The sequence below is a fragment of the Tenrec ecaudatus genome, chromosome 4 (assembly GCF_050624435.1).
Source record: "Tenrec ecaudatus isolate mTenEca1 chromosome 4, mTenEca1.hap1, whole genome shotgun sequence".
In the NCBI taxonomy this organism is placed as follows: domain Eukaryota; kingdom Metazoa; phylum Chordata; class Mammalia; order Afrosoricida; family Tenrecidae; genus Tenrec; species Tenrec ecaudatus.
The window spans coordinates 78,941,518-79,085,696 of record NC_134533.1 but is presented as its reverse complement, the minus strand read 5'-3'; positions in this window follow the sequence as shown (position 1 = coordinate 79,085,696).

Here is a 144,179-nt window from a genome sequence, read left to right as displayed (position 1 = left end):
TCTGCCAGCAATTCCCACAGATGGAGCAGCATTCCCATGGCAGTCTGTCTTCTCAATCTCCGTTTTCCATGCAAGTAGGGGATACAAGCTGCTGTACGTGATCTCTTGATGGAACTATGCCACAATTGACAATCATTTAGTTATGATAAGTAAGCCATTGATAGAGTATTTGACATTTATACTTCATTGGACAATATATATTTAAACAAGTGGAAAAATTTTCCTAACTCTGAGAAGAGAGCCTGGTGGGTCTATCGTTAAATATGTACATATTGTATGTTGTTGACACTGTAGTTGTAAGGTGCTCTTGGTGTAGCTTCGGGATAATGGCCCTCGGTGTAACGGAACAGAAGACTGCCCAGCTCTCTGCCATCCTCCGACCATTGCTGGGGAGAGCCCATCGTTGGAGACACTGTGTCAATTACTTCCCCACACCATGTGAACTCCTTCCCACTCACCCTCTTCGTTATCAAACACGATGTCTCTTTCCATAGCTGGTTCATCTTGAAAATACATCCCAAGTCCCTGCAGTGAAGTCTTGCCCTCCCTGCTTACGTGGATCGTGTCTCCGTGCGGTGCGTGCAAGGCTGGGCTGGTCTTGCCCTGGGGTTTTCTGCCTCTAGTCCTCTGCACATTTCAGGACGATGCTTTCTCCTCTTCATGCATCCTTTCACATCTGTTCAGTTCTTTCACTTCATCAATTCTTTCATTCGCTTTAGAGACTCTCCAGAGCAGGTTTCAATCTCTTCTGACATTCATGTTGGTATTTTCTTCCTGTCATGCCGTTTAAGGAACTTTTGCACGTGGTAGGTGCACATGGTGGCTTTGCTTTGTCTCCGTGCTGACTCACAGTGACCCCATGTGGCTGCCTGAGAGTGTACCTGGTTTTGAGCGTGGAAAGCCCAGTGTTTCTCCCGCTGCTGGTGGTTTTGAGCTGGTGACCATGAGGAACACACCACAGGGCTCTTTACTTTGATAATTCTCTTGTGTATAGTGCACGGATCAAGAAGAAACATCATTGAATGCGACATGGCTGTTCCTTTCAGGTGCCTTCTGGTGAGTCCTGGCTCATAGCGAACTTAGGAAGCACAGAACAAACCACTGGCCAGGCCTGGACCTCAGTTCCGAGTATCATGTCAGAGACGTTGCAGCCACTGGGCCAACAGCCATCGCCTGGAGGGGCGTCCTCCTTTTGACTGACCCTCTGCTTTGCCAAGCACGAGGCTCCTCTTTAAGGACTGCTGTCTGGATATAGATCCCCAAAATGGGAGGGAAAAATTTGTCATCCTCATTTCTGAAAAACGTCTAGACGCTACTTCTTTCAAGACAGATGTGCTGCTGCTTCTCACAGCGCATGGCACTTTGAAAGTGATTCCCCACACCAAACTTCAGTGCATCCATTCTTCTCCATCTCCCTTCTTCACTGGCCGACTTTCATGTGCATGCAAGACGAGTGCAAACACCACGGCCTGGTCAGGCACACCATCCTCGAAGGGACATATTTCTTCTTTCTCATTTTTAGAAAGTCTTGTGCGTTAGGTTTTGCTGATGCAATACAGTTTCAATTTCTTAAGATGATACACCCACATTTCTGATAATACAGTTACTCAGCATTTTCTGACACAAAATGTCAGTTTCACATACACAATGACTGAGAATTCCACCTCTACTCCCTGCATAGGGTACGTGCTTACCAGTGATTCGTCAAATCTTTCTGAGATTGTCTTCAAACTTGGCAGCACCCAAAAGCATGTATTTAGCATGAGCTAAAAAGCTCCCATTATTTTTATGAAAATTAATAATAATACATTGTTATGATGATTAAAATTCATCTTACTTATTTTAGAATGAAATCTGTTTTAAAAATTAAAATCTCCAGTAACATCAATACTCTGAGATTACGTATTAATGTTTTTCAAATATAGTAACAGAGCATAGATCTATGCTCATCCCTCTTAATATGTTAATATAATGTGTCAAAATGCATCATATTGTTATTTAAGTTGTATTAATCTGGCACTAATCAAATTGAATATATATATGTATATATATATCTATATATATATCTATATATACATGTATATGTATATGTATATGTATCTATATATCTATATATATATATAGAGAGAGAGAGAGAGAGCATTCATATTTATTTTCTTACCTTAACCAATTTTTGTGATGGTCCTTACACATTTGTTTATTTTGTAATTTGAGATACTAGACCTTTTTAGCATCGCTTTTATCCTGTCTTTGGAAATGCATATATGTGTGTTTTTTTCCCATTGTTCTCCATCTCTAAGTCTTATTTATAGTTTGGCTCACAGAAGCTTGATATATATATATATTTTTAATTTATTGTATTTTTTACGATATATTTTTGTCCTCTGTATTGCTTTATTAACTGAGGCAATTTTCAAATCTATTTGTAATTTATTGTCTTATGATAGGAAGTAAGGACACAGTGTTTTAATATGAATAATAATAAACTTTCGTAGAATTATTTATTGAATAAATCATTCTGTTTTGGGAGAATTAAACTATTTCTTTTTTCTTATAATTCCTGGGTCATTTCCCTGGGAATCAGTTTGTAGAGGGTTCAAGTGAATGAATATCATTTAAAAAAAATTCACTGAGTTGTTCATCTGAATTAACTACTGTGTGTTTTCTCTAATTTCCCAAACATCTGAAGGCAAAACATGGTCGGTAAAGTACTTTTGGCAGTAGCTACTTTAAAAAATTCTGTGGTAAAAGCAAAATAAACTGTAACAATGCAAGGATTTCAGACAGAAGTCCATAGTAAGTTTTCTCTTTCTCTTTAAGAATAAAGATAACATTTAAAAAGTTAAATTTCATCTTTGCAGTTCAAATTAAGCTTAAATTTAGATTTGTAAATCCTGTAGAAAAACTAAAAGAGTGTAGTAGGTGTTTACAAGTCCCTATGTCCAAAACAATCCACTTTGAAATATATGCTAATGTATTACCATTTCAAAAGGTTTGAGGACTAAAAATTAATTACATGTCCTAACTAGATAGCAAAGAAATGACCTAATTATTGGAAATTTCGCAGTACATGCTGAAGCATGTTATGTGGTCATGAGACAGGTGAATGAGTATGCAGGATGCTATTTTCTAAGTTAAATATTAACTTTTCTCACACAGAAGCCACGTCTGCATGGAATTCCTAGAAGATTAACAAACCAGGAAGGAGGAAGTAATACTCAGACAATCATGAAGACTGGGCACATTGTTAAAGCTTTAACATTAGACAAAACTTTGAAGAAGTTGTTTATCCCATTATGCTTCAGTTTGTCCATGAAAAAGAGGATACTCCACCAGAAGTCGTATTAAATGAGTTCACACGTGCTAACCTTGCCCATGAAAGAACATATTGTGCACCCTACTATGCACCCCAGCAAGAGCGCTAACAGCTACTACGCCTACTGTGTACCCAACACTGGGATAAGCAACGGACATAAGATATAGGTCATTGATGTCATGGCGGTCTTGTTAGGAAAGTCCTGTAATTTCCCATTTCTTACATCCAGAGAGATGACACTGAAGCAGCAAGTCTAAGTTCTGGTTCCAACAGCCAGTGAAAAGGTGAGCCAAGCTTTGAACCATGGCAGTGAAGCACAAGCTATGCTTCACGTCTCATCTATTCTGACTGCTACTGAGAAGGCACCAGGTCAAATGTAATTAAGTCTGAGATGCCTTGTCCAAGATTTGTAACTGGCATTTGACCGAAAAGACCCCAGCCACGCCTATTTCAAGGCAGACTGAGTGCTCTGTGTAAGTACCAAACACTGAAAGATCACGGAGGCCACCTCCAGTTTGAGGTCTTGTCTATTATTTTTTTTATTATGAAATAGGCAGAGGTTCGCAGAACAGATCATCGGTTTTTATGTTGAACAATTTATACTCATTTTGTCTCAATTCATCCATTGCATTTTCCTAAGGACACAGTTCAGAGGGTTAAGAAAGAAGGAGAAATTGAAACAGAAAACAAAGCGAGCGGGATAAGTAAAAGTACATTAAGGGGAAAGCAATGGTTGTTGTCTTCCTAGATGAGCAGAAAGTTATGGAATTTGGGGGCCATTAAAAGTGATCATAAAACCAGCACCATAACTGTATTTAACATTTACACCCGAATGTGGAGAAGGCACGGGTCTGACTCTATCCGTCCATCATAGAGCTACTTGCAGAATTATGGGGACCCTGTGTAAGGACTGGTTCCACATTAGCAAAAGATTAGCATATCTTTATTTCATTGATGGCTCAATTATAGATACTTTTCAGAAATGGACAATAGAAATTTTCACTGTGGAGAATACAGGATTGCCGATTAGGAGACACACAGAGTCCAGTATTTGTTAGAGGCAAAAACTCAAGAACTTATTTTTTATTCTTTGAGCCTCCATTTTAAAAATACAATGCAAGTATTTTATACAATTTGTAAAATTGCTGTATATTATATGAAATGCACTACAGGGGAATTCCCCAGCATATGTTACATGTTTTTCAATGGGTAACATTGCAAAGAGCAACGTGCACATCAGTTTTTTAAATTGAGGCTCATTTAGGATTTTATGCTTCTAATGTGGCTGAAAGGTCAAGCAGTTTACTCTTTGTGATAACGTTTTGGATGTCTGATTGAAGACAAAGACCACTGAGTCATCAATTATTTCCTACCTCTGGCTAGAGAACAAACAATTCATTAAGCTCCAAAATATTTTGAGGTTGATTACTAGGTTTCATTGTCTGAGTTTAAATTATTAACTGAGTTCCCTGGGCTAGTTTCCCCCAGTAAGCTGTGATAGAAGAAGTGTTGTTCACGAATTGTCTGTGGTGTAAGTCAGGTAGCATTTGAAAAGATTCTAGCATAATGCATTGCTCAAAGCAAATAGTAGAATCTACCGTTTTTAATATTTTTGAGATTGAAAAACCTACTAAATTTTGAAATTTGTATTGCCATGAATTAATATTATAATAACAAAATAAAAAATATTAAGGTAGACGGGATCTTAAAATTATGCTCTTGCTTGTTAGATGAATTTTTATATTTTTATCAATATATTTAGAGAAAGCTTTGGGAATAGCACCAAGAACCATTAGACTCAGAATTTTTAATAGTGTTTTTTAAAATATGCAATTTAAGAAGTTTTCTTTCCAAATTTTAGTCCTGGGTTTGGTGATTTCATTGGTATCAGTATCTAAGCCAGGAGTGAATTCTAGTATCTGAGTGGAAATTGGATGGCTTCTCCCCTGGAAATGAAGGAGAGCTATGCTTGGGACTTATAGAGCATCAGGGGTCACAAAATCATGGCATACGAATAACTTTATACCAAAGAAGATGTGGAGCTGAGAAAATAATTGTTATCGACCAGGTATAACACTTATATTAACTGAATTCCGTTAGATTATAAGAAGAACAGAGAATAGTAGAGAATAGTAGAGAAAAGATCTATAATTACCAACCTGCTTCTTATGAGCAATGACAGAAGTGGGGACCATGTGATCATTGTTGTTAATTACCGTATCCTTGGCCCCAGCTCATGGGAATCCATGCACAACAGAGCTAAACACTACATGGTCTTGAGAAATCTCCTTGAACATTTGTAGAAAATACTGTTGGGATTTTACTAGCTCATTTTATGAATAGGATGTCAGGATTGGTTTCTTAGTCTGGCTTCCTCTAGGAGACTTGTGTAGAATCTTAACAAAACATCAGCCTCCACTGATGGTTTGGTGGTTGTCTGAGCTGCCTAGGAAGTACAATGGCCAAGCATTAAAAGCAGGGTCCCCCTAGTGGAAATTGAGATTCCTACCTCTGAATAACTAATGCCTCATTTCAGGAACCAGAGAGGCACATATTACCTTACGTTATTGTCCCCACCATCCCTCTGTTCCAACAAACACCTTATCTCATATGTTAAGAACATCTATCGCTTGTTTCTTACAGTTGGCTGTTCATTAGTAATTATCTTACCTGATCACATTGCAGGGATAAAGTGGCTGACAGCACCCTAGTGTGGAAACTTTTTTCCTATTTAATCTCATCTGAAAGAAGTACAAGAATAAATGTTACATAGTAAACGTAGTCCATTGATTCTTTTTTGCTATTCCTCCTCCATTCTTTATTATTCCGAAGATTTATTTATTTTTTTTTTGGCTCAAGTGGGGAGCAAGGATAGATCAGAAGTTAAGAGGGGAGAGGTGTAGTCTATTTATTCCATTTCCGCTCTGCCTGAGAGTGACTATCTTTGTCTGCCTCTGGACATGGTACCTACCCGATGGCCACGCTCACATTTCAGAAACAGTCTCCTTGTAGTGTCATTTTAATAAGCAGGTTGGGTAACCATGGCTAGTGCCTGAGTTCTTAACCATCCCTTGCTGATGCCTTTGTTTCTTTACATAGCTCCGTTCCGTCTTTAAAATGTCCCAGTTAATTCTTTGAGTGTATCAACTGCTTCTTTAAGGGTTCTAAATGGATACCACACAAAATAAAATTCATTGTTGTGGAGTTGATTCAATTAATGTTTGTCTTCATGAGAATACTGGTAGATGGTCCACTGTTATAATGGAATCAAAATTGACACTGAAGATAGCAAATGTAGTATATTGGTCAAGATCTGACTTAGGATCTTGGTTCTCAGGATGTATTCCTACATAGCCGTTTATCATATCACAAGAAAAAAGTTATATACAGATGCTCATTAGAGCCATTCGATTTTATGTCAACTTGCACCTGTGCGAAAGTGTCGGGGTGAAGTCCATTCTATTATTTAGGCCACAGCCTGATGATGCCTCCTTAGGGGCATAGCCTTTTATGTGAGAGAGTGAGACCATCTCTCTTTTCTGTGGTACTTCAGCTTCCTCCTTGTTGATACTCTGGATTTGCCTGAGCCTGACATCTGTCGCTCTGCGGTTTTCCCACCAACTTTGCTTCCACACGACTCTGCACCCACTGGCCTGTGATCTCGCTGCAGCCAGGTTCACCGTTCTCTGTCACTGGTTTTGTTTCTGTAGGCGACCCAGCTTAACCACTTATGCTGTTCCTAGTTGAAAAATTATCACTTTCCCCCACTTGCTGAAATCCATTATATGCCCACTTTTCTCTTTTGTCCAGTCACACGAGAAACTTTGCATATTGGGATGCGTCTCAGCGATGCAAGAGAAAGCCTGAGCACAGGTGGTTAAAAAGGAGGGAGCCATTTGAAGATCTTAGCAAAAGAAGGTGTAAGGAATGTGATGTTTTGGGAAAAATCAGATTTTTCTCACCTACAATAATTTTCACAAAGTACTTAGCGATGTCTATTTATGATAAAACATGTTTTTGTTAAAATGTTTAAAAGCAACATTTCAAAGTTTTAACTTACTAAGTAAGAGCATCTGCAATAACTACTCAGAAATGTCGTGTTTCACATAGAATATAACTTTTCGAAGAAAATCTTTTTTTAAAATCCTTTTATTGGGTGCTCATACAACTCTTATCATAATCCATACAGACATCAATTTTATAAAGCATATTTGGACGTTCGTTACCCTCATCATTCTCAAAATATTTGCTCTCCAAGTAAGCCCCTGGCATCAGCTCCTCATTTTCCCCCTCCCTCTCTGCTTCCCCCTCCCTCATGAACCCTTGATAATTTATAAATTGTTATTTTGTCATATCTTACACTGTCCAACATCTCCCTTCAACCACTTTTCTCTTGTCCATCCCCCAGGGAGGAGGTTATATGTAGATCTTTGTAATCAGTTCCCCTTTTCTACCTCACCCTCCCTCCACCCTCCCAGTATCGCCACTCTCAGCACTGGTCCTGAAGGGATCACCCACCCCTGGATTCCTTGTGTTTCCAGTTCCTATCTGTACCAGTGTACATCCTCTGGGCTAGCCAGATTTGTAAGGTAGAATTGGGAACATGATAGTGGGTGGGAAGGAAGCATTTAGGAAATGGAGGAAAGTTGTATATTTCATCGCTGCTACACTGCACCCTGAACAGGCTAGTCTCCTCCCCATGACACTTCCATAAGGGATGTCCAGGTGCCTACAGATGAGATTTGGGTCCTCACTGCACACCCCCCCTCATTCACAATGATAAGATATTTTGTTCCTTGATGCCTGATACCTCATCTCTTCGACACCTCGTGATCAGACAGGCTGGTATGCTTCTTTCTTGTATGCTTCGTTGCCTCTCAACTAGATAGCTGCTTCTTTACCTCAAGTCTTTAAGATCCCAGATGCTACATCTTTTGATAGCCGGGCTTCATCAGCTTTCTTCATCACATTTGCTTATGTACCCGCTTTGTCTTCAGCGATTGTGTCAGGAAGGTGAGCATCATGGAATACTAGTTTAATAGAACCAAGTATTCTGGTATTGAGGGTGTACTTGAGAGGAGGACCAATGTCCATCTGCTACCTTAATACTAAACCTATAAATATATCGACATAAATCTATTTCCCCATCCTCATATATAAGTATATTTACATATGTACATGCCTTTATTTAGACCTCTATAAATGCCCTTTGGAAAAAAATCTTATTTCCTATTCAGGTCTCTATTTTTAATCATAAATATGTATTTTCAGAATTCTCCAATAAACAAATAATATTAATACTTAATCACTTTGATCCTTTTTAAAAATGGAAAGTATATTTTATAATTTACCAAGACCAAAGCAGCTACTTAAAACTTGAGTTGTTTTTTTTATAATAAAACATGATGATGCTGCAGATACTATGTAGTACAGTGGGTAAACTTATGAACTGCTAACCTCGATGTAAGTAGTTGAGGCCCACCACCTGCTCCTGGGGGAAGAAAATGTCACCTGTTTCCATACAGGTTTAGCCTCAGAAGCTATATAGAGGGGCACTGTGAATCCTAATGGACTTCATTGAAGTGAGTTATTCCACCACTGTGTGTTCTTAATAATATTAAAATAAATATCTATGTAGCTACAATCCATTTAACGTCAAAAGTTCCCCAAGCCCTATCCAAAAAAAAAAAAAAAGTAAAGAAAAGACAGGGAGAGAGTAAAAATGTATTTAAACACAAAATCTTGATTTCTAAACATAAAACCCTACAAGACTACTTTGTTTATCTAATAACCTCATTTATTACAGAACAAAGAATAACATAGTTTTAAGAGATGACCTTTCATTTATACCATGACAGTCATTAGTGCAATTTACCTTAACATGTGTTCCTGATATTCATGGTTCTTTCTTCCCCCTTCAGAATACTAGGGCCTTAAATTACTGCTCAAGAGTTAGGAAGCAAGATGGGGCTATTAGATTTAGCATCATATATTTTCCCAAGCGGTATACACAGCACTTTTTAAATATGTATGCTGCCCGTTTTAGACTGTAATCTCTTTCCGTTATTTATACCGCTGACGGGCTTCAGATCCTTATTGCTGGCACTATAATTTAGTGCCACGACACGAGGTCCAGATTTACAGCTTCCCCTGCTGGCTCCGGAGCTCCATTCCACTCCTCTCTGATAAAGTGAATTCAGAAGGAAATTTCATCTGAAGGATTTTATTTTCATTTTCTTTATTTTGTTTTTTCTTTCCAATAGATTTTTGAACACCGACTGTTGATTTCCTTGCTTTTAGAGAGGCAGTCTGCCTTTGGTCTCGATACACACTTTGAAGACCTTTCTCTTCAAAGATTGACATTCCACTGTCTTTATCTACCCAAGGTCATTTGTCATTGAAAGTCTCTATAAAAACCTACTGCCTTCTGGTTGACTTTCAGCTTCCTAGTGGCTCCAGGACAGGGGAGCACTGCTCCTTAGGGCTTGTGAAACTCTATGAGAGCACTCTCCCTCATCTTTCTCCAGTGGGGCTGTTGCGTTTGGATTGCTAGTTTTCTTCTCAGCAGACCCGTGCCCATGCCACTACATTCCCAAGGTTTTTTGCGGGTTTTCACAGTCATTTAAAAATCACTGAACTGAAGTATGCTCCAATTTATGCATCTGCAAAATAGAGATACAGCACATATTTCATGTGGTTATTGTTAGGTTTAAATACATTTTTAAAACATTTTATTAGGGACTCATACAACTCCCATCACAATCCATACATACATCAATTGTATAAAGCACATCTGTACATTCACTGCCCTCATCATTTACAAAGCATTTGCTCTCCACTTAAGCCCTTGGCATCAGGTAAATACATTTTTATTTAAGGAGCATGTGTAACAGTGTCTAGCACAGCACACAATCCTGTAGAGCATAGTTTTTAAGTGTGGCTTCTGTGGTTAGAGACTATATAATTTACATCATTTATATAGTTCATAATGGGGATATGTTTTTTTTACTTTTTTAATTAAATACTTTTATTGGAGGCTCTTACATTTCTTATCACAGTCCACACATCCATCCATGGTCAAGTACATTTGTACATATGCTGCCATTACCATTTTCAAAGCCTTTAATATCTACTTGAGCCTTTGATATCAGCTCCTCATTTCCCCCGCCTTCCCCCGCTGACCCTCCCTCATGAACCCTTGATAAGTTATAGATTATTATTTTCATATTTTACACTGTTCACTGTTACTTTTCACTCACTTTTCTTTTGTTCATTCCCCTGGCAGGGGGTTATATGTTGATCCTGGTGATCGATTCTCCCTTTCCACCCCCATCTTCCCCTAAGCGTCCTGGTATCTCTATTTCTCATTGTTGGCCCTGAGGGGGTTATCTATCCTGGATTCCCTGTGTTGTGGGCTCTTATCTGTAGCAGTGTGCATGTTCTAGTCTAATCTAATTTGTAAGGCAGAATTGAGGTCATGAGAGTGTGGGGAAGGAAACATTAAAGAACTAGAGGAAAGTTGTGTGTTTCATCAGTGCTATACAGCACCCTGACTGAATCATCTCTTCCTTGTGACCCTTCTGTGAGGGGATGTCCAATTGTCTAGAGGTGGACTTTGGGTGTCCACTGTGTCTGGCTTTGTTTTGGCTTTTAGATGCTTGATACCTTATCCCATTGTCACCTCATGATCACACAGGCTGGTGTGCTTCTTCCCTGTGGACTCTGTTGCTTCTCAGCTAGATGGCTACTTGTTTATCTTCAAGCCTTCAAGACACCAGATGCTATATCTTTTGATAGCTGACCATCATCAGCTTTCTACACCTCATCTGGTTATGCACTTGTTTTGTCTTCAGTAATCTTGTTGGAAAGGTAAGCATATGTTTTAAGAAATCACTCAAAGTGATATTTCTAAGAATTTGTCCAAAAATACACATGTGTATAATGTTTTTAAAATAAATGTGTGTGTGTATATTTGCAACCGAGTAAATAAATTATATTGCATATGTACGATGGTATACTTATTCTGCAGCTCTTGTAAAAGAGTGCAGAATTATCTGTATTTACAGAAAAACTCCATAATAATCAACAAAACCAATTTACAGAGGTATATATTCAACAAGTTTAAATGTTTTAATGTACAGTAAGTACACAGGGAGCCCTGGGGGATAGTGGGGCTATCATTTGGGCCAATTACCTATAAGGTCATCAGATTGAATTCATCAGCTGCTCCGAGGCAGAAAGATGAGGCTTTCTGCTCTTGTAGAGACTTGCAGCTTTGGGGACCTTGGAAGCAGGTCTAGTCTGTCCTTTGGGGCTAATGTGAGTCAGCATCTAGCAAAGGCAGTGGAGGGTGGTAATGAAAGCACATAGGAAATGTTGACTATTGTCAGGAATCTATTAACCGGTCATTATATCTAGATAATTCTTTTTGTTGTTGGGTGACGGCAAGTGGGTTCCAGTGCCTTGCAGCCTTACATACAACAGAGCGAAACACTGTCCATTCGGCTGCCCTCCTCACAAATGCTCTTCAGGTTGAGTCTATCGTCCATGGTTAACTGGATCATAGGATTCCATAAAACTTTACTTTCTATGTGTCATCTTTTACAACTTTTTAAGACGGTACATTCTTTATATACCAAAGTGTTAATATATTTCTACTCAAAAATTATAAACTGTAACATGTTACCGACAGGATAAGCTTAAGACCTTCATAAATGGTTCACTTGCCTGCCTATCAAATATCATCTTGCACAGCTTGCCAAGTTAGAGAGAATGGTCACAGTTTCTGTTAATCATAGAGGGATGACTGTGTGTTACCGTTCATGCTACTTTTTCTGCCTGCAATATTGGAGGGCCACTTCGGAGACCCCCGAATTGCGTTGGGTGGAGTGGAGCTTTCACAGGATGCATTTCCCCAGGAAGGCATAGAGCAACTCATCCGAGTTAGTTCATCTAATGGCATCGCCTGGCGAAGTTCTCTCTTACCACGGTGACTTTTTTTTTCCTTCTTTTTTTTTTCATTAAAGCCATTTCACTCAACCCTCGTTTTTTTGCAAAGGCTGATTTAAGACAGCAGCATGTGGCTGTGAAATTTTGTTTCCTACTCGGGAAAAGTCGAACACAAGTTTTAGAAGGACAGTGGTATGGGAAAAACGCAAGTGTACAAGTGGATTCTCATTTCAAAAGAGATGAAATGTCAATTGATGACAACCTCATTCTGGACATCTTGAACTTCCTGAATGGAGGAATATGTTGATTCGTAGTGTGTTTGGAGTTCACTCCACCAGATTGGACTGTTAATCAAGCTTTTTATTTAAAGTTTCTGAAAAGATTATATAACATCGTGACATAAAGGGGTCATAAAGTTCTGGCAGATTGGGTCTGGTTTTCGCCACTACGATAATGTACCTGCTCACACAGCCATCTCAGTGCCGCAAAGAAAACAACATGCCTCTCTTGCTCCACCTGCACACCTAACTCACCTGACCTCGCACTGTGCAACTTCTTTTTGTTTCAGCAAATGAAGAGTGACATGAAAGGACAGCACTCTGATGACATAGACGAGATGAAGAAAAAAAACAAGGGAGATGCTGGCAGCCATGCCAACAGATGAGTTTGAGAAATGTTTCCAAGGATGAAATAGCAGATTTGACAAATGTATTGAGTGTAATGAAGAGTAATTTGAAGTTTAAAAAGTTATTTTGTAAAAAAAACCTTAAATATATCATTTCAAAAAGAAATTCCCATTGTTTTGCATCCCCCTCCTACATATTATGACAGACTTGATTGCAGTTGCCTATTTGTGTATTAATTTTTATTTTCATCTGTTGAGCTACTTGAGAAAAAGACAAGTAGAGCCACTTTAAATAATAATCATGTAAAAAATACTAATTAAAGTAGAATGAATTACACTGGAATTTTAGGATTTGACAAGCGAATTGAGCTCATAAATAGCTCCGGAGTAGTATTGTTTTATATACTAAAATGTTACGAATGCCATTAACATTGAGAGAATAATAGTTGCAAAAAGTCCGAGCCGATGTTGTATGTTTTCCAATACAAGTTCTTTGATCATTTATTTGGGGGCGATAACTATTATCATTGCATGTTAAACACACACACAGAGCATGAATGAGCATGAGTTGTCACATAAACATAAAAATGATTGCGTGAAGGGACTTTGGAGAGAAGGCTGGACACAAGGGAGGCAGCAAGAGTCGGCAAGCTGCATAAACAATATTGGGAATGAATTGAACAGTTACTATGTAAATTTCAAGGAAGAAGATACAGGAATGATGCACGATGGCTTTTGGGATTGCTGAAGTGAGACAATACAGAGGATGTATTATAGGCTGTTCTTGGAGGGTGTTAATTAAAATACCAACAGAAGTTTTTAATGTTACCGCCTCATCTCTTTAAGTGGAGCTCTTTAAATGGATGCTGTATTATTTGGGACTACATTGAATAGTTATGACAAAGCAATCTTATCTTCTTTTAGTAATACATTTACTTTTTGGCTCAAAAGATAAACAATATCAAAGAGAGTATCCCTTAATTCCAGTTACAAATTAGCGGGAAGGGCCAATTTGCCTAGGCTAGACAAAATGCCAAGTTGTGGTTCATTCAGCTGGAACACTGAGGCTCAGATTTTAGAACACGTATTTCAAGAATCTATGGCTTTCTGTCTGAAGTGTAAATTAGTTACTGTTCACAGAAATACAACAATGTGGGTATCACAAAATTTAACTGGTGCTCACTAATAAACCCAGGAAAGGGTAAATAAAGCTGTCTTTCCCTTTAGTATTCATTTATGTATCCATCCTTTTCTATTCACTTATTCATCCATCTATTTCTGAACCCATAATTTCAAATTAAATTTGAGGGCTGCCAGCATTTATGAATCTATAATTATTAAGACATAGTAATAGCCTTTTTAGAAACTGACAGTCTCATAGGGGGTATTGACATACACATTTTGACACAAGTTAGTAAGTACTACAACAGTTTCATATTAGAAGCCTTTGACCTATGAACTCACACAGGACAACTGATTATCTTTGTCCAAGAAAATTCATATTGGTTAGTTGCTCTTGAGTCAGACCCATCTCATGGCACTTAAGATAGAAAAAAACAAACCCAAACCAAACAAACAAAAATTACTTTGGCTGCATCCTTTTCATGATCAAGAAGTTATATATATATATAAAATATATAATTATATATATTCTATAGGTAAAAACATAGCATATGAAATGTTGTGAAATAAATAAAGGAATTATTTAGTTTAAAAATTAGATAAAAACCAAAGATGATGAGTGTAGAGGTGTGGTAGAGACAAAGGTGTTAGTTAATTCCAAGTTTGGCAGGCCTTAGTGTAAAATTATCAGAAGTGGGCACTTATCAAGAAGTTCAAATGCAGGGGGAACATTTGATTAATATTTTAAAAGATTAATATATTAGAAAATTAATCTGCTAGTATTGAAAGTAGACAGTAGTTGGGTGCAATGAAAGTTGAGAGACAAAATTAGTGTGTTTCTTATTTTTTACAAAAGCTTAATTGAAAGATATAAGCCTGAGCTAAAGACATTCTAGTTGTTTCCTTTTTTTAATAGTTAAGTTTTTCAAATAAAATAAAAAAATGAATGTGGAATGCAGTAAAGTTTAGTGACTGATGAGGAGTTTATCTACAACTGTAGTCTAATGAATTAATTGTTCACAGATACTTAATTAAATACTTCTGTGCATCTTTGTAAAGGATGCGGAACAGCCAATTAAAATTTTCATTGTGGCCTTTCAAAATTAATTAACCATTAAATGCCACAGACTAACCTATATCACAGATATTTAGGTCCAAGGAGCAAAATAATATCTGAATGGGTGCGAATCATGGTCTCTAACTTACAAGCATGTTTCAGAGAGAAAACAAAAGGTAGTTTCAAACACACTCTATGTCAGTGTTGACCCGCAGAACTTTCTGAGAGAGCAGAAGAGCTCTATACCACTGCTGTCCAATCCACCTCTAACCACATCTGCCTATTGAATACGGAAACGTGTCCAGTGCACGTGAAAAACAAAATTCCTCTAATTTTACTTTTTTATTTCATCCCAATTTAAATTCCAATATAAAGAATCAGATGCAGCTAGAGCTACATGTGGAGAGCACAATTACAATATGTGAGAAATGTGGCAATTGAGTTGCCCAGCCTGAAATGTGCAGCCAATACAGAAGGCACTACGTGACCAGAGAGAGGGGGTAAGGTCTGCGTTCAATATTCATTAGCCGCCGAAGCTGGGTGTGGAATTTTGTTTTTAAACAACTAATTAATGGGCTGTGAAAGCTCGGAGAAGTAAATATATGCATAGACATTAGTTTCCTCACATGTAATAGGAAACAGTTGGCCCAGATAACCATTATTGTCCTCTTAAACTTCTAATTCTATAGAAATAAAAACATTTTGTCACATTTCATTTAAATTCCTAAATGAGATAACATTGCAAAAATGGGTTATTCCCTCATGGTGTCATTGATTCTGAGGAGAAATCATTCTGGTTCGGAATCTGAGATCAGAAAGTCAAGAAGGTATATTTGGAGTATCCAGACAATAAACCAAGTGTACACATTGAGCTTATTTTCAAACTAGTAATTTACGTATCTCACTGCACAATTACACTTCATTGTTTTACTTTATCCTTTGGTGAGAGCCTGGCTCCAAGATGACTTTCAGTGATTCTCATGATCTAGAATTCACACCCTTATTTTGTCTCCTGCGACCTAACCTAGAATAGCATTGATCTGCGTGAACTTGACATTATTATGGTGAGTCAGTTCTGAGGTCAGGTTAAAAAGGACTGGAGAATTCACGGCTCCATATGGGACTGTCTATGTGTCTCTTCACTGAGCCCCTTGGCGGGACCACTTGCCGAGTAATCCAGACTTCCAAGCGACAGCAAGTCCGACTGAAGGATTTAGGAGCACAGTGGTGTCAGTTAGCTAGCCTGGAAGCAAATTGTCCAACTCCAGCCCAGCCATCAGCTGCTGCAGTTTAATTACAGTCCTCTGAATCTGTGCCGGAAGCACTCATCTCAGCTGCTCCCCGGTTCATGCCCCTCACCAATGGAGAGGGAATAAAGGTCGGTTGTTTGAAATGACTAGATTTGGGGGTAATTAGTTAGATTATAGAAGTAAGGAACTAAGGCACTTTCTTATTTTCATCATTTCCTAATTGTTTTCAACCAGTAGCTGCTAGTCCTAAGCGGTTTTTTGTTGATAGGTGATCTCAAAGCGGCCCCATGTCGAGCAGCTCGGTGAGGTGGTCTGTAATTCAGATGAGCGCGGGTCTCCAGCTCTTTCTTCTGCAGAACCCCAGGAGCGGCCAAATTGCCTGCCCTTCATTTAGCAGTAAAAGGCCTCACTGCCTCAAAAGATATATTACTTTGAGCCCTCCATAGCTTTTAAAATGCTTCATTTGCTCATCCTTCCCCTTTCAATGGTCAAACATGTATTCTCTCTTTCAAACGCAACTGTTTCACTTTTCTCAATAATTCCATGACGTCACGAAGCTGAATTAAGCACCACTGTCATTAGTGTTTCCATAGAACCAGATGTTGATAACTAAATTCATTGTCATGTGGTATTATATCCAAGGTTTTTCTTCAGTCTCCAGATTGTGTAAGTAATTAAGATGGGGAACTTTGTCTTGCTGATTCCATGTCTTCAATTTTCATCTATTGAACATCATGAAAATCTTGTTTAAACACTATTGAACTAAAGATTAACATAGAGGATGGCCAAATCCCACTCAACACCTTAGTCTGGACTTGAAGAACTTGTTAATGAGATCAAGGATTGCAACTCAATGTAAAGAACATCAAGATCCTAACAAGGCGACCAGTAGGAAACATTGTGATAAACAGAGAGAAGATCAAAGTTGTTAGAGATTTCATCTTGCCTAGATCCCCAATCGATGTTTCTGGAAGCAGTAGTCAAGAAAGCATCTACTCTAATGCATGGAGTAGATCTGCTGCATAAGACCATCCTTAGGTATTGAAGAGAAAGGATATACTTTGCGACTAAGGTGGGCTTGTCCCATACCATGGTGTTTTAATTGCCTCGTATTCTTGTGTAAGTTGAACAGAGGGTAAGCAAGACTGAAGAAATGAAACATTTGAAATATGGGGTATTAAAAGTACCACAGATTGCCAGATGAACAAATAAATCTGTTTTGGACTAAGTATTACCAGGATGCCCCTTCTAAGGAAGACAGTGAGACTTGATATCATTTAGTTTTGAGATGTTCTTAAGAGAGGCCAGTCCTTGGATGACATATATAGTTTATATATCATACTTGGTAAAGTAGAAAGGCAGTCTATCCCCTAGCTGGGATAGACTGACACAGTGGCTGAAACCATGATCTAAAACATAGCAACTGTTGTGAGGCTGATGCAGGACCAAGTGGTATTTCATTCGGTGATATATCAATCAGGGCTCTCTGTAATGGAAGAGACTTGACTGTACCTAATGACATCATATTGAAACAATTGTTTATAAAATAGAAATTGCATATTCCTTAAATTATACACAAAATACTTTGAGTAGACTCCTACCCCCACATATACTATCGAATTCCCTCCCCCCCCCCACACACACATATACGCTCCTGAAACAGACAAACCAGTTCTGCTCTAGATTGTCCTCAACCACAGATTTAGGGAAGTTCTAAGTATGTCCACACCGAGTTAAGAAAGACCGTAGGGGTATCTCGATCGTTCTGGGCAGAAATACAGTGAACCGTTGTTGCTGCACGTTATCTTTTCAATCAGCTTTGGTGAGCTGATCTTTTCATTTCAGTGTCTGAGCTGTGTCTGAGGATTGTTCAGTGCCAAGTGTTATCAAATTGTGCTCCAACAAGTTCTACATATCTGGTGGAAAAAGTGTTACCCATACCCACTATGGCAAAATATACGTTTCCTGTGTACATTGTCTCTTAATATAATGATAGTGGAGGTATTTTATCTCAGAATTCAAGATCACAGAGAATGTGGGTGAAGGTTAAAAGCAAACAAAATGAAGTCAACTGGGGCCCAACAGTAAATCATGAAAGCGCATCCTTAAGTAAAGAGTGATAAAATACTGCACGCTCTTAAATACACTCCTGTTATTTTAATATTGAGAAATTACTTGAAATTACCTACCATTAGATTAAATTGGAGCTTCAGAAATACTTGTCATTTTTATCAGATAAATTTTCTATTTTGCACAATGTCACCAAAATACTATATATATATTTTCCTTCACCAGAAAAATACTTTTGTTTTAAAACTATCTTCTTGGTCCTCTATTCTACAAAGGCATTAATATTGATGAAATGTCTTGGGCCATCTGCAAGTTTATATCATATATATTTAAACTTTAACAGTAATATATCAAACTGCCATTGTGTTCATGGCTGAAACTCCAGTCCAAACCCATAAATTATTGGATAGAATATTTTGGGGGCAAGCCTGGAAAAAGTATGTGGTAAATTCTGTTCCTGATAAGTGAAATAAAATGGAGAGTGGTATTCAAAAAGAAGAAAAATGAAGTTAAACTTGGTAGAAACAAGCCCACTCGTAATAGAACTTTGCTTAGCTAAAAGCATTGATGATAGTGGATGTTGAAATAACGCACGATGGGATTATATCTGATTAGATCTAACCAAGAGGGAATATATATATATATATCAGTCTGTTTTCAGTGAGTGCTGGAACACTGCCAATTATTAGCAAAGTCTCTACTTGTCTGATTTCTTTCCCAGAATATAAGTATATATTTCTTGTTTGTAGAAGCTGGTTGGCATTCCATCATTCCTTGGCATATCTCATTTTTGCTATAATAATGTGATAATAATTTAACAGCACAGTGTACTTGAGAGATATAGTAGATACTCCCAGCTGAAAGCTTTACAAGGAGCCTTTTTTATTTTCTGCTCTAAAATATGTTTGTTACCTTGTTAAGAAAAATTACACACTCTTCAGCAGGAAAATGACGATATTTTAAAAATAGCATTTCAATGACGCCTGTCACTTCCATCTTCTTAATATTGTTGAGAAGAGGCACCTCGATTGGGATGGAAAGAACACTGCATTTGGTGCTAGAGGATCTGCGTTTAAGCAAGGACTGCTCCCTGTACAGTCTGGGCGATGTGAGGGATATAGCAGTTTAAACGTAGCCTTCTTCACACTTTAATTTTTTTTATAGGAGAGAAGGAAGCAAAGGAAACATAGCTACTGTTTAGGACTATTCGTTATCAGTACGACGTGTAGTAGGAGAGACATCGGATAAGACTGTGAAACGTAATAGATAGATTCAATGATCGAGGAATAAGCGATGAAGAGGTCCCGATGAAAATGAGGTAGAAAAGACAAGCAGGTGTGAAACAAAGGAGGAAGCACAGTGGCATCAGCATGTCCTGTGTGCACATATGAATGAAAATTGGGTTTTTTTGCTAGTGCTGCTCTGTAGCAGGGATGCATTTTCTCCGTTCTGGAGACTAGACATTTGAATTCTATGTGTGAGCATCGTGGGCAGTCTTTTCTGTTTCAGCTTTGGTTCCGTGGAGAGCTTCATGTGGTGTGTATCTTCCTTTGACAGGTTCTAGTTGCTTGTCTCCCTGCTTGTGATCCTCCGGATAACTCAGAAGTGATGATACTTAGGACATGCCCTAGGTAACTGTAGCTTCAGTAACCAAGAAAACGCGATTCCCAACCAGATTATAGGCATTCAGGCTGGGGTTCCAATACCTGTTTGGTAGTATGGGTAGGAAGTCAGGAACAATCCAATTCATTTACAAAAGTGTGCAGTTGCTATTTTTTATAATGCTAGCGTTGGTTGCAGTGTACAAAAGTGGAGTAAAGAGAGAAGATATATGTAGTCTGAAATAGAGGTTGTTGGAGTAGCTGTAGGGAAAGTGAATTAGATAGAGCCCATATTGGTGTCTGCAAAGGGTCTGAATTTTAATTTTGAAGTAAAGTAGCATTAGTATTTATTGAGTATTTTAAAGTGGGGAGAGGGAAAGAGTCCAGTTGTGTGGTTTGTGTATTTGGAAAACTTCTACCACCATTGTCTAAGGCCACCGAGGAAGATTACTGTGTGAATTTGGGTTAGGATTTATTTTGAAAATTTGAGGATAAACACAATGAAGCCATTAGTAGGAACTTAGAGCTCTAGAAAGAAGACTGGATTAGAGACAAAATTTCAGTGCAAGTAGAATATTTGTACTTTTGCATCTCAGCTCCAAAATATTATTATGCCTGATTTACACACACCCCTCCTCCAAGATACGAGATATATTGCGATGTACTCTAGCTATGATTTATAGTTATTTCTCCTAGTGCAGTCACAATACACCTCTAGAGGGTGTATACCACATCTGCATAGACAGCATGCATAAATTGAACTTCAAAAGATTCACATTAGCCTTGGAAGATGTTGCCAATCTCAATGTCCTGGTGTCTCAGACCTTGAGTCATGTATGTCACAGCGATGCATAAATATTATGATTTTCTATGTTTAGAAATATCAGAAAACATTTGGGAAACATTGGTAAAGCCTTTTTAGTGAGCAGCCCTTTGTTCTTTTTCATGTGTTGATGGTTTGGGACATAAACTAGCCAGGACCTGAATTCCTCAAGGAATTAATGAAAGGAAGGCCTCTTTGAGAGAACAAACCCAAGGGGAGTGAGGAGGAACAGCAATGAGAGAAGGAATGAAGCGCAACGGAGGCGGTGCAGCGCAGGGAGGACCTAGTGTCTCATCAGACGTACCTGGACTTCCTCAAACTGTTAGGACGTCCAAGATGTGAAGAAAATGGAAAGATTCATGACATTGACTAATAAGGCCCAATTTGGCGTCAGACTGTATGGAGGAAAATGATCACCTGCCTCCGATAGAGGCCTCTGAGCCCAAGCTCTGGGAAAGTAATGAAGTTTGATACAACTTGTAATAACTTGATAAAACATGAGTTTTGAACTTTCAGATTGTGGAATCAGAAGTTCACTCCAGTTAAACCTAAATCTGGGTAGAACATCTTCTCTTTCCTTTTTAAAAAATGACTTCGAAAAGTGTCTGAACTTCCCAATAGATGATACAGCCCCAAATTATTGAATCTTTCTTGTAACAAGACTTTTGTATCCCTGATGTTCCCAGGAATGCGGAGCTGTCTGAGTCAACGGTGTGTCTTCTCCAATTCCGAGTTTCTTATGAAAGCAAAGCCTTGCAGAGACATTTAAAAGTGTCCTGTTCAGCTTATCTCAGGCACACTCGAAGTGATATCTCAGAATTATCCTCAGAACTTCGTACAAGGTGTCTTTGCTTTGGGGGTGAGGTGTGACCATCTGAAAAGACAATTGTGTTAATACCTGCTTCCGGACTTCAAGCAACTCTCCAGGTCAAACATAAATATTCCTTAACAATTATAAATAACGAGGAAACTGGTCAACATCATTTGTTTTCTAATGAAACTACAAATCCAGTAAAAGTGTTTTCCCTTAATAAATATATTTTGTTCCTCCCTAGTGTGTAGAAGTCTCAGGCCTGGTTACCTGTGAATGTTAACCCTAAGCAAAAATGGCCTTTTCGCTGCGACCATTTTCCTTAAGGACCCAGGAGAAGAGGCATAGAGTGAGACAAAAATATGGGAAAGGTGATGGGATGATGGAGGTAGAAACGGATGTTATGTGGCCACAAACCAAGATGTGTGACCACCAGAAGCTACCAGAGGCCAGGGAGAATTCTTCCTTTAGAACCTTCTGAGAGAACGTGGCCCTGCTAAGAACCCTTGATATTAGATTTCTTATCAGCAGAATGGTGAGAAAATAACTTCCGTTTGCATTTCCATTCAGTTTGCAATACTTTGGAAACTAATACTATTTCTGAATTCTCAAGGGAAAATGAAAGAAACATACATTTAGGAAGGATTTTCTTAAATTTTTATTTAAATTTGCATTCAACATTAAATACTGCAACATTAAGTTTTTCAAAGTTTCCTATGACACGTTAAAAGTTACATACAAAGTCAATGTGTTAAAATTTAGAAATCCTTTTTTCATATGTCCTTTTAAGTGAGATGTCTCCTTTCTAAAACAGAAATAATATAAGCTGTTTAATTTCCATGACATGAAAATCTCTCGTTTTCTTATGGACTCTCACCATGTTTTAAATGATGACATTCTAAGACCTTGAAGCACCATCAGCATTTATTGATCTTCCCTCCCCCTTAATCTAATATCGTTTCAAGCCACCACGTGTTTGATCAACAGTATCTTGTGGCAACCTAGTCCGAGTGCTGGTTTGCTCAACGCAGACTGTCTGGAGCCTTGTTCCATCAAGCGGTAACTGTGCACTTAACACCTTAATGGGCTCAACTAAACGAGATAGGAAGAAATGGAGATCTTCTGAGGGGAAATAATTAAAGCCAGACGCAAAGGCCTGTGGGGCCAGCTTTGGTTACCTTACGGAGTAAAATTAAAGTAAACATTTTATCATCTCCCATTACCCAACTACTCTCCTGAGGACAATTGAGTTAAATGGATAGACGACACTTATTGGCAAAAAAACTTTCCTTAGCACTCCAGGAAAGCGGACAACTCATGAACCAAGGATGCCAGACCAGCTACAGTTCCTAGCTATTATACTGTTTTGCTAGCTGCTCTCCAGCTGATTCTGGCCCATGAGGAGTCCATGCACCTTTGAGGACCGTGCTCAGACCTTTCGGATGTTGACGGTCAAGTCTGTCTTCAGACAACTCTGGATGTATTCAAGGTCACCAACTTCTCAGCTACTAGCTGAGCCCTGAACCATTTGTAGTTAGGGACCCCACTGATGATGGACTCGATTCTCCACGCCTTCCCTCGTCAACCACAGACATCATTGCCACCCCTCCTCCTGTGAGTTATTATTCTGTTTTTTTAGCTTACATGGAGATAGCCAGGTTGAGCAAGAAGAAAATGGGTTTGAAGTCAGATAACACAAAGGCTTCCTCTTATAAAGTGATATTGAAATAACCATGTAAGTTCTCCAAGTTTGTTTCTTCATTTAAATAATAAGAAATATGAAAATATCTTATCAGTGGTGTCCCAATATGGTCACTTTTCTTATCTCTAATATTTTATCATAACGAGGAAGATTCATTTTATAATGATCATTATCAATTTATACCTCAATTAGCAAATATTTCTTCCCTCTCTCCCTCCCTCCCTCCTTCTTTCCTACCTTCCTTTTTCCATCTTTCTCTTCTACCTGCCTTATATCTGCCTAAGCCTCGTCTGTGATAATGCTAATAGAGTAGAATTGGCACTGACATAGCTTTCAGATAATGACATGTTCCTTCATCTGTTCAATGAAAGATGGAGTTGAACTTGGCGATCTTTGAAGTGTCTTTCACTTAAAGATCGCTATATTTATTTAATGGATTTCAAAAATACCATGTATTTTATAGCACATGGACCTTTTTAAAAGGTTATGATTTAACAATACTATACTTTGAGAGAATTTACAGGTTATTTGCCTTGTTAACTTGCCAGTCACCATACCTCTTTTTTGAATATTTTCAGAAGTAATACGATTTACATTTTAATTTTCTGACAGTTATAAAACATTTCTTACAGGGAACATAGCATAAATGCAATGGTCCTATGTGCATTTTTCCCATGTGAAGACTTCTCTGAGATTAGGACAATTTGGCCGTCATATGCTTGCAATATTCCCTTATCCAAAATTAAGTTGGTCTGATGTTAATTCTCTAATTCATCACACAACAGCTATGGAAAGAAAAGTGATCTAATTAAAATAATACACATAGACGCCTTATTTGAAACTGAGTCCCAAATAATGGTCATTTATTTTGGAGCTTATTATTTAGCATATGCAAGTGCTTAACTTAGTTCCTAGCAATAGTTACTGTTAATTCTTAGAGTCTCTAAGCACAACTAGTAGGGTTCCCATGGTGCAGAGGTTACACTTTGGGCTGTCATCTGTAAGGTAGGTAGTCCCCAAGCCCTAGCCACTCTAGAGCATGGGAGAAAGACCTGGTGTTCTACTCCCGTCGTCCACCCCTGTCCAGTAGGCTCATTATAAGTTGTCATCGACTTCACAGCAGTGAGCTCATACAAGCTTATTTGGAAAATAATTGTAAGAGAAACAAACCAGGAAGTAAAAAGGAATTTAATTGCTCAGAGAACAACTGGTAATTTCCACTAAATTCTTTGGGCCCAGGACTCACATCTAGGGCCCCTATCACACTATATTATTAGTGCTGCTCTTAAGCCACCTTGGTTTGTGACAACCTTGGTTATAGCAGGAAAAAGCATTTTCACGATGGTTTGTACGCTTGAGTCCCTGTTTCTCTTGTTTTCATCCACCCAAGGTTTCCAATCATGCCTGTGCTTTTCTTGCTGTATGAAATGTCACAATAACAAAATGGAAATCTTAGCTCCTAAGGGGAATGAGTAAGCCTTGCTATCTTTACATGGACCTTTTCTGCTTCGCTTTCACTAGAGTTTTGAGGGCATTATTTGTCATTGTGTCTATGGGACACACAGTATGCTCTTAATATTTTTTGCATACTGCAACATTATTAAAGATGTCATTGGGGCACCAGATTTCACGGAGACACCACAGACCAGAATGACACAATGCTGTCCATTCCTCTTCAGTTTGTATTCCTCTTCATGCAACGGTGAACTCCTTTGCATTTCCAATCACTCAAGCACTTTAGTTAAGAAAAAAAAAGAGCCATTCTTTCACAATGCTTGTCAATTGGGATGTAATATTTGGTTATATTTGGCATATGTCTCTTGCTGAAGTGACAGGAGAATCACAGGCTGTTTTTTTCAGCAAACTCAAGTCCCTACTCCCTCCTCTTTCTCACACATATATGCTCATACTCAAGTAAATACATACATTGGATTTCACTCTTAGAAATTTAGACATACTGAATTCTAGTCTCATTAGTGCTACATTTTAAAAATCTTGTTATTATGTCACTTGCATTGTACCAAGTCCTGGTTTTGAGATTACTTTAAATTGGATACAATTATATTTTTATGATACCTTGCAAATATTATACTTTAGAAGCAATTTGAGAGAGATGATGTGGTAATCAAACCAGTTTTCTGAGAAAAATTTAAAACTTATTTTGGCTTCTGAGCAATATATTTAAACAAGTTATTTTATATATTTTAATAACTCCCTGCTCTCAATTTTACCCCTTTTATTATCATCTACACTTTTTGCAAAGGGATAAGTCTAAGCTGAGATTTTAACATGTCTCTTGCTTTAAAAAATGTTTGATAAGTCAAACTTGAAAAAGTCTCAACAAGTGTAGGGCAAGAACCTTTAAGAAAAGAAAAACTCAATTCTTTTTTATCAAAATGATCAATAGAAAAGTGATAACATTGAACCCTGTCAATAGCAGAACACTTATGAGACCCCACAATATGTGTTAATCTCATCACAGGTTACTACAGTATTTCCATAATTGAGGTAGTTACCTTATTGTGCCAACCTGGCCAATAAACCTGGCCATATGTGGGGTTAATTGAAGGGCAGGGATAAATGGCTCAGTGATCCTTGCCTTTCTAGTTCTTGGGTCCCTTGCTTTCTGATGGTCAGACCAGGGTGCAACTGCCTTAGCCACTTCCCTGCTTCAGCTGGCAAGGCTCACTTCCTGCAAGACATTCCTGAGGAGAAGCCACATGGACCTACCCTGATGCAGCCCTGGGTGCTGGAGCAGCCGTGTGGAGACCCCTGCCAGCACTGAAATGCTTACATGTTCACTGACTCGGCTTTCCTCCTGCAGTCGGCATCATTGCATGTGTTTTGTGAGATGGAGGACTTTGTGGATTGGTGTTGGACATATAGGTTAATGGGTTCATGTTGGACTTGTGGGCTTGGGAAGCACTGGAATGTTTTCTTGATGTATACTTACCCTTTATATAAAACTCTCTCTTCTACATGAGTTTCTGTAGATTTGTTTATCTAAAGTACCTGAACTATTACACTATGGCATCTTGGGAGTGGGGGACTGGAGAAACAAATCATAAGACGGAGAGCAGATGTTTGTTTAACCTCTTCCTCATGGTAGTTTTTCTTGTCTAGCCAGAGGTCAGATGAAGCCACACTGTTTACTCAGTTGTTTTCTGGGAAAATATGGGAAGTATGAAAATAGAAAGTTTGTAAACTACTTGCTTTGAGCCATTAAAATTAGATTTTTAGATGGGTTTAGGCCATGCCTGCAAAGAAAGCTATGCAAGGAAAGATATGCCCCACCCAGTACTTTGGAGTACTCAGGAACCAATGGTTTTTGTCAGAAGCTGGAAAAACTCTGGAACCATGAAGAAAACTCCTCTCTGGGACTGAATGTTAAAGGGAGCCTGTAAGCAGGCTGAAATGCTTGCTAGGGGACCACCTGGATAAAGAGACAGGTTGAGTTGGCCACAGACACCTGTGGACTTGGTTTACAGGGAAAAAAAGTTGATTGGTCTAAGGTTCATGACCTAGCACGAGAGGGGTAGGCTCATTGGGTATTGGTTAGAGCCCATGATGTAAAGGCAAGGCGACCAACGGGCACCCTGAGGAGGCTGAGTGAGGCAGCCCACATTGAGTTGACCAGAACTTGACCAGATGGAGATTTTTGAGCCTGTGAACTGGTGCATATTGTTGCTGACATTCTGGATGACCTGTCCAGATTTGACTTTGTTTATGGATACAGACCTCACAAGGTTCCAACCGGAAGGAAGACTCTCTCTGTCGAAAAATATGATTGTCTTCTCAGAGAACCGCATCGATGTAAGTGGGCAGTATATAAACTGGATACTTAAAATTATGGGGGATAAAGGCGTGAAGTGGTTGGCTTACAAACTTTCATAGGTGGGGGAAGGTATTCACAGGATTATAGGATTAAGGTGTAGGTGTTACTTAATTGCAATTGTGAAGCTAAAGAATTAGGTATAGGTGCCAGGTTGGCAAGAGGTTGATTGAGGTGGTTAGTTTATTGTGCCAACCTGGCTGATAAACACATGTGGGTTAAATGAAGGGCAGAGGGTTAAATGGCTCAGTGAGCTTCGCCTTTCTAGTTCTTGGGTCTCTTATTTCTGATGGTTGGATCAGGGTGCCTTAGCCAGTTCCATGCTTTATCTAGCAAGGCTCACTTCCTACAAGACATCCCTGAGTAGAAGCCTCATGAAACCTGTAATGGAGTCTCATGACAGATGGAGACCTCTGTCAGCACTGAGATGTTTACACATTCACTGGCTCAGCTTTCCTCCTGCAGTCGGTGTCATTGCGTGTGTTTTGTGAGATGGCGGAGGACTTTGTGGATTGGCGTTGGACATATGGGTTAATGGGTTAATGTTGGGCTTGGGCAGCACTGAAATGTTTTCTTGATATGCACTTAACCTTTATATAAAACTCTCTCTTATACATGAGTTTCTGTGGATTTGTTTCTCTAAAGTACCCAGAATAACACAGTAATGTTTACAGTATTATGTTGAAATGACTTAAAATTAAAAATAAGATTTTAAGTACATAGTCACAACTGGCCCTTATTAAATTCCCATCATACACATTTTTTTCTTTCTGTCATTCATACATGCAACACACACACACACACACACACTCACTTTATCCTTTAATACCTCTCACAATTCTATAGCCCTATATGTATCTCTATACCTTTGATCTATCCCATGTATATAATTTTGCTTGATATCGTTTCTCCTACTACATGCTTCTGGCCTGAGAATTTTTTAATTTATTAAAAAATTCCCACTCTCCACTAGCTCTTTAGTTTAATCATGTCCATGTATTTTTGATAATAGTCCTCTTCTTGGCCCCTGACAGGGGAAGGTTAATTGCTGCACTTAGATGACCACTGGCAAACGTTTAAACCCACAGTCACTACTCATCACTGTAGGATGCGGAACATTGGCGTTGTGATTTGTTATGCTAATATTTCCTCATGCTCCCCATGACAATGGTCCTGAACCCTCCTCTCAAACTAAGTTAGGGCTAAGACATTTTCATTTTTTAGGAGTGATTTGGTTTATTACTCCAAGACAGATCTGTTCTTTCTTCTGGTAGTCCTCAGTACTTTAAATAATCTTCACTGGTCCGCATTCCAATGCATTAGCTCTGCAGTCTTCACTATCCACTGCTCACTAATGGATTTCCCTGTCTTTCCAATTCTGTTCATGTGAGCTGTCTGTACTTGGGTCTCCATTGAGTATGTGGATATGTTTGCTGTATTTTTCTTTATCCCTCATGTTGATTTTGTCTTGAAGTCTAATTTCACAGAAATCAATATTGTCATTCATGATCATATTTTGATTTTTTATATATTTTTTCTCTTTTGATTTTAAATATATTTGTATATTTCTATCTAAAGTGCACCTCTATATAGAGCATATTGATATTCTGCCACTCTTTCTCTTGACTGGTGCAGTTAATCTACCATATTTATAGTCAATTTAATTAATGATAGGTATGAATTTATTGCTGCCATTCTTTCGTGTTTTTTGTTATGCTGTTGAAGTTTTGGTTTACTATAGATGTCTGTGCTAAATTCATTTTGGTATCAGATTTTTTCCCATTTTTTTCCACTGTTGTTGATTTGGTATTTATTATGTTCTCTTAATTTTCTTCTTTCTAATATTTGTCAAGAGGTGTATTGACTTTTTTGTGGTCCCCCGTGTGAGTTAAATTGTGTGTCAATTTGGGGCAGTATTCTCAGTGGTTTGGCATTTAAGGCTTAATAATCCCACCTGTTGTTTTGTAACACAAAGTAATCCACCCCCATAGGGCACCTGCTGTGAGGGGCCAATCAGTCATAAAAAGATTAGGATGGGGTGCAGACTCCCCCCCCCCTTACTCAGGTCATTGCCTCCATGCAAGTAAAGTAAGTTTACTTGGGGGTGTGTTTTTGTTTCTTTTTCTGGATCTGGGTCCCACATCTGACTCATTGGAACTCCATCTCTTTGGACTTAAGGCCAGACTCTGTCATATTGTCTGCTGATTCTGGGAGCCATCTTATCTGCTATCTGACTGGAAGGCCTTGGATTAATTCACCTCCCTGGTTGCTAGCCTGATTTATTTACCGTGGATTCCTCGGCCCTGCAGCTTGGGGTGTTCTTGCCGATCCCGGGGTTATCAGCCTACTAAAGCATGCCAGTCACAAGAAACTTCCCATTTAACATCTAGCCCAAGAAATTAAAACTAGACTGGACTTAACCTGCTTTTATGACCTTTTTGGTTATAAATTTCTATATGTACGCACATCATTTTTGGCTAGTGTGGAGAGCCCAGCCCAGCACGTGCTGTGATTTGTATAGTCTTAAATTTTAAAACAGCTGCTCTATCTTGATATAATCCTTATTTCTTACCCATTTGAAAGGTAACTAATTAAACAATTTTTTTCCTTTTTTTCCCTTTGTAGTTGTCATCATTTACAAATTGACACCCCTGATTCTTTATATTCAGTCTTGTTAGCTTATCTTATTTTGGGTAATTCTTTAGGAGGGTTGACTTCTGGATAATATTGTCACATATCATAATCTGAAGGTGTAGTTTAATGTTGATGCTGTGTCCAAAGACCTCCCTTATTATTTTTTACAGTGTTTGTCTAGTGTTTTCAAATTGCCTTAATATCTGTTTATACAGAAATGCCTTTAATGTCAAGTTGATGGACAATTTTGCTGGATATATTATTAGTAGTTGGCAATTTCCGTTTTTATTTGGATGTTTTCTATGCCATTGATTGCCTTCTTGATTATATAATTTCTGTAAAGAAATTGCAGCTTGGGCTCATAGAATTCCATTTTTAAGTAACATTTTATTTTCTTTCTCTTTAGTTTTAAAGTTTGTTTATGATATGCCTTAGTAATCTTTCCATCTGCTCTGAATGGGGTTATGTAACTTTTGTGACTAATATATTTTTGCTATTTATGTTAGTAAAAACACTTTGGCTAGCATGTCTTCAAAATTTGTGGTCTCTTTTTCTTTCCTTTTCTCTTCATGTCCCAGAATTCTTTGTACGCATCCATTTTCCTTCTTGATCATATTCCACATAGTTCTTGTGTTGTTCGCTGCCATCGAGTCAGGTGAGTCTCATAGTAACCTTTTGTACAACAGAACAAATACTCCCGAGTCTGCACCATCCTTACCATCACTACTATGTTGAGCCTATTATGGCAGCCACTGCGTCAGACCATCTTGTCCAGGGCCTTCCTATTTTCCACTCTCCTTCACCTCACCCAGCATGATGCCCTTTCCTGATAACATGCCTAAAGCAAGTGAGACCAAACTTACCATCCTTGCTTCTAAGGAGCATTCTAGCTCAACTTCAGAGAGAATTGTTTGTACTTTGGCAGTCCATGGCATTATCGATATTCTTCGCCAACGCTATAATTCAAACATGCCAATTCTTCTCTGGCCTTCCTTATTCAATGTTCAACGTTCACATGTATATGAGGCAACTGAAAATGCCATAACTTGGGTCAGGTGCACTTTAGTTCTTAAAGTTATATGCTTGCTTTTCAGCACTTTGAAGAGTTCTTGTGCAGCAAAAGTCCCAAACAAAGATGTTTTGTTTAATCTTTGGATTGTTGCTCTATGAGCACTGATTGCAGATCCAAGTGAGATAAAATCCTTCACCATTTCAGTCTTTCCTCCATTGTGAGACTTTTGTTTTTGGGGCAGTTACATAATCTAGTGTCTACTGGATAAACAGAGTGAAGGAGTGACGTCTAGCTGTCAGTCAGGTCACAGCCTGTGATGACTTTTTTTGGCGGTGGCCCTCTCAGGATTCTGGGAACTTCCTCTCTTCCCTCCTGTTGAGTCTCGCAGGAGCTGGAGGAGCCATGTTGACATGCTTCCACCGCCACTGGATCAACAAGCCTTTCCACGAACTGGCTGTGATCTTCCTGCATTCAGCATCATTGCATGTGCCATGTGAATCTGGGAGAAATTTATGGACTTGTATCAGACATATGGACGGCAGTTTGCTGGGATGTTTTCTCAATATACAATTACTCTTTGATGTAAAGCTCTCTCTTACACGCATAAGGGTATCTCTGGATTTGGTTCTCTAGTCAACTTGTACCAATACAGTAGGGTACTAAGAGTGGTGTACTAGAGAACCAAATCATAAAGATGTAGCATGTACACTTATCTGACCTCACTTCATGGCAGTTTTTCTTCATTAGCCATCTGGGGGTTAGATACGTCCATGCAATTTACTGAGGTATTTTCTGGAAAGAACATGCAAATTTCCATTTTGATTCCTTTCCTTGGTGGTTGTCTTTGGATATTCTTGTTTAAAATGGCAAAAATGAATCTGATAAATGTAATTTTGAGCTAACAGGGCAAAATTGACCTTTTGACTTTATCTCTGAGACTGTGCTACTTAGAATGGCTGACTGATGATCAAAATGGCTGACAGAAAGCATGGCCCTGCGACCTCTTGTGAAAACCTGTACCAAACTGTTCAATGAAAGGGAGAAAACCTGCAATAAAGAAACAGGTTGAGTCATGCCACTGACACCGTAGACCTGGTTCACAGGGCCTAGAGGAGAAGACCAAAGGGGGTTGGCTGATCTGGAATTCATGACCTCTCACAAGGAGGCTAGGGTTTTTGAGAATTTATGGAAGGGCCCATGGTCAAAAAGCAAGACGGCCAATGGGCACCCTGGTGAGGCTAAATGAGGCTGTACACATTGAGTTGACCTAAAGGTGATCAGATGCAGAGGAGATTTTTGAGCCTGTGAATATTATTGTGTATATTATTTGTGTATATTATTGCTGACATTATGGATGGCCTGTCCTGGATTGACTTTGCTTATGGATGTGGATTCATGAGGTTGATATGAAATAAAGATTCTTCACATCAAAGGACATGTCTCCTCAGAGCACTAGGTGGACATAGTGGGCAGTATAGAAATTGGATACCCAAAATTGGAGGGGAAAAGGCATGAAGTGGCTGGCTTACAAATTTTCACAGTGGGGGAACATAGGATTATGGTACAGGTTTTCATATAATTGCAATAGTTAAGTATAAGATATATTTGTTTTGTTCACTTATAGAATATTGTATTTAATGAGTCTGACACATTTTATGTTCTATGCATTTGAGTTTTATTCTGTTAGGTACAGGTATGATTTCATTATTGTTCTGTGTAAAAATTATGTATTACTAACAAGTTGTGTAAAAGTGTCAAGTTGACAAGTCTCTGGTAGTTACATAATCTTGTCTCAACTGGAGAATATTCAGAGTGAAGGGGTGGAGCCTAGCCTGTCAATCAGGTCACAGCCTCATGATGCTTCCTTAGTGGGTGTGATCTTCTCCAGAGGATTCTGGGATATTTCTCTCTCCTGGGAGGCAGGCTACATAATATTTGTGTTTTACCCTCCTGTATTTCTTTTTAAAAGCCACCATTAAGTCTCTGTTATACCCAGGGAAACCTAAATTCTAAATAGTAAAGGGGAAATTCTCTTCTATTTCTCTGTTCTGATCCTCACTGCCACTGACCCAATGCTGACTCATCGCAAGCCCCTTGGGGGTTCTGAAACTGTCACTGTTGATTGGAGTACAAAGCTCAGTCTTTCTCTCATGAGTTTCTGGTGGTTTTGAACTGATTATTCAGATTATCATATTCTGAAATGAATTGATTATAATATTATTAAGTGTACAAATTTCTCTTTTTACTTTAGGCTTAAAACTGTTTCTTTCCTCTGTGTCTATTCAGGTTCATTAGAACATTGAGCTTTAGCCCACAGCGTAATAGCCAATCAAGCAGATTGAAGGACAGATCAAAGCTGCATAAAATATATAAACTGAATTCTACAATGTGCCCTTGCCCAGAGATAGAAAGCAGAGAAAGAGACCTAGAGAGAGATAGAGAAGTACAATCACAATATTTGTTGGAGGAGAGGGAGGGATGAACCGAAAAGCTATGGAAGATTTAAGTGTCAATAAACAGTTTTATATGCAATTTCCGCAAACATATTTCCATTTGCTATAAAACGGAAAAGGGTGTGGGATAAAATATATGCACAAAGAGAATAAAAGTCTTTCTTATATAAACACTGATTATATATGTATATATATCCATATCAAAATATGCTTATCTTGTGGTACTTCAAAATGCAATAAATCCCTCCTGTCATGCAGTTACTTGGTGTGGAGTCAAAATAAATACTTTATTTTTTTGTCCTAAGGAAGGTGTGATTTCAGTCTTTAAACATGGGGTTGTGTCTGCTCAGATACCGATCACTTTCCACATAATTCATATTGAACTTGACTAGTTAGAAATGTATTTGTGCTGAAAGAAATCTCATTAATGAAATTCCTTGAAAGTTAAGCAAGGATTTCTGAAGAAAAAGATATTAAAACTTAAAAATGGAAAGCTAATGTGATTTTCATTATAAGAAAAAAGAAATAATATTTCAATGGGAAAACTTACTTTGGGAGATAGTGAATTAAAATGGAACTGGATGATATATTGCATTTGAATGATCATCAATTGTATTAGACTTTCACTTTATGCCCCCAAACCCAAAGCTTTTTAGGCTAATGAGTCATCTCTGAGTGAAATCCAGTAAAATAGTAAATGATTATGTGCCACTTTATCATTTGAGATGCTTAGTAATTGTTAAACTGGGAAAATGATTTTCATATATATAATACAATTTAAGATGGCATGCTACTTAGAGAGATCTAGTGGTTGTTGATTTTGCTTGTAGAAATTAGAAAGAATGTAGCTATTATTCATTAATCTTTTATTGAATACCTTTTGTATAGCAGACAATGTTTTGCATACAAGGGATATGAAAATAGTGAAGCTAGTCCATAACTCTCTTTCTTGATGAACTTAACTACCTCACAAATAATTCATAGAGACAAGAAAGCAAGTACAATAGGCTTGCCATAAGTAAGGTTACAATATCCAATATTTCATACGTGTCTCACATTGTTTTATAGAAGATTAAAGGAAAGTAGAGAAATATTAAAATAATATGAGTTGAAAGTGAGAATATATGCACTTATGTTCACCACAAAATGTTACCAAAAATTATAGCAAAATAAGCCATTTTAAATACATAAGAAAAAGATTCATATGTTGCTTTTCTCTACACAGTTATGGAAATATTTATATTATAAAATTAAAAAGGCAGAACACCTTCATGTGAAGCTCTTTTAGAAAAAACCTGTACATTATATACAGGTATTTGGTATATAAATAAATACAGGTATTTGGTATATAAATAAATATATACACACATAATTTTTGTAATAAACATATACATATGTAGTATAAATATACATGAGAGAAAAAAAAGTTTATATATACTATTTCAGGGATTAACATGTATGGGAAAACCAAAAAACAAACTCACTGTCAGTGACTAAATTCAACTTAAAGCAATAATAATTACTAGCAGGTAGATAAATTACCTTTGGTGCAGAAAGAAAAAAAATTAAGAAATGGGATATAATAATGGTTGTATTACTTCAGCAATGCAGCCCATTTCCTGGAATTGTATATGTAGCAAGAGCTGATAAGGTGTATTTTTATGTGTTCTCAAAAATTAAAATGAATTAAATATGTTCAAATATCATCATGAATGCATGTTGGACAGAAAGAGGTCACAATTTAGCTCATGGAGTGATATAAAAATTGAAAGTCAAATTCTTTCTATGTTTTTTGAAATTGTCCTTTCTGGTGATTTTAAGAGTGGAGGCACATGCTGAGAACTTAAAAATAAGAGCAAATATTTCATGATCACCCCAATACCATATCTTATGCTGACCTGTTTTTTGTAGTTGTTTTATGTAAAGTTTCAGTTTTAATTTAAACTCAAGCAAAAATTTTGCTTTCTATTTTAAAATTGCAGACTTCAGATTTTTTATAGACAAAATATAGACAAACGTACTTCAGAATTCTGGATATTAGAATACATTTTATACAGAACTGTGCCTTTTTTACAGTCCAGACATCTTAGATTTGCACAGATAAACATAATTTTAGTTTACTTATGTGAAATAAATGTAGTTTATAATAATAATCATATTTGTGAGCTTTGGCAAAAATGTGTTCAGGCTATGGTTTTGTTTACACATATATAATTGTAGTAAGGGCAATGCTGACTTAGGATTGTTAATTCAATGAAAACTAGGTATATTAAATCATTCAATCATTTGATAACAATTTTATTCATTTAAATGCTTATAAAAACATTTTCAAGTATGTGTAATTTGTATAACAGAATTATTTTAACAAAATTTCAAATTTTACTTGGGTAATATACAAATATACACACACCAGCACAAACTCTATTATTTTCATTTTTCACATACATGTCTTGTCAAGTTACATGTGTTACTCCATTATTTAGGCAATAAAGTTTAATAGATATTATTTATAATGGACTTGCTACTTGATTAAATTTTTTGTGGATCACCTCCTTTATCCTATCATTATCCCACCGTTATCCTGGCACTATCCCAACCCACAGGCCGTTATTCTTGCCCGCACCTACATTCTCACAGAGAGGGATACTGAGTCAGGGCGCCCTAAGATAAGGGATGAAATCTAGGAATATGTGACTGCACAAGTTTGATATTGATTTATACAAATGTTTAGTGATTTCTTCGAACCAGATTTATATCAAGGTTATTCTATTACTCCTGAGATTTGTGAGCCTAAAACGTATTGAATTATTAAAATTATTATTAACAAATGTCAATTTTTCACAAAGTTGAGCGTTTGGGTCAGTTTCTTTCCCTCGTTCCTCAGGTTCACCAGCGTCGCTCATCTGATCCTGTCCTCTTCTTTCCCTAATGAAAAGAGTTGTTAAAAATTCTTGATGTGTACACGGAGTGTCACAATGCTAGACTTTCATGAAAGCATTCTAACCATCGACATATTTAACAGACTCAATATCAGTAGCGAAAATGAGACCAGGGGTCAACTGAAAAACAGATAATCATTTGCTCATACATAAGTTCAAGCAGAAATTGATGAAATTAAAGAAATGGGCAGAAAAATTCAAAGGAGGCTCTAAAAGATAAAATATTATAATGAAATAATGCAAAGACCTACCATTACAAAATGTAATTGGAAGAAAAAGATCAGCATGTCAGAAAAAATTAAATTAAATCTTCCAGCCTCAACTTGTTATATGGAAAGATTCTTGGGGGCGAAATATTGAATGTTGCAGGGAGCATTAAAAGAAGATGGAGAGAATACAACAGGGTCACCGTATCACAAAGAAGTAGTCGACATTCCACCGCTTTAGGAGGTAACATGAGCAAGAACCATGGTACAGAAGAAAGAAACACATGTTGTGTTGAAGTCACGAGCCAACAACCAGGTTCTAGGAATTGACACACTACCAACAGGTGTTTCAACAGGCTGAAGCACTGGAATCATTCACACATCTATACCAAGACCTCGGAAGACAGTTACTTGTGTAGCACACTGGACAAGATCTACTTTTGCATTAATTCTGAAGTAAGATGACCCACCAGAATATACAAATTATAAAACAGTATCATTGATATGAGTGTAGGAAAGATGGATATGAAGACCATTCAACACTGGTTACAGCAGTACATTGACGGGCTGTTAGTGGTTCCGTTGGACTCAGCAAAGCATATGGAACAAAGGATAGCAGAGCTGATATCAGATGGATCTTGCCTGAAAACAGAGAAAACTAGGGAGATGTTTACTTATGTTATCTTGACTATGCCAAAAATTTGATTGTGTGGATTGTAACCAACTACGGAATGCTTTGAGAAGAATGGGAATTATTCACATAAAACCTGTGCATGTGTTCAGAAGCAGTTCTTCAAAGGACAAGGGGACACACATGGTGGAAAACCAGGAAAGGTGGGATCCTCCCACCATACCTACTTAATCTGCAGCTATGCAAGTAAACATTGAAGCTAAATTATACGAAGAAGAATGTGGCATCTAGATAGGAAGAAGTCTTATTAGCAACCTGAAATATGCAGATAATATGGACTTATTTGTTGAAAGTGAGGAGGATTTGAAGCACTTGGTGATGAAGATCAAGGATTGCAGTCTTTGGCATGGAACACAACTCAATGTAAAGACCAGAGTCCTTAGAGCTGGTCCAACAGGCAAACACACGTGATAGACACTGGAACGATTTTGTCAAGGATTCCTTCTGCTTGGATCCACAAACGATGTTCATGGAGGAACAGTCAAGTCATCAGATGCACCATGGCATTGGGGAAATCTGCACCAGACCTCTTTGAAATTTTAAAAGCGAGGATTACTTTGAGGACTAAGGGTGTCTGATTTAAACCATGATATTTTACATCACTTCATATGCATGTGAAAGCTGAACACTGAATAAGGAAAACCAGAGAAGAATACATACATCTGAATGATGGTGCTGGGAAAGAGGGTTGTGCGTGTCATGGACTGCCAAATGAAAACAGAAATCTCTCATGGAAGAGGTACTGCCAGAATGCTCCATTAAACCAAGGAAGGCGAGGGCTTGTCTCACATACTTAGAAATCGTTACCCAGAGAGACCACTGCATGAAAAGGGACATCGTGATTGGTAAAGTAGAGGAGCAGTGAAAAGAGGAATGCCTTCGACAAGATGGATTGAACAGTGCCGGCAACAATGGGTTCAGACATCCGTGCTCCTGTGCTCGAACTAACTCCATGGCACCTAATAATATATATATAACTATATATGTATATATACAAACACATATTTACATGCACAGATATGTATTTACATATTTATGCATAATGAAATGTGTATCAATACTTGGCTCACACATTTGTAGCAGTAGGTAAATCCAGTCTAGGTCATGTTCATGTGTCAGAGGTCAAGCTGGAGGTTTTTCTTGAATAGCATAGCTGCTGGGACTGACAAACCAGTTGGCAGGTAGATGTCGTAAGAACACTATTCCTTGTGGATGCAAAGTCAGATGAACCCAATGTCACCTGCTTAGAGAGCAGACTCTTATGGCTCCCAGGTACCATGGGTAATATGAGGGACCATTGGCTCAAGCCCCCAAAACAGCAGTCCATGAGCCAGAATCCAGGCAAGCAAGAAATGACCTAGCTCCCCCATGACATCAATTTATATATGAAGTAGAACACACCTCCCGGGGACATAATCAGCACTGTGACCTGAGGAAGTCACTGCTCTCCACCCTAAACGTTCTGAAACGTCTTTGCTTCTTACCCGCAGATCCCATCAGGTGTTGATTACGTTACACTCGATAGCATCATGAGAAAGGCCTCACCTGTACAGCCCCTGAGAATCCTGGCCCAGGCAAGTTGGCACAACATCTAATTCTTGCATGCATCATTTTTTAATGTATAGGTTATTACTAATTTTTTATGTATAGGTTATTATATCGGTCATATAAGATAATTCATGCAGATCTTTGACATTCAGGTTAATTGATGTAAGACATTTTGTGATATGTTTTCTTTAAAATAATCTATAAGTATTTGAACACAAGTAAATTGTTCTAACTAGTTTTGCAGAATGGACCAAGCCAATTGATTCCTTTAAACAGTAGCTTGTATGCCTGGAAAATGAAGTAAATAATAATCAGTCCCTGAGGATTATTTGTGATGTGTAAATATGCAAACTGACACATAAGTCAATACGTTTTCTTTATAGATTCCAAAAGTATGTTCCTCTTCAAATGTAACCATAATTTCACTATTTTTAATTAATAAATCTTTATTGGGCTCATACAACTCTTATCACAATCCATACATACATCAGTTGAGCAAAGCACCCTTATACATTCGTTGTACTCGTCATTCTTAAAATTCACCTTCCACTTGGGTTCCTGGAATCAGCTTGGTTTCCCCCTCCCTCCCCTCTCCCCCCTTCCCCCTGATCCCTTGATAGTTTATAAATAATTATATCTTATCTTACACTCCCCGCATCTCCCCTCACCCACCTCCCCATTGCCCATCTCCCAGAGAGGAGATTACACATACATCTCCAAGATCGGTTCTCCCTTTCTACACCTACTTCCATCCTGGTGTCACCACTCCCACTGCGGGTGTTGAGGGGTTTGTCTGTCCTAGATTCCCTGTGTTTCCAGATCCCTACTGCACCGCTGTACATCCTCTGGTAATACCAGGTCCGCAAGGTAGAATTGGGGTCATGATAATTGGGAGGGGAGGAAGCGTTCAGGAACTAGAGGAAGGTTTTGAGTTTCATTGTTGCTACACTGAATCCTGAGTGACTCATCTCCTCACCACTACCCCTCTGGAAGGGATGTCCAGCTTTCTACAGATGGGCATTGGGTCCCCATCACACACTCCACCTCATACACGGTGATGTGATTCTCACCACCACCCCACCTTTGTTGTTTGAGACCTGGTCTCCTCTGCCTTCACGATAACCTCTGTTGGTGTGCTGCTTCCGTGTGGGCTTTGTTACTTCTGGGCTAGATGGCCACTTGTTTGCTTTCAAGTCTTTAAGTCCCCGGACACTATATCTCTCAGTAGCCGGGCACCATCAGCCTTCTTCCCCACACTTGCTTATACACACTTTCGTCTTCAGCGTTTATGTGATGAAGGTGATCACACAATGATGGTTTTTGTTCCTTGGTGTCTGCTACCTGGTCCATTCAACACCTTGTATTCGCTTAGGCTGTGTGCTTCTTTTCTGTGGGCTTTGTTGCTTCTGAGCTAGATGGCCACTTATTTGCCTTCAAGCCTTTAAGACTCCAAACACTATATCTTTTTGATATCTGGCAAAATAAAGTGTTTAATCTACATAAAGAGTATTGTTTAAACATAAAGACAGAAAGAAACTTGAATGAATTAAACTCCAAGAAGATATAGTCCTTCATCAGGAATAAAATGTTCATGGCTCTTATTACCCTTGGCTGAAGTTGAGGGAGGAGAAATAATCTGTCATAGATGAGCGTAAGGAGAATCCATCCTATCATTTGACGTTACACCAACTGAAGACATGTATGACAAGGTTAGCATCTGGAAGTGCAGAGACAGAGAGCTAAACTACACTTCCTCCCGAGATTGTTTCACCAGTGTTGTCAAAGTATTGGAGTTCAACCAACCCACACGAAGTTGCCATGTATTCTATTCTGACTCATACCACCCATGTAGGATGGAGCTGAACTGTTCCATAGAGTTTTTTAGAATATAGTATTTAACCAAAGAAGATCATCAAGTCTTTCTTACATGAAGTGACTGATGAGTTGAAATCATCAATTTTGCAATTTATAGCCAAATTGTTAACCAGTGTACCTCAGCTCCTAATTGAGTATAATACCTTGAAACTATCATTGTGTTATTGAATAGTGAAAAAATTCACTCATACTTTCAGGATTTAAGCTTAAAAAGAGAAAGAGAGAGAGAGAGAGAGAGAGAGAGAGAGAGAGAGAGAGAGAGAGAGAGAGAGAGAGAGTTACTAGTGGGAAAGTTGTGAAGCACTTTAGTATATCAGTAAGTTGAGGGAAAGAACAAATATCCTGTCCTTCTTTACCTTATTAAGCTATGAAGGCTTTCCATTCCTCATGGCTTTGATGGAAAGAACTGAGAGATTAACTGAGAGTTAATTGCTGCCTTCGCAGAATGTAGGGAAGTGGCATCCAAATACAGTCATTGAAAGCTTAAGGTAGGGATAGCTAGAAAAAAAATCATAAATTCAAAGAGACGGCATCCTGAATATAAAGCAAGCAGAGAATGCTAAGTTCTCTCACTCATGACCATCAACCAATTCAGACACAAAGTGACCTCGCCAGACTGAGAAGAACTGCTTCATAAAATTTCTGTGACTGTACATCTTTACTGAAGCAGAGTACCTCATCTTTCTCCCAAGAAGCTCCTGGTATATTTGAACCACCGACGTCTCAGTTAGCAGCCCATTGCTTAAGCCACGGCACCACAAAAGAGACAAAGCATGACCTTGAAGATATGCCCTTTAATTTAAAGACAATGTCGAGAATAGACTCTATGCCTTGCATGGTGAAGCCTAATCCCAAAGCCCAAATAAGCTGTGGGACGACATCAAGGAGATCACGCAGAAAGAAAGCAAAAGTCACTGAAAACAACCAACCAAACAAACAAACAAACTCAGAAAGAAATTAAAGACCAGGAGAGATGCCAGAAGGACTAAACTTGATCTCGAACATACAACAGATATAGAAGCCAAAAGTGGTGAATTAAAGACTGAACAGAAGATGTCAAAGGGTAGCTAGAAAAGACAATGCAATATGAAGAAATGCGCATAACACTGGAGTGAGCAAATCCAACAGGAGGAGCATGCTCAGCATTCTCAAGTTGAAAGAATTGAGGAAAAAACGTAATGCCCTGAGTTAGCATCTGGTCCAAAGATGGTGGTATTAAAGGAGGAAGTCTAAGTTGCACTAAAGAGATTTGCAACAATAAAAAAAAGAATACCAAAAGTGTTGGACTACCAAAATTAAATATTTCAATAAACTGAGGCAATGCTGAAAGTGCTCATTTATCTATGCCAAAAACGTGGTTTCTTAGTTGCCTGAACAACAACCTGATGAACTGACTGAAAGAGGTTTATTTTTGTGCCAATTCCAAAGAAAGCTGATTCAACTAATAGCAGAGCTTATCAAACAATATCGTCAATATCACATGCAAGTAAAATTTTATTGCAGAGATCATAAGGATTTCATAAGTACATCCATCAACATGGACCGTCCACACAGCCAAGGCAGATTAGGAAGAGGACGTGGAAAAAGGTGCTAGTGGGTAGATCTCGGCTGAAAGCTACCATGTTACCAACATACCTCAATTACTAAGGGCTCCTCTTCCAGAAATACCGGCCTTCAGTGACTCACTCGCACTTCCTGACGCAGCTAAACTACCTGCTCTAAGGGAAGCCCCATCTCTAAGGGAAGTTGGCCTCTCCCAGATAGCTGTGGGGAAGGTCCTTTTGTCTTTTCAACATCTGTGAGCAATTTGTTCTTTAGAAATGTACATGCATCTTGGTATCAACCTTTCATTGAGTAAAGGAGCTTCTCCGTGGAGGGATCCCCCTCTCCTGGCTCTTCTTCTTATAAACAAGTCTTTGACCCCAGTTCACTTGTTTAAACTCTTTTAGATCTCAAAAGAGACGAATTCAAGATGTATTCCAAGCCTATGGAATTCCAAGCCTATGTTAACATAACTGCTTCTAGTCTTGACTCATCAACATCAAGTTTAGTATTTACAGTAAGGATAATTATATGAGGTCACAAAGTGGAAGTAAAGGATATAATACTGACAATTATGTCCTCTTCAAGTTGACTCGTGGTTTTAAGGGATATAATTCATTATATGACAGATGCTTTCCTGTGTGTGTGTGTGTGTATTAGAATATTCTAAGACATTTCACCATGTGTAGCATAACAAATTAGGGTAACATAGCAAAGAATAGGACTTCCAGTTTCTTAATTGTGCTCAGGAGCAGCTGGTGGTCTCTAATTGCTGGTCTTGAGGCTAAGAGCCCAGACTTCATAACGCAATAAGAAGAGCCCAGGGAGGAAGAGTCCCTCCACTGAGAACCTCCTACATTCAAAGGAAGATTGATGCCAAGATGCATGGGCATTTCTAGGGAACAAATTACTCACACTGGGTCACCAGGGCAAAAATACAGCAGATTGAAAAAAAGAGTACAGATTCCATGAAAAAGTATAGCAAATTAAAAACAGAACTCACTGCCATGGAGTCAGTGATACAATAAAAACTGTAACAGAGTATCCAAATGAAATTGGCAAAGTAAAAACAAGTAGAATTTTCGTAGAAATTATGATGAAGGGAATACTATTAAGAGCAGTAGCAGTAGCAACGGTTACTGTTATGGTCTGAGTCAGTTCTGACCCATAGTGAGCATGTGTAAAACAGAATGAAACACTGACCCGTCTTGTGCCATCCTCACAATTGTTTGAGTCCACTGCCTGCTCTTTTCCAGCGCCTGCTCTCTTGATAACATGTCCCCCAAATACATGAGATTACCGTAAATTTTACCATCCTTGCTTTTAAGAACATTCTGGCTGCACTTCTTCCCAGACAGATCTGCTTGTTCTTTTGGCTGTCCATGGCAATTTCAATATGCCTTGAGAGCATCACAATTCAAAAGCATCAATTTTTCATTCATCTTTCTTATTCAATGTCCAACTTTCACATGTGTAGGAGAAGACAGAAAATACCAGCGCTTAGGTCAGGCACCCCCTAGTTCTCAAGTAACCTCTCTGCTTAGGGAATGCATTATTTGATATCATGACAGCTGCTTCCATGATCATTGATCGTGTATTCAAGTAATAGCTAAAAAAATAAACCTAATAAACCACTGGTTAGGTAGATGGCTATCAAGGGCTGTGGGGTGGTATGGAGATGGCCGTAGCCTGAGATAGAATCGAGAGACTGGAGAAAGAGAGGTATGAATCCTGCTCTTTACTTTCCTCCTCTGCTGCTTTTGGACTCCCAACACCTGTCTGCACAAACACTAACACTTCTGATGTGTTATGCTCAGGGTAAGACAAGGCCGGTGAAAAGGTCCTGCCGCGTTTGTTTCTTTTTTAAATAGGACAATGGATTGGGAAAGTGCTGATTGGTCAGTAAATGACTAATTTTACCCTGATTTCTCCAAACATATACCTAAGACTACTAGATATTTCTCTGGAGGAGTCAGAATCCTCCCAGGGATCCTCTCAGAGACAAACTAAACTGTGAGGTACCCATTTGAGGATTTCTTGCTATTTGTTTGCTAAAGTGGATTGATTTGTTTTGGTTTTGTGCTGTCTAGAGTTCTTTACCAGTTCCCTTTCATGAAGTTTTCATCATTTAAATAACAAGTATTGTGATGCTTAGAAAATGTAAAGAAGTGAAATGAATCACAAACCATATCACAAAGCCTGAGGGGAAAATAGTATATAGTTTTGTAGTTCATATATATGAAGTGTTATAAGGTAAATAATGAGAAAGTAAAGATGCATAAATAAATCCTAAAATACTAAAACAAAGAGCTAGGTTAAGTTCTGACTTCTCTTCTCCAGTGCAAAACACGAAGAAATAAAAGATGAAATATATACTAGGTGGAATTAATAATACATGAGATATTGAAGAAGAAAGGGATTTTTAACTTAGAAATATAATAGTAAAAACTATCTATAAATCATCAGAAAGAAAACAGAACCAAATAAATAAATAATTTATAGGACTCTATCAAGTGCCTGCTTGCTGCAAATAAGAGTCCCCAAAGAGGATTAGAGAACTGTGGGGCAGAAATGTATTTGGAGAAATAATGTGTGAAATTCCCGCTCTCGGTCAAAAAATGTAAGGCCAAACAAATCCCAAAAGATCAATTATCATCAAGCATAGGAAAAATTAAGAACCCTGACCAAAGAAAAATATATTCAAATTGCCTAAATATAGGGATAAAAAGAAAATATTTAAAGCAGATAAATCAGAAATGTCAAAGATAAAAGTAAACACAATTTTATATTGAAATAATGCAACCCTTAAATGAGTATAGTAGCAGTTATATTAAAAACAATCCTGAAAGTTATTTTAAAACAAACCATCAAAAAAGCTGTCAGCTAATAAAATTAGCACAAAAGGCTGAAAAAGTATGAGTACAAAAGATTATATAAAACTGTATAAGAAATTTCTTCAGATAAAAGGAAATTGCTACCATATGGGAATTCAGTTATATGCAAAGGAATAAAAAACATACAACATAATGAATGTGTAGATAAATTAGGAGATGTTTTAATTTTCAACTCACTTTAACATATGATTTCAGATGATGAAACTTCATTGTACAATTGACTACTGATTGATAATTTTTCCCACTATTCATTAAATCAATGACTTTGAAATGTTACAACATGATTTCTAAATGACTTTATTTACTTTGAAATATTTACATACAGGGGTGTACCCCCTTCAAAATCAGGAAAAGGGTACAACAAGGTTTAGTGGGAGAAAGGGAGAGAAAAAAAGAGGGGCTGATACCAAGGGCTCACTGAAAAGCAAATGTTTAGAAAATGATCATGTCAACATAGGTACAAATATACTTGATATCATTCATGTTATAGATTGTTATAAAAGCTGTAAGAACCCCCCATAAAATGATCTTTTAATTTTAAAAATGTGAACAAGCCCTGCTGGGCATTTTTTCTGGTTAGGCAAGCATATAGCAGCTCACTCTGAGGTAATGCACCCAGCGGCATCACCTGGGAAATTTCTCTCTGGTCACAGTAAATTTTTTTCATAAAAGTTTCGCTTGAACCTTGTTTAGTTTGTTTGTTTGTTTGTTTGTGATGGCTGATTTAAGAGAACAGTGTGCAGCCGTGAAATTTTATTTCCTTCTCGGAAAAATGCCACGGAAACTGTTGAGATGTTGAAGCTTACAAGGACAGTCCTCCGGAGAAAACTCAAGTATACGAATGGTTTTCTCATTTCAAAAATGATAAAATGTTGATTGATGACAAATCTCTTTCTGGATGTCTGCCAACTTCCTGAACAGAAGAAAATGTCGACAAGATTCATACCCTGTGCTCCAGGAGTGATTGTGAACCAAAGGATGGGGAATTAGCTGGACTATCTTGGAGTTCAGTTAAGTGAATTTTAACAGAGGAGGGAATGAGAAAAATCACTGCAACATTTGGGCCTTGGGTTCTGACTGATTAGGACAAAAAGAGTGAAGTGGAAATGTGCTGTGCTTGGAAATAACAGCTCCAAAATGACCCAGATGTGTTTTCCCAGGTGATTGCTGGTGAGGATGACCCTGAGGGCAAACATGAATCAAGCCAGTGGAGGACACTATAGTCATCTTGCCCAATCAAGATGAGGCTTACCATATGTGCTAGTGTATAAGCCGAGTTTTTCCGCACATTTTGTATGCAGTTTTTGTGGGAAAATTAGGGGCCTTGGCTGATATTTGGGTTGGCTTATACTCAAATATGTACAGTGTTGTTGTTGGTTTTTTTTTTATGTGAGGGGCATAGTGCAGTTGGAGTTCATTCCTCCATGTCAGACTGTTAATCAAGCTTTCTGTTTAGAGATTCTGAAAAGATTACATAACACTGTGTGACACACAAGTTCTGTTTTGTGGCATATGGGGACTGTTTTGCCACCACAAAAATGTCCCTGCTCACACAGTCATCTCAGTGCACAAGTTTTTGGCAAAAATCAGCCTGTCTCTCTTTTCCCAGGTACCTTACTCACCTGACCTTGCTATATGTGACTTCTTTTTGTTTCCATAAATGAAAAGGGACTTGAAAGGATAGCAATTTGATGAAGTGGAAGAGGTGAAGAAAAACAGGGAGGGATGTGTGTCAGCACCCCAAACAGATGAGCTTGAAAAATGTTTCCAAGAGTCCAATCTCAGATTTGGAAAATGTTTTAAAGTGTAATGGAGAATAATTTAAAGGTGATATTTTTTTTTGTAAAAAAATTACATAGGTTTTGAAAAATATATCCAGTTTTTTTTTATTTTAACAATTTATTGGGGCTGATACAATTCTTTTCACAGTTCATACATATACATACATCAATTGTATAAAGCACATCTGTACAGTCTTTGCACTAATCATTTTTTTCTCTTTTCTTCTTTTACATTTTATTAGGGACTCAAACAACTCTTACCACAATCCATACATATACATACATCAATTGTATAAAGCACATCCATACATTCCCTGCCCCAAACATTCTCAAGGCATTTGCTCTCCACTTAAGCCCCTTGCATCAGGTCCTCTTTTTTCCCCCCCCTCCCTCCCCATTCCCCCCTCCCTCATATGCCCTTGGTAATTTATACCTCGTTATTTTGTCATATCTTGCCCTATCCGGAGTCTCCCTTCCCCCCTTCTCTGCTGTCCCTCTCCCAGGGAAGAGGTCACATGTGGATCCTTGTAATCAGTTCCCCCTTTCCAACCCACTCACCCTCCACTCTCCCAGCATCGTCCCTCACACCCTTGGTCCTGAAGGTATCAGCCACCCTGGATTCCCTGTACCTCCAACCCTCATATGTACCAGTGTACAGCCTCTGTCCTATCCAGCCCTGCAAGGTAGAATTCGGATCATGGTAGTTGGGGGGAGGAAGCATCCAGGATCTGGAGGAAAGCTGTGTTCTTCATCGATACTACCTCACAACCTAATTAACCCATCTCCTCTCCTAAACCCCTCTATGAGGGGATCTCCATTGGCCGACACTTGGGCCTTGGGTCTCCACTCTGCACTTCCCCCTTTATTTAATATGATATATATATATATATATATACACATACATATATACATATACACATATATACACATACATACACACACTTATATCTTTTTTTTTTTTGCATGATGCCTTATACCTGGTCCCTTGGGCACCTCGTGATCGCACTGGCCAGTGTGCTTCTTCCATGTGGGCTTATTTGCTTCTGAGCTAGATGGCCGCTTGTTCACCTTCAAGCCTTTAAGACCCCAGACACAATCTCTTTTGATAGCCGGGCACCATCAGCTTTCTTCACCACATTTGCTTATGCACCCATTTGTCTTCAGCGATCCTATCATGGAGGTGTGCAGTCAGTGATATGATTTTTTGTTCTTTGATGCCTGGTAACTGATCCCTTTGGGACCACTCGATCACACAGGCTGGTGTGTTCTTCCATGTGGACTTTGTTGCTTCTGAGCTAGATGGCCGCTTGTTTATCTTCAAGCCTTTAAGATCCCAGTCACTATCTCTTTTGATAGCCGGGCACCATCAGCTTTCTTCACCACATTTACTTGTTCACCCACTTTGGCTCCAGCCGTTGTGTCGGGAGAGTGAGCATCATAGAGTTCCAATTTAATAAAAGAAGGTATTCATGCATTGAGGGAGTATTTGAGTAGAGGCCCAAGGTCCTTCCGCCACCTTAATACTTGACCTATAAATATAGACACATAGATCTATTTCCCCATCCTCCTATATATATTTGCATGTACATGTCTTTGTCTAGACCTCCATGGATGCCCTTTGACTCCTAGCTCTTTCCTCCATCTCCCTTGACCTTCCTCCTGCCCTACTACCATGCTTCATCGCCACCTGGGCTAGAGTATACCTCTTCTCTAAGCAACCTTACCCTTGATCATTTCCCACCAGGCCTGCCACTCCCCCTTCTCTACCATTTGGGGTCCCATGTTTTTCCCTTGTCCCTGGGTTTGTTAACACCACTTCCTTACCCCCCCTACCCCCCCACCCCAAGTCCCCCCGGAACTCTCGGTCCCGTTGTTTTTCATCCAGATAGTTCATCCAGCCTGTCCTATTCAGACAGACCTGTGGAGTCACTAACATGTACGAAAACTAGACAGAGGAACACAAAGCAACAGTATACAACCAGACAACAAAACAACCAAAACAAACCACTGAAAAAGAACAGAACAAAGCAGTTCACGAGAGAAAAGCTTGTAGTTGGTTCAGGGATCGTTTGCTGGCCCTTAGGAGTGTTTTCCAGTCCAGTCTGTTGGGGCACCACGCCCTGGCCCCAAAGTCCACTTTCAGCATTCCCTGGGGACCTTGCCACTCCATTCCCTTGCTGTTCCGCTGCACTCTCCCAGTGATTTGACTCGGTGTGGTGGGATCAGGTCGGGTGCAATTCCCACACTGTGTCTCCGGTGCTGTCCCCTGTATCGCCCTTAGTCACTGAGGGGCATCATGTCTCATAGTAGGGCCAGCCATGTTGTTCTCTCTGTGGACTGGCTGCTCTACTCAGGAACATCATCATCACGGCCTGGTGGGCCAGGCTGTGCTCCACTCTCTCCTCCTGCCCCTTCATCTGCTCCCGTGTGCTCTGATCAAATATGTCCATCTCCCATAGCTGCAGGGTCAATGTCGTCCTCTGGAACAAATTCTTTTCGGGGGAGGGGCAGGAATCCACTTAATTTATGGTGCTGGGGCCAGCCTCCCAGACCTCTCCACCGGTTCCCTCCTCCACACCGGGATATTGCATTCACACCTTGCGACACTGGGTTGAAGTCTGGTCCCGCTTTCCCTGTGGAGATATAAGCCATACCCTCCCCTTGGGTGGATTAATGCCCCATTTCTGTCATGCTGATTGTACTTACCTCAGGGGACTCACGTTGTACCTGTCCCTTTGGGTCTGGCTTACCTCGCTTAACATAATTCCTTCCAGCTCCTCCCATGAAATAACGTGTTTCATGTGCTCATCGGTGCTTTTCAGTGCTGCATAATACTCCATTGTGTGTATGTGCCAAAATTCGCTAATCCACTCGTCTATCGATGGAAACTTAGGCTGTTTCCAAGTCTTTGCTATTGTGAATTGTGCCGCAATAAACATTGGAGCGCATATGACTGGTCGTGTTTTATTTGCTGCTTCAACCGGGTATATGCCCAGTAGAGGGATGGCTGGGTCGTAAGGTAGATCAATTTCCATTTTCTTTAGGTATCGCCAGATTGCTTTCCACAGTGTCTGTACAATTCTGCACGACCACCAGCAGTGGAGGAGGGTTCCTACTTCACCACATCCCCTCCAACACTTGTTGCTCTCTGATTTACTGATCTGGGCTAGCCTCAGGGGTGTTAGGTGGTATCTCATGGTTGTTTTGATTTGCATTTCTCTTATGGCAAGGGACTTCGAGCACTTTCTCATATATTTATTGGCCATATTGATCTCCTCTCTAGTGAAAGTTCTTCTCATTTCTTTTGCCCACTTCCTTAGGGGGTTAACTGTTTTCCTCTTTTTGCAGGTCATGATGGTGTTGTAGATTTTCGTAATGAGCCCTTTGTCTGACATGTCATTACTAAAAATCTTCTCCCTGTCTGTGGGTTGCCTTGTCACCCTCTTGGCAAAGTCTTTCGAGGTGCACAGGTGTTTTATTCTTATTAGATCCCATTTGTTGATTTCCAGATCACCTGTGTGTGTCCCCTTCCCTGTTGCAGTGAGCCTATGTGCTCCCTAGGCCAGTGCTCTGAGATTAGTCCCGATTCCCTCCTTAATGGTCCTGATGGTTTGGGGTTTGACTTCTAGATCTGTGATCCACCTTGAGTGTATTCTTGTGCATGGGGTGAGGTAGACGTCTTGTTTCAACTTTCTACATGTGGATATCCATTGTTTCCAGCACCACTTATTAAAGAGGGCATCTGCTTCCCACTTGACGTTTTTGGGACCCTTGTCGAAGATCAGTTGTCTATATGCTGATGATTTTACTCCTGGGCTTTCTATTCTTTTCCATTGGTCTGACTGTCTATCATTGTGCCAGTACCATGCTGTTTTGACCACTGTAGCTGTGTAGTAGGCATTAAAATCAGGTAGGGCGAGTCCTCCAATTGTGTCCTTCTTCTTGAGGAGTTCTCTGCTAATTCTGGATTTCTTCCCTCTCCATATGAAGTTGGTGGTCAGTTTTTCCAATTCTTTGAAGAAGGTTGATGGTAATTGGATTGGTATAGCATTGAACTTGTAGAGTGCTTTAGGAAGAACTGTCATCTTTACTATGTTCAGCCTACCTAACCATGAGCAGGGGAGCTTCATCCATTTGTGAAGGTCACTTTTGGTTTCCTGTAATAGGGTTTTATAATTATGCTTATAAAGGTCTTTAGTATTTTTTGTTAAGTATATTCCTAGGTATTTCAGTTTGTTCTTGGCTACTGTGAAGGGTACTTCCCTCTTAATCGCCTCTTCCATGGCCCTGTCCGATGTGTATAGAAACCCTACCGACTTCTGTTTATTGATCTTGTATCCTGCTACTCTTCCGTATTCCTCTATTGCTGTAAGTATTCCAACTGTGGAGTTTTGGGGGTCTTCAATGTATAGGATCATGTCATCTGCAAATAACGATAGTTTCACCTCCTCCTCCCCCAACTGGATCCCTTTGATGTCCTTCCGCTGTCTTATGTTGTTAGCCAGAACCTCCAAAACGATATTGAATAGAAGAGGGGACAGGGGGCACCCTTGTCTTGTACCCTTTTTCAGTGGTATTGTTCTTGTCTTTTCTCCATTGACTAAGATGTTGGCTGTTGGTCTTTCATAGATAGCTTGTATGAGCTTGAGGAACTTACCTTCCAATCCTATCTTCATGAGTGTTTTGATTAGGAATGGATGCTGTCAAATGGTTTTTCTGCATCTATGGATATTATCATATGGTTTTTATCCTTTTTCTTCTCGATGTGGTGTATGATATTGATGGATTTTCGGATGTTAAACCATCCCTGCATCGCTGGGATGAATCCTACTTGGTCGTGGTGAATGATATGTTTGATGTTCCTTTGTATTCTATTGGCCAATATTTTGTTAAGGATTTTTACATCTATGTTCATTAGAGATATTGGTCTATAATTCTCTACACCTGTGGGGTCTTTTCCCTGTTTGGGCATCAAAGTAATGCTGGCTTCGTAAAATGAGTTTGGGAGCTTTCCGTTCTTTTCTATGTTATGGAATACTTTGTGGAGGATCAGTGTCAGCTCTTTCCTGAATGTTTGGTAAAATTCTGCTGTGTAGCCATCTGGCCCTGGGGCCTTTTTCCTTGGTAGGTTTTTGATGACACTCTCTATTTCTTCCTTCGCTATGGGTTTGTTGAGGTTCTTGATCTCTGCCTCAGATAATCTAGGGATAGATTGTTTTTCTAAATATTTATCCATGTCTTCCAGGTTTCTGAATTCATTAGAATACAAACCTTCATAGTACTTTGTGATTATCCTTTTTATCTCATTGGGGTCTGTTGTTATTGCCCCCGATTCATCCCTCATCCTGGCTATTGATGATTGCTCCTTTCTATCTTTGGTAAGCTTTGCCAGGGGAGTGTCAATTTTATTAATTCGTTCATAAAACCAGCTTCTAGTTGCGTTAATCCTTTGCATTGTTCTTTTGTCTTCCCACTGGTTTAACTCCGCCCTGATTTTTATTATATCTTTTCTCTTGCTATTGGAGGGGTAGTTCTGTTGACTCTGTTCTAGTTGTTGGAGGTTTTGTGTTAACATATCTGTCATACGCCTTTCTTCTTTTTTCATGTATGCATTCAGTGATATCAAGCTACCTCTGATAACTGTCTTTGCAGTGTCCCATAAGTTTTGATATGTTGTATGCTCATTCTCATTAGTTTCTAGAAATTTCCTGACATCCTCTCTGATCTGGACCTTAACCCATTCATGTCGCAGGAGATCGTTGTTTATTCTCCAATTGGTGGCCCTTGCTTTTCTGGGTGCCCTCCTATTAATCTCCAGCTTTATGGAATGGTGGTCTGAGAAAGACGTCTGGATAATATCTATGTGTTTGAATTTACTCAGGCTGGCCTTGTGCCCCAGCATGTGATCTATTCTTGAGAAAGATCCGTGTGGATTGGAGAAGAATGTGAAACCTTTTGCTTTTGGATGAAAGGCTCTATAGATGTCTATCAGGCCCTGTTGCCTAATTACATTGTTTAGCTCTCTGGCCTCTTTGCTGAGCTTCTTTCCCTGTGACCTGTCTTTCTCTGATAGTGGAGTGTTGAAGTCCCCCACTATTATTGTTGTTTCCGTGATTTCTTCTGTCATTTTTTTAATAGTTTGTTTGACGAAATTTGCCGCACCATTATTAGGTGCGTAAATATTCAGTATGCTTAGTGCTTCCTGGTTTACGGAGCCTTTGAGCATTATGTAATGCCCCTCTTTGTCTCTTTTTATGTTTTGGATCTTGAGATCCATTTTGTCGGAGATTAAGATAGCCACTCCTGCCTTCTTGGAGTTACCATTTGCTTGGTAAACTTTCTGCCAGCCCTTTATTCTCAGCATATGCTTGTCTGCTTGCTTAAGGTGTGTCTCTTGCAGGCAGCAGATTGATGGGTTATGTTTTCTAATCCATTCCTCCAGCCTCTTTCTTTTAACATATGAATTGAGCCCATTTGTATTCAGAGTGATTATTACAATCTCTGGCTTCATGGTTGCCATATTCTGTTTTGTGTTTTGGGTCTTTGCCTATCTTCCTTCATATCAGTGTACTGCGTTTGAGTGGAGGGTTTCTATCCTGTCCTCTTTTCCATCTGAGACTGTGTTGTCCTGGTACGTGTTGCTGGCATGTTGGCTTCTAGATGGAGATGGGCTATATGGTGGTCTCCTGGTGGTTCTAGTTGGAGCTTGATCTTCTGGCCATACTGAGTCAGTCAGTATGTTCTGCAGGGTCAGGTGACTTGCAGTATATTTTTTGAGTTCTTCCTTGTCCTGGAAGACCCTTATCTTACCCTCTATCTTAATGGATAACTTGGCAGGGTATAGGATTCTGTGGGAGGCATTTTTATCTTTCAGTTTTTGGAAGATGTTGCTCCATTCTCTCCTCCTCTTCATGGTTTCTGCTGATAAGTCTGAGCATATTCTTACCTACGCTCCTTTGTATGTGACTGTCTTCCTTTCTCTTGATGCTCGTAGAATTTTCTCTTTTTCCTCTAAGTTGGATAATTTTACAATTATATGTCTTGGCATGTTCCTCTTGGTGTTTAGCTTAGCCGGCGTCCTCTCTGCTTCCTGTATGAGAGTCGGATTCTCCTTTGTTAGGTTGGGGAAATTTTCTTCCAGGAATTCCTTTGCTATCTTGGCGGTCGATTTGTGTGTTATGTTGTGTTCCGGTAGACCGATTATTCGAATATTATTCCTTTTCATAGCATCTGTCATTGATCTCAGGCTGTCTTCTGTTTCTTTAATTTTCCTATCTGATTGTTTTTCTCACTTGCTTCGTTTGGTTTGAGCGTCCTCGAGTTCACTGATACGGTTCTCAGCCTCCTCAAGCCTAGATATAGCTTCTGTGACCTTTTGTGTGGCCTCTGCTACCTCCTCTGTTAGTTTCTGCAGTTCCTTTTGGTGGATAGTATTCATCCCCTCTATTGTGGACTTCATCCCCTCTATTGTGCATTTCATCCCTTCTATCGTTGCATCCTTATTTTGGTTTGCTTCTCTTAGCTCCTGTATTACTGCAAGCAGAGTTCTGAAGATTTCCTTTTGTGGCTGATCTATATCTGTTTCTTCTATGAGTGACGTTAGGTCTGTTAAAGTGCCTCGTTTCTCTGATTTTTTTGTTGGGAGTGATGTGGTCTGTTGATTTTTCCTTGATCCTTTAATAGGCCCCATGCTTCTGGGAGACAGGAGTAACCTTATTGTGTGGAGGCTCAGGCCACTATGCCATCTCCTGGGGTGGCTGGGGCGGGCTGCGGCAGGCTTAGGGCTGGCACTGGAGACCCAACAGGGCCCCAGGTGGTGAGAGCTGGCTGGAGCTCACTGACGGCTCCTCAGGGACTGCAAAGCCGAGACCCAGGCTCCACTGCAGGTGGAATGTTTGATCTGCCCGGGCTGTGAGCAGGCGTGGGGAGGCCCCTCGGACAGCTGCGCAGACAGCTGCGCGACACTGCAGGGAACAATGGTGTTTGCTCTCCTCCCTGCTCTGAGCTCAGAACCCCGCGGACCGTAGTGGCTTGGCGCGAAACCGCAGGGGGTAATGGCGCCGGCAAAGGAGGCTTGGCGCGAAACCGCAGGGGGCAATGGCGCCCTTCCTCCACTCAGGCTCAGAGTCGCCGCAGCCGGGGTCCCCGCAGCACCCTGGGGAGGGCACCTACTCTTGTGCCTTGCGCAGGGAGGGGCCCTTGGTGGGCAGACTCAGCAGCGCGGGGCGCGGCACTCAGTGGAAGCTCAGGATCCGGGACAGGCGCGGGTTGGGCTATGGCTCCCGTTGGCGGGAAGTGCTCAGCGCAGGGTCCCCGCCAAGAGTGGAGCTGGCGCTAGGCTGCCAGGGGATGGCGGGGGCGGGCGGGGGTGGGAGGCCGGCGCACGGAGGGCAGGTGGAGAGGTCCGCGGCTGCGGTGCGGGCGGATGGTCCCCCGTGGGGGTCGCCAGACAACCCGCGGGTCTGCTCCCCTGAGCTTGGATGAATGGAAGGAGGGACGTGGGCCCGAGGGCAGATCGCTGCCCTGCGGGGAGAGGGGAACTGCGGGAGAGGAAAGCTTCTCTCCCAGTGGGGATCTGCGAGTGGGCCGCTGGAGTAGGGGAGCGTGACCTGCTGTGCCTGTCTAGGCAGGGCAGGCAAGCGGCTCTGGGCTGGCATCCGGTTTGGGGATGGAGCCTAGGCCGGTCGCCAGTGAGCTCATGGCAGCTTAGTGGCCAGAGATGTCCCACTAGTCCGGTCCTCTTTTACCTAGACCCCTGCTCAGAACAAATACGTGGGGTAGGACTGGGGTGCTGTCCCAGGGGGATATTTCACTCACCAGACTCTTACTATTCAGCTACCTGGTCGCCAATCCCGCTTTGTTTGGAGGAGCTCTCAGAGTATGCCGGTGTCCCTGTCGGCCATCTTCCCCTGTCGCCTATATCCAGGTTTATTGTGGGTACCCCTCATACTAATATTAAATTTGGTGCTCAAATTACACCTATCACTTTTCAAAGTAGAAAAAGAAAAACATAGGCAAAAACTTTTTCCCATAGATAAAATTTTGTATAACTGTACATTTAAAGCAAAAATTAAAACACTATATTGTGATGTTTATAAGACATATGTAAGTAAAATGTTTTAAATAGCCAACAAGAAATATAAGGGGGAAATGAAGCTGTATTGTTTTGTGACTTATATATGTTGACTTTTATAGTATCAGCAGATAAATTTTAAAAAGCACATAAAATAAACTCTCAAACAGTAAAACAAAGAACTACAGCTAAGAAACAGACAGGGAGATAAAACGGGACACATAAGACCAATTCAAACAATTTTTAAATAAGGCAGAAAAGAGGAGTAATGAACAGAAACAGATGATAAATAGAAACAAAGAGAAAACAAATAGTAAGATGGTAGATTGAATCCCAACCATATTAAAAATGTCACAGCAAATGTAAATATTTGAAACGTATCAAAATTAAGAGGCACATATTGGTAGATTTTATTTAAAACCCCCAATTATTTTGTGAACTGAAGTGTAGGTACCATATATGCTCGTGTATAGGCAGCACATTTTTAACGCAGTTTTTGTGGTAAATTAGGTGCCTTGGCTGTTATTCGGGTCAGCTTATACTCGAGTATATATGGCACTTTGCTCTGGAACTTTGCCTCCAGTGTAACTCCTTCCAAGTCAGAGGAAGAAAGAGATTTATTTATAAGGCATACCAGCAAGGAGACCACAGCACTGCAGAATGGACTGTCTTTGTGGTGTCCTGTTTAAAGTCATAATGCATATAGAATATGCCCCTTTTGTCTTTGGAATTTATACTTTGGAGAGTCATGTATAGGTGTTTTCCTTAACTCAGGTTTTAGGATAACCATGAGAAACAATTCTTGACCCTGAACAAACATACAGAATATTAAGGTTCTTTAAAATCTTAAGCCATTTTCAGGAAGTCTTTGATGACTAACTAGATCGCAGGGCCTAGCTTTTAATCACGAACAATCAGGTAAATAAGAGAAGATACTCAGCATTATCTGGCTGCGATATCCACATCCTATCTATTTTTTGAACAATGTATCAAATTGTATCATTCCATAGAGGATGCATTAGTTAAAGTACCTTTGACTAAGGGAATTTTCAAGGGGATTTTGTCTAACTGCATGAGAAGGATGACATTGGTTGTAATATGGCAAAGAATAGTCAGAAATCACCTATCTGACAAGAGAATTATATCATGAATATTCAAACAACCTTTACAACTCAATATCAAAACCCCTCCTCTAATTTAAAGTAGAAAAAACATACCCGAGTAAGACATTTCTCAAAGAGATATTTATGAATTAACGTTAACAGGAAAAAAGGTTCAAGGTCTCAAGTTCATAGGAAAATGGAAATCATCAAAAGGTAACACACAAACCCTTAAATACCCCAAATTCAAACTAGAAGTATTAAAGTTCTTCAAAGATATTGAATAATCAGGATTCTTACACTTAAAAATTGGAGGAAGAAGAAAAATATCTAACCATTTTGGAAAAAAGAGTTTTGTCATTTTTTTTATAAAGCTGAGTATAAATCTACCGTATGTCCCAACAACTGCATTCCTCATCATTTACCCAAGAGAAAGAAACAACATTTGTCTCCAAAGAGATTGGCACAAAAATATCACAGCATTGATATTAATAATAGTCCCAACCTACAAACAGCTGACACATATACCAACAGGGAAAAAAGTAAAGGAAAAGCTGGCACCGTGCACAGCCAAGATGAATCACAGAAACATTATCTTGATAGAAAATTCTTACAGAAGTAAGAATAAGGAAGTAAGTAAGAAGTACATAATACGTGTACGTCATTCCTTCCACATCAAGCTCTAGAACAGGGGAAATAAACTGATGGTGAGAGAAATCAGATCAGTTATTGCTTCTTGGGGAGGCTGCCTGGAAAGCAATAGAAGAAATGTACTTGTGGCAAGGAGGTGTTCGTACTTGTCTAACCTAATAAAATTAAGTGCTTAAAATCACTTACATATAATCACTGTATGTAAATTTTAGGCAGGGATCGCAGAAAGGGATGTTGACCATGTAAATGTGTATCAATAGCACTTGTTGTCCATCCAACATTTCCAAGAAACTTCCCAATAGGTGAGGGGGAAAGACATACATCAGAAATGTGATACAACATGATATAAGACATCTCCTGCACTGGGAGAAGAAATCACTTATGTTACTTGTGGTGGGGGAAAAGGAAATTCTATATAGTCCATAATGGCATAAAACACTTCTCCAGCAATTTTTTAAAGAAAAAAATCAATTTTTATAGATGAATCTTTACCAAGTAGATTGTGCTCTTTCCAACATTTTTTGTCATGAAAATGCCACTGATGTTTTAGAAGAACTCCACTGTTGTAGCATCCTTTTGTTGTCAACTACCAGTCTCATGCTAAGCACATTTATAAACCGTATCTTCAGTCTTAACAACAACTGTAAGAGATCAAGCAAATCTACAAAACAATAGTACTGAGTCAATTCCAACTCATAGTGGCATGTAGGACAGAGTAGACCTGGCCCTGTGTGTTGTTGATGCTGTAGATCTATAAAGGAGTAGAACACCTCATCGTTCTTCAGCAGAGCCGTCGGTGGGTATGAAATTGCGATTGCAGTACGCAGCCCCATGTGTAACATAACAAGCCAACAGGGCTTCCCCTTAGTGCAGAGAGAAAGGTATTATCAATCTAGTTTTGAAGTTTCATAAAATGGGGCTCAGTATCAATTTAGGGAACTGTCATGACGTATTGAGTTACACACAGGGCTGATCAACACAAAAATCCACCAGCTGCTTAGGATGATAAGCCTTTCTACGCAGGTAAGCAGCTACAGGCACAGAAACTCAGGGGTTCAAGGAGTCACAATCGCCTATATGGCAGTTGGGATCATTGATGGAAGCTGGTGAATGGTTTCATATACGGACTTCCAAGGTGTGAACTTGAACTCTTTATAAATCTTCCACCATAACTATCACTGTAGTCCCAGATACTAATCTTCACCAGATTTTTTATTTTTTTAGGTCTGATAACTATGTGAGTGTTCTTCCTTGACCTCTGCCTTCTTCCACTAATTTCACATCTCTTTTAGGTGCTTGTTCAGTTTTCTTCTCTTGCCTCCTCAGAGCTGAATCTTCGTCCACACCCAGCCTGATGGTTTGGAATAGACCTCCTGCTAAGACATCTTGTTCTGTAGGACCTCACTGTTGGCTCAGACTTTCAGAGGAAGGCAGTCTGCTCTTATTGGGTATTCTGTGACCTTAGTAACATTCCTATCTCTTCATAGACCAATCTGTTGTAAGGTTAGACTTCATCCAATTTTCCTCTGGATCATAGAATGCAAATTTTAAGTGAAACATAATTTATCCAGCCAATAACGATGTTTATCTTTGTGCTTCTGCTCTTAAATAGAGATACCAGTTTACTAAGCAGAACTATTTCAAGTTTTATATTGAATGACAATGTACAGGTAAATTTCCTAGTGTAATGCTAGTAGATGTCTAATAAATAGTGAGTAGTGGGTCACACTGTTGGAGAAAGAAAAGGCTTCTTACTCTTGAAAGGGTTTACAGTCTCAAAAAACCAACAAGGGGCAGTTTTCCACGGTCCCATAGGGTTGCTATGAGTCAGCATGGGCACGATGAAGTTTGTTTTGGGTTTGGAGGATGGGTTATACATTGGCCTGGTAAGCACAAGATTAGCAGTCCAAAGCTACCTACCATTTGCTCCACTGGAGGACAATTCTTATAAAGATTTACCATCCTGGAAAATGGGTGTCTATTGGGTCACTCTGAGTCAGAATCTATTCAATAGCAGTGAGATTTCTTTTGTTTGTTTGTTCTTATCAATTTTACAATATAATATTCTTCATGTGGGGGTCCTATACTTGGCCAATATATTTTGACATCCTTTTTTTGAGATAAACCTAACTTTATTTGGTACATTCATTTAAAACATATTAATAACCCACAAAAACACAATGGAATTTGTTAGAATTTGTTTTCCAATTGTTCTTTTGAATATAAAATTCATGATGTAGACTAATCTTTCGCTATTTTACAGCAGCATTAGAATGAGCATAACGTATTATAGGTTATACTAGTGAGATATATCACTCAAATTCCAGAATGTTGGCTAATAATGAAACGACTAAAGCTAACATATACTAATAAACATAATTTAAATTTTAGAACATGCTAAGTTTCTGATATTTCAAAGTAGGTGTTACTGGAAGGTGGAAAGTCAAGTTTTATTATTTCTTCTGGGAAATTTAGTCCTGCTGGTAGTACTTAATCTATTGATATAGGGATATAAAATTTTGCTTAGCTCCAGAGTACAAAATAAAAACTATCAAAATTTCCTTTACAATATCATTATTAGTAAGCAGTCCAGGTTTTCCAAAATATAATTTAGACCCTACTTTTCTCTCACCACTGGTATATTTCCATTACATTTTTAAGTTTAACATAAAATAATATTTTGTCATCTGACCATTGCATCTTTACCTACAAGAAGTACCCAGTGACCCTTTATCTCAATCACTGTGAGAGTGTCATGATTTTTCTGAGACAATATATCTTTCCATAGAGGATCCCTGGTGGCAGAGTGGTTACATATTGGGCTGCTAACCTTAAGGCCAGCAGTTTGAAACCACCCACAGCTCTGCAAGTGAAAGACAGGGCTTTCTACTCTGGTAAGACTTATAGTCGCAGAAACTCAATGGGACAATTCTACCCTGTCCTATATGGTCACTACAAGTTGGCACAAACTTAGTGTTTTTATATCTTATAGAAATAGCTGGGGCTGTTTAAAAAGACTCTTTCCCTCATTATTGACCAGTTATGTGACTTTACTTCAAATTCTACTTCCATTAAAATCTTGATTACAGCTGAAATTATCAAGTATAATGCTTGGCATGTGGAAGAAGAGCCAGGTGCAGTAGCCAAGTATAAACTTTTATTTGGAAAATGAATGAACAAATTTAAATTAAAGATTTTACCCCTCCTATGTGTGTGTGTGTATAAAAAATGGCTTTCTCTCTTTTAGCCTCATTTTCCTATTCTTAAAAATGAGATGTGAGAATAACACGCAACTTAAACATTGTTGGGAGAGTTAAGTGAGAGAGACACATTATCACTGAGCAGCTGGATTACAAATGTTAAACCTACTCGTGTTATGCCTCTATATGTTAGTGTGATGTTGGCATACCTCGATTGCTTTAAGTACTGAAATTAAAAAAAAATAAAAATAGCACTAGTGATAGTTTATATAGAAGCAGGATGCACCCTGCTTGCAAGAGAGCTGTCAAAATGCTGACATGAACTCAATGCATGTGATGACCTTTTTGAAAGTATTTCCATGAACACAGAAACAAGGTAAGGAGGGAAAGCGGAAAGTAACCAGAAACACACTGTGCACTGTGTTTGTGACCAAACACGCTGTGCAGCCATATATCTTACTTTGATGTTTTCTGTGTGCTTGAAAAGCATGTGCGTCTGTTGTTGGGTGCATAATTCCAGTGCATCCTGCCATTAATTTGCAATCTTATATGAATTTGTCTTGCGTTTTTTTCAGAGTAATATCTTTCAGCTTCTGAGTATGATAGTTATGTTTTTTTTCAGTTTGGCCGGGCAAGGTTGGCAATTAACATCTAGTAATATCTCATGACCCTGACCTAATAAAATGTGATTACAGATACACAGTTGTACACAGATTAGGATGGGCTTAAAGTCTCCTACTACCCTTAGTCACACTTCAGGTCTGGAAATGAGATCACTTGGATGGCTCAAATTTTAGCCAACCAATGGAGAAGTCTATAAGGGGAATGACAGCAATAGCGAGGTCTATGCACCTTAGAAAAACTGACCCTTGGAGATTAAAAGGTTGGTACTTAACCTAGGACAAAATTCAGAAGAGTTAGGAAAGGAGGAATTAAAACAGGAAAATGGGGAGGAAATGGGATAAATTATATTTTATTGTGAAGATTGCAATCAATGAGATGGATCAAATTGTGTACGACTTGAGTGGTAAATGGATCTGTTCTATAAAACTTAATCTAATTTACAATAAAACCCTGAAAAATAGAGTCTTCCCCCTAAAGAGAAGCTACAGCTGAGGAAAAAATGACAAATATATATTGGACAAAAGACTTATCTTCAAAATTTACAGAAAACTTCAACCCCTCAACATCAATAAGACAAATAATCCAATTAAGAAACAGGAAGAGGACATTAATAAAAACTTAACTGAAGAAGACATTTATCAGGCAGGCAAATGAATAAATGTTTTCAATCATTAGCACTAGCAGAAGTAAACTGACACACTGAGATATCATCTCACACCTGCATTAATAGCAAAATACAGAAAAACTGAACAACAAATATTGGCAAGGGTATGGAGAGAGTTTAAAATCCAACTTAGGGAAGACTATTGGAAATTTAATCCAAAAGATTATCTTTTCTCATACTTTCAGTTATTCTGAGCTGTCTCAATTTAAACAAATCTACATCAGCTTAACTTTTTGTAGAACCACTCTCTATTCTATTAAATGTTACTAAAAGAATACATGCCTTTGAATTTTGAAGCCGATTATTTTGACTCTAACATGGACTCTTAGAAGAACAAAAGAATCTATCTTGAAAGAAGTACAGTCCAGAACAGCAAGGGAATGGAGTGGAGAGGTCCTCAGGGAATGCTGAAGGTGGACTTTGGGGCCAGGGAGTAGTGACCCAACAGACTGGACTGGAAAACACTCCTAAAGGCCAACAAACAATCCTTGAACTAATTACAAGCTTTTCTTTCTTGTTGTTATTTGGTTGTATATTGTTGCTTGGTTTTGCTCTGTCTTGTTTTTGTGCATGTTATTATCTCTGCAGGTCTGTCTAAATAAGATAGGCTGGATGAACAATCTGGAGGAGAAAATAACTGGATCGACAGTTCAGGGGGGACATGGGAGAGGGGGAGGTGGGGGGGAAAGATAGTGGTGTTAATAAACCCAGGGACAAGGGAACAACAAATGATCCAAATCGGTGGTGAGGAGGGTGTGGGAGGTCTAGTAGGGCATGATCAAGGGTAATATAATCAAGAGGAATTGCTGAAACCCTGGTGGGGACTGAGCATGATAGTGGGACAGGTGGAAAGTCAAAGGAAATAGATGAAAGAACTGGGAGGAAAAGGGAATTTATAGAGATCTAGATAAAGACATGTACATATGCAAATATATTGAATGAGGATGGGGAAATAGATCTATGTACATATATTTATAGGTTTAGTATTAAGGTAGCAGAAAGACATTGGGCCTCCAAGTACTCCCTCAATGCAAGAATATTTTCTTCTATTAAATTGGCATTCTGTGATGCTCACCTTCCTGACAAAACTGCCAAAGACAAAGTGGGTGAATAAGCAAATGTGGTGAAGAAAGCTGATGGTGCCCAGCTATCAAAAGATATAGCATCTGGAGTCTTAAAGGCTTGAAGGTGAACAGGCGGCCATCTAGCTCCGAACCAACAAAGGACACATGGAAGAAGCACGCCAGCCTGTGTGATCACAAGGTGCCAAAGGGATCAGTTATCAGGCATCAAAGAACAAAAAATTATTATCATTGTATGCTCACCTCCACGATAGGATCGCTGAAGACAAATGGGTGCATAAGCAAATGTGGCAAAGAAAGCTGATGGTGTCCGGCTATCAAAATATATAGCTTCTGGGGACTTAAAAGCTTGGAAGTAAATAGGCGGCCATCTAGCTCCGAACCAACAAAGCCCACATGGAAGAAGCACACCAGCCTGTGCGATCACAAGGTGTAGAAGGGATCAGGTATCAGGCATCATCGGAACAACAACAAAAAATCATATGGTGAATGAGGGGGTGGTGCGGAGTGGAGATCCAAAGCCCATTTGAGGCCACTGGACATCCCCTTACAAAAGGGTATCAGGGAGGAGATGAGCCAGTCAGGGTGTGATGTAGCAATGATGAAAATACAACTTTCTTCTATTTCCTAAAAGCTTCCCCCCACCCACCCCCACCCCTATCACGATCCCAATTCTGCATTGTAAGTCTGGCTAGACCAGAGGTGCACTGGTACAGAAAGGAACTGGAAACACAGGGAATTCAGGGCAGGTGATCACTTCAGGACCAGTGGTGTGAGTGGTGATACTGGGAACGAAGAGGGAGGGTGGGTTGGAAAGTGGGAAGCGATTACAAGGATCTACATGTGACTTCCTCCCTGGGGGGCAGACAACATAAAAGTGGGTGTAGGGAGATCTCAGATAGGGCAAGATATGACAAAATAATAATTTATAAATTATCAAGGGCTTATGAGGGAGTGGGTAGCAGGGAGGAAGGGGAAAATGAGGACCTGACACCAGGGGCTTTAGTGGAGAGCAAATGTTTTGAGAATGATGAGGGCAACTGATGTACAAATGTGTTTTTACAAAATTGATGTACGTATGGACTGTGATGAGTTATATGAGCCCCTAAAAGAAGTACAGTCAATTATGCTCCATAGAAATGAGAATATGAGACTTATCAAATACTTTGGACATGTTATCCTGACTGATTAGTCCTTGGAAAGGACATCACACTTGGTCAAGTGAAAAAGAGGAAGATCCTGGACAAGGTAGATCAACATAGAGACGGTAACAGTGAGCTTGAACATAACCTCTGTGCGGATGGGGCAGGACACGGCACTGCTTCCTTCTGTTGCACACAGGGTCCTTTTGAGTCAGGTCCAGCATGAGGCCACCCTACAAAACATTAGAAATATCTGCATGTTTTCATTTGCTGCAATATTACCAATTAGTGATACCCATTGTATTTACCATTAAACAAATTTTTTGAGGAAAGCATGCCTAGTGTACCAAGAAATTCGTCTTTTATCTCAATTATGTAATTAAAAATGACTTTAATATTTAGGTCCCCTGTTTCTGACCTGCTCAAAAACACATTTATAAAAATCAATTCTTATTTTTACATTATTTCAATGGAATCAGTATATTTTTCTTTCTTTCATTATCCTTATCTGTGATCTTTCATTTGTAATTAATTAAAGTAGTCTATTATGTTCTGCTGAAAACCACTCTAAATTCTATTTGGGGAAATTGTTCAAACAAAAGTAAAGATAATGTAACCAATAACTAAGTAATTTGTATGAGTAAATGGATTGCTGAATCTAAGTTAATTTTATGCATTTAATCCAAGGGTGACATCAAACTATAGGTCTTAGTGCTTATGTTAGATAGGGTTCTCTAGAGAAACAAAGCCAGGACAAATAAACAGCTAATTAGTCTGTAGACCAGTACGAATGGCTCAGTATAACCCACTTCCATGAGACAGCTAATACACTGGAAGTCCTTCAAGTCTTGAGAGCTGCTGGGGTAAGTCAAGGAAGCAGACAGCTGAGTCTTCTCTAGAACATGTCAGGCATTCTGGCCACAGGCAACCAACAGCAAGGCAGGTCACCAACAGTCATCCAGGTGACAGGGTCCGACAGTCCCCAGCTCAAACGATGTATGTATACTCCAGTAGCTTGGTGAAGCAGATCTTGAAGGCGCTTCAAACTATAGTGACACAGTCTACGGGTTGTGTGTCCCACAGGTAGTATAGCTCACAAGTAGAAGCAGAAAACCTGCTAAGGCAGCCACACACTGGTCTGATCATCAGAGCGCAAGGGTGAGGCCCGTCAATCCATTTATCTTTCCACCCTTTAATTAATCCCATATGTGTTGTTGGCCAGGTTTGCACAATAAACCTACCTATCATAGTATATATATATATATATATATATATATATATCACAAATTAAATGTTTTAAAATTTTGAGAACTGCTAAAATTAAATATCTATAAATTTACTATATCAGAGTATCAATAATCTACCATTAAATTTATATTTATTAACATCCTGATGTCTTCCACAAGTAATTTTCTTTTTTTTTAATTTGAGAAAAACTAACCCTCAAAATTTTAAATATCAAGACTATATTAAATTACAAATGAGAACCTGGCAGGGACACATCTAATACCACTTCTCTTCTAACTAAAGTCTAAGGAAGGTACCTCCTTAACAAAAACCACAGTGCTGAAAAAACAAACAAACAAAAACCCTTGAGAATGGCTTTGATTATTTTATATAACGTTGGAATAAATCTAGTATATCATATAACAATAAGGCCGATATCAAGAAAACATAAAAGGGCCATATGTTTGATTAAAAAAAGGTACAATGAATAGTTTGGATGTCCAAATAAAGGACTTTTTAAAACATCAGTGAGATTCTTTTTATTATAATATCCTTTGTCCTTTTTATAAAATGCATTGACAAATTTATCAAAATGAGAAAGTGTACCTGAGAATATAGTGATTCAAAACCAATCATCCTGTCTATAGTAGGGACTTTGGTGGGGAAACGGGATCAAGTGACATTCTTAAATGTGTGGTGCATTGCTGTAACATGAAGATTAATTAAAAAATACAGATTACATGGCCGTATTTCTGACCTGCTGCTGGAGATTCTGTTAGGAAAGGAAGATAGAAATCTATAACTCTTTTCATATGTTTTTTAAGGAAATTTATTAGATTAATTTGAAGCAGCTACTCAATAGACAATAACCACAAACTGAAGTATCTAAAAATATTGACTCTGATGGAACTATTGTGCTGTTATTTTTAAATTGGACTATGAGACCAGATCTTGAACTCTTTTCTGCTTCATAATATATTAGTATTTTCCTATACTATGGTATTTTTATAATAGCTTGTTATCCTTTGTATGACAGTATGTAGTCTTACTTCTTTAGGCAGACATAAAAAAGCACTGACTCACTGGTAATTAGTCTTTAGTATGGTGTACCAGAGGGTTTTATTTGTAGAGTACAAAGACTCACTTAAAATGATTGAAGGAAAAAAATTGGAAGGAAGAAGGGAAAGAATATATCAGAAATTTACTTCAAAATTACATGTAGTTTCTTTCCTTTTTTAATTGAAGGCCTAAAACACATTTTTTCCACAGATTCAGTGTATGAAAGAATTCAGAAATTGGAATTTTATGAAGAGCACTCAGTAAACTTCTAGGATTGGAAAGAAAAAGTAATTAGGCTGGAAACTAAGTTTTCCTTTAAAACTTCTCCTTATTCTAATGTACAAAAAAAATAAAAACGTCATTCACTCTCTTCAAATGAAATTGGACATGTTTAGTATAGAATATTATAAATAAAATTATATCCTAAAAAATAAAAATCTCATTAAACTAGTTTCTTAGCAACTCAGTGTTATAAACTTCAAAAATAATCACAATAGTTTATTGCTTCTATAATGAATAGATTTTTTTGGTGATAAAGCTTGGCCACAAAATACAATCAAAATGACCTTCTGAGCCTCAAGACACTTTGTAGTTTTTAATTTGTTGGCCTTGGACATTTTTCATTATGAAAAGAGCTCAAAGCTTTCTGTTAGATAATGGGAGACTCTTGGCCCAAACTTTGCTAAAAGCTACTATAGGCAGCCAGCCAAATATCAGGCACGTGAGTCAGGCCATCCAGGTCCAGCCAAATCACTGCTGATACACATAAAGACTAAAAAGAAATAGACCACATAGAATATGACTGAATAGTGAAATTACATTAAATGCTACTTAACGCTATCTCATCCAAAACATCCCTTTTCCACCTGACAGTTTATTCAAACTGTGTATTGAGTTTCTTTTCTGCTTCATGCCTCTGTGCCTTTATACATTGGCGTGCTAACTACAAGGTCAGCAGTTTGAAACCAGCAGCCTTTCCGCAGGACACGGGTGGAGCTTTCTACTCCCTTAGAGAATTACTGTCTCAAAAACCCACAAGAGCAGTTCTACTCTGTCCTGCCAGGTCGCTATGACCGCAATGGCAATGACTTTGGGGTTGGGTTTTAATTGGCACATGTATTTCTGTTCCAGTCCTACTTATTTAGTTCTGCAGGTCTTGTTCAAGACTCACATGACATAGTGTTTTATCTGGAAAACCATTCCTGAGGATTCTGTTTGTCATTTCTTGTCCCACTATCACTCCTAAGTAGAGTTGTTATGTGCATTTTATACTAAACTAGGGCAATTGTTTATATTTTATATGCCACGGTGAAGATTTACAACCTCTGAAGCCCAAAGGGCCATTTTCCTTTGTACTGACTGCATAAGAGTGCTGTGAGGTGGGATGGACTCAATGGCAGTGAGTCTGGTGGAAGGTTTTCTGGTACTGCCTAGAATAACTTCCTACAGGAACTACTCGGATTTAAATTTGAGTCCGGATTAGCTTGATGAAAAATCCACCAAAGACCATAGTCATTCAGTGACTATGTTTGTAGTAGAACAGATTATGGAAGGCTCATTAACAATCTTGCTCAAAGAACGGGCTTGATGTACCTACTTACTACAGTGAAGTGAAATTGTTCATTACGGCTCTTCTTTCCATATTCTTGCAACTTCCACCTAACAAATGAGTACATGAAACAAGGCCGAGAGGACACAAACGTGGGCATTGGTCCGTTCTACTAGTCCACTGGGTGTATCGGTGAACTGTCTCAGAAGTAAGTCGTAAGAGAGGGACTCCTATCAAGAAAGATCAAGACCATTGAGAAAGAAGAACCACCAGCAAAGCGTTTGCGCGATCCCGCATGCAACGGAAAAGGCAGCGGAGACACTGGAGGTCACGGTGCTGAGACCAGGAGACACAGTGAGAGATCACACTGAGACCCTGAGATAGGGCCAAAGATCAGCTCCTGCCTGTAAGGCAGAGTGCTGTGTCTGTCTGCTAGCACAAGGAACAAGCAGAGGACAAGGGATAACATGACCGAGAGGTTGAAGACTAGAGGGAAATGCCTGTCAGCAGGGCTGAGAAGAAGCATTGCAAACAAAAGAACTGTACCCTTAACTTGTTGTAATCTGTTTCTTTTCCTAATACCCTCCAGAATTTGATTATCCTCCATAAGTTCTTTATGGCCATGAAAACAAATGATCAAAGCCAGCAGAGAAGTAGAGTACCGCAGAAGGGCGGATCACTGCTGAACCCTGTCAGGTGGATATTGAACGAATACAGGTGTGGAGTTGGATTGTTTTTCTCCATTCTGTCCACAAAGGAGGTCAATGACTATAGATTCCATTATAAATTACATCTCATTAAAGAAGACAAAACAAGAGTCCTCTCAATTGGATCAATAAACAATATGGCACTAAAGAGAAACGTTTGTAGTTGTCAATTACATAGTACATTTGGAAAATCTGCTGCAATTGACCTCTCAAAAGTATTAAAGAGCACAGAGAACACTCTGAGGAGTAAGGTGTGCCTAATCCAAACCTTGGTGTTGCCAATCACCTCATATGCATGAGAAAACTGAGCAATGCAGAGGGGCATCCAGAGATCATGTAGTAATGCCACTGACAAAGGGCTTGGTGAAATTTTCTGAAAGTATCGTACATTGCCCAAAGAGGAGATCTGTTTGTGTAGTGGTTACACTTTGGTGCAGCTAACCACAGGCCAGCAGTTCAAAACTACCAGCTATTCCTCAGGAGAGCGACCAGGCTTTATATTCCTCATAGAGTTATAGTCTCAGAACTCCATAGGAAGTACCACCCTGTTCTATAGGCTCCTTATGGGTTGGAAGCAACTCAATGGCATTGGGTTTGGTTTGGTTTGGAGCCACGTACGTCAGTCTTGAATGAGTACAGCCAGAATGCTCCTTAGAAGCGAGAAGAGCAAACACTGTCTCACATATTTTGGATAGGTCGGGAGGGATCACTTCCTGGAGAGGGGGCATCATTCTTGGTAAGGTAGGGCGTCTGAGAAAAGAGGTAAACTTTAAGGACATGGATGGAGCAATAAGGGGTTCAAACATAACATTTGTGAGGATGACACAGCATTGGGCAATGTTTCATGCAGATGGGCATGTTCAGGTAAACGCTGGACTATAAATCACAAAGTCAGAGCCTGGTGGCACTGCCACGTGAGTCCTGGGTTGCAAACTGCAAGGTTGAAAGCACAAATCCACCAGCTGCTCCATGAGAAAAGGTAAGACTGCTCTCCTCCAGACTCACAGACTCAGGAAGCCTCAGTAGAGTTGCTCTGGGTCAGCATGGGTGGCCGTAGTTCTGACTTTGGGTTAATCACAGACATAGTGTGGTCTCCTGGTATTCTTGCATCCTTCATGTTTTCTGGAACATGAATAGTCAACACATTTGGTTTGGATTGTATTATTTGTGTTGTATTATTTTTCTGGACACAGACTTTTTGAAAATGTACTTTTTAAAGAAGTTTTGAAAATTACGTATCATTCTTTACCCCTTTTATCTTGTAAATTGAACAACTGGATCTAGAATCACTTTGTAAAAAAGTTCTTAAATCTTCGTAAGAAGGATTTTCTTGTGTATTTTCAGACAAATGATTTGTGCCTTTATTATTAAAAATGTCAACATTTTAATGTAATATATGTGTCTTTTCTCCAGGGTGGTGGCTGTTAGCCTTTCATTCAATGAATCACTCTATATGAGAATTACAATTATATCCATAGCCATGAAAAAAAATCCATATTCCAAAATGATGAAGAATTTGGGAAAAACTGAGATTTAATCCCTGTTTTTTCTCTTTGCTAAATACAATAAGATCCTCTATAATGCCCCTGGTATTCACTTTTCTCATTTATAAAAGAAAACCACAATAGTATCCACCAGTTGGTTTTATTATAAGAATTAAATGACATAATGTAAGTGAAATATGCAATAAACAATTTGTAACAGTTAACTGTAAAAACACAAAGACATCAGAAATGACCTCAGGCACAAGAAAATTATACCTAATAAGGAGAAAACCTAAGTATAAATTACTAGTACAAAATTTGAAGCAAAAAAAGCACAAGAGACTAAAATAACACTGGAAATGAGGAAATTTCCTGGAAAAATATATTAAGTCCATTAATTTATCTGTTAAATTTATCTTGAGGGATACTTAAAATGTGGACAGCTTGAGAAGCCTAAAATCATACTTATCTAGTTGAGTAATTCTCAAATTTTTGTAGTATGAAGTTATAAAATAACTTTTAAAACTTTATTAAGGAGTAATATTTTAAAGTTGAGATAGTTCACATAAAGGCACATTATAAAATGGTTGCCTGATGCACATGATAAAAAATATCAAAAAACAAAAAAGGAACTCACTGCCAAGGTTTTGTAGTAATGCCCCTGTGAGTGTCTGCGACTGGAACTTTTAAGGAGGTAGAAAGTCCAGTCTTTCTCCCACAGAACTGTGGACCATGTAGATCCACAGAGCTCCTGCACAACCCACCCTTCCTCCCCTACTGGTATCCACTACACCACCAGTGCTCCTTTAGGGCATTAAAATGTAACACATCTTCCTAGCAGGCATGACTATGACGGAATACTAAATAACATATAGAGAAAGCAAAATTTCTTTTATTACAATTGCTCAATTTCTGATAATTCCAGTTTCAACCTTTTACAACTGCAAGGCCCCTTACATGACTCTCCAACTGAAATGGAATAGCTATGCATGATTTCTTCAATTACTTTGGCTAGTTAGTGTTTGATATTATACATACCTGACAATAATTCAAGCCATAGCATTTTTCCTGCCTATAAATTTTAAAGGAGTTTTTAGAAGAAAATCACATCAGCCAATCAGCCACCCATTCATCTTGTAGCATGACAGCAATGAGAAAAAAAATCTTAGGAAGAAAAAAAAAGGTGAAATCTCCCAGGGACTATATTTCTAGTTAAATATCTTTTCTTATATTCTTTAAATGCCTTTCACTGGGACATTTTCTAACTGTCTCATATTGTTAGGGAAGGCATGCTGGGACTAGATTACAAAAAGACCAGACAGAAACTAATTACATCCTGAATTGGAGTGTTAACATAAATTAAAAAGAAAAAGGGAAATCAGAATGGAAAACTTTAATATTGTTTTACCTGTTATAAATCATTGAGGACTTTAATAGTCACTATCATAAAGTCTCTTTGATTGCTAGGTCTCCTTCAAGTCAGTTCCAACTCACAGTAACTTTGTGTACAACACAAGGAAAGACTGCCTGGCCCTGGAAATTGCTATGTTTGAGCCCATTGTTGCAGTTACTGTACCAAACTAATTCATTGAAGTTCTCCCTGTTTTTTGCTGATCTTCTTTACCAAACATCTGTAAAGTAAGGTATGTTAAATGTTAAGATTGCCATGTTCTACCAGCATGAAGCAGGGAACTGGCCCCAATCCCAACTATGTGGACAGCCACCCGCCCCCCCCCCCCAGAAGAATTCACTTCAAAGGACAGCACTGAAGCTACAGTTCGGGGAGAGGGACATGTCTGATCAGAGCACACAGGAGCAAATGAAGGGGGAGGAAGAGAGAGTGGAGCACATTCTGGCCCACCAAGCCCTGGGGACAATATTCCCACTCAGATCAGCCAGTGCACAGAGAGGACCACAGTGCTGGCTCCACCAGGAGACATGACATCTCTCACTGACCAATAGTGCTAAGGGGACAAAAGTGGAGAAACAGTGCAGGAGTTGAGCCTGATTTGGCCCTACCACACCAAAGCGAAACACTGAGGACGTGCAGCACAACAGCAAGGGCGCAGAGCAATGAAGTCCCTAGGGAGTACAAAAAATAGACTGTGGGACCAAGGCATGGTGCTAGACTGAAAAACACTTGTAAAGATCAACAAATGGACCTTGAACTATGAATAGGCTTTTATTTTTTTTGTCATTGGTTTGTTGTTGTTTTCATTTGTTGCTTTGATTTTCTCTGCCTTGTTTTTGTACATATTATTATCTCTGCTTGTCTATCTTGATAAGATAGGTGGGATAAACTATCTGAAGGAGAAAACAAAAGGACTGTTCCAGGTGGACATGGGAGTGGGGGAGATGGGGAGACTGGGGGCGGGGGGAGAGAAAGGAAGTGGGTGTTAACAAACCCAGGGACAAGGGAACAACAAGTGACCAAAAATTGATGGCAGGGAGGGTGTAGAAGGTCTGATAAAGGGCAATGTAACCGAGAGGAGTTACTCAAACCCAAATGAAGGCTGATCATGACAGTGGGACAAGAGGAAAGTAAAAGGAAGTAGAGGAAAGAGCTAGGAGGCAAAGGGCATTTATAAAGGTTTAAATACAGGCATGTACATATGTAAATATATTTATATATGATGGGGAAATAGATCTATGTACATATATTTATAGATTTAGTATTAAGGTAGCAGGTGGACATTGGGTCTCTACTCAAGTATTCCCTCAACGCAAGTAAACTTTGTTCTATTAGCTTGGCTTTCCATGATGCTCACCTTCCAGACATGAACTTTGAAGACAAAACTGTGCATAAGCAAATGTGGTAAAGAAAGCTGATGGTACCCAGCTAAGAGATAGCATCTGAGGTCTTAAAGGCTTGAAGATAAACAAGCAGCCATCTAGCTGAGAAGCAACAAAGCCCACACGGAAGACGCACACCATCTATGTGACCATGAGGTGTCCATAGGATCAGGTATCAAAGACCCAGAACAAAAAGTGATATCATTGTGAATGAGGGGCAGTGTGGAGTGGGGACCCAAAACCCCCCATCTGTAGACAACTGGACATCCCCTTACAGAAGGCCCGGGGGCGGGGGGAGGAGAGGAGTCTGTCGGGGTATAGTATAGCACCGATGAAACATACAACTTTCTCTAGTTCTTTAATGCTCCCTCCTCCCCACCCCACTATCATGACCCTTATTCTACCTTAAAAATCTGTCTATACCAGAGCATGTACATGGGTACAGATAAGATCTGGAAATATAGGGAATGCAGGACAGTTAGACCTCTCAGGACCAATATTGAGAGTATCCATACTCAGAGGTGGAAAGGGAAGGTGGGGGAAGAAAAGGAGACCCGATCACAATGATCTAACTATAACCCCCTCCCAGGGGGATGGGAAACAGAAAAGTGGGTAAAGGGAGACATCGGTCAGTGTAAGACATGAAAAAAAATAATATTTTATAAATTATCAAGGGTTCATGAGGAAGGAAAGGTGGAGGAGGGAGGGGAAAAATGAGAAGCTGATATCAAGGGATCAAGTAGAAAGCAAATGTTTTGGGAATGATGATGGCAACAAATGTAAAATTGTGCTTGACACAATGGATGTATGTGTGGATTATGATAAGAGTTATACGAGCCCCCAGTAGAATGGTTTTCAAAATTTTTCCATGTTCAAAATGAGGAAGATGAACTTAAAAAGCCCAAGCCTATGCATATTGACGGAACTGGAACCAACATAAATCTTTGTTTGGTTTATTGACAGGGTTAAAAATCCAGGTTGAGGGTTCTTTTTGGAATTCTTAGTGTGTCACCCAGTAATTGTTTGACTTAGAGCCGTTTCCTTAAGCTTGTCATATTTCATTATGAAGTATGTGAAATTGGAGCTGTCCTTATAAGTTGCAGTAAGGAAATCAAGTGACATATTGCACGGGGCTGTTCTGCTACAATTCCAAATCGAAATCCAAACTGGCTGCCTTGGAGTCTATTCTGGCTACGACCACCATGTAGCGGCGCGTAGAACTGCCTCTGTTGAGCAGACTCACTCTCGACTGGAGTAGAAAGCCTCATTTTAATCCCTCAGAACAGGTGGTGGCTTCAAATCGCTGAACTTGGGGTTAGCAGCCCAGCATGTAATCACTGTATGCCAGTGGTTCACTATGTTATAAAGCAACAATGTCACTTTGATAACTGTGGTGTGCTTGGCTGAAACTTGGGCTTTTCCATTAACCTCCAATATGCAAAAAGCAGACAATGAAAGACCGAAGCATTGACGCATTTCCATGTTGAGGTTGGCAAAGCATATTTTCATACTGACAGAACAAATACATCAGCCTTCGAGAAAATATAATGGCATGCTTCTTGGAAGCAGAGGCCATGGGATTTTAGTGTACTTAGTTTTGTGTGTGTCTTGTGGAAGGACCAATCACTAGAAAAGGATATCATGATTAGCAGAGTGACTGAAAATGAGAGAAATTCCTGTGAGATGTATTGACAGAAAGACTAAACATTGGTGTTTGGACATGGATTCTGACGAGATAGTTGGCTCTTGCATAGTTACCAGAGTGCAAGCTGAAGAGAACATTGAGACCACCCTGTGAGAATAAAGCATATAGTAAAAGTATCCAGTGCATAGCAAGCTATTTTAAAATAATGTTTTATTCATTTTATTTTTCCCTCTAAATCTATGATTTTTCAAATACACAGTTCTATCTACCTGTATGAACCTTGTGCTTATAAATCAATCTGACATACCTCTTCACTGAGATATGTCAATAAATAGATCTCTTGAAAAATATAAAAGAAAAAGAAACTCACCACTATTGATTTCACTTAGACTCCTAGCTACCCCATAGGATAGGGTAGAGCTGCCTCTGTAGGTTTCTGAGTGTAACTCTTTATGGGACAGAAAGCCTCATCTTTCTCCTGTGGAGCAGCTGCTGGGTTCGAACTGCCAACCTTTAAGTTAGCATCCCAATGACCAAGCTTCTTAAATATATCTATAGACACTCCAACGTGTGTCATTTGAGATACAGTACATGACAGCTACTTGGGGGACCTGAAAAAAAATGGGCAAAAAATTGAAACTGTTGTTCATCAATCCTCAACTACGCCCACCCCTGTCTTTTGAAATGGAAGTTATTAATGGAATTGAAACTTCTGAACTTAATAATGAGACACTTAAATATCTAACACTTCTATTTTTTTCATAATGAAAGACTAATAAATATCCATTAAAATCCCTAAGAAGCATTGTTAGAAATACATTGAGTTGAGGATTCAAACAGGAAAATCTTGAGCCATTATTGGTGCACATAAATGCTGATTGTGTTGATTAAACCCCGACACTGCATTAGACAAATCAATATGCGTGTCAATTTAAAGAAATAACATTTAAGACAGTGATCCAGTGACTGTAAACTCAACAGCCCACAGAGAAATGCAGGTGTTCTCAAACATGGGCACTTCTTCCACAGGAAGTGTAGCTTCTGTGCATATCTGGACAACAGAGATGAGATTTCCAAAGATATATCTTTGGAGCTGGTTTATTATTTGTTTATTGGATACTTAATTTTGTCACTATCTACCTTTCCTTCCAAGCGTAGATGGCTATTTCCCAGTTCACGAACTTCTTGTCAACAGAAACTATAACTTTTTACCCTGTGAATCATGAACTCTCAGATAGATTACCAACTAGTTCAGAATAATGGCTAGAGCATATAGTGATCCTTGAAGAGGTGAATAATGTTAGTAATAAACACAGGCAGAAACATCCACTTCCAGGCACTGCCGATCTCTTATTACAGCGGTGTTTCCTCTCCTCTAACAAGAGGCTTAACTTCTTTAAACTGACGAGTCCTTCTCATCGTTGGCATTCTTCCTTTCATAGACTGGATGTGTTACGGATACAGATTATTTCATCACATTAAAATTTGAATGTAAAATGTACTACACATACATGCATCGCCATGTTGCTCTATCTTTGGATCAGGCTGTTAAAATAATTCCAAGTAGGTTTTTGTATTTGTTTTGTTCGTTTGTTTGAAAAAAATTGCCTCTTCTCTCCTCTTCACAGCTTTCGGAGGCACATCTGTGAAGTTGGTAGTCCATAAATAAAGCTTTGTGTGTGGGAAGTACACATCTAAATGAAGGGATAAGATGAACAAGCAAGGAATACTTGAGAAGTCTGTTTTTACTTTCTATATTTAGTGGTTTTATTAATTTGCCTTAATATAGTGGTTTTTATTATTCAGAAGCTTAAGTAAATGATTTACAATTGTGTAAATATTTAACCTGAAGCTGATTTCTATTAAGCCTGAAGCATGGAAAACTTTTTAAAAATGTATAGGAGCGATGAGAATAAATGATGATCACTTTTTCTCCTCCCCTCCCCCAATTCTTTACCATTTTGTTTGATTTCTGCATAATAGGTAAAGGCTTTTCTCAAATCAGGAATAACAGAAATAAAGGGCTTTACATTTCCTGATAGGCAGGTCACACTTGCTTGGGCTTGTGTATTTGTGAGCCACAGCTTCACCCTGGAGACTGCCCCCAGCGTCAGCGGCTGAGAAATCAATTGAGCGGGAACTGTGACATTCTCACTGTCTGTCTCCCCATCCTGTTCTCGGAACTTAAGCAAAAGTCATTAATTCTCCTGTGACTCTGCTGCCAGCCAATGATGAAGGCTTTGCAAAGCGTCCTTTAAGTGGGACATCCATCACTTACAGCCCTGCTCCTTGGCCTGCCCGCCCTGAAGACTCTCTCACTCCCGTACCTGGGATGCAAACACAGATAATGCATTTGATTTTCATATTGATCTTGTCCATCTAAGAGTCTGGCGCACACAGCGGGACTCTTTCCAAACTCAATGGCCTTCCCCTGACCTCCCTGCCATAGTCCTTTGTTCCTGCAGGTCTAGCCCTTCCTCCACTGGATGCAAATATTTCCAGCTCTTACTTTCCTCCCTCTTTCACTTCTCTTGTTTTTATCTGTCAATAACAATCATGACTGTGACTTTTAAAAGCACACAATATTTCTAAAGGATCTTTCAAACATAAATACCTTTAGTGCATAGAGTGATAAATAACTCAGAATTTTGGAACTAACAGTCTTAGGAATTGCAATCTGTTTCTGTAACTTTAATTTCATGATCTAGGAAATATGGCTTGAATTTTTATTTTGTAGGGATTGGATAATAATACATTGCTTTTTGTCTTGTTTTGAATGAGTCCTGGTGATATAAAGATTAAGCTTCTTAACTGCTAATAAAGAAGGAGGTCGAAACCCTCTTGTGTGCTTCCCTGGGGGGAAATACCCCAATATCTGATCTTGGAAAGAATCCAGCCAAGGAAATCCAGGGGAGAGTCTGACTGCATCATAAAGGGTTGCTGTAAGCTGGAATTGATTTGATAGCACACAAAAAGAGCCCCGTGGTGAATATTTACTTTTTGTCTATTTCTTTAACAAGTGGCTAATGAATATCAAATATTCTTCCTGGCACTAAAAATTTGGCACTTATCTATATCTATCAAGTAGCTCTGTTTGGCAATTTCTATTCAAATGAACCAATAAAGTAAAGTAATTATAAGTATTTTGTATCATTAAGCAAATACATCATACATGTCAATAACTCAAACACAGTAGGTCCTAATGAAATGCGGAAAGGCAAGGCGTTAGAAAACTGAAGCAAGGACACACTTGGCATATATGAAACTGAAGGAATGGGAGATACTCTCAAGCCTTGAGTTGAAATTCTAAAAGAATTTATGGGTCAAATATTGAACGATTCAGGAAGCATCAAAAGAAGACGGATGAACTACAGAGCCTCTACATCAAAAGAAACTAGTCTATGTTATCATTTCAAGAGATGATAGACTATCAAGAAGAAAGAAGTCCAGTCTGCACTGAAGACATTAGTGAAAAACAAGAATTTCAGAAAATTATCAAAACCCAATGGGCATGTTGTAATATGGAAGCACTCACTAATCTATGCCAACATGTTTGGAAGATAGCTCCTGGCTAACTGAATAGATGTATGTACTCCATATGTGTACTCAATTCAAAGAAAAGTGACCTAGTAGCATGCAGAAATTATCAAATAATAACAATAATAATGCACACAATTACAATCTTGCTGAAGATCCCCCAACATCAGTTGCAGCAGTTCATTAAAAGGGAGCTGCTAGAAATTCACCCCACATTCAGAACAGGACAGAGAACAAGGGATACCGATGAAAGTAGAGGTGCCACAAAAATGTTTACTTGTGTTGTATTGTCTACACAGGGTCATTCAATTGGGTGGATCGTAACACACTATTGATCACTGAGAAAAATGTGAATTCCAGAACACTTAAGTGTGCTCTTTGGAACCTGTACATGGATCAAGAGGCAGTCATTCAAATAGAACAAGGGAACACTATAAGGTTTAAAATCAAGATAAGTATGGGTCAGGGTTCTAACCTTTTAGCATAATTACTCAATCTAGATGCTAAACAAATAATCCCAGAAGCTGCTAAAAATGAACAACTAGAACCAGGATTGGAAGGAGTTTTATTAACAACCTGATATACGCAGATGGTACCACTCTGCTTGCTGAAAGTGAGGAGGACTTGAATCACTTGCTGGTGAAGAACAGGATGAACATATTTAGTATGGATTACAACTCAATATAAAGAAAGCAAAAATTCTCGCAATGGAGTCAGGTAGTAACATCATGATGAATGAGAGAAAAATTGAAGTTGTCAAGGATTTTACCTTGCTTGCATCTACAATCAGTGCTCATGGAGTCAGCAGTGAAGAGTTCAAATGATGCCATGCATTGAGAAAACCTGCTGCACACGACCCCTTGAAAGTGCTGAAGAGCAAGGAAGTCATGTTGAGGATTAAGATGCACCGGATTCAAGCCATGGTATTTCAAGTTGCTGCATATGCCTGTGGAAGTTGACATTGACTAAGGAAGCCGGAAGAAGAATTGATGTATTTTGAATTGTGGTACTAGTGAAGAATATTGAAATTGTATGGACTGCCAAAAGAACAAGCAGATCTGTCTAGGAAGAAGTAGACTAGAAGTGAGAGTGGTGAAACTTTGTCCCCATGACTTTGGATATATTATCAGGAGAGACCAGTCCCTGGAAAAGGGTATCATGTTTGGTAAAGTAGAAGAGCAATGAAAAGAAGTCTCTCCATGAGATCGGTTGATACAGTGTCAGCCACAATGGGCTCAAGCATCAAAAACTTGTGACAATAGTGCAGGGTCAGGTAGTGTTTTGTTATATTTTACTTAGGTAACCAGCTGGGTGGCATCTAACATCAACAGTATTGTTGTGAAGCGCAACAGAGTCAGTTAGAAGCCCTAGCTACATGATGCATAACAGAACTAAGCACTGCTGGGTCCTGTGCCATCCTCACATTTGTTCCTGAGCTTAAGTCCATTGTTGCAGCCACTGTGCCAATCAGTTCCCTTGAAGGACTCAGGTTTCCTGTCCCTCTACATGTGGGATTAATTGAAGGGTGGAGGGATACATGGCTCGGTGAGCCTCATCTTTCTAGTTCTTGAGTCTCTTGTTTTCTGATGGTCGGACCAGGGTGTAATTGCCTTAGCCAGTTCCATGCTGCATCTTGCAAGGCTCACTTCCTGCAAGACATCCCCAAGGAGAAGCCACAACGACCTACCTCGATGCAGCCCTGGGTGCTGGTGCAGTCATGTGGAGACCTCTGCTAACACTGAGATGCTTACACGTTCACTGATTTGGCTTTTCTCCTGCAGGCAGAGTCATAGCGCGTGTTTTTGTGAGATGGAGGAAGACTTTGTGGATTGGTGTCAGACATATGGGCTAATGTTGGACTTGTGGGCTTGGGCAGCACTGGGTTGGGATGTTTTCTTGATGTGCACTTACCCTTTATATAAAACTCTCTCTTATACATGAGCAGATTGAGGGGATGCTGGATAGTCTAAAACCTTTCTTTGTGTCCTTTCACCATAGTTAATTAACCTGTGTACTGAGCAAATAATACGGGAAGCTGATCTATATGAAGTAGAATGCAGCATCAGGATTGGAAGGAGGTAGTATGCGTATGACACAAACTTGGCTTACTGAATGCCCAAAGGTATTGAAACACTTGCTGCTGAGAGTCAACAAGTTCAGCCTTCAGTACAGATTACAATGTGATGAAAGAGAACCAAAATCTTTACAACAGGCCAATAGATGACGTCATGGAAAACAAACAAAGAATCAGAGTGGAATTGTCAAATATTTCATTTTACTTGTATCCACATCAGTAATCATAGAAATAGTAGTCAAGAAATCTCATAATGTGTTTCACTCGGAGAACCTGCAGTACAAGAACCTTTACAGTGTTCAAGAGCACAGATGTCACTATTGAAGACTAAGATGCACCTGATCCAAGCCAGCATACTTGTAATTGCTTCATATGCATGCAAAATTTGGACAAGTGCCCCTCACTATCATGATCCCAATTCCACCTTACAAATCTGGCTAGACCAGAGGATGTACACTGGTACAGATAGGAACTGGAAACACAGAGAATCCAGGACGGATGATCCCTTCAGGACCAGTGGTGAGAGTGATGATACCTAGAGGGTGGAGGGAAGATGAGGTAGAAAGAGGGAACCAATGACAAGGAGCTACATATAAGCTCCTCCCTGGGGGATGGACAACAGAAAAGTGGGTGAAGGAAGATGTCAGACAGGGCAAGATATGATAAACTAATAATAATATATGAATTATGAAGGGTTCATAAGGGAAGGGGTTATGGGGAGGGAGGGGGAAAATGAGGAGTTGATATCAAAGGCTCAAGTAGAAAGTAAATGTTTTGAGGACGATGGTGGCAACAAATGTACAAATGTGCTTGACCCAATGGATGTATGTATGGATTGTGATGAAAAGTGTAAGAGCCCCCAATAAAGTGATTTAAAAATAAGTTGGACAAGTGAATAAGGAGATAAGTGAAGGATTGATTCATTTGAGTATTGTTATTACGGTGTTGACAAAGAACCCTGAACGTACCATGGGCTGCCGGAAGACCAAATCGGAGTGGGGAGAAGTGCAGATGGAACGTTTGGTGAAAGCGAGCATGGAGAAATTTTCCCATCTCTGCTGGAATTATTATCAGGAGAGACAGTTCCTGGAAAAGGACATCATGCTTTGTAAAATAGAAGTGGAAAGAGGAAGATCCCCTGGGAGATGGACTTATTGAGGTGCAGCTGGAACAAGGGCAGAGACATACTATCAGTGGCGAGACCAGGATAGCGGAGGACTGCAGAGTGTGTCCTTCTGTGTAGGATGGGTGTGCACTGGATCCAATTCAAGGACACCAAACAACAAAAGGTATCTATGTCACATTTTTGTGCATCCTCGACTGAGAACTATAGGGATTTCTGTAAGTTTTATTCATAATTTCTCGCCTTTATGTAACACATACTTCTTAGACACTTAAGTTATTATGCATGTTTCCAATTACTGTAGTTATTTAAACATAGTTATGAAGGAATATAAGGAACAAACAAAAAACTAAAGTCATCATAGGTCTGTAAACTTCTGAAGGCATTACTGCCTTCTCTCTTATCCAACCCACAGGATTCTGTCCTCTTTACTTACACCATCTCCCAATGACAGATTTGCATCCTTAAGACACTCCAAGCATGTTATTTTTCAGTGCTCTATGAGTTTGGGGCAACAGAAAAATGTATGAAGGAGAAAGATGAGCGATATAAGATAAATGGGGAAAAGGTTTCCAATGAAATTCTTTCCACGAATCCCAACTACTCTGTTTTATGGAACCAATTGTAAGAATGTTGTTGACAAATGTATGTTGACAAGGCAATTTTAAGATAATATTTAGAAGATCAAGGATTGCAGCATTCAGTATGGAGTACAACTCAATATAAAGAAAACCAAAATCTTTCCAAATGCATTTATAGGTAACATCATTATAAATGGAGAAAATATTGACATTGTAAGGATTTGACTCGTTTGGGTTCACAATCAATGCTCATTAAAGTAGCAGTCAAAAAATCAAATGAGGCACTGCATTGGGCGAATCTGACTTCTTTAAAGTGTTCAAAGGTCAAGATGTTCCTTTGAGGAATAAGGACCCCTGACTTGAGCCATGGTATTTTCATTCAGCTTACATAGAGGTGAAAATTGGACATTAAAGGCAGAAGGGGAATCTGTGAGTTTGAATTTTGTTGCTGGCAAAGAATATTGAAGATACCAGGAACTGCCAAAAAAGCAAACAAATCTGTCTAAGAAGAAGTACAATCAAAATACTGTTTTAGAGGTAAGAATGCAAACAAATCGGTCTAAGAAGAAGTACCATCAGAAGTACAATCAGAATACTTTTTTAGAGGTAAGGAAGGAGGGAGCAGTCCTTGAGAAGGACATCCTTCTTGGCAAAGTAGAGGGCATCAAAAAAAAGAGAAAGACTCCCAACAAGATGGATTGATACAGTGACTGGATCTATGCACTCTGTGTTAGTCTGAGTTGACTAGAGAAATGGATTAATTGACACTCATGTATGTGTAGACGAGAAATCTGTATAAAGAAATAATTGTGCATAGACAAAACCTTCCAGCCCAATCCAGATCAAGTTCAGAAATTTGATATTACCCCAGAAGTCGAACAGTAGCCCATGCACTCCTCTTCAGACTCACGCAGCACATGCAGTGATGCTGAATGCAGGAAGATCACAGGCCGGTGGGTGGAAAGTCCTGTAGATCCCATGGCAGTGGATGCATCTCTCGGGCTCCGGCTGCCATCAGCATGGCTCCGAGTGGCTGGTCAATAGGAATGTTTAGCAGAGAGAGCGTGTACCTCCAGGGAGGACGAGAGGAAGTTTCCAGAATCCTCATGGGAAACCCACCCCCACAAGCAGGGATCATCAGGCTGTGATCTGATTGATCAGCTTGGGCCGACCACTTGATTCTTGTGTCAAGTTGACGTGGAAGTGCGTACCTCCACGGGCTCAAACGGAACGATTGTGAGGATGGCGCCGGACTGGGCAGCACTTCGTTCTGGCGCGCGTCGGGTTGCTGGAGTTCAAACAGACTGGACAGCGCTTAACAACAGACAATATTCTACAATTACAACAGCGAAGTCTCACTGTCCATTTCGAACTACGATTGGGGTTTCTGCTATCGTTTTTAAAACTAGGGGTAGGAATTTATCTAAAAATGCTAAGTATGTTGGGAAATCTTTCTTAAGACTTCAAAAATGAATGAAGCAGTTTCCTTATTCTCCTCCATGAACTACTTCACCACACTGAAAATAGGTGCTCTGAGCCCAGTGGATAGCTCTGGAAGTACCAAACTATTTCTCTCTGACAGAATCTCACCCCAATCTGTCGTGAGTTCCTGTAACAGTTCTTCCATCTCTGTGACTGGGGACATGCAGGCATTTCTATTTAATTATCAGCAAGTTGTAATACAAATGACTGAACACATCTAGCCTTGTATGTGAATTAAGCTTTTGAAGTAGGTGTTTTATGAGATTTATGCCAAAATATCTTGACTTGAACAATTTCTGCTTAATATCCAGAATACACCTGTATAAAACCGACTAGCATGAATTTATTATATTTTAAAATGTGAAGTTCCACATGATAACACTGCAGTTCAGTATCTGAAAAGATTCTTAAAAATTTAAATTTCCTACTTTAAAAGATAGTCCTAAAATGCCATTTTATTCCTCCCTCCACATTCATTGTTTCCATTAACAACTACTCAATAAATACTGAATTCTGAACACTGTCCTAGGAGTTAGGCATACCTCTAATTGTAAGAGTTCCTTCCATCCTTTCTCCCTTCCTTTCTCTCCCTCTTCTCCTTTCTTCTCTCTTCCCTTCCGTTTTAGCTCTCTGGAGCTGAGAGCACAACCGCGGTGAAAATCTTCCCCAGGTTTCAGAAGCTGTGAGGGTTTAGAGAAGGAGTGGAGACTTCCTCAATGCACTGAGAGCTGAGCTGAATCTTGAAGAACGGGTTTTCAAGTGGAAAAATCTGGAATGAGGAAATTCAAGAGAAAAGAGACAACAAGAAGTTTGAGGACTCAAGGTTTATTCTTGGAAAAACAGTAGTATTTCCTGAATAGTAGTATTTAATTCTGAATCAGAATTAAAACACAACATATGGTAAGGGGACAAACAATCTTCAAGTTTGACATCAAGGGTGGGACCTGGCTAAGGTGCTTGGCCCTGAATAAAAAAGGAAACAGTGGAAATTTGGCATAACTAAGAGAATAAAATACAACATGTGCTTTAGGAAGATTATGTAGTTGTGCAATGCATTTTATTTAGAATATCTTACTCAGTGTGCATTGACTCCTGGAAAGATCATGACTAATCCTTCTTCAGATTTGAATTTATATATTGATGTATCTTTATTACTGTTATTTTGGTACTATGGCACAAGTAAGACTGATCCAAGTTGATGTTCAGTAGCTCACGGAGTTTCATGAATGACCATAGGGATCAGATAAAGAGAGTGGGTCCTGCAGCTCACACTGGTGTGTGTCTTTAAGAAACCAATCATCGGTTCCAACTGCTGACCATCCTGTAAGGGCTATGTCTCCAGAGCTCCTTCGTGTGGTTCAGTTGGAAACAAGGCATGCTACCTTTTGGAAGGAGGATCTCCCTACCTGTGGAAATCATTACCTCCAGTTATCTAAAACGTATTATTTTCTTCCTGCATCTAATACATGTATTTTTTCTTGTTGACAACAGCAAATTATTTGTCTATAAATGAGACGTGTTTTAGCAGAAACTCCAAGATTTCAGTGCCCATTTCCAGAGAAAAAACTATTATATATATCCACTCCCTGTCATCTACCAGCTTTTATTACACTAAACCATATTTCATTATGATCCCTATCTTTGAATTCAAGATGTTTTATGTCATGATGGAATTCTGATATGTTTGAAAGGCATTATTTCTACCTATAATATAAAAGTAATTTTTTATTACATTTGTGTATGTAACAAAACATAAATACTAACCATTACCCCATAGAAGTTTAATGGGTAGTATTAATAAATAAAATATAATCTTTTTTCAATTAATTTATTTTCATTTCCATGAGGATATATATGTACATATATATCATTCATTGAGTTTTATCATAGATATGGTTAATTTGCTTTGCTTTCTCTTCTTTTCCCACAAAAATCACCCAAGGTACATTAGCATGTCATGCAATAGTGTTTGGCACTTGACGCTCACAGAAGGAAGTGTAGATGAATTATTCACATCTGAAAGAAAAGTCAATTGGGGAAATAAACATTAAAGTGATTTGCAATCTGCAGTTATTCAAGAAAGGCAGAATCATCATATGTAAGAGAAAGATGAGAATACCAGGAAATAAATAGCTCAATTGATTTAAGATATGTTTTTGCAGCATCCGAATTTTGAGGAAAGGCCTGGATTGATAATTTCTTTTAAGTCTCATTAATGACTATCATATCTAAGATGCTGAAATTACATATTTTATGACCACTTGACTGTTATTGTGGAATTAGACTTTCCCAGTGGCTAAAATCACTCTCTGATTGAATTTCAGGAAATGTTTTCTTTCAGTTAGATTAAGTTTGAGAGTAGTACTAAAATGCAATTTAGGAAGTTATTGTTTTGCTCTTCTAAATGATCAGGAGTTCTGTATTCCAAGAGTCAGAGCTGTTTCCAAAATTATCTAAAGAAATCCAAGGAATGTCCTGTGTATGAAGAACATAATTGTTTTATGCTCACAATATAATCATCCTTTCCAACCAGAACCTTATCAAAGTATGGCAGAAAAGGTGTTTGGGTTTGAAAGGCAGATTTCTATTCAAGCTGGACCCAGAGTCTATAGATGTGTTTCTCGCCCTCACTAATCCAGACTCAAAAAACCCTGATGGTCCCTCTCTAAAAAATAGGAAAGTACATGGAAAGCCCCTAGAACGCTGCCTGACGCAATGTAGACACAAAACCAGTAATAATTTCCTATAGCCATTCACCCCCGCCCAGTAAATATTAGAGCAAATTAGTAGCACACATAGAATTATTTTCCCTTTAGTCTCTCCAATCTATAGGAGTTAAAACATCTGAGTGTATTACTGAATTTAAAAAAAACCAGTTTATCTGCATTTCCAAACTAGAGAGATCACAATCAAAGAGTTTACCTAAGAAGACCCAATCCAACAAAACCCAGTGTCACGAGGACGGAGAGAACTGCTCCTGTGGGTTTCCGAGACGGCAAGTCTTTACTGTCGTCAAGTTGCATCTTTCTCCAGCGGAGCTGCTGGTGCTTCCCAAATGCTCTCTGTGTCCTCAACAGCCCAACATGGAACCAGCACACCGAAGGGCTCTCAAAACATGAGAAAGCTCTGTTTAAACTGTGGACTTGTGTGTATAGGACATTACTGTATCTTGATAGGAGTGCTGATGAAAATGTTGAAGATTGTGTCATTGCTGAAATTCTGTTTCCTTTATTTTGGCAGCATCAATAATTAATATATGTTACATATAATACCAAAATACATATTAATGTTTCCCTCTTTTCAGAAATGAGGTAATCATAGTTTAACAACTATAAGAATAAAGTAAATTATCTGAAAATTCAAATCTCGTGGTCTTACAGTTAGAACAAACATAAAAATGTCACCAGGAATTTATATCAATCAAACTGGGTGCTGCAGTACAGAGGTCGGCTTCCCGGGACAGCTGATCTTACAGGGAGATTTGTCAGGGAAGGACTCCATGGATGGCTTAATGGTGATCTCTGGCACTGTGGCAGTGACCTGCATAGAGAAAAATGATGATTTCCCTCTTACAAGCAGACAGGCATCAGGAATAAAATGAATGCTAGATTTATTCCTAGAACCACAGATCCACCTAGGCAGTGAAACTTCTGTGCAGCACAATGAGAGAAATAACACAGAAAGGTGGAATTTGGGTGAAGTAGTTTGGGTGACTGAGGTTCTGAGAACAATGTAAGTGCAGTGGGGAGGACAGAAAGGGAGCTCATTGGTGATTTTGATGGATAATCTCGATGGTAAGGTTGTCAATACTGACTGCTAATGTGCGCATAGCAATCCTCAGGAATTATTTTGTATCATCTTATGTAGCATCAAGGTTGTTTTTTATTATGATGACTTTGAATATTGCCATTATTATTATTGGAGAAAAAGGCTTATATAAAGTTTATGCTGTCAGTGAAATGTGGATTACTAACTACAATGTCCATGGTTCAAACCCAACAGCTGCTCTGTGGGACAAAGGTGACGCAACTTGCTCCCAGAAATATTTACACCCTCAGAAACCCTACATCAGTGCCAGAATCCACTTGATGGCAGGGAGTCACATGTGATAACCCCAGACTTTCACGGACTCTATATCTGTATTGGTATCTTATCTATCTATATTGGGAAACTAAAGTATCGATGTTTTGATGACTACCAAATAACTGAAACATTGTAACAAAGAGAAAATTCAAACTCAGGTATGTCAAGGATTAATAAATGTACTGATACAAGACAAAATGCTTCTACATTTTATGGTAATGCAGCCTTAAAGCACTGTTTTAATGCCATTGGTGCCTTAAAAGAATGAAGTGCACCGTCTTACCAATATAATACCACCACCCACCCACCCCCAAAATATAAAACTCACTGCCATGGAATCAACACTGACTCTTAGCGGTGCTGCTGGTCAGAGTAGACCTGGCCTGGTGGGTTTCTGAGGCTATAAATCCATGAGAGTAGAAAGCCTAATTTTTATCCCGTGGGAGGGCTTGTCATTTGGAACTTCTGACTTTGTGGGTTACCCCAAATGATAACCACTATGCCACCAGGAAACGGTGGGTACAAAATGACTCTCTGAATGTTTCGCAATGAACTATAGAGTTTATTTAGTTATAGGGCTAAAGTTCAGACTCAGAATCAGAGGTTGCATTTTGTTTCTTTTAAAAACATTTTCTTATGTAAATCACTTTATTGGGGGTTCTTACAGCTTTTATCACAATCCATACATACATCCATTGTGTCAAGCACATTTGTACATTTGTGGCCATCATAATTTAAAAAAAAAATTCTTTTTACTTGAGCCCTTGATATCAGCTCCGCAATCCTTCCCCCTCTCTCATGGACCCTTAATAATTTGTTTAAAAATTTTTCATATCTTACCCCAACCACACTATCTCTTCACCCACTTTTCTGTTGTCCATCCCCCTGAGAAGGGTGTATATGTAGATCATTGTGATTAGTTTCTCCTTTCTCCCCACACCATCACTTTCCCTTCCTTGTATCACTACTCTCTTTATTGGTCCAGAAAGTATAACCTGTCCCGGATTCCCTGTGTTTCCAGTTCTGATCTGTACCAGTGGACATTCTCTGGTCTACCCTGATTTGTAAGGAAGAATAAAGGTCATGATAGTGGGGGATAGGAAGCATTAAAGGACCAGAGCAAAGTTGCGTGTTTTATCAGTGCTACCCTGAACTCTGACTCACTTGTCCTCCCCAGAACCCTTCACTAAGGGGGTGTCCAGTTGCCTACCGATGGGCTTTGGGTCTCTATTCTGCGCTCACCCTCATTCACAATGATATGATTTTTTTGTTCTTTGATGCCTGATGCCTGATCCCATAGACACCTCGTGGTCACTCAGGCTGATGTTCTTCTTCCATGTGTGCTTTGTTGCTTCTCAGCTAGATGGCCGCTTGCTTATCTTCAAGTCTTTAAGACCCCAGATGCTATATCTTTTGATAGCTGGGCACCATCAGCTTTCTACACCACATTTGCTTATGTTCCCATTTTGTCTTCAGTGATCGTGTTGGGAAGGTGAGCATCACTGAATTCCAGTTATTAGAACAAAGTGATCTTGCGTTGAGGGAGTATTTGGGTACAGGCCCAAGGTCTGTCTGCTACCTTAATACTTAACATATAAATATATGTACATAGATATATTCCCTTATAATTATATATAACATGATAGTGGGACAAGATGAAAGTAAAAGGAAATAGAGTAAAGGACTAGGAGACAAAGGACATTTATAGAGGTCTAAAGACAGACATGTACATATGTGCTTTGTTTTTAATATACCTTATTTTCTGCATTGCACTTTTATTAATTACTGAGCCTCTCTGGATCTTTTTCACAACTGTAAAATGCAGAATGGAGTGGATAATCTCTAGGTCCACTACAAACTTATCATTGCATTATTTTCAAATTTGCAGGAACTATTCTTGTTTCTGATAAACATCTTTTATTTAGCTATTAATATTATTATCGCTCTTACTTTCAGTTTCTAAATTAGAAATTCATAACAAAACAAAGTCAGCATTTTGGTTATTAATTATTTTTTATAAGGATAAAGTTGGTGTTGTTATTTTCTAGTATAATATTAATAATCATGTTTATCATAATAATCATCAGAGGAAGGTTGCAATTAAGAAGAGGAACTCCCTAAACACATTTCTGAATTCCTTTCTTAATGAAACATACTAAATGAAGTGCTAGATATTGATAAAAATTGTCATTTTAATGAAAATATTTATTGAGAGCATAAGGAATTATGCCTAATAAAATGAAGATGAAACAAAAAACTTCAAGTTTACCAGTGTCTTTGTAGCTCTTTGTAAATATTATTCTCTAATAAAAATGTATTCAAAATATAATATGTCCATAATTAAGAAATTAGTTCCTCTTACGTACACATAAAGTACACACAGCACAAAGGAATCTTCATTCCTTATGGGAACTGCACTATCAAAACTTGAGTGTTTGAGATTAAGTCCTCCGAGAAACAAATCTGAGGCCCAAAGAAGAGAATGAAAGGAGGCAAATGTGAAAGACACGACTCAGCTTTATCGAAACTTCTGATCCTTGTCCCCTTACTTCTTTCCAGGGTCACATGTTTTAGTTGTCAGTGTCCTTGGCTGACATTTAGAGCTCCATGAGACAGAGTCTCTCTCCTATTGTGACACATTCTGTACCTTCAAGTACACAGATAACCCAACAAGTATGAAATATCATGGTAGGATTGAATACAGAGTTGAAAAACATCATACAGAAAAAACTCATTTTGAAAGAGAAGCACAAAAATTTAATCTTGTTATGTGCTGTCAAATAGGTTACAACTCAAAATGACCTTATGCACAACAGAGCAATACACTGCCCAGCCGTCCATTGCTCTCAGAATGGTTTTGTTTGAGCCCCTTGTTGTAATCATTACATCACTCTGTCTCCTCAAGGACCTTCATGCTTCTCACAGCCACCTCCACTTGAAGAACCAGGATGTACTTTTCTAGTGATTGGACTCTCAATCACATGCCCAAAGTACACGAAGCTGGCTTGCCAGTTTATGTTCCAAGGAGTCTTCTGGCTATATTTCTTCTAAAAGAAATTTGTTTATTTTTTTGGAAGTCTTTAATAATTTTAATATTCTGTCATAGAATTAAGATTCACTTGCATCAGTTCATCTTTGGTCTTCATTATTATTGTCCAGATTTCACATGCACACGAGGCAGTGAAAATACCTTGGCTGGGCTCAGATGCACCTTAGTTCTCAACGTGACATATTTGATCTTTAAAGAGGCCCTGCACAGCAAATTTTCCCAAATCGTTATAGCCTTTGATTTTTGCTTGCTGCTTCCACAAACATTGATTAAGGACCAAAGCAACTTGAAATCCTTAACAGCCTCAGTCTTTTCTCCATTTATCATGATGTTCCTTATTGATCTAGTTATGAGGATTTGGGTTGCCTTTGCATTGAGTTGCAGTCCATAGTGAAGGCCGCGGTCTTTGATCTTCTTCAGCAAGTATTTCAAATCTGTATGCCTTTCAGTAAACACCAGTGTATAATCTGCATATCACAGGTTATTAATAAGCCTGCTTCCAGTATTAATGTCATGTTTTCCTTAATGTAGACCCGCTTCTCTGATGATTTGCTCAGCATGCAAATGGAATAAGCATGGTGATAGGATAAATCCCTGCTGAATACCTTTCATAATTTTCAACCATGCAGTAGACTTTTATTCTGTTTGCACAATGAGTTTTTCTAAATGCTATCCATAGTTTGTTATGAGACACACAGTCAAACGCTTTTTCAGAGTTAATAAAAATAAAACATACTTCTGGTATTCTCTGCTTTCTTCCAATAATCATCTGACATTAGCAATAATATCTTGTTCCTTTAGGAATCTGGCCTAGATTTCTGGAAGCACCCTGTCCATGTACTCCAAAACTGTTGCTGAAGGATCGTCAGCAACATTTACTTGCATGTGCTATTAATGACATTGTTCAAAATTTCTGCATTCTTTTGAGCCTCTTTTCTTTGGGAAGGGTACAAATCTGGGGCTTTTCAAATAGACTAGCCAGGGAGGTGTTTTTTCAGATTTTAAGACATATGCAAATGAGCGCTTCCAGTGTTTCACCAGCTTGTTGAATTATTTCAGTTGACATTCTATCAATTCCTGGAGGCTGGCTTTCCATGAATACATGCAGTGAACACTGACCTTTGGATTTCCACCGTCAGTACCATCAATTCTTGAATATATGCTCCCTCTTGATGTGGTTGAATGCTGACTAGCTCCTTTTGATACAGTGTCTTCGTGTCTTCCTTCCATCTTTGTTTGATGCTTCTTGCATCATTTAATATTTTGCTGACTGTTTCCTCAGTTCTGTCAGTTTGAGGTATGTCAAGTATTGTGTTAGGCAAGGTTCTCTAAGAGAAACAAAACCAGGACACATTATATAGATAGGTAGATAGATGATAGATAGATAGATTTATACAGCAAGCAGGGATATGACCACAAATTAGTTCACACAGCAGTATAGAGGGTACAGTTTTAACTCACTTTTGTAGAATAGTTAATATACTGAAAGGTTTTCAACTCAAGCTGGCTGCCAGTCCAAGGTCAAGGAAGCAGACAGGCGAGTCTGCCCTCAGGCAAGACAGGCAAAGTTGGCACAGGCAGCAGACAGCAGGGTGGGACAGCAAAAGTCAGTAGCTTGGTAGCATCATGAAGCAGCCCCATGGGGCCTCGAGCTCTAATGATACACTTACATGATCCAACAGCAGTGTGGAGAAGCAAGTCTCATAGGAACCTGAAGCTCTAGTGATGCACAAGGAGACAAGATCCAGGGGTTGGCTCCACCCACAGGTAGTGCAGCACATGTTTGAGGCAAAGAAATGCCTCAACCAGCAGCATGCTGGTCTAATCACAGGGAGAAACACAGACAGGATGCTGGTCTCAATAAGCATTTATCTTGGTCACCCTCCAATCACTCTGTGACCTGATTAAACTGAACCTACATGTTCCCAGGGAGGCCCAGTCAGCATATTAAATCTATCAGACATATGCTCTTTCTTTTAAGTTTTCTGATTCTAGATCTTTGTATACTTCATTATAATATATCACTTTTTATTCATGAGCTGTTCTATATAAATGCTGTGTTGCTTTTTTGCTTCGTGATTTCCTCAGTTTTGTTTCACTTCTTTATGATCAGCAGCAAGTTTTAGAGTCTTTTCTGACATCTACTTTAACTTTGACATTCTAGTGTGTCTTTTTAACGACCTTTTGCTTTCTTCATGCATACTTTTCTTAATGTAATCTCACAGTGTGTCATATCTTCCGTCATCAGTGTTCAATGCATCAAATCTGTTCTAGAAATGCATTTAAATGGAATAGATTCAAGGTGGGCTTCAAGTGGAATAAAGAGATAATGGAATATGTCCATGAGTTTTTTGGTGCTTCCTCATAGACTCTTTCAACATTGAAATTTGAGACTTTGATTTTTTTTTCTTCATGAATGAATCAAGGAGACATGATTTTAGCATAAATAGTTCATCATACATGACTAAGACATCATGAAAATCCAATAAGTTAGATAAATGGTACCTCCTAAATATTAAGTAATTATGTTCATCAAGAGACTTTACTGGGAAAAAAAGATAAACTATATACCTATGTACTGAGGGGCAAGGGTCTGATATCTAAATATAGAGGAAACTTCAACAACTAAACAGCAAACACAAAATAACCCAGTTGATAAAGGGAAAAAATCAAGAATAGACCACCAAAAAAGGCATTTAGGCAGCCAACAAATACATGAAAAGATACGTGGAATCAATAACCCTTAACCAAAAAGAGGCCAGCAGGACGCCTGTGGCCAGTAAGTCCAACCTGAATCAGAGCAATCTTGGTAGGACCGAGTAGAACTCCTTGTAGGGTTTCTTAGTGTATACATCTTTGTGAAAGCACATTGCCATTTTGTTCTCCTACCGAGGGGCTGAGTTCAAACTGCCCACATTTGGTTATTTAACCCTTTTGTTACCATACTCCTTCATGAGTCATTAGAAAGATACACATATGTAAATGAAAACTATGAGATGCCATCTCATCTCTGCAAAATGGCGTTGATTTTAAAAAAGACAAATGTTTTGGAAATATTTGAATTCTTATACACTGTTAGTAAGACTGTAATGTCGTATAACTAGGATGGAAAAATATTGTGCTTCTTCAAAGCTCTAGAAATGGATGTCTTCCGGCACAGCAACTCTACTTTTAAGTATACATCCAGGAGATAGGAGAGCAGTGATATAAAAAGACATACGAAGATCTGTTTATTTTGGTATTATTCCCAATAGCAAAAATATGAAAACAACCTAAATGTCTACCACTTTAGTGGATTAGTGTATAAAAATAATTGTAGTACATACATACTATGAAGTACTGTGAAAATATTGAGAATAATTAGGAATACACAAAAGAAATTTTAAAACATGAATTAACCTGGAGAACATTGTGCTCAGTGAAATTAGCCAGTTACAATAGGACCAATATTATATTTTCTTGAAATTATAAAAGTCAAGACTATATGTATATGTAAAGTAACATTCTTTCTTGGTACCAATAATAGAAAAGTGAGAGAGGGGAATAATTACATAAATATTATCTATTCAATTTGGCCATACAGTCAGAGAATGATTTGCACCACACTTCCAAGAAGCTGTATATGATGAGCCAATACAACTGCAGGACATTTGCAAGAGAGGTATTACCAATATTTGTTTTTCTATATCCAATATCTCTTGCCTGTACTGTAGCAAAATACCCTCTGTTTCTCGGTGGTGTAGGTAGAGGTGACTGTGTTGTAGAGGAATATTATTGCCTCTATTTGGCACGGAAAACATTTCCCTAGATATTCCTTTGGATTACTCCTTGAGGTAACATTCACCGCAGCAAATCAGTTACGGTTTAGCAGGAGAGAAAAGGCCAACTTCTTTCCTGTGGAATTTTTAACTGTGAAAATATGACCTTGAGACAGTCTATGTCCATCTTTGCTTGAATGAAATTAAACCAGAGGAAAACAGAGAAGAAAAAGTTCAAGAGACAAGGTGACATTGAAACTTCCACCCAACTGTGTCTGTTACACATACCAGTGTGTTCACATTTGCCCTTAGCTTGAGCTGGTGAGTGTTTTCCTACTTAACAAAAGAGCTATAATTAGATATATTTCTATTCTAATACGTGATTAACAAAGTGAATTTATAAATGATAATGTCAAGTTTCTGGTATATGAAAATGTTCAGTGGACAATTTATTTTTCCCCTTTATTTTCCTGAAGTGGTGAGATTCATTTATTCATTAATTCATTTATTCTTGTAAGAGAGCAGATGATTACTCAGGACCTATGCTCTGGGGGTGGATTATTAATTAAAAAGTCATTATACCTGTATGCTTAGTATAACCACTTATAAGAATAGACAACAATTACTCTGGCAATTACAAGTACAACTAGATCAAGAGCTATGCAGTATGGGATTCTATGAAAGCATAAACGGGAACTGAGTCAGAGGGTCAGGAAGGGCTTCTCTTAGAATCCTGTCTTTAAACTGAGACAACTTTAGTTTTCGATGAGGAATAAATGATCATTGTAAATAAAAAATAAATAGCTAACACACATACAGTAACGACACAAATGACATATCTGAAAGGTACCAGGCACTGTTCTTAGCACTTTACATGCATTAAGTCATTAGTCTCAACCAAGCTCTGTTTCCTAGGTACTGCTATGGTCAGCTATACTGGTAGATGAAGCAAGTGGAGCACAGGGGCACCAGGTAGTTTGTCTATATCACACACCTTGTAAATGATATGCTCTATAACTAAACCTAGGCATTTGGATTCAAGGTTTAGGCTTTGAACTCTTAACTTAGGCAGACACACTTGTATGGAGGAAGTTCATGTCAACTTCTATATATATATATATAAAAGGATACTTGGATACAGGTAGTATACACTAATATATAAGTAGACAGGTGCTAGAGAGCCAAGTTGAATTTATTTTTCTCGATTGTCTCATAGGGCAACTCCATCAATTGCTGTGATATAAAGATAGTCTTCTACATCTAGTTCGGTGAGCAGGGACTAGGAGCTTAAAAACTCAAAAGTAGCTATTTAAGATACAGCTATTAGTTCCTAGTCATATGGAACAAAGAGAGTGACGGAATCTAAAACTTACATTGAGCGAATCTAGTCCCCAGTATAGCCCGCATGAACCACAGGCTTATCTAGCCTGAGACCAAAAGAACTAGATAGTGCCTGGCTAATACTATTGATTGTGCTGAAGAGCAGCAAAATAGAAAGCCCTGGATGGGGCAGGGTATGAGGAGAGGGGGTGGAATGTTGATTAAAGTTCAAGTTCCTGAAAATACAAAAATGGCTCTGCTTACTAGATTAATAGACTTTCTATTCCCATGAAGAGTTCTAGCCGTAACACCCACAGGACCAGTTCTACTCTGTCCTCCTTGGAATCAACTCAGTGGCAAACAAATTTGGGTTTAATTTAGAGAGGAACCTAGAGACTATTTCTCTAAATAGCCTTTGGATTTGGAACTGAAACCACTACAATGATCTGCTCAATGTAATATACAATTTTCATTTACTTACTGCTGAAAACAATAAACCAGAGATATGAAGGAACAAGTGCAAGCTCATCAAGGGCTAGTCATATGTAACATGTATTAATCACTTATTTTAGGCCAGGCATTGTTCTATGATATTTACATCTATAACTCATTGAATCTGTACAAGAACCTTATAGAAACACACACTCCCATCAAGTCAAGTCTGACTCCAAGCGACCCTGTCGCACTTGATAGAATTGCCCTGTGCGTTTCCGAGACTGTAAGTCCTACAGGTGTAGGTGTAGAAAGTCTTCTCTTTCTCCTGCTGCCTTTGGGATGAGAAGCCCAGCACATAACCCACTAGCCACCAGAGCTCCTTAAAAGGTAGAATTATGGCTAACCCACATTGAAGGGAAATTTAGACACAGATATGTAAATGATTTCCCCATAGTCATTCAAATTGTACTCCAGCAATATGGTTCTAGAATTTAACCTCTTAATCATCAAGTTTTATATTTCCATCACTCCCATCAGCTTGGGTGTATACTTTGAACTAATTCAAAAAACCTTTGGAGCAAGCAACTACTATGGAAGTCTAGTTTTATTCAAAGGTCAAGTTTCCCAAGGGTTTGATTATACATGCAAAATTAAACTTCCTGTCTGCCTTTTGTATAACCACAGATTATAAAATCATATAATTTAAACAGAGCATTCACTGCCACAGGGTCAATAACACCCCAGAACAGAATCGAATTCCACAACGTTTTCAAGGTGGTGATCTTTCTGGACGTAGTCTGCCTCATCTTTCTCCCACGGAATGGCTTGTGGGTTAGAACTGCTGACCTTTCACTTGCCGGTCCAAACTTTGCTCGCTGCGCCTCCAGGGTTCCTTTAAACTGAGAAACTCTACACAAAATTTAAACTGATTGAGCTCTTATGGTACTGGTATTTGCACCTATCTTTTTTAACAGCTAGTTCTCTCCAGCAAACAAAGCAACAATTTCTATAATTGGAGCCTTTAGTAGTGCAAACATTGCATACCCCACTGTTGGTTCAAAAGGAGCCCTGGTGGAGTGGTGGGCTAAGTGATGGGATGCTAGCCAAAAGATCAGTGGGTCAAGGCAAGATCAATGAGGATGTGTGCCCCTGTATAGTCTTACAGTCTCAGAATCCCTAGAAGTCTGAATCAACTATGTGGCAGTAGGTTTGGTTTGGGGTTTCTAAGCTGAAATTTGAGTGGTTCAAACTCACCCGGAAGCCTCACAGGAGACTAACCTTATGATTTACTCCCACAGGGTCTAGTTTAGAAAACTTTATGGAGCATTTCTACTCAGTCCATCCTATATCCCATGAGTTGTGATCAATTTGACAGCAACTAATAGCGGCCACCGTGTGGTTACTGCTGCCCTCCTTCATAGATGAGGTCTTTTAAATCCTTTGAAAATGCTGTGAGTCATGTTTTTCTCCAGCTCTGCTGCTTGAATGGGTATATTATTTTGTAGAGTATGCATTTACCTGCATGTGTTTCCCCCCTCATTAGTGGACTTATAAGCAGTGGAAAATGCATTACGTTTGGACAAGAAGGGAGGCAGGAAGGATTGGGTCATTTGAAATATATAGGGTCTGACAGCTCTCTTTGCAGTGATTTCATTTTCAATATTGAAAGGGCAGGGAAAATGTCTTGGTAAATAAGACTTCTTGCAATTTCCATCTGTAGTTATGCAATTGCATCTCCCGATGGAATAAAGGTTGTTCCTGGTCTGTACATGTACTTGATTCTTTTCTGCTCTCCAGTAATTTCCCTGTCACATTGCTTTACATCATTTGAAAGGTATTCGTTTAGAACCAAACACAGGTCTATGAAGATAGTAAAAATCATAAGGAGGAAATACAAAAGCAAAACACAATGGGATATTGGGAAAAGGATTTCCTTAGCTATGCAATTATTTGCTTCTAGTAGTCTTTTTCTAGATTTGTTTTAACCTTTTATTTTAATATTTATAAATTACCTTTAATTAACTCCGAGAGAGAGAGAGAGAGAGAGAGAGAGAGAGAGAGAAATACACCTAAAAGGTTAGCTAGATCGATGAATCATCATGGGGTTTTCTTGACTATAAATTTTACAGAGGTCAATCTGCAGGTCTTCTCCCATAGGACATTGGTATACTGCTTTAATTCAAATCCTCAACTTTTCAGTTGGTAATCAACTGCATAACTAAAGGACCACAAGAGCATATTTAGGTGAGAGAGATCACAAGATGGCATATAAACACATGATACAGACTAACAATGAAGAAATTCCTTAATATATACCACTAATCACAATAAAGAAATATATTTTGACTTAGACTATTATTGTCAGAAATAAATTAAAGTAAAATTATTGTTAGGTAATAAATACAAACCTTACTTCAATACATTCATTGGTTTGTATTAACATACTACTTCCTGAAATGGTAAAATGTTGACAAATTCTTTTTGGTCTTTGGTATCTGTGGGGTTCTTTCATTTTCATCTCGATGCTTTCTGTGTTGCTCAATATTTTGTCCCTTCAATTTTACAAGTTGGGACTTGAATGTTATTTTTTAAGGTTCTTTCAATTTGAGAAATGTCCATGTGTTCTTCTCTATTGTTCTTTTTTAATTCTAGGTCTTGGCACCTAACAATAACATGCTCACTGAAAGGAGTAGGTTAAGAATGGTAAAACATAAAACAATGAGCAGTTATGAATTAAGTGAGGTAATTTAAAAATAATTAGTGCAAACAATTTAGAGGATTTTAAGGATGGAGAGATGCATTCAGCATGATATTTTGTTGTTGTTGGGTGTCATGTCATTTCTACTTCATAACAACTACATGGACAGCAGAACAGAACACTGCCAAGTCTTACTGTGATGATAAGTTATTTTATTACAGTTAATATCAGATTAGTCCCAAGAAGTTGGAGGTTAAAATGTCCCAGATATCAAAGTCTTCCAAGATGCCAGTCTGCTCTGTTCACTCACACCCACCCTACTTCTCTCTTGAGTATATTCCCGTACCTCCTTGGGTTCTGTGATTCACCACTACATCCCACGGAAGATCACAGACCTTTAAGGAAATATCTCACATGCTTGTGGGTGTTATTCAGCCCCAAGTCCAAAGGTCAGGTGAAGGCAGGCAAACGCAGGGTCCAGAGCCAGGAGTCTACAATGTCCCCGAGTCACAGGAGATCTTGCTTCTCTCTGAGCTCCATCAGGCAACAGCGGTAGGGTTCTGCAGGTGATGTGATGCATGAAAGAACTGTACAGTGCTACATACCCCATGCAAGGAGACGGCATAATGTTGTTAACTCACACCCTCTATTAAAATCTTCAAGATTTTTCCACAGAAACAGAGGCTGTGGCTTCCTTCACATTCTAAATGTAGAGTCTAAAATTGCCCGCAATGACAGGTTGTGGCTTGGTTCACATGCTCTACTAAGGTCAGGTCTTAATTGCACCCTAATCCTGCCCGTTAACATAGTGGAGAAAGCTATACAAAAAAGTTTTTAGTCACAAACATGGAGTCCAGAGTTACAATACATCACTTAAAGAATTAGGTCTAGAAGAGCCATATTAATTGAATACAACTCACCTACTCTATCCTCACAATTGTTTGTTATCCTTGAATTCATTGTGCAGCCTGGTGTCAATCAGCTCCTTCAAGGCCTTCCCCTCACCCATGCCCCACTACTTTACCAAGCATGATGCCCTTCTCCAGGTGTGGACCTCTCTGGAAAGTATGTCCAACGTATGCAAGATGAAGTCTGCTTATCGTTACCTCTAAGGGACGCACTGGTCTTACGTCTTCCAAGGCAGTTTTATTTGTCTTTTTAGTAGTTCGTGGTACTCTCACTGTTCTTCTCCAGCACCAAAATTAAAATGCATCCACCTTTCTTTGGTCTTCAATGTCCAACTTTCACATGCATATGAGGAAATTAAAAATATCAGGGTTTGGATCAGGCACACCTTAGTCCTCACAATACCATTCTTGCTTTCCAAGATTCTTTATAGAGCTCTCGATGCAGCAGATTTACCTAATGCAACACATCTTTTGATATTTTGACTGCTGCTTCCATGAGCATTGACTGTGGATCCAAGCAAGTCAAAATCCTTAACTTTAAACTTTTCTCCATTTATCATGAGGTCACCTCTTTGTCCATTTGTGAGGATTTGTGCCTTAATCTGTATTGAAGTTTGCAATCCTTGACCTTCATTCGAAAGGGCTTCAGAAACTCCTCACTTTCAGCAAGCATGATTGTGTCATTATATCTACATGTTTATATGGTTAAAAGCCTTCCTCCAATTCTGATGTCATAAAAGCCAGCTTCTCTGATGATTTGCTCTGAATACATATTGAATAAGAATGGTGAGAGGCTACAAGGCAGTTGCACCTCTTTCCTGATTTTAAAACATATAGTATTCTCCCTTGCTCTCCTTACACAACTGCCTCTTGATCGGTGCACAAGTTCCACACAAGCACAGTCAAGTGTTCTGAAATTCTCACTCTTCTCAATATTATCCATAATTTGTTATGATTCACACAATCACACGTGTAAGCGTAATAACTAAAACACAAGTGAATATCTTTCTGGTTTTCTCTGCTTTCAATCAAGCTGGATCTGACATCAGCAATGATATCCCTTGTTCCATGCTCCCTTTTTAATCCAGCCTAAACTTCTGGCAGCTCCCTGTCAATGTACTGCTGCAACCATTGTTCGATGCTCTTAAGCAGAATGCGCAATCAGTGATATTGTTCCACAGGTTGAGCATTCTGTTGGGCCGCCTCTCTGTGGAATGGGTACACATATGGCTCTCTCTCTAGCTGTCGGTCAAGTAGCTATCATGCAAGTTTCCAGGCCTAGCAGCGTGAGTACTTCCACAGTGCTTCACAAAACATTTCTTGGAACATTTATTTGGTGTTCTGTCAATTCCTGGAACCTTGTTTTTAGCTACTGCTTTCAGTGTAACTTAAAATTCTTCAAATTCCTTGGTCATTATTGATTCTTACTCATATTCTGCCTTCTGAAATGGAATGCCGACAGGTTCTTTTTGGTATAGTGCTTTTGTCTATATTTTCCATTTTCTCTGAATACTTTCTACATCACTCAATATTTTCCCCACGGGATCTTTCAATATTATGACTTGAGGTGTGAATTTTTCTTGAGTTCCTTCCGTTTCAGATATGCTAAGCAGGGTCTGCCTTTTTGGTTTCCTAAGTCTGTTTCATATTTCATTATAATATTTGACTCTGTCTTCTCACACAGCCTTTTGAAATTTTCTCTTTGACAACATCATTTATTTCATTTGCTTTAACTGCAATTCAGAGCAAGCTTCAGAGTTTCTCTGTCATCCATTTTGATATTTTATTTCTTCCCTGTCTTTTTAATGACTTTTTGCTTTCTTCATGTATGGTGTTCTTGATGTCCTCCCACAGCTTAAGTCTCTTGTTGTTAGGGTTCATGTATCAAATCTCGAGATGTTTTCAGAATTCAGGGGAGATAGATGAAATGTCATGTTTTAGCTCTCGTTGATTTGTCTTCATTTTCTTCAGCTTTATTCTGAACTTACATATGAGTAATTGATGATCTGTTCCACAATCAGTCCCTTGTCTGGTTGAAGCTGCTGATATTGAGCTTCCTCATTGACTGTTCCTACAGAGGCAGTCAATTTGACTTCAGTGTACTCCAGCTAGAGCAGCGGTTCTCAACCTGTGGGTCAAACGACCCTTTCACAGGAGTCACCCTATTCATAAAACTAACAAAATGACAGTTATGAAGTAGCAACAAAAATAAATTTATGGTTGAGGGGGCCACCACAACATGAGGAACTGTATTAAAGAGTTGTGGCATTAGGAAGGTTGAGAACCACTGATCTAGAGAAATCCATGTGTATAATTCCCTTTTTGTGTTATTGAAAAAGTATATACTAAGTATAAATAATTGGTTTTGAAAAATTCTATCATTAGATCTTCAGCTTTGTTTCTATCACCAAGGCCATATTTTCAATCACTTTTGTTTCCAACTTTTGCATTATAATTTCCAATAATTAGCAATGTATCTTGGTTGCATGTTTGATTAATTTCTGACTGAAGTTGCTAGCAGCGTTCTTCAATTTTTCCATCATTTGCTTTTGTTACTGGTTTGTAAATTTGAAAACCAATTGTATTTGAAAACCAATTGTATTGATTGGATTTTCTTAAAGGCTGATAGATATAAGCCTATGACAGGCAGCATTTTATTTCAGGGCAGATTTGTAATGTTCTTTATGACAATGAATGACATGGCATTCCCATTGATTGCATTATTCCTGGCATAGTAAGTCATGTGATTTTCCAATTCAAAATAGAAAATACTGGCCGACTCAGCTTATTAATGCCTAGGGTATTTATGTGTTCCATTTCATTTCTGACCATTTCCAAATTTCCTAGATTCATACTTGCCACATCCAAGTTCTGATGACGATCGTGAACAGATCTTTGCAGCTGTTTCTCCTTACCTTGAGTTGTGTCCCATCAGCAGATGAAGACCCCAAGTGGCTTGACCCATCCTCACACTACTAGGGTTGACTCTGTTTCAAGGAGTCTGTTCCTCCTCTGTCACATCTCCAGTGTCTTACCTCTGAATAGCCCAGTCTAGGTACTATATCAGACCATGTTCTGCGTCCAGTCAGTAGGCCCGCACTATCTGACTGGTTTGACGCTATGCATAAAGTTCACAGAGGCTCCTTCCTCCCAAGTGAGGAGCCAATCCTTCTCTGTTGTCTGTTCTTAGGCTGGAAGCTCTGCTGAAATCTGCTCACTTTGGGTGACCCTGCTGGCATTCGAAATAACCAGTGACATCGCTTCTAGCAACACAGCAACCCACAAACCACCACAGTAGACAAACTGACAGGCAAGCGGTGAAGGCCACCAGGCTTCCTAATTAATAGATGCAAGCTTCTAAATGGAGTAAGTATGAACTCTGAGGGCACTTGTGGCATTTTAAATCACAGACAGTGTACCAAGAGAAAGGAGCCCTGGTGGTGTAGCGGTGAGGCATTGAGCTGTGATCCCGGTGGTTGGTAGTTTGAAACCACCAGCAGCTCCACTGGAGAAAGGCTGGCCTTTCTACTCCCGTAAATAGTTATAGTCTCAGAAGCCCCCAGGGGCTCCCCATGAGTCAGCACTTACTCAGTGGGATTAAATGAGAGATGATAGGAACCCCGTGGTTTAGTATCCGGCAATCTGCAACATCAGCAGTTCAGAAACACTAGCTGCTTCCAGGGAGAGAGACAGCCTCTTCTACTCCACTCGCCTGAAGCCCGCATCTGCTGAAATGCAGTGCGTACTAGGTTATATATATGGTGTAGGCCTCGGCAGTGGATCACTATAGTGTGTATTTCTCTAGTCCTAAAGTGGTAACATTGTAAATTAATAATAAAACGGTTGTGTTATAACAGTAAATTACACAAATTAGAAAGAAAACTTCACTTAACAAAATGAACTTTGAATGAAAACCATTGATTTTATTGTCAGAGAAACAATAACAAGGAAGGAATAAAATATCAAACTATTTGAAACATGATTAAATTGGCAAATAAATTAATGATCTAAGAAAGGACTGAAAATAAATGAAATAAGTATATAAATCCAAATAAGGAAAGGGAAGGCATCTGGGGATACATTTTTCACATCTTATAGAAAGATAGAAAGTGTTACAAAATAGCACCAAGCATGTCAACGAGTAAAAGCCACTACAATACCGATACCAATTCTCTCACATCCAATATAATTCTAATCACAATTCTCCATAGAATTTCTCATGAAATTTAATAAGCTGCTTCTAAAATTAATATTGAAGGGAAAAAAGAGAGATAAAAATAACCCTGGCAATTGTGAGAGCCCTTTAAGATGCAGGAGACTTTCTAGCATGATGTTAATCTAGTACAAATCTAGACTGGTAAAAGCAATATAGAACTGGCATAAGGATTAAAAAGTATGAATGAAATAGAACTGAGGTTTGATGAAGATGTAAGTAACAGAAAACACATAAAATATTTATAATAGCCCATTATCCATCATAGTAGGCCTACTTTATAATACTACTTAGGAGAAACATTCAATGTCCATAAAATCACATAACCCTTTTTAAAAAACACACCCTCTTCTCTACTACCCCCAGACAGTTTCTTACCCGTGGGGACATAGCCTTGGGCATTTGGCAAGGGGTTCACGAAGGCTCTGGCCCCTGTCAGTCCTCCTGTTTAGTCAATCTGGCTTTTGCCCCAGGTCACTCTAGAGGCTCTTCTCCCCTTGAGGTCAGCATAACTTCTGTCTTTTCAGCCATTCCAGGCCAACAACTGCCCACGGAGGAGGCCTGGTGGCAGACGTGCTCCCTAGGAGATGAGGCTTTCCACTCCTGTGAAGATGTATTGTCTTCGAAGTCTATAGGGGGCAGTACAGAATGGACTGACTGGCAGTGAGTTGGATAGCCAATGAATTCCTTGGCAGTGACTTGTAACTGGCTAATAATCATACATTTCACCGCCCAAGTGAAAACAGAATTCCAAAAGATATAAAGCACTGTAACGACCTGCGTGTCTATTACAGATTTGAGACTACTGGCTGACCCGAGTCAGTGCAGTAAAGTGACAATGGAGGACCAGGCCTGACCTCCTCTGGCTTCCCTCAGAGCAAGAGGGGCTGCAGAGGGCTCTGTAGTATGTCCTGCTTTACCAAGTCCGATAACAACTGGCCCCCAAAGCCATTCTAGATTGATGCTGAGTTGAGTGTTGGTTGCAGTGGACACACAGACCTCACAGACAGTACTCCCAATTAAGGGAGTTTTATCTCAGGGAAGTCAACAGGTCAGGATCAGCAAATAGTATGGACACAGTCAATGGTCTCCTCAGTCCGCAGCCATGTCTTTCCAGTCTCGGTCTCTCAACCACGTGGTTCCCGGGGTCAGGAAACCCGCTGGCCTGTTACTCTGTCCCGCAGCTGTAAAGTTTGAGGCCAGATGAGGTTCTGGCACCTCATGGTCTCAGCGCTGCTCCTCTGAATCTCCCTGCACCTGAGTCTGTGAAGTGTCTGACCCGGGAGGCGTCTGCCACTGCCACAGAGATCTTGAATGTGCTTCTCCAAGGTCCCCTGAGTTTCTTCCTCTTCTGCTGTTACAAAGATGGCTCGTGGAAATGGCTCATTCGCTTTATAGCAAGCTGTGCGAAGAAAAACTGACCATTCACCTCTCTGAGTGTTATACATACCCTAGTTGCACAGTCCCGCCCAATCATTCGGTAGGGGTTTCAGACTTGGAGAGAAGAAGCATATTAAGAAATTTCACTCCACTGCAGTTAGTGACTCAGGGCTACAACTTGATGCATCTGAAAATCACTTGACAGAAATAAAACAGACCTGAAAACGCCATTATGCTTCCGGTGATTTTGAGGTTGTTACAGTTAAATCTTCTATAATAAGTTTTTCTCCCATTTGTTATTCAGTAGAAGGATAAAAATCCAATTCCAGAGTGATGTTAACTAAACTTCGCCCAATTCTTTACAGTACACTCTAATGATAAACATTCAAGAACACTCTTCTCTGATCAGATACATTCCCACACAGTACCTTCAATGTGGGTCAGATTATCAGACATAGCAAAATTCTTCCAGATGGAGCAAAGTCTAGCAGAAAGAGATTCAGAAATTAAAAAACAAAACAACCCAGCTATATAACAGACTGACTAAACAACCTAAAATTTGCTATACTTTCTTCTCTGCTCAGATGCCAGATGCTAGACCCTCAATGTGGGTTATATTCATGAAGTGTGTTAGCTTAGGTGGACTAGAGAAACAAATTCATAGGCACTCATATGTGTACAAGAAGAAGATTTATATAAAAGAGCAATTGTATATTGAGAAAACATCCCAGCTCAGTCCAGTTCTAGTCCGTAAGTCTGATATTAGCCTATATGTCCGTACCAGCCTACAAATCCTCTTCACACTCATGCGACACATGCAATGACACCAAGCGCAGGAAATGTGCGGCCAGTGGGTAGGAAGTCTTATGGCTACAATGGCAGTGGAAGCAACACAGCACTGGCGTGGGTCTCCATGTAGCTCCTCCAGCACCAGGACTGCGGCTCCATCAGCATGGAGCTCCATGTGGCTTGTCAACAAGAGTGTCTCAGGGAGACAAGCTGAAAGAGTGCGTGTCCAGCCTCCAACGAGCTATTTATCTCTGTAGCTCCTCCAAATGAGGTCATCAAGAAGTGACCTGATTGGCAGGCTAAACTCCACCCCTTCACTCTTAATAGTCTCAAAATGGTTCCCACTTATGTAACTACCACTTGAGGAGTTCAGGCTGTATTTAAAAAGTAAGTTTCAACACATTCAGAGTAGCAGAAGCAGATTCTGTAGAAAAGAAATCAAACAACCGGTCAAGTTTAGTGACAGACCAGTTATACAGCCAAGCACATACTCTCTTCCCTTTCCTGCTTAGTCACCGGTACTCCAAAGAGCCCTCAACAAGGTTGGGGTATTGGGACTTTCAGGTTGAATTACAAACTCAGTATAAAACCAAGTCACCCGCTCTACTCTATGGCTCTTGGAGGGCTATCTTTGGGTTGAAGAAGTTTGAAAATCAAACCAAAGCCTCCCTGGAGAAATCTCTAGGTATCCCCCAGGCCCCTAGAAAGATCCTCCAGATCCCTATCCAACCCTCCTGGTTGGCTTGCATTATAGTCTCCCAGGTTCTGCTTGGTGCAATATGTTGTTAGGTCTTGTAGCGTTGGTGCCAAACTCATAGTGACCCTGTGTACAACAGAATTAGACACTGTCCAGTCCCATGCTACTCGTCCAACCTGTCTTATAGCTGAACCCATTGTCATAACCCCTATGTGTGTGCAACTAAGTCTGAGGGAAATAGGACTGGGACTGCATTCCCTTACTTACACCAGAAGGAATCTGGAAGCTCCTAGTCCACAGTAATTTGAATATCAGAGCCACCACTTTGGTAAGTTAGAGATAAAGTCCAAGTACATTATCCTGCTTTAAATATCACACTCACAATTTCTCCCCTAAAAGCTGTGCTACCTTAAAGTGAGCACCTGGTTGATTCTGTCTCCCTATAGAAGTAGACATTCTTGTTATCACCTCCCGCTGCAGCACCCATCCCCCCATGTCTTCTCCCAATGCAAGTGATCTCAGATGCACCTGTAAGCTCAGAGTTTTTACTGTGGTTATTGTGAAATGTGTGGCTACCTACAAATATCCCAAGACAGTAAAGATTCACTTTCTCCTCCTCCTCTCTCTGCGTGAACCTGGCAGCTGAGATCATGTCCGTCCTGGAGGTACGCATGCTACCATAAAATGTGTCTGACTCCTTTATTTTATCTTCTCACCTATCCCCCCTGTTCTCTCGGACTTTTCTCTGATATTTATATATTATAACTGTACAATTGCACTGACAGCCCCAGCCCCGTGGTTGTTTGAGGCTGGTTTACTCTAACACCTATACAAATATATCTCATTAATTGCCTTTCTTTCTTCTTTTTGGTGTGTGGACCTTCTACTTTACCACGTGAGGTATCCTTTTTGAGGGGATGGTCTCTCCTGATAATGTTTCCAAACTACTTGAGACACAATCTCACCATCCTTACATCTAAGGAGCATTCTGGCTGTGTTTCTTCCAAGACAGATTTGCTTCTTCTTTTGACAGTTCATAGCACGTTTGAGATTCTTCACCGGCACCATAATTCAAGTGCATTTGTTGTTCTTCATTCTTCTTTGTTCAATGTTCAACTGTCACATGCACCGTCATCAAGTTCATACTGGTTCATTGCAACCCTTTAGGATAAGCTTCTGTGAGTTTTCAAGGCTATAACAGGAGTAGAAAGTCAGATATTGAATACCATGGCTTGAGGCAGTTGAATCTTAGTCCTCGAAGTAATATCATGGGTTTTAAATACTTAAAAGTAGTCATGTGCACCAGATATATCCAACGTGATGTATCATTTGATCTCTTGACTGCTGATTCTATGAGGATTTATGGTGAATCCAAGCAAGAGGAAATACTTGACAAATCCAACATCTTCTCCATTTAACATGATTTGCTTTTTGGTCCCATTCTGGACACTTGGGTTTTATTTACATTGAGTTCAAGAAGGCTTTAACCCTTGGTGGTGCTACAATAAAATATTTTTATTTAAATCATTTAATTGGGGCTTATACAATTCTTATAACAATCCATCCATATATCCATTGTGTCAAGCACATTTATACATGTTTCCCTCACCTTTCTCAAAATATTTGCTTTTCGCTTCAGCCCTTGGTATCAATCACCTCCTCGTTTTGCCCCTCCCTCCCCATTCCTCACTCCTTCATGAACACTTGATCATTTATAAATTATTATTATTTTGTCATGTCTTATACTGCCTGGTGTCTCCCTTCACTTACTTTACTGTTGTCCATCCCCCAGGGAGGTAGTTATATGTAATCGGTTGCCCCTTTCCAGTCCACCCTCCTGGTATTGCCACTCTCACCACTGGTCCCGAGGAGATCCTCTGTCCTGGATTCTCTGTGTTTCCAGTGCCTATCTGCACCAGTGTACATGCTACAACATTTTTGAAAGTAAAATAAATTATATTTGGTTGACAACACAAAGCAGGGCTCATATTACCATGGTGGCTTCTTGAGTTGTAAATCAGGTGCTATTTTATTATTGCTGTTGTTACTGTTATTAATGTAAACTAGGTGAGAGTTTAAATTTCAGATCATCAACTTTGTTTTCAAGAGTTTCAACTACTCATCCAACACCCTCATCCGCTCTGATGTTTTTCTTCCTCATAGACTACTGTGTTCCGTTTCACCCGTTAACGCCTGTCCATAGCCTACCCCATAGCTTTATCTTCACTCCCTTTGCTGTTCTCCCTTAGAAAACTCCAAACTCTTTTCTTTTTGTTACATGAAGCCTTTTATTTCCTTAGAAAAGTGGTCTCATATGCACTTGTTCTTTTGTGATTTGCTCATTTACTTACCACAATATCATCTAGCTCCTTTTCTGCCAATGTGTGTTTCAAAGGCTGATCATTGTTTTTGTCGATGTGCAGATTCCATTGCATGTATGTACAATGTCTTGATGCATTCCTCAACTGGTGGGAATTTAGGTTGTTTTCATCCCCTTTCTACTGTGAAGAATGCGTCGGTGCACATGGTTGTGCATCTGTCTCTTCAGACTGTGATTCTTACTTCTTGAGAATATCTATCTAGCCGAGGGATTGCTGGATCATATGGCGTTTCTATTAGTAGTTATTTGAGGCAGTACCATCTCACTTTCCACTCTGTTTGCACATAATTACATTCCCACCAGAAGGATATGAGGGTTCAAATCTCTCTGCAGCTTCTCCAGCATGTTTTACTTTCTACTTTGTTCTAAAATTTGGCTTTCACGATCAAATGATATTCATACCAGGCACATAAGGATGATTCAACATTAGGAACACAATCAATGAATTCACCATCTAAACAAAACAAAAGGTAAAAACCATATGATGCTATCAATTGATACAGATAATCATTTGGCAATATTCAAGACCCATTCCTGATACACACACACGCACGCACACACACACACACACACACACACACACAAACACGGGATTTCCATAGCTATGATCTTTTAGAAACTGACCACCAGGCATATCTTCTGAGACTCCTGTGGGTAGATTTGAACTGCCAATCTTTCAGCTATTAGTTGAGTAATCATTTGCATAGAGAAATGTGCAGAAGGATAATGTTCAGGCACACTTGGTTTTAGAATTAAATTAATAGATTTGCAGGCATATCTTATAGAGTTAATATAAATGTTAAGGCAAGCATCTATATCAACCTGCCAAATGCTTGCTTCAGCAGCACATACAATAAAATAATCACCTACTTACAGCTCTCCTTTGGGGTAATGTAGTCCTGTCCTTAATCAATATTAGTCTGAGTTGACTAGAAAAACAAATGAACAAAAACAAAAATATAATATAATTTTAATGCCTGAATACAAGTGGGCTTACAAAACTCTCTATCTTAATACTTCCCCAAAATCATTTCTATCATTCTTTATATCAACAATAATAAGCAGCAGAAAAAAATAAACAAAGTAGAATCAGATACTAACCTCAATTCTTAAAACAGTCAAATTCAATCCTTATTTATCTTGCCTTAATCCTTATGTAAACTATTTTATTGATACAAAACATGGCCTTAGAATTCTGTCTGAATCAAGCCAGAGCCAAGCTTTCTTTCAGCCATTTTTACCTTCTTTCAGCCATTTTCACTAAATGGCAGAGTCTAAGAAACTCAAGAGGCAATTTCAACTCCTAAACTGAAAATAAAACTTAGTCATAATCATTTTTGTCATTTCAAACTGGAATAACCAAAGACAATAACCAAAGAAAATGATAAAAAATGTAACTTCTCATATTCTTCCAAGAAATCAACCTAGTAAACTGCATGACCATATCTGACCTCTGACTAGCCAAAGAAAAAAACTGTCATGAGGCAAAAGTCAAACAACCATCCACTCTCCATCTTTGTGATTTTCTTCTCTAGCAGCCCCCTCCTAAGGTACCATAGTGTATTAGTCTAGGTAGATGAGATAAACAAATTCATAGACACTCATAAGAGTATAAAAAAGGGCTTTATATAAAGAGGAATTGTACATTAGGAAAACATACCAGCCTAGTCCAGAGCAAGCACATAAGTCTGATATTACTCCATATGTTGATACTAGGCCATAAATTCTTCTTTGGACTCATGCAACACATGCAATGATGCCGAATGCATGAGGATCACAGGTCACTTGAAAAGTCTTGTGGATCCAGTGGTGGTGGAAGAATTTCAGCACTGGGGTGGGTCTCCACATAGCTCCTTCTGTTCCAGGGCTCTGGCTTAGCCCCATGTGTCTTGTCAGCAGGTATGTCTCCCAGGAAGTGAGTGTGTGTCCCGTTTCCAGTGAGCTATTTATCCTCTTAGTGCTTCCAGATGAAGTCATCAAGCTGTGACCTGATTGACATCCTAACCTCCAACCCTTCACTCTTAATAGTGTCAAATTGGCAACAGATGATGTAAGTATCACAATCAGTCATCTCATACCTAATCACTTGGTGGTCATTCAGACTTCCTACATATGGCAAGCTCTCCTGTTCCCTGACTGCTAAAAATTATATTTGAATCAAAGCGAATAACAAGTTTAGGAGGCTTGAGTAGTCTGCATCATGCTGCTGGCCACTACTCTGATCTACGGCTTGTTATGTATTTTCAACAACCTTTCATTTTCACGATTACATGTAGCTCTCATCTTTCCATTTCTGAATCTGTCAGAGTTTAAAAGCAAATGCCTCAGAAATTAGGGCAAGAGAAGATAATATAAAAAGCGCTAGAGTTTCTCTAGGGGGCAAAGGGAGAAACCCATCTTCTCTGTAGTTGTTTGGGATTGAAGAGGGCTCTCAGGAGGGAAGACTGAACAAAAACTGCCCAAGGACATCTGTGTGTTTCTTTGTGCTCAGCTATTGAATCAGAAGTTGTCAACAGTTTTTGAAGACGTGTCTTTGTTAGAGTTAGAAAGTGCACAACATTTCTGTACTTCAAATATTTTTATAAAAAGACAAATATACAGAAGTCTGAAATTACATGCTGTACATCATTTTGAGCAAGTTCCATTCCTCAGTCTGTATTTAACTCAAATGTTTAAATAAGTTGGAATACTTAGGTACAGTCTATATTCAATGCCAGTTAGTGAAATGTTTGTCTTACATAGTGTACCTTTCTATCCTTAAAAAAATGTATGGAAACACTTTTCAATATACCAGAACCTCTAATATAATAATGCTGTAAATAATAAAAATAATGCTTTGATGTGTTACAAAGCAATGCCTATTTCTTATTACAAACATTTTATATTGCTGGCAACATAGATGACAAAGGATCCACAGTCCCTGGGCAGTCAGATGTCTGTGCTGGTCCTTTCCCCTTCTTCTGGTCATGGGGACCAGAATTTGTCCTTCTTACCCTCTACTCTCTCAAATGCTTTCTCACCCTCCATCTCCATCTCCATCCCTAAAACACTGGTATACCTGACCCAGGGTGAAAGCTTCAGGATGAATTGGGGAGGGATTTGATGCCCCAAAGATCCTTCCTGTGCAAACTTTGTGGGTTTGTGATTAAAGAAAGACATAGGGACGTTGGTTCATAACTACTGGTTGTACTTCAGTAGGATGTTCATAATCAGGGGTATGTCTGTGTAAAGAACTCTCAGAACTGCTTCTACCCTAGTCCTAGTGATATCTGTTTTCATCTGGCTCTGATAATTCTTGGATTGTATCTACTTTCATTTCTGAATCCTCCAATTGTTTTCTATTTGTTGGTCAGAAATAATCAATTAAATTTAAATGAAATCATATTATTCATTCAAATATCCAAAATATTTTTAGGGAAAAAAACCAGCACTGTTTTATCCAGTTTCAAGATACTACATGAGTCCTAGTACTGGACCTTTAACCACAGGGTGGTGGTTGTTGGCTCAACCCCACCAGCCATTCCCCAAAGAGGAAGATAAGGCTGTCTGCCTCTGTAAAGAGTTACAGACTTGGAAATCTTGTAGCGGGCCAATGTGAATCGACTCTAGCAATGGATTTGGGTTTTGTGTTGTAAGATCCTACATGATGTGGTCCTGGTTTAAGATCAGACTTCATCTCTCAATCTGCCTTTTTGTTCACTGAGCCCTAGGTAAGTATGTCCACAGCGCATTCCATCACATCGTCCTGTCTTCTCTAAGAAACTTTTACTGATTCTCCTAGGCATTTCCTATTTTTTATTCCTATTACCTCCAATATAAAACTTGATCATGTATATCCCACAAAACTTATACTATTGTATAAAGCACATCTGTACATTCTTTGCCCTAATCATTTTCAAAGCATTTGCACTCCACTTAAGCCCTTTGCATCACGTCTTCTTTTTTCCCCTCCTTCCCCACTCCTCCCTTCCTCATGAGCCCTTGATAATTTATAAATTGTTATTTTGTCATATCTTTCCCTATCTGGCATCTCCCTTCACCCCCTTTTCTTTTTCCATTCCCCAGGGAGGAGGTCACATGTAGATCCTTATAATCGGTTCCCCCTTTTCAACGCCCTCACCCTCTACCCTCCCAGTATCACACCTCACACCCTTGCTCATGTTTCTTTAATTTCAAGCACTGGTCTGAATTTTAAAATGTGTACTATATTTTAAAAATATGTATCTGAGTCAGGGGTGGAGAAGCTGCATTAGAGAGAGTGGATTTAATTTTAATCTAATACATTTATTCCATTATCTTGATTAAGAGTGCTTTTCCTTTTAGAATCATACCACACTATTTCCAAGGAGTGGGGATTAAAGATGCATCTACAGGCGAACTCTTCTAATGTGCCAGTCACCTCCGTTTTCCCACTCCTCCCTTGAATATATTCCCTCATTTCCTTGGGTTCTGAAATCCCTTCCAATATCCCACAGAAACAAATGTTTGGTCCTAAATCTGGGGTAAGGTAGAAGAGGGCCAAATGTAGGATGGGGAACCCGAAGCCAAAAATGTCCCAGAGTCACAGTTGGTCATCCATGTCTACTGAAGCTCTGCCAGGAAACGAGGTTTAAGATGATGTGTGTTGGAAAGGTGCAGGGATACTGAATCCATGGAAAACTTAAAATGGTGTCATATGTCACTCACTCTACTAGCTACAGTCAAGGATAACTGCCATTCTGGCGTGGCTCACAGCCTGGACTAAGATTGGGCCTTTATCCCACCCTAGTCCTGTCCATTCATATAATGTAGAATGCTGCTCAAAATGAGACTAGCCATGGGTGTATAGAATCCAGAACCACATCACATAAGAAATTATGGCTAAAAGGAACATACTTATTATGTACGACTCATGTGCCAACTCTGGAAGTTCTTCATCTAGTTTAAACTTTATCTTTACCTTTTGTGAGTTGTGATATTTGGGCTAGTAACCTGATTGTTCCTCTGACTTTATAGGGGATAATAGTAATGTTTATCAGACAGTTATAATGTGCTATTCTCAACACTTAAGGAATATTTGGCCATTTAAATTTTTAGACAGCTATGAAGTAATTATACATGGAATCTCCTAATTTATATTGTTGGGAGGACTACATAAATTAGTAGGTATAAAACTACATAAATAGGTCTATAACTGCACTTGGCACATAGTAAACATGCCATAGTCATTAGCTATGATTATTTGTTGACCCCTTAAATGAAATGGCTTCAAAAAGCTGTGCAAAAACACAATTAAAAATATGGACCTTTTCTGCTAACTTTTTGAAGCGCCCTTGGGTTAGCCTGGGTACATTTAAGAAAAAAATCCACAGAAACTCATGTACAAGAGAGAGTTTTATATAAAGGTTAAGTGCACATCAAGTAAACATCCACATCAAGAAAACATCCCAATCTAGAACTGCCCAAAGCCACAAGCCCAACATTAACCCATATGTCCGAACCCAAATCCACCAAGTCCTCCTCCATCTCACAAAGCACACACCTTAATGCCAAATGTAAGAGGAAAGCTGAGTCAGTGTATGCTTAAACATCTCAGCCCTGGCAGGGGTCTCTAAACGCTGCTCTAGTACCCAGGGCTGCATGGGAGTAGGTCCATGTGGCTTCTCCTCAGGGATGTTTTGCAGGAAGTGAGCCTTGCCAGCTGAAGCTGGGAACTGCCAACACAGCTGCACCCTGGTCCAACCATCAGAAAGCAAGAGACCCAAGAACTCAAAAGGCAAGGCTCATGGAGCCATTTATCCTTGTGCCCTTCAATTACCCCACGTGTGTTTATCGGCCAGTTTGGGCACAATAAACTTTAACTATATCACCACTCATATTTATTAAGCAGTGTCCTTGATGGTGGAATTGCAAAGATTTAATCTCTATATCTAATGTATTCAAAGTATATCTACAAGAAAGCAAGAGAGAATATTCTAAAATATTATTATAGAAAGTAGATTTAGAGCATATGACAGAAATTTACCTGAAAGTCAGGCAGGCATCAGATAAATGAGTGATCTGGCAAAGTCTTCTTAACCCTAAGTAGAGAACGGAGTAAGCAATGAGGTGCCACCAAGACATCCTCCTGGGAAATAGAAGGAGCGATTGTAAAATATAAACTAAAATATAACCTTAGCAGAGCTTTTTTTAAAATCTCTTATAAGGCTCCTCTAGACATATCTTTCTCTATTTTTAAGGAGTGCATAGACTGGTTCTGAAAAATGCTTGAAATCTTATATATCAATGGGTGTGTGTGTGGAAATAAATGGAACATATTCTTTGGCCTTTGAAACATATGTATGTTGGTGAGACACAGATAAAGCAAAATAGAATGCTCCAAATCCTGTTATAATGCGTCAGTAATTGGGATTCCACTTACTAAGTCTCTAGAATACATCCTGAGCAGGGCTTTTCTTTGTGTGGGAAATAAAGGAATCACAATAATTGGGATCATAAATTCTGTCATATCTCACTTTCTCAACAACTTGAAAGGGATTTATTACCCCAAATCTACAGAGGATAGCAGTCTCAAAACTCTGAGAATAGGAAATTTAGGTGGTATAGCAAAAAAATGAAGACCAGGTCTGGGATGCTGGGCCACTTATTTCAGAATCCATACTCTTTCTCGTTGGCATCTACTTAACTATGACATTGTTCACCAGTGGTGGGGGGGGGGAATCCACCTCAAATAGAGAAAATATAAGGATTGTGTATGTTAGGTTCTGCGGTTTTTAAACATTCCATAAAAGTTAGTCTCACTCTGTTCTCCTAATTGCTGTTGTTAGGTGTTGCTGAGTCTGGCCCAGCTAACAACCTCGCTGTGTACAACAGAACAAGAATGCTGGGGTCTGGGCCTCCCACACTATTACCATTACGGCGGAGACTGTTATTCAGCCACTGGATCAATACATCTCATTGGAGTTCTGATAGTTAGGCTTTATGTCAATGTGTCTGGACCACTCTTCTCAGTAGTTAGGCAGTTGAGCCACCTTGATGTAGTGTAACAATGTAAACCACTCCAAGATGGAGTCTGCTGTGAGCAGTGTGTTAAGCAGGATTCTCTAGAGAATCAAAACCAGGACACTTATGATTTTATATATGCATAGATTTTATAATATATATATTTTATTTATATCCATATATTTGTATATATGGCTAGATTTATACAGTGAGAAGGAATCTAACAGCTAACTAGTCCACACAGCAGTGTAGAGGGCTAAGTTCAACTCACTTTTGTGGAACACTCAATTTCATGGAATAAGTAATATACTGGAAGTCCTTCAGTTCATGTGGGCTGCCAAGGTCAAAGAAGCAGAGAATGGAGTCTTCCTTCAGGCAAGACAGGCAGAATGCAACCCCCGGCAGCTGACAGCAGGGTGAGTCAGAAACAGTCAGCAACATGGGAGCTTTTCACAGCAGGCCCACTGCAATCTCAAGCTCAAGCACTGCATGGCACAGGATCTACCGGCCTCAAGTGCAAACAATACACCTGCAGTGTGGCAAAGCTGGTCTCCAAGGAGCCTCAAGCTATAGTAACAAGATCCACAGTTTGGTTTGCCCACATGTAGTGTAGCACACAGGTTGAGGCCAACAACTAGCTAAAGCAGCAGCACGCTAGTCTGATCACCAGGGAGCTCGAGAGATATGGGATGCCCATTATCTTCATTTGTTTCATGGCCCACCAAACAATCTGCAGCCTGATCAAACTCCACCCGCTTGTTCATACTGGCCTATTTGCCACAATAAACCCAACTATCTGAAACAGCAAAGCCGTTGTAAGACACATAGAGAGTAGTTAGATTCCTTACCTAAGTTACAGCCAGCCAAAATGAAAAGGAAGCTCCCTCCAGGGTATGGCCTTCTCCTATTGAAGGAGCCTCTGTGATAAGATTTGTCCCTTCTAGCTGGGTCTGAAGCCTGCATCTGACTCATTGACTCTGGTTCTTTGGATCTGAGCCACTGGCCCTCTATATTGCTTGCCAACCCCAGACACAATCAGCAGCCTGGCATAATGCCTGCTGGCAACGGATCCATTTCACTCTACAGCCGCGAGCCCGGCATGCTGAATTTGGATTCATCTACCTCCGTCTCCACCAGGCTATGATCTTCTTGCTTCCTGGTTCATTTTCCCGAGTCCTGGTTTACAAGCCCTTGCAGCTCTATGAGTCAGGAAAACCTCTAGTTAACATCTGACCCACAGACTTAAATCAGACTGGATTAATCCACTTCTACCACTGTGTGAGCCATTTCTTTGATATAAATTTCTTTCTTTCTATCTATATAAACATCACTGGTTTTGCTTCTCTAAAGGATTCAGTATATCACAAAGGTCAATGACATTCATATTTACTAAGCGTGATGTCCTCTTGTAATCATTGGTCTCTATTGATAACATGTCCAATGTATGTGATGGGAAGGCTTTTTTGCTCACTTCAAAGGAAATTCAGGTTTTACATCTTTCAAGACAGATTTTCTTGTTCTTTTGGTAGTCAAATGTACTTTAAATATTCTTCACCATCATTCATTCACATCCATCAGTTCTTCTTTAGTCTTCCTTATTCGTCATCTAATTTTCATGTGCATATGAGACAATTGGAAATACCATACATAGCTTCAAAAAGTCACACTTGAGTCCTCAACGTGATCTGCTGGCTCTTCAAGCAGCAGATTTGCCTAATGCAAATGTTTGATTAGAGCAAATTATGGACGTTTTGCAAAGCACCTTTACGTTTGCCTGTTTCGGTTGAGCAAAGGGACCAATCATCTCTGAAGCTGATTGAAGGCCAGTTCTGTCATGTGCTAAGCTACTCGACTTCAGCTAGTGATTTATCTTTCTGGAGTGTACATTTTCTGCCTGATAAGGAAAGCAATACATATGTAGGACTATTGAAAAATTAAATATTCTCTACACTTGTATGTTAAATCAATTATAATTTTTATTATCATTATAATATTGAACTTAGTATTATAAGGCATTATTATGGCTTTTCACCCTGTTTGGCTTGCCTGATTCAAGGATATAGGAAAGATATATGTATCTCACAAGTCCTAGCATGTATTTGACCATCCTCCGTTCCACCACTTTCCCCAAACTTTGCACCTTATTTATAACACATACATATAATCTCCCACTACCCTTACTGCCCCACCAGGTAGAACTCCTTTAATGATGGTGATTAAGCTTTCCTGTAATTGATGCTTGCATGGTGTTATCCACAGAAGACTATGCTTGTGTTTTTATTACACCATCTGGATTTGTTCTCTTTTCTTCCCCAAGTCCAGGTGCCAGTCTCTTGAAGGTTTATCCATTGTTCCCAAGAACATGCTGATTCACCGTGACCCTATAGAACAGAGGAGAATTGCTCGATAAGGTTTCCTGGGCTGATACCTTTACAATCTCTATCGTTCTGCCTCCAAACAGCTGGTTGATCTGAATCACCGGTCTCGTGGTGAGTGGCGGTATGCTTAATAGCTGTATGAACAGGGCTCCTTCAAGCACTTTTTCCAAACCTCCATCACAATTCCCACAGGAAACTATCAAATGTTGATGGATCCCTGCACACCTGCTGTGCTTTCTTGACTCAGTATGATGATATGTGCACCTTGGGGTTATCTGAGTTTTCACAATTTGAGCCATCACAATGATTAAAGCATGCAGATTCTTGGGCCTATATGATTTTAAAGTATTTCTGTGTGCATCTATATATCTGATACACACTTTCATAAACATTTTGACAGTTTCCCAGTATGAAGAAAATTCTTTTTGTTTGGTTAATGAAGCTCTTCTCAGGTCCAAATTTGAGTCTTTTAATGTATGTTGGCTGTTTAAAGAAAGATACTATTAAAATGCCTTAGATGTTGACTAATGCTTAATTATTCTTTTTTTCTGGAGTAAATCACATTTGTAATGTTGATTAATCCTTGGCATTCTTAGCAGGAAGTATTTTAGCTTAGTAATATGTCAATGATCTGTGTTTATTTTTCATTTATTCTTGTCTAATATAAAATGAGAAGTTTTCAATAGATTCTAGTTACAAAAATATGTTCGGTAATTTTGCCTTTACCTGGTACATTGGGAAGAATGGACTATCTGGAAAACTGAATGCATTCAGAATAACCAACTTTAAAATAAATAAATAAATATATAAAACATATTTATTTCATGAACCTAAATATTATTAGCAAAATCAGCTCTTATATAAATGGATACTCTTTAATGGTCGGTGGATATCATCTCTTGCTGATGAAAAGCAGTCTAAGCACTGGCATATTGACTTATATCTAAATGTTTATATTCTAGGGCCAAATAAATCATGGGTGATTCCCTTTTGACCTTAGATAAGGAGTATTTTATGCCTCCTGGAATAGATTAAGGAGCCCTGGTGGGGTATTGGGCTGCTAACTACAAGATCAACAGTTTGAAACCACTAGCTGTTCTGCAGGAGGAAAATAAGGATTTTTACTTCCAAAAAAAATTACAAACTTGAGCAAAGGCCCTTTCAGTGTAGATTCCTTCCATTGTAGCTAGGTCAACAATGGCACCTTATTATTACTCTCCCTCTAGACGCAATGCGTAAGTGCTCCAACTTTTAATATTTCCTGCTTTCTTATCAATTGGAATGTTCTTTATTTCATAGTGTCACTATCATTGGGCCATTTGTTTGCCCTCTGTCATGATTTTGTATGATTCTCTGTATATAAAACTCAGATTAGGAGGTAAACCTATCAAGACAACAACTGGATCAATGGATTTAAAGGGACATGACAGGGGAGGCTGACATGAAATGTGGAGCTAACCACAAGTCAAAGAGGGAAAGCTGTCCTGGAAGTGATTGTGCTCATGGTTGCATAACTTTTTGAATGCTGAACTATTGAAATGTATGCTTTGTAATTTGTCTGTGAAATTGTTAAAAACAAACAAACTAAAAAATAAATAGAGTGTCAGCAAAAAAGAAAAAAAGAGACTTAGGACAATTAGTTACTTGAGATTTCAAAGTGGTGATCTTTGTAGATTTTTCTGGTAGGACACAAGATAATAACAGGGACCTATAGGGAGAAGTCTTAGGACAATTAAAACTGCACTGTTCAGAAAAAAGACCAAAATAGTTTCATCACTGTGTGAACCCATTTGAATGAGGATGTTATTTTTGCTGAGCTCTACTTTACCACGCATGACGTCCTTCTCCAGGAACTAGTCTCCCCCTGTAAGAAGCCCTGGTGACTCTCTGGGTTAGGCAAACTGAAAAGTCAATGGGTCAAGCCACTCTTGCAAAGGGAAGATGGGGCTGTCTTCTCTTTTAAAGAGTACAGTGAAATACTCCGTACTTATAAAGAGAAATAAAGTCCTGATACATGACACCACTTGGATGAACATTGAAAGCATGGCATGTGAAATATATCAGCCCAGAAGAGAGAAATAAAAATTACAGTTTCAGAAACCCACCAGAGAAGTTTCACCCTGTCTGATGGGATTGTGAGTTGGATTCACTTGATGAAAGGGAATCTGGTTTGGCTTATCGTGAGCTAAGATAGATTGAACTATGCTGATGCAGCCAGAGCCCTGGGAGCTGTAGGAGCTACGTGGAGATCCCTGCTAGAGCTGAGATGCTTCTACTTTCACTGGATCCACAAGACTTTCCACCCACTGGCCTGTGGTATTCCTTCTTTCAGCATTATTGTATGTCTGCATGAGTCTAAAGAGGCATTTATGGCCTAGCATTTGACATATGGGCTAATATTGGACATATGGACTTGCTCTGGACTGCACTGGGACATGCAATTATTCTTTATATAAAGGTCTTTCCTGTCCACATAGAAGTTCCTGGATTTGTTTCTCTCGTCTAACCACAATAACACACCAAGAGTGACCGATTCAAGAAGAATTGCCTTGCATTCTTGTCAAAAAGATCATTTCAAGATCTACCTTGAAGAGCAACACTGTCTGTGATAGGATTAAATATATCCGCATACAAGGAAATCAAGTCAGCAAAACTGTTCTTTGAATTAATGCACCAAACACTAAAGCTTCCAATGCAGGGATTGGAGAATCCTTCCTTTGGTCTGAAATGGACCAAGCATGCATTCAAGATGCATTGATAATTACTGGCAGTTTGAATGGAAAATTTGGGAACAAAGAGGCAAGCATAGTGATTGGAAAATATTGGAAAATATGGCCTTGGTGTTAGAAATGGAACTCAAGAGCACAGGAGAGAATTTTTCAAGAGCACTGACTTTTCATTTCAAAGAATTTTTTTCAACAAGATAAAAGGCAACTAAAACATGGACTTTGCCAGATGGAATACACGAAAAGAAAATTGACTAAATCTGTGGGGAGAGATGATGGAGAAGCTAAATGTAGGCAGCTGAAATGAAGGCAGAGGGCCAGTTATGAAAAAGATAATCAATTGCTCATGCGGATGCTCAAGTTGTAGTTGAAAACATTTTTTTAAGTCCTCAATAGCCAAAACCCAACCTTGAGTCTATCCCAGCTGAATTTCAAGAACATCTCAAGAACCACATTGAAACTAATGAGAGAAGATCTTATGAACTGTGGGAGGACATGAAGAACACTGTATATGAACAGAGGAAACGGTCATTAAAAAGACAAGAGGAAAAGAAAACATCAAAGTAGATGTCAGAGCAGACTGGACTTGCTCACAGTAGCTAAGGCAAATGGAAGAAATGATGAAGTCAAAGAGCTGATTGTACATTTTCAAAGGAAAGCTCAAGAGGACAAAGTAAAATATTATAATAAAATGTATAAAGACAGAGTTGGAAACTCAAAAAGGAAGGACACACAGTGCTTATCTAAAACTGAAAGAACTAAAAACAATATTTGTGTCTCAAGTTCCAATATAGAAAAATTCTGTAGACAAAATATTAAGCGATGCAAGAAGCATAAGAACAAAATGCTAGGATTTCCATTATGAGGTTCAGTAGGAGTGCGGACAAGGGGCATCCTTGTCTGGTCCCCTTGTTCAGTGGGATTGTTTTCCTCTTTTTTCCATTAACTACCACATTGGCTGTTGGTTTTTCTTATATGACTTGTAGAATATTGAGGGATTTTCCTTATATTCCTATCTTCTTGAGTGTCTTAAACAGAAATGTGTGTTGGGTGTTTTTGAATGCTTTTTTCATATATACCGATATTATCATGTGGATCTTACCATTTTTCCTGCCAATGTGGAAAATAATACTGATAGACTTTCGTATGTTGAACCATCCCTGCATCCCTCATTAAAATTCCACTTGGTCACGGTGAATTATATTTTTATATGAAATAATAATTTATAAATTATCAAGGGTTCATGAGGGAAGGGGGAGTGAGAAGGGGAATGAGGAGCTGAAATCATGAGCTCAAGTAGGAAGCAAACGTTTTGAGAATGAATTATGGCAGCAAATGTGCTTGACACAATGGATGTATGTATGGGTTGTGATAAGAGTTGCATGAGCCCCCCAAAAAATGATTTTTTTAAAAAAACATCAAAAGAATACAATTGCTGTACCAAAAGAAACTCAAATTTCAATCATTCCAACAGGTCACATATGATTAAGAATCAACAGTACTGAGGAAGAAGTCCAAGCTACATTTTAGACATTTGCCAAAAGTCTTCAGGAATTGATGGAACATCAGTTGAAATGTTTCACCAAGGTGAAGAAGCTCTGGAGAAACTCATTCATCTATGCTAAGAAATGTGAAAGACACTTACTTGACTAATTTCCTGGGAGAGATCAGTGTTTGTACTTTTTCCTAAGAAAGGTGAACCAAAAGAATGCACAAATTATAGAACAGCATTAATTACATACATGGAAAATGTTGCTGAAGTTCATGCAGTACATTGACGCAGAGCTGCTATGTATTCATAGGAGGACATGGCAAAGGTATATCATTGAACTTGGGTGAAGGCAGAGAACACCAAAAAGACATTTACTTGTGTGTTGCTGACTGTGCGAAGACTTTCAACTGTGTGGATCATAACAAACTATGGATAGTCTTGAGAAAAAGGGGAGTTTCAGAACACTTCATTGGGTGCTTGTGCAGTCTGTGCATGATCCAAAGTCAGTTGTATGAGTAGAAAAAAGAATTATCAGCTACCAATAAAGAGAGGAGCACTAGGTAAAGAAAATCATTTGATGTTTTAAAGACAAATACTATCAAACCAATGTAAAGAAGACCCCAAATCCTCACAGCTGGAAAAGAGAAAAAAAATCATGATCAGTGAGAAAAGACCGAAGTTGTTTAGAATTTTTTCTTTGCTGGGATACATAATCAATAGCCACAGAATCAGCATTCAAGAGATCAAGCATTCCATTGCATAGGGTAAATTGTTAAAGAGTTGAAAAGCAAAGATGTTCCTTCTATGACTAAGGTGCCCCTGACCCAAGCCATTTTCAATCACCTCATACACATATGTTAGTTGACCTTAGAATAAGGTAGATCAAAGAAGAATTGGTGAGGTTTAATTTCGGTGCTTGCATAGAATATTGAAAGTATCACAGACTTCTAAAAGAACAAAGAAAGCTATCCTGCAACATGTACGGCCAGAGTGTTCCTTAGAGGCAAGGATAGTGAGACTTCTTACGTACTTTGGACAGGTTGTCAGGATGCCCAGTCCCTGGAGAAGGACATCATGCTTAATAAAGTGGAGGGGCATTGAAAAAGAGGAAGGCCTTCGATGAGATGGATTGACACAGTGGCTGCAAGAATGGGATTGAGCATAGGAACAAGTATAGATAGTACCGAATTGGGCAATGTTAGTTATGTTGCGCATCGGCTCTGGGTTGGAAGAGACTCTATGGCATCTAACAACCACCCCCAGACAAACCCACTGCCATTGAGTCTATGCTGACTCTTAGTTACCTTATGGGACAGGGAAGAACTGCCCCTGTGAGTTTTAGTGGAGTAGGAAGCTTTGTTTTCTGCCGTCGAGTGGTGGTAGTATTGGATTACTGACCTTGAAGTTGGCATCCCAAGAGTAACCACTCCTCTACTAGTGATCCTTCAACTACTACAGTGAGAGGAACATCATCTAAATCCATTAAAAAACCCAAAACAGACATCATTTATTTTGATTTCTCTATGAGTTTAAAAGTACCACTTCTCCCTTAGAATGAACTTCCAAGGTAATCTATTTTTTAATTTGATTATCTTGAACTGTTATTGATTTCCTTGTCATATTTCTAAAATGGTAGCATGTGATAGAAATTATTTTTGTTTTATTGAAATATAATTTACAAACCAACTTAAGATAAATTATAAATGTAAATATTAATAGTACATACCTGATCTAAAAACCATAAATTAAAAATATTATTAATATGAAACAAATTTTATTGAAAATGAATCTTGTAATGTAGGAAAGATATAGAACTGATTAAAAGAAACTTTGATAGGGAATACTTCGAATTTTTTAACATACGGTACTCGTCCCCACTGAGATTTTTGTTATTTATGGGCAATGCACTAAGGCAAGTTCTATTTTATTCATTGTGATACTATTTTTGTTTGTATTGTGAGAATAGGAGAAAACTTGTAAAAAGGGTAATGGGAAAACAATTCACAAGGGAGTTCTTAAGCAAATCAATTGAAGAACTAAAAATGCTTTGGAATAAAGGTAGCAAGAGTGTTCATGTACCTGGTTTGATGATTACTAATGTCTAACAGTGTATGCGATAGTTGAATCACCTTTCACATGTCTCTAGTTGATATCAGTGGTTCTGTAATCTCTACAGTATCATTCACACTTAACTAAAAGAGACCCTGTGAGACCTGGTATATTATATTTTCTTACTTTATAGACCAGAACAGAGGAAAAATATTCAACTAATATATAGTATAAAATCAATAAACATTAACTAAATTTAATTTGTTTGGTGTAACAAATTCAATTTGTAACAACCTCATGGTGGATATAACATTAATTTATTTAAAAGAGACTGGATGATAAAATATTAACACCAATATGTTGTGTAGAAACTTAGTCTCTTTTTTTCTTTTCATTTTAAACAACACTTGGTGTTGACTGGGGATGAATCAGGCTCTGAAGAACAGAGAAGGAGCCAAAAAAACAGGGAAGGGGAAAGAAACAAATAGCAGATGGTGATTTAAGCCAGCCACCCACTCTTCGTACAAGCCATTTAAAATCAGAGCAGATCCTAGTTAGATTCCATGTTCTGGAAGTGATTCTCTGGCACTAGAAACATGTCCCTGCCTCAATGGCCATGCCAAAATCCATATGTAAGAAAAAGTACTGAGAGGCGGATGACTTTAAGCGAAACTAATTCGCGAACATTATTTTCCTATCATTCCATCCCCATTGGGCTCTACTACATTCAGACTTGTCCTACTTCATCCAGTTTGGTAACTACTGCCATCAATTATGTGAGCCTCCTGGTCCCTTGACTCTGCCTGCTCTGCTGCCTCCTTTACTGATGGTGAGACCTCTCCTTCCATGCTGCGTCGTCCTGTATCAGTAGCAGCTTTCAGGGCTTCCTCTTTCTAGGTAGGGCTTATTGCTGCATTTCAGTCCTGTTTAACTCCCCAAATATTCTCTGTATTAAATAGCTCTGTTTGGAGCCCCAATTATTCTATATGCTAAGAACTTTGTATTTTATTTCTATTGCCAGAATAACATAGTAAAATAGTTACAGATTTCTCTATTTTATCTATTTCTGAATCCACTAAAGTGATAATGTTGCAAAGAAGCAGTGGTAAGGTCAAGGAAGTTATGTTATTTCTGATGCAAAGGACAATCAATGAGGGCATCTTTCTGTAAAACTAATATTTTAGTTTATCTATTTGTTTCCTGTAATGGATTATGACAGAGAAATAGGGTGAGAGCAAAGTTCATTGTAGTTGTGTCAGAGCAGAAAGAATGGTGGCACTTAATAAAGCACTAATTATTTAGTCTTCTTTTTTCCCTCTCCAAGAAAAATTCATTCCTTCACAAATACTTCTTTATCCCCATGTTAATATTTTAATTTCATTGGCTTCAAAAGGAATAGTTCAATTTTCACAAAATTAGTGATTTCTGATTGTTTTATTGTTCAGGTATTTGCCTCAGTTCAGCTTACATATACAGGTAACCAATAGTAAACTCTGATTTTAGTCAACTGGTAAATATACTGTCTTTTATTGTTCCAGGAACACTGATATGGATGATAACAATTATATTTACTGTATCTTTCCCCTCTTTCTTCACAGCATGAGGCTTTGAAGAAGAGACATGTTGTATTAAACAATCAATCTTTCCATAAAATATCTCTGTTTGGGTACCCAAATGCCTCCTAGGTGTTAAGAGCTTCATATTTTGTTTCTAATACTCACAATATTTCTATCAACTATTTTCTCCCACTTTACTGATAATGAAACTGAGGTTTGTGCAAAGAATGTCCAGTTTGCTGGTAAAGAAAGAGATGAGGTGTTAACGTTGTTTTAGCTCCATTGAGAAGACTCAGTTTTCTCCAAGTGAAAAAATAATATGATCTTACATTTGTACCATACACAAATGCATTCATTTAGCCAACACAGATTTATTCCATAGCTTCCTCAGTTTACAAGAAAGGTATCATAGACACTCATGTAGAAGTCGAGTTTTTCAGCACATTTTTATGCAGTTTTTGTGGTAAAATTAGGTGCCTCTGCTGATATTCGGGTCTGCTTATACTGCAGTATGTACGGTATATCATTACTGATGTAATGAGTGAGGGCAAATGTCACTTAGGCACATTTATTGGGCCTTATCCTTCTCATCTAGCTCAGGTCATGATGGTAAAATCCGCGTGGCTCTTTTAACAGTGCCTGCATATATGTGTTGTGTGGATGTTAATCTTGGAGCAGTTCTGTGAATGTAATCCGTAACGTGTTCCTGTTGGGGCATTCTAGCTTCATGATTACTCTAGGCTTATCAGAGCAGACCTGCACTTTAGAGGCTATTTGATGGTCAATTTGCTTTTGACCTTTTTTGAAACTAGATAACAGGTCCATTTGCGCAAGGTGCCTTTATGTGGACATGAGCCTCCATCTTCATATTCAGGCAGAAATGGCTTAATAATGATTCTTGAGTAAATATTATTGACGGTATCTAAGTGGAGTTAATATTCTGCATGGCTTCTCTCTGCCAGGATTCCCGAACAACTTGGGAAATAACACATTTTAACGAAAACAAAAGAAATATGAAAACACCAACTGAAAATTACATTTATAAATAGAAATAAATCAAGTGGAAAGCCATGGCTTATTGGTCAAGGCTCCGTGGGAGTGCAGTCTTCCATACTTCGGAGAAGAACATTTGACACATAAGCAAAACCTTCTTCCTTCACTGGGCTTTCTCTTCCTAACGAGAGAATGGGAGTGTGTTTATGGTCTTCGGTGCCTTCGAGTCCAGCACAGTCCATAGCAACCCTCTGTGCAACAGAAGGAAATAGTGTGTGTGCCGTAGCCTCCTCACCACTGCTGGGAGCCTCTTACAGCAGCCCCTGTGCCAATCCACCTCCTAGAGGGCCCTTCCTTTTATTGCCAACCTTCCGTTTCCCAGGCATTCTGTGATCCACTGATTGGTCTCTCCTCTTACGTGTCGAAAGTACGTGAGAGGTGTAGTCTCCCCATCCTTTTGGCTACAGAATCTTCTGGCTGTACTTCTTCTGAGGCTAGTTTGTTTGTCCTTCTGGCAGTTCATGCTACTTTCAATATTCTTTGTCAGCACCATAATTCAAATGCATCGGTTCTTTTAATTCATGGTCCAACTTTCACAATCATACAAGGCAATTAAAAATACCACAGTTTGAGCTGGATATACCTTAGTGCTCAGAGTAACAAACAGCCTTGCTCTATAGCACTTTAAAGGTGTATGTGCATGCAGCAGATTTATCCAATGCACCGCCTTGCTTGATCTTTTGGCTGCGGCATCGAAAGCAGTGACTGTGCATCCAAGTAAAATGAAATCCTTGACAACTGCAGTCTCTTCTCTGCTTATAGGGATGTCGATTGGTTGAGTTGTAGGAATTTTTGTTTACTTTACATTGAGTTACAGTTTATATTGAAGACTGCAATCTTTGTATTCATAAGGTAGCATTTCAAGTCTTCCTTACTTTTAGAAAACAAGTTTATAATCTTCATATCTTAGATTGCTAATAAGCCTTCCTCCAATGCTGATACCAAGTTCTTCACCTCGTTAAGCTCTAGGATTACCGCTCAGCATGCAGACTGAATAAATATGGTGGAAGGATACAGTTGTGATGTGCACCTTCTGAGATGTGAACCCACGCAGTATTCCATCTTTCCATTTAAATGATTACATTTTGGTTCAATTACAAGTTTTGCACAAGCAAAAGGATGTATTCTAAAATGCCCCCCCCCCTGCAGCGAGCTTATCTATGTCTACATAGATGGAAAAACTGTATCAGAAAAAGTGGCTCATGCAGTGGTAGAGGTCCAAGGGTCAGGTACTAAACTGAAGGTTTTTCCTAATGTGTGAGGCTTTGGGGATTGATGAGCTGAAGGTTGGCCACAGGAGTGGATGCATCTAAGATCAGCAGGTCATCTTTGGTACTGAAGAAGTTAATGTTTCAAGGGCACCAGGTCACATGGCAGGCCACTGATGGCTCCTAGAACTGGCAGGAAATATGATAGGCCATTGGCTCAAGTCCAAAGAAGTGGATGTCAATGAGATAGATGTCCATTTCAGCTTACTAATGTCTAGGATGTGCACCTGTGTGCATTCAATTTCATTTCGGACAACTTTCAGTTTTCCTGGATTCATATTTGCACATTTAATGTTCTGATTATTAGTGGACTCTGCAGCCATTTCCTCTCATTCTGAGGCCTGTTCCATCCACACAGGAGTCTCAATAGCTTTACTCCTTTCATGTCATTGACGTTCACTCTACTGCGAGAACCTGTCACCCCGAAGGGCTTGTTTCCTGACACCGTATCAGACAATACTCTGCTGCTATCTGTAAAGTTTTCAGCGGTTCATCCTGCAGAGTTTGTTAGCCTATTCCTTCTGTGTAATCTGGCTTTAGTTTTGAAGCCCTGTGGAAACTTGTTCATCAGGGGTGGCCCTGCTAGCATTTGAAATACCCTTGGCATTGTTTCTGGCACCACCGTGATATGACCGACTGACAGTCCAGTGGTGGGGTATGCACTTAGGCTAAAGTATGTCATCATGGAGGTTAGAAAGTGCTGTTTCTAGTCACGATTTAACAAATGTGAGCATGCAGAATCAGTTACTACGGCTCCCAAGGTCATGGCTGAAAGGGTCAGAATCTTTTTCCTGCACATGTCACTAATAAATGACTCTGCTCACTGTGTTCAGCTCAGAGGGAAAACAGGATGTAGGTTCATAAGCTCGTTAAAATTTCCCTTAAATCTATGTGCTCCATAATTTGACATAAGTCTCTCTAGTTCATTCATGTCCACTTCTCTACTCTGAGTTTCAGAGATACTGCATTTTTCATCTGTCTACCATAATTAATCATCCCTCCAAGAAAATATTTGGTACTTTTAATGTAGCTTGAACATTTATTTATTCAGCACTTTATAAAGGTAAATCAAATGCTGCAGAAATAAAGTATTTCTGGATGCATATGGGATGATGAAATTGCTAGAAAAGAGAGGGGTAAATGCTCTGCCGTATGTGAAAAATATTTACACAAAATAGATCAGCAGTTCTCAACCTGTGGGTTGCAACTCTTTTGGGGATTGAACAACCCTTTCACAGGGGTCGCCAGATTCATAACAGTAGCAAAATGACAGTGATGAAATAGCAATGAAAATAATGTTATGGTTGGGGTTCACCACAACATGAGGAGCTGTATTAAAGGGTCGCAGCATTAGGACGATTGAGAACCACTGAAATAGATGATCAAGACGATTCAATGTTGTAATTGTGGATTTGGCTCTGTACAGAATCATGCTAGTAAATCTAGGAATACTAGGTTTCTGGAGAGAATCCCTAGGGGAGAAGGCTGTAACGTGGACGTTTGCTGTCACCTAGAACGAGAGATGATGAGTGATGCACATACTAACATTGAAGCAGATATACGAATTTTCTGAAATGATCTCAGCTTCTTGAGTTTCACCTTTTTTCTTATGAAGATAAAACAATTCACTGAATTAAGAGACAGATGATGATATATGTTGTACCTTGAGCAGAAAAAAAAAGTGATTTCACAGAATTTATAAAGGTATGAAATCCAGTATTTATTGCTCCCTGTCAATACCCCAAGGCATTTCTCCTTTTTTATTCTGAAAAGATAAAATAGCACTGCACATTTATCAAGACAGAAAACTCTTGCAAAATCCTAGAGATGGTAAAATAGATCATGGGAAAAAATGACTGTGATTTACTTATATTTTATACTTATTTTGTACCTTGGGAAAATATTTTTCTTAAAATCATCTGTTTATCTTTATTTTTAAAGTAGCTTGTGTAAAAATGACATAAGGTGGTATCTCACCATCTCTAACTTCACAAGCGAATGGGAGAAACTAAATCACAGAATCAGCCACCAAATTCTTACAAGTGGATTATCGGGCAGTGGCTATATCCTCCCGTCTCTTTAACAATTCTGCAACAACTGCGCCTGTGTGGCATTGTATTACTTCACATTCTTGAATTATCTATGCCAATGGCCACCCAGAACATGCTTATGATTATCAGATTTATTAGAGAATGGACAGGTTGTATGTTAGGCTGGGCTACAGTTCAGGATCAGAAATGTTCAGGATATGATTCTTGAATTCAGACAAGCTCTTTTCAGCGTGTTTGCAGACATACCTCTCTCTGACTCGTGGCCTCTCCTCCACGTGGCCCCTTGTCATGTCCCCTTCTTAGGTCAGTATTAGAATGCTCTGTTAGCCCATACTGTTAGTAAGCCTTGGTTCTAAGCTCTAGGTCTGCATGTCAACAAACAAGGTGTCCAGGAAACACCTCACTCCACTAGCAATTTCTTCCAAAAGGTACTTAGCTTTCTCACTCTCGGGGCCAGGAAGCCCAACTGGCCATCACTGGCCCATCTCCTGTGTTTCTATTGCTTCTGTCACCTCTTTCCCGCCACTCTCTACCACGGCGGCTCACTGCTTCTGGGGCTATTGCTTGCTATCTCCTGGAACACAGAAATTCAGCACAGGGAGTTTAGTTCCTAAAAACACTTTACTCCGAATTCCTCTGTCTTGATGGTTTGGAGGTCCCTCTTTCTTTCTCTGGGATGGCTTACTTTAAGCTTAGCAGGATGGCAAAATTAAACAATCCTCTTGTGAGAGTTCCTACACTGTAGCAGCGTGATCCCACCTGACAACGGATCCATGCAAACTCTCCAGTCCCCTTCGTGTGACCTGTGCATCATGCTACTCAGTTTTTGGGTGGGCATTAATGGCCATGTAATATAGTTCATTGCTCTATAACTGATTCAGAGTTAGAGATATTTTTCTGTATTACTTGAATTTTCCATAATTAATCTGAAGTAACAATGGTTACATTTATTGAATCTCTGTTCTGAGCATAACAGAAAAAAATAGTAAACTGATAATCTGAAATTTCAGCTTTTCCCATAAACCTACTAGTTTAATCCAGTGAGGTCGCTTGTGTGCTATTATGATTTTGAAAGTTATGCCACCAGTATTTCAAATGCCAGCAAGATAATCATGGTATATTTCAGTAAGCTTCCATATTAAGAATATGGTGTGTTGGATAAATAGGCAGTCAACAGCTGAAGGATTGGCCACTAAAATACTTATGAATAACAATGATATATTATTTGATATAGTACTGGAAATGAACCCTTTAATTGGAAGTTATTCAAAATATGACTGGGGAGGGGTCAACTCAAAGTAGAAAATATTCTTGAATCTTCATTGGCTGCTGGGTTGTGATGGAAAATGAGAAGAGAGATGCATTAAAAGTTAGAACTTGGGATGTATGAATCTGGAAAAATGGAAAGCTGTAAAAAGTAAATGAATACATAAAGACTAATATCCCATGCATTCGTGAGCTACAATAGACTGGTGTTAGCTATTTTAAATGATAAAACATATCATTTACAATACACGGAATGCCAAACTGAATGTAAATGGCATGGCATTCATCATCAAAAAGAACACATCAAAGCATGCCTTGAAGGGCAATGCAGTCTGTTGTTACGTGCTGTGGTCAGTTGTGATGCGTAGTGACCTGTGCATGACACAGTAAAGCGCCGCTTGGTCCTGTGCCATCCCCACCGTAGTCCATACCTTAGAGGCCTTGGTGGCGGTCACTGGGTCATCCTGTCTCATTAAGGGCCATCCTCTTTTTTGCTGCCCCTCTACCTCACCAAGCATGGTGTTCTGTTCTAGGGACTGGTTGCTCCTGATGATATGCTCAAAGTATGTGATGTCAAGTCTTGCCATCCTAGCCTCTAAGATGCATTCTGACTATACTTCTTCTAGGACAGATCTGTTGGTTCTTCGGGCAACCCATGACGCTTTCAGTAGTTTTTGCCAGCACCATACTTCAAATATACCTTTTTCTTCTTTGGTCTTCTCTACTTGACGTCCAACTTTCACTTGCCTACGCAATCTCTAGTACTACCAGTTAATATAACGATTTTTAAAAGTTGCACACCAACCACTAAAGCCAGTAAGGAAAAAAAATAGAATTCTGCCGTTTTCTTCAGTCTAAAATTAATCAAACATGCTATTATCATACATACATCATAATTATTGGTGATTGGAATGTACTAGTTGAACATAAGGAAATGAACAATTTTTGGAAAATGTGACTTTGGTAGTAGAAATGAACCTAGAAATTGTAAGATAGGATTTTGAAATAAATATGTCTTTTTCACTGCAAATGGCCTTTATTCTATGACAAAAAGTATGAACATATATTTCAAACTCACCAAATGGATTGTACAGGAGTCCACTTAGCTTTTATATGTAGGACCATGGTGAAACAATATTATTAGCCAAACAAGGTTAGGAAGCAAATGTGGGACAAACCATATTGCTCATATGCAAGGTCAGGTTGAAGCTGAAGATAAATAAATGAATCCACAAAAGTCAAAAGTCACCCTTGAGTACATGTCACCAGAATTTAGAGAATTTAGTGAAGGCAGAGACTCCTTGAAGGAAAGATGGTTAAAGCTTTGTCTCCCATACTTGGGACATATAATCAGGAGACAGCCATTCCTAAAGAGGGACATCCTGCTCCTTAAAGGGTCAGCAAATAAAAAAATAAAAAGACCTTCAATAATATGAATAGACACAGTAACTGCAACAATGGGATCAGGCATAACAACAATTATTGGGTGGCCAGATCTAGACAGTGTTTCATTCTGTTGTTCACAGGGTCGCTGTGAGTCGGAGCCAGCTCGAAGGCACCTATAGCAACCATTTATATGAGGCTCAATTTACTTATTTGCATAACTCGGATTACATATTCTACTTCAATCAAGCCCAAACATAACATATCTGTATAACTCTAAAATTTGTTTTAGAGTATAATATAATAGGTTCACTCCTATTGTTTGTTAGTTAAGAAAATGTATCTAAATTTTTAACCAATTAATTAAATTTCTGAATATGTATTTCCTTAAGAAATAAAGCAAACTCACTGCCAATGAGTTAATTCTGACAGTGTAGAACTGCCCCTGTGTGTTTCCAAGACTATAACTGTTACAGGAATAGAAAGTCTCACCTTTCTTCTAAGAGAAGAGTGATTAGCAGCCCAGTACAGAAACACTACACCACTAGGGGGTTTTGATAAATATAATATCTTTGTGATAATCCAATCAAAACTTTACATGAAGGTACTATCTTTGTTGCCATTAGGTCCCTTGGAATCCATTCTGACAGGACACTACGCACAACAGATCAACCCCCTGCCTGGTTCTTCACTGTCCTAACAATTGTGCTTGGAGTGAGCTCATCGTTGCAACCACTGTGTCAATCCATTCTCCTTTTCACTAACTCTCTGTCTTTCGAAGTCCGCTGTCCTTCTGCAGAGACTGATGTCTCCTGTATATGGGTAAGTTAGACTCACGCTCCTTGCTGCTAAGGGGCATTCTGACTATACTTCCTACCAGACAGATTTGTTTGTTCTGGTAGTCCATGGTAGTTCCCATTTTTTCCCAAGCACCATAATTCAAATGTATCAGTTCTCTAACTTTCTTAAATCAGTGTCCATATTTCATATGCATATGCGGCAGTTGAAAGTATAATGGCTTAAATCAGGGCCCCTTAGTCTTCATAGGACATCCTTGCTCTTCAACACTTTAAATCAGTCTTGCTTAGCAAATTTATCTAGTGCCATATGTTGTTTGATTTCTTGACGGCTGCTTCCATATTTGATGATTGTAGATCCATGTAAAATAAAATCCTTAACAATTGCAAGCTTTTTTGAATAATCATAAGTTTTGCTTATTGGTTCAGTTATGCAGATTTTGATTTTCTTTATTTTGAGTTGTACTCTATACTGAAGGGTACAGTATTTTACCTTCAATAATAAGTATTTCTAAATCATCCTTGTTTAGAGCTAGTGAGGTTGAGTTATATGCATGTTTCAGTGACTTTTGAACCTCCTTGCCATCCTGATGCTTTGGTATTCTTAATAGAGTTCAGCTAATATGCAGACTAAATAGGTATGATAAAATCATACAGCCCTAATTCACACCTTTCTTGCCTTTAAGCTCTGAAGCATTCCAGTTTTCTGTCTGAAATTTAGCTCAATGTCAGGGACAACCAAGTGTTTATTAATGAACATGCCTAGATATTCCACTGGAGGTAATGATCTGTGGAATAATAATGAAATAGACATGATAATATTCTTTCATTAAAATTTTTGCATAATTTACATACTTTAAATGAAAGTAATGATCCAAAATAATTAAAAGTAAAATGCAAAACACCATATTTTTCATACACAATACACTCAAGAAAGTAATATACAGGCCTTTATAATGTACATATTGTGCTCAGGATATCAATGCATGAGATGATTTGCAACAAACAAATAACAAGCACGTCAGTCACATAAAAATGTGGTACTGGAGATTGCTCGAGTCTGTGAGTAAGAACCAAAGACGGCTTGGTGGTATAGTCGGTTACACGTTCATCTGCTAACTGCAAGTGGGCAGTTCAAAGTCACCAGCCACTCTCAGGGAGAAAGGCTGAGGACTAGTACTCATGTTAAGACCCGCGATCTCATGAATCTACAGGGTGATTCCACTCGATCTACAGGCTCCCTCGGAATCAGAATCTACTAGATGGCAGGGAGTTTGTTTACTGGAAGAAAGAAGAAAGAATCTCCAAAAAAATCCTACACTTAAATGTACAACAGCAGCAACGAAACATATAGAATCTGGTCTAGACCCTGGTGTCAATCCAATGATGAAAGGAAATAGACAGAGCAGACAGCTGTGTTAAACTATTCCACACATGCACAATCAGTGAGTAAATGCAGACCCGCACAGTCTAAGGCAGTAGGCACTACCCACATGAAGTTATTCAAGTTTAAATTACAAAAACAAAACAAGATATAATTTAATCATACTGACCACAGTTCTTTCAAGTGACCGATGCCTAGTGGCGACTGTATTTAACAGGTCAGGAAATTATATCATTGCAGAGTGTCACAGGATAGTACTGATCTAAAATTATGAAAAACATGACAGGACACAAAAATAGTGCAATAACGAGAGAGCATAGAGTAAAACAATAATACAAAGTATTAAATGATTCAGGAAAATTTAGAGGTGCAGTGATTAAAACACTTGGCTGGTAACTGATAGGTTGGCAGTGGACCCACTGGTCACTGTGTGAGCAAAACAAACCGGCAGTTCACTGCCCTGGAAACTTTAAGGGGCAGTTCTCCTCTCTGTCCAGTAGGTGGCTGTGAATTTGAAATAACCAGATAGCAGTGGGTTTGATGCGAATGAGGCAGCTCAATCAACTACCACATTTAAAGATTATTGGGATTCCATGAAAAAATTACTGTACAAAGACAAAGTGATAACATTCAGGAGGGCATGGGGAATTTGAAAACTGACTGGATTTGTTTTTATAGTAAGTCATTACTGTTAATCTATAAACTCTTGTAATAAGGTTAAAAGGAAGATAAGTTAGCTTTTAAAATTTGAGACTGAAATATCTATAGGTGAAATGAGATATCAGGGATTTTTATTTCAAAATAAAATGCAAGAGTATGTGGGAATGTTGATAGGGAAGACTATTAAGGATGAATGAGGTTTACTGAAGTGTAATAACGTTTTTGCATCTCTATAGCAAAAACTATGCCTCCTGGCATAGTTAGGAAATGAGCTGCTAAGCGAAAGGGCCAGAGTTCGAAGGCAGCAGCCACTGCACGGGTGAAAGGAAAAGGCGTTCGACTGCGTTGAGAATCACAGTCTTGGAAACCCATAGGGCAGGTCAACTCGGTCCCACAGAATCACTATGATCCAGAAATGACACGTTGGCAGTGAGGTGTTTGTATGTGTTTTTCAGTAATAAAAAAAACAAAAGAGTAAATAATATTTAATTGCACTCAACCTGTACAAGTACAAATATATTGCAATAAAGTAGAACCCGGGTCCTCGACCACATCAGTACTTGACGTAATCGGATTTCAACCCGAAGTATCAGGAACATTTTGCTTGGGAGCTCAAACAAAACATTGGCATCCGACCCGACGCACCTGAGTGCTGGGAACAGAGAAGTTCGGTTCCGTCTCTTGGAGTTAGTTGGCGTAGTTAGTACGTGTTGTAGCGGTGCTCCAAGCGGTTTGCCATAATTCTCTTAGTTTTTGTGATTTTTTGCACTGTTTTTAGATAAAAAACAAACAAACTTGGGTCCTAAGAGTTTTTTTCTTCAAAGAATCATCATGATAAGGAACTGCTAACCGTGTTATCAACATTGTTGATGATAATTTTCTCAACCCTTTTAGAAAACACTAAAGGAAACGCCAACAGCAGACCACGTTAGACGGAATTTTTTTAGAGAAAACAGTCAGGTCCTAGTGAAAGAAAGCAAACAAGGGGAAAAAGTCCTGAAAAGCAGCTGCCACTTGATGTTATGGAAGGGGACGCCCCATCTCAGCACTGACTCTCTGTCCTTCCTCTCCACATCCGTGTCCACAGAGCCAGATCCTCAGTCTCAAGGTATGGGTTGTTAAACACTTTATTTTAAAGGTTGTGTTTCTTATTTAAATTATATTATGTAACTCTGAACTTATTTACTTTGAAATTTCTTTGTAATGTTTTGTTTAAAAAGGCAAGATTAGGGTAAAAACTTGGTGGTTGAAAATGGATTAATCCATTTTCATTTATTTCTAATGGGAAAAATTGATTCAGAATTTGACTGCACTGCATCTCGATGCTCCTTCTATAACGGATTAGCATTGAGGTTCTAGTTTCTACTGTAAAATGTAAATATAAATACATAGAAAAAATAAAATATTTAAATCACTTCTTATGTATACATTATGAAAAAATATTTCCTTCTAAACAATCGAAATTATGTAGTAAAATTAAAGATTCTTAAAATTACCTTTAAGATGTATGACCTTTAGAATCACAATTATTGTAGTAATGCTGGATTTTCATTTATTTTTGAAATTTTAATGAAATGTTATTAATTTTTATAAAAATAGAGCTATGCACATATCTAGTACCCAATGAGCATTTATTTAGTAATACAAATATCATACATTAGGGTAGAAAGGGGGAACTAATTACAGGAATGTGCATATAGCCTCCTCCCTGGGGGAGGGACAGCAGAGAAGAGGGCGGGGGAAGATGTCAGACAGTGTAATATATGACAAAATAATAATAATATATGAATAATGAAGGGTTCACGAGGTGGGGGAGTGGGGAGGCAGGGGGAAAATGAACAACAGATATAAAGGGCTCAAGTAGAAGGCAGATGGTTTGAGAATGATGATGGCAACAAATGTACATGTGTTCTGGACACAATGGATGGATGTATGGATAGTGAAAAGAATTATATGAGCCCCCAATAAAATGATTTAAAACATCATGCATTGACATGTATCTGTCTAAAACATACACACATTTGTATTTAATATGTAAATTATATAATATTGCCAATTTTAGTCAGCTTCCATGTAAGACAATGGTGACTATCATGCTAACTGTTTAGTTTTCCCATACCCACACAGTAAAGCATACAGACAGATTAGTCAGTGGTTCTTGATACTGTACAGGATTTGAATTTTATAAATTAAAAAATTGATCATAATCATGCTATTTGTGAGAAATTCATCATGTTATTTTATTACTTAAGCTCTTATCTATCGCTGTAGGTCTTTTTTTCCTCTCTCAACAAATTGTTTAGTCCTTGTATAAATATTTAATTAGCTCTTAATTACATCTTTAATGTCTTCTGTGTCAGCTTAGGCCAGCAGCAGCAAACTCTCGGGGGGACAGAGTAAGCTCTTAAACACTGTCTGTGGATTGATGGCTTGCATGTCTCATGAAAGGCACTTGGCACCTCCAGCTGCAGTGCCTTTGACCTGCCCTGCTACCGAGACGGAAAAAGCGAAAGTAATAGCCTTTTCCAGGAAGCAAATCTGCCCCAATGAAAGATTTTTCTGGTGGCCTTACTCTTTCAGGATAAGTGATTGATGACAAGAATTTAGAAATTAATAGTGATTGGCACCAGGAAAAGCAGGAAACACAGCTCATCAACCTGCATTCACATAACATAATGAGCAGCAGGTAAATCAGGAAATAGGTATCAGGTAATCAGGTAAATATATATGTATGATCTCAATTGTGGTTCTCAGTGGAAAAGCAGCACGCAGGTCTTATGGCACTGATGGAATATGCTCCAGAACCCACTGGACAGGAAGGTCTATGAGAGCAAGGCATGTGTATGCATTTTTCATAAGTGTATACTTGGATCCTAATCATGATTGATTTCCATCATATATTGTTACCACATATGTTCTCATCATATATTGTGATTGAATAAATGGGTATGCATTACTGTTTGATTAACATACATTATTTCTCAAAGAAGTGAAAAACATTATTTGAGAAAAACAATAACATTGCTAACTCCATTTCACAGATGAAGAAAGTGATATTCAGAAATATATCAATGGCAAAATAATTCATAAGTGACAAGTCCTATATTCAAAACTAAGTCTGTATTACTTCAGAGATTTTTTTCATTGACACTTTGACTCTCCAAAGTTCCTTATTCAAGGAAGGATTTTGACCTTCATTAAAATGAAATGTCCTGATGCATGTTTGGTAACACAGTGAAAGATTCCATACGGGAATGGAAGTGGCTACTGGGAAAAGGTCATGCTCCCCATCAGGTGATAACAAAGGAAGACACAGGACTGCGTAACAATAGAAAACTTGCAACAACAATGACAACTTATAGAATTATTGAAAACTGAAATAATAATTAGAATAACACAACTAATACATATCCAACTATGAGCACTTGCTTTATTTAATTGTACACCCACCCAATGAAACAGTACTTTTTTATCTGACTCATCAAATTTTACAGAGGAGGAAATTGAGGTTTGGTTTGCTTTCCATATTAAAAATATACATATATATCATAATTAATAAGTAGAAAGGTGATTATTACCATGAGGTAAAAATAGATATATGTCAGATTGGAACTCTGATTTCAGTTCATGCGCTCGTAATTTAAACACTGGAAGTCTCTTTAAAAATAGTTCTGGTACAGCATTTTCAATTGAGTCAAGTGTGAGGCATTTAAAAATATTTCTAACACATTTGATTTTGATTCACTTTTATCATAGAGCAGTGCTTCTCAAACATTTTTGTCCCCAGGTACATTTACACTCTTACAATGATTCAGAGGTACAAAGTTCTTTTTTATAGGTGGAGTCTTTGTGTGTGTGTGTGTGAAATGTATAATATATTTTATTCAAAAATAACAAACCACTATATGTTAATATGTTCATTGAAATATAAACAATTATAGTTTAATCAATAATTATTGAACAATTATTTTAGATTTTTAACATATTAACTACATAATAATGCTTAAATAGATGGAAGCCAAAATTTTACATTAAAAACTGGAGCTTGCTATTTTTGGTGAAGTATGTAAAGAAAATCTTATCTAAAGCAATTATATAGTTGGAAAAAAGGAGAATCATTTTAATAACCTCTAAAGATAATTGTGGAGAGTTTTAGAAATTGCACCAAAATTTGAGAAGTTTCTGAAGATTAGCTTCAATATATAATCTGATTTCATAGTGATCTATTTTGTCTTCTGGTTCATTAGAATGCATTGCTCTATTTCATATTTTGTATGGATATTTTATCCATGCATTATTTTCTAACATGATACATCTGCCATTTGGAAGATAAATGTTCACTGAGTTGTACTGATCTTCCAAATGTTGACACTTTTCATTATGTGATGTCAGAAATTATATGTATTATTATCACCATTGCTCTCATCAGAACTGTCTTAAATATTGGTTAGTTGTCAAGCTCAAGTTGATAGATACAAGTTTTTCAGGAGTCTAATTTATTTTGAAAGCTCAAATTTTTTTCATTGGCAAAACCTGACACTAGTTTCTTTGCTCCAAGTAGTAGGCTCATTTTATATATGTTTGAGAAAAGTTCAATCAATATTCCCACTTTGGAGTACAGCCATAGCTTATCATTTGCTCTTTAAAATGAAGGTGATACCATGAAAATTAATGTTTTTTTCCATTCACATCTCAACAGTTGCATCAGACTTTTCCACAAGATAACGACCATATTTCTGTATGCATCAAAGTGTTTTATGCATGGTTTTTATTACATCAAACAAATATTAAATATAAGTACTCAAAGGCTGACGTTGTTAAAGACCGCCGTGATGCACACCTTTCCTGGCTTTAAGGCACAGCATGTCCCCTTGCTCTCGGTGCAGGCTCCATGAGAGCCAAAATCAGAAGGGAATCTCCTTTCTTCACGAAGTTATCCATCGTTGATGATGATTCATGCAGTCGAATAAATGACTTTGTATAGTGAATGCAGATAAATGAAACACAGGTAAACACGTTTTTTCTGGTATTCTCTGCTTTCAGCCAAGATCCATCTGATATAGGAAATAATGTTATCCATCATCCTGCATATTCTGAATCTGTCTTGAATATTGGTTGTTCCCTGTTGATATACTGCTTCACTCATTTTAAAATTATCTTCAAGAAAACCAGACTTGCTTGGGAGTTTTATGATATTATTTGACAATTTCCATGTTCTGTTGGATCATCTTACATTGGTTTGGGTAAGTTTTTGAACCTATTCCAGTTAGCTGGCCCGGTAGCTTTTTGTTAACTTCTTGACTTAGTTAAGTGTTTCCAGTACTTCAGATGTTCAACCACCTCAACTGATATTCCATGAATTCCTGAAGCCTGCTTTGTTGAAGTCTTCCATGTGCCAGAGACTTCCACTTCAGTACTATTACTGCTTGATCATATATTGTCCATGAAATAGATAAACACCCTTTTGTGTGGGTGGGAAGGAGTTACAGGGATTCTGTACATGTCTAACTTTTTTATGCATCCTGCATCATTTAATATTTTGCCCATAGAATTCTTTCAGAAGTTCAACTCACAGCTTGAAGGTTTACGTAGTTCTCTCAGCTTGAGGAAAGCTGCGTGTGTCCTTACATCTGAAAGCTCTAGCTCTTTGCTCATTTCATAGAAAACTCTGGTTTCTCTTCCAAAGCTAGCCTTTGCTGTCTTCTTTGCAGCTTGATTTTACTACTTAATCTCTTCCTTTTGCTTGAGTGACTCTATGTTCAAGAGCAAGTTTCAGAGTTTCTTTTGGCATATAGTTCTCTCTTTTCTCATATATATAAAGGCAGCAAATCCACTATTTTCCTCTATTTTAGTGGATTTGCTGCCTTTTTATATGATGATCTTGTTGCCATCCTGCAATGTGTCTGGTCTTCCATTATTAGTGTTCGATGTATAAAACTTACTTTTGAGATGGTCCGCAGTAGAGATGCAACAAACTCAAAGTTGTTCTTTGGTTTTGATGGGCTTGTGTTAATGTTTTTCAGGTACAACTTGGGCTTTCAAATGAGAACTTGGTAGTCTGTTATTGTCAGCCCTTGATCTTGCCCTCCTTCATGGTTTCTCCGTAAATGTAGTCGATTCCGCTGTGTTCCAGGAAGGCAGGTTCATGTTTATAGTTGTAATTTATGTTGTTGAAAAATGTATTTATAATAAATAAGTTATTGGTCATGAAAAATTCTATGAGGAAATCTCTGGTATTATTTCTATTTCCAACTATCAATCCTGTGTTTCTTACTTCTACTTTCCAGTCACTAGTAATTATCAATGCATCTTGAGTGCCAACTCAAGGTCAAACTTCCTACTCCGCCTCAGTCTGGAAACTCCACTGCGACTTGCCCTCTCCAGGTGACCCTGCTGGTGCTTGAAGTTGCTGTAGCGTTGTTTCTACTGTCACGGCAATGCACAAGTCTCTACACATGATAAACTGGCAAAACACCTGTGGCTTGCTCACTTGGCTAATGTCTAAAGTCCAATTTCCATTCACTCACTTCTGTGTCATAGGGACCCTGTATATAATATAACTCACTGCTATGGAGTCAGTAACAACTCAGAGACCCAAGAGGGGAGAGGGGAACTTCAGTAAATTTTTGAGACTGTCACTCTTTATGGGAGTAGATACCACCATCTAGGGGTTGCTTGGGGTGTTGAACTGCCAATCATGTGGAGCTTAGCCCAAAGATTGACCACTATGCTACCAGGGTTCCAGAACCCCCTATGGTAGAGTAGAACTATGCCTGGTATCTTCATACCTTGTTTTTCAAGAGGAGACCACCTGGTCTTTCTTCTTAGTGAACTCAAAGTGCCAAACTGCTGGTTAGCAGTCAAACAAGCTAATTATTTTTAATACCAACCCAAAGACTCTCAGCTAATGCCTCCAACCTCAAACCAAATTTGTTAACTCCAACGAATTATGATTTGTAGTGAGCTTGTAGAACAAATAGACCGCTTAGGTTTTGAATATCATATCATATCATTTTCCTTGTGTGTTAGAAGCACAATTATTAGCTAAGAGCACTGCCAAGATGCTGCACCTAATGTGTAGTCATTATGAAAAACCTTGTTCATAATTAAAAGGACAACTCTTTCCAATCTCTGGGATCCCTGGTGGCGTAATTGTTATGACTTGGGCTGAAATCTACTAGGTTGGCAGTTCAAAACCACCAGCCGCTCCACAGAAGATAGATGGGGCTCTCTACTCTGTAAACAACTAGTCTTGGAAACTCAGAGAGGCAGTTTTGCCCTGTCTGATGGAGTTGGTGAGTGTCAGCATCAACTCAATAGCAGTGAGATTGATTTTGGAGCTCCAATCTGCACCCTATCTAGTGATTTTTATCTAACTACTTAACTCTGAAGTACTAGAAAAAAATGATGGTCCCTTTCTCTCTAAATATCCAGCATCCAGCATGAGTGTTTGACACCTAGTCTAAACCAAAAAACACTCCCTTTGAGTACATTACACATTATACCATCCTTCTAGTCTAGACAAGAACTGCTCCATTGGGTTTCCAAGACTATAAACCTTTTTGTTTTATTTTTAAATTTAATATTTTTATTGGCATATGATTCACATATTATATAGTTTGATCATGTCATCATACATTTAATCACCAATATCAATTTCTGACATTTCTTCTCATACTCACTGTTATTAACTGCTCATTTCCCCAGAACCCCTTTGCTGTGCCCCTAGTTCATTTGTAATTCAGTTGCTATCTCCATAGACTTATTTGTCCTGGATTTCATCTACAGAAATTATGCCAACAACAATGACAAAACAAACAAAGAATAAAAATGATGCAGAACTTTTAAAAACTGAAACAGCTTTACAATGGGTCAAAGGGGGATCAAATGAAGGA